We start from the raw sequence: 130635 nt of genomic DNA, 5'->3' as shown, positions 1-130635 counted from the left end.
TGATTTTGAAGAACAAATTGTAGTTAAAGCCTCGTCTGCAAATTGACATTTTGCATTCAAATAAAATTGTCTCAAATTTAGCAAAATTACAGTGAGAGTTTCAGTAGTTCATCAAATTTGCTCTTCTGCCAGTTCATTCAAAGAAAACAGTCCTAGTCCATTTAAAATTGCTACAGTTGCTACCAAGAACAAAAACTATGACTCAAACTACTGTCACTCATCCAGAAAATGTCAAATATCGCCCATTCTCATCTCTGATCCTAGCAAGACTTTCAGTGAAGTATCTCCTCATATACAGATAAATTATGGCTCACTTCTAGAATTCTTCCACAGCAGGGAATTGTGTATTAGATCTGTTTCATGGCACCTTGTTCTCTTGTTCCTGAGAGCAGATAAGTACTGGATACAAATGTTTGTGCTAAATGCACTGTTTCATGCATTTTTACTAGCCTTCAATCCAATTAGCCTTTTATCTTTGCTCCAAAAAGTGTGAAGAAATATCAGTGATAGTCAGAGAGAAAACACAAAAGCAGGGTTACAGTTTTGCGCACCATCTCTCTCCCAACTGTCCCCACCCCAATATTTTAGTTGCTATAAAAGAGATTTCTTCTTTGCTTAGCTATTGCCATTGAACTTAAAGTGCTTCACCTGCACAGTGTACTTCATATCTTTGCCCAAGAGAGAAGCAACTATTTGTTGACATCATCCTACTCCTATATATATATTCAGTACCAGGTTTGCCTTTCACAGTACAATGAATATCTCCAGGTATCCCTCTTGTGTCCAAGCTGTACACTACAGATGGAGACTTGCACTGCTCCACGATGCTGCCTTGTTACATGGGTTTGTTATAAAGACATCCTTCAGCACATAAGGTTGGTTTGAAGTTCTGACCTCTTTGTTTGGCAAGTTGAAGCGGAATTCTCGTTCAAAGCGCCCAGGTCTTCGCAAAGCAGGATCTATAGAATCCAGTCTGTTGGTGGCTCCTATTACCACAACCTCTCCTCTGCTGGCTAAGCCATCCATAAGTGTCAGAAGTGTCCCCACAACAGAGCTAACAGAAAAATATACTTTTCATTCACCGGTTTAGTAAATTTTCTTCAGTCCCACATAACCTTCTTCACTGATCCTTCAAAAAGGACAAGTTTTTATTGGCAAGATACTCATCAGAGAAATAATTATTTTAAGACATAGAAAAATACAGATAAGGTAACACAGACCTTGTACTGATATCAAGCTTAGTGAATTATTTCCAATTATTGTTTAAAAATCATCTGAAATTCACTAGCACTGAATTACTATTTTTCAGCTTAAATGAAAGCGTCACATCAAGATAAATAGGTTGCGGTCTTCTTTCCACAAAGATCAAGCACCTTCTACGTAGATACAAAACATGTCCTACCTATGAACCTGGTCTTGTTTGCTGGACCGTACAGGAGCAAGAGCATCGATCTCATCAAAGAAAATAATTGAAGGTCGCATCTGGTAGGCCTACAAAGAAAACACAGGAACACTAACATCAGGAAAACAGTACTACTTGAAAGAGAAAATGCATGAAAGACACTATGGTTGGGAAGGCTAGATTTTTCATCAGGGATCTCTACTAATTAACCTAATGTGAAACAGCAGCCTGTCAACAGAAAACAGTAGCTTTCAACCCACTGAGACTGGGTGACAGGAAAGAAAAAATCATACCAGTAGTTTTTACTGCTATTTGGCAACCATGACAACAGAGACAGGACTCAAAGTTACTGGAAGTGACCTTCCATTACTAATTTAAATGAACGTGTTTACACCCTGCATCTGTTTCCCTCTCAGCTAAAGCTACCATCTCTTGCTTCTTGAGACCTTTTTTGTGATTGAGTTGTGTGTATGGTGGAGGATTTTTTCGAGGGCGGTGGTGGTGTTGATTTTCTTGTTTGCTTTACTAATCTTTTCAATACATCTCAAGAGACTTCACTGAAAAAGGGAACATTGATAATCCCATTTCAGTGGAAGGAGATTACAAATCATGAAAAAGAGTGAGTTCTTGACCACAAAAAGTTAGTTACAATTCCAACAGAACACAAGTCATGTTTCAACCTTACCTGCTCAAATACTAAACGAAGCTGTCGTTCAGATTCTCCTACCCATTTACTCATGCAGTCAGCAGCACTTCTCATAAAAAATGTCACTTTCCTGTCACCTCTACTACATTCGTTAGCAAGTGCACGAGCAACCAGGGTCTTTCCAGTCCCTGGTGGACCATAGAATAAACAGCCTCTACAATTTAAAAGAAAGAAATTTTTTAAAAATTCACATAAGAAAAAACATCATGGAAGAGTATCTATTACAACCCCCATCCCCAAAACACACAACTCTGCTCTCATAAGCTGAACACTTCATGGATAAGATAGTAACAGCTGAAGTGTGAGAAAAGTCAAAAGCATTCCTACACATTCTGCGAGGCAGCAAACAAAATGAATAAAGAGAATAATGCAGATGTACAAAATCTTGAGAAAAGATAGTAGCAAGCCAGTTCTGAAAAAACAATAGAGATGGTTACAGTAGAGTGGAGCAAAACAAGAGCAAAATTCCAAAATGCAGAATCTGAGACTGGGCTAACTTAGGAATCATCAGTTCATTTTTCAGTGATAAACTGCATGTTCATTCTTGTCTTCACAAAAGTCAGGTTTTGAGAATAAAGCATTTCATTCTCCCTTAAAAAGCTTTAAGTCACTGGATTTGGTCGCCTTTTGCTGGTGATCAAGGAAGAGGAAGTAGTCTAAAAAGGGGAAGGCATTCTGCATTTCTGTATTTCCATCAACTAGAGGAGCCAATGCACTGCTGCTTCAAAAAGAATTTCAACGAACAAAGAAGCAAATCACTGATTTTCTTTTCAATGTTTGTAATACTTTTAAATTCACCGGAAGCAAAGAATTTAAAGTCCTATTTCAATATACCATGACCAAGGAAATATAAAGCTAATGAATCTCTAGCAACCTCATTTCAAAACACAGAACTCGCTTAGCTGGGTAAGAAGGGAACAGATTCTTATTTCAGCTCTGGCACAAAACACATTGCAAACTTCTAGCTGCAAGTTCCATCAGTTGTAAAACTAATACCTGAAAATACTTGGGGGAAAAAAAGGGTTGGGGTAAGACACAAATGGACTTCCACAAAACAAACTACAGTTAACTACCAGCAGATAATTCCTTCCTGCTCACAAACTAATCAAGTCCACTTGCATGAAGGACTCTAAAGAAAAAAATCTCCAACTCCACCTTTTAAAGGCAAGACACTTTTAAAGGATAGTCTTGCCACACAGTAAATCTCTGCACCTACATATGTGCTGTATTCTATCCTTTTTTAAAAAATTACTTTTTATTCGTGCTAAAAAGAAACATAAATACTGCTGAAAGTTTTGAAGCATGGAAACATGTTGATACCTCAGCTGAATATTCTCGTGAAAATAATTGAGTTAAGAACTTATAGTTTTAAATGGTGTCTCTTACCTTGGAGGTTTAAATTTCAATATCTCAAAGACATCAGGATAAAGCAACGGCAAAATGACCATCTCTTTTAAAGCTGAAATGTGGTCAGATAGACCACCTACACAATGAAATTGTGCCTAAAGATGAAATCAACAGAACACATGTTAAAGAAAGCTGCAACCTCTATAAGGTTCCATCACAAATTAGATGTCTGCACAAAGAAAATGTTAGTGGCAATTTGCAAATTGCTTCAGAGAAAACTGTAACTCAAGGGAGCGGTAGATGGCCCATTACTGGAAGCTTTCATAAATACTGCAAATGTCTCACTGACACGATGAAGCAAAAATACTTACTGAACCATCTATTTGCATTTGCTCCACACCAGCCAGACTTGCTCCAATTATTATGTGATCTTTATGAACTTCACTTAAGTTGCCTTTCCGAGTTGCTTCAGTTTTCCTGTGATCATTTGGGACTCCCTTTATGTCATCTTTCTTAGAGTTGGCCGAAAGAGACCTAATTTGAATTAAGGAGAGAGAAAAAAGTGCTTTCTAATTTATTATGCAGTTAGATGATTTTTGATTTTTTAATGATAGCAAGTGAATCCAAAAGACCTTATAAACAAGCATAAGGTTCCTAAATAGTTATTAAATCCAACTGTTTTACATTTAATGGCCATGAGTAAATAAGGGAAACTTTAATTATTTTAAAAACTCTTAGCACTTGCAAGTGTGACTATTGCAACTTAAAATTTAGAATTTCATTAGGCATTTTTCTTGTTTAAGGATAGCTTCATAAAGAAACATGAACTCTCTTGGGTGATTGAATAAAAAAATCCATTGAAACTTCCATATTGGCTCTCCCTGTAAGTTGTCTTCCGTTTTAATAAATTGTACCCTTCAAAATTAAGTCTTAAATCTTAATTTGTACACCTTTCAAGTCTAAGATTTTGAGAGGGACATAATGTCTCCCATTCCAGAAAAATTAATTTCAGTTACACAATCTCAGCCACAACTCTCATCATCACCTTATCAGTGACCAAAAATACAGCATTTTCCAATAAAATCTAATGGCTAGTAAAAAGGATGGCCTCCCTGTAGTGTTTATTTCCCTTATACCCTCAGACTAGCACAGCAATAATCTGCAATTTTATTAATCTCTGATTACCACCAGTCCAAAAAACCTAGAAAGCATTATTCAGTCATATGACCAACAACACTTTTATAAAGGAGAACTATCACAAGCTATACGCCAACCTTTTAAGTTTTTTGCATGAATCTTTCTCTTTGACAGGTGAAGTACATTTGGAAGACCTTCGTTTACGTTTTCTTAGATCTGTTGAAAGCAAAGAATTTAGAATTTGTTACAAACAAGTTTGAGAGAAACCAGGATAGTCAAAGGCAGAAGATGGGACAAGTATTATCTATCTCTAAGTCCAGGAAAAGTCTCAAGGAAAGGATGTTGGGTGGTTTAATCAGTTCACAATAGAAGTAAAAAGACACATACCTGATATTTAAGAAAAATTGAAAACCACAAGAGTAAGATTATTAAGTCTCTTAAATTGCTATTCTTTTAAGGGTAGATAGGTAATTTTTTAAACTGAAAATAAGGATGCCAAATGGCAAGAAAAAAATAGATTGCTCACAGGATATATGCATTCAATGAAATTTACTGGCAGAATGAAGTAAGAAACATAAAGAGAAGTTCTGTATATGTATTTTCATTTAAAAATCCACCCTAAACCAACAACCCCCCACTTTCATGCAAGAAAGCAGCTCTCAAGAGACACTGTATAATATAAAGTATAACATACTGTATTGGGTCTGGCTGGGATGGAGTTGATTTTCCCCACAGCAGCCCTCACAGTGCTGTGCCATGCCTTGGTAGCTGGAAAGGTGTTGATAGCACACCAGTGTTTTGGCTATTGCTGAGCATTGCTGGTACAGCTTCAGCGCTGTCTCCCCAACATTCCACTCCCAAGCAGATTGCTGGGAAGAGCCTGGGAGGGGACACAACTGGGATAGCTGACCCAAATTAACCAAAGGGATTTTCCATACCATATGACATCAGCTTAGTTAAAAAGTTAAGAAAAGTAAAAGGAAGGTGGGGCATTTGTTATTTAAAATGTTTGCCTTCTGGAGCAATTGCTACATGTGCTGAAGTCCTGCTTCCTGGAAAGTGGTCAGACATCACTTGCTGATGGGAAGTAGAAAACAAAATCTTGTTTTTTGTTTGTGCACAATCTTTTTATTTTGCTTTGGTGAACTGCCTTAACCTACAAGTTGTCTTCCATCTTATTTTCTCTCCCCAATTCAGCTGGGATTGGTAGAGCAGCTTGGTGAGCACAGGCATGCAGCCGAGGTCAGCCCAGCACACCTACTTTCCAATGGAGATTCATAGCGCTCAACTGCTTTCCTCTGCCGGAAGGAGCGACGCAGGCCATCACCTTCTTTCCCTTCATTTCTTTCTGGTGAAAACACTGCACATCAACACAATGTTAAGTTGTGTAAGTACTGTTGCAAATGTGATGTATTCAAAACACACTGCATGACATATTCCCACCTGTCCACAACCTTTTATCTTGTAAGCATTTTGGAAAAACATGGATTTATTGTTTTTCCACTGAATACCTGTTCTGAGCTCACTACAGTACAGCCCTAGAGCTTACAGCTTGTGATAGCAATAGCAACATAAATTCTTTAACAGATTAAAAACAACAAGTAGTTCAGCCCGTTTCAATTGTTAAAGATATGTCTTTTGGTTAGAGTGTAGTCAAGAAAATTTAAAGCAGAAATAGCCTGAAATGCTACCTGGATCATCAGGTTTTTCATTGTTAGTTCTTCCCATATTTAGGCTTTCCTAATTAAGAGAAACAAGAAAGATTAGTCAGAAATATGCAAAAACCCCCTGTGGGCCTATTTGGTACTTATAGAGTTACATTATCAAGGCACTCCATACACACAATAGATAAACTAGGCATAGGAGGAGAGAATGGGAGCATCTCTCTGGTACCCAAGATTAATAACAAGTGTTTCTGCTCTAAAATATGCTTAGTACGGGTGATAGTTAAACACTTCACCAGATGCAAAAAAGAGTGCATCAATTAATCCCGGTAGATAATCCAAGAGTATAGCAGAACATAGGACAAAGCAATCCCTAGCAGACAAAAAAAATCATCCTGGCATTTGGGAGATGATAAACAAAGTACTATGGAAAATTCTGGTTTCATTAAAAAACAAACAAACAAACAAACCAAAGAAAACATAAAGGAATTCAGATCTAAACAAACAAAAAAAAGACCTATCAAATCAGGCTATGAAGATGTACAAAAAACAAAGCACCTGTCATTCAAAAGGACAGTGGACTAACTTAATAGAGGAAAACTAAGAGGGAATATGGCTACTGAATATCATTTTAACACAAGTTCCTCTCACAACAGAGGACTACTTGAGCTAACAGGTGAAGCTGGAAAAAAACAAACACAGATAAGAACACATCAGTTCTTAGTAAGATTTGAAGTGAAAACTCAAGCCCTAAAACGGCTTTTCATAAGCAGAGTCCATTCAAAAATCATAAGGCAATTCAGAAAGCATAGTTTATTGGCATGTATTGCATCATTTCACTGCTATTTTTGAGTATCTTCTGAAGAAGGTATTTCCTCCACCCTTAGAGTGTAGCTATAACATGACTGTAAGGTATTTAACTATAATTGGAGAGTAAAAAAATTAGTTTGGAGGAAGTTTGCTGAGCTAAATTAAAAATACAACTAAATTATTCCTCTGCGTGAAATACCCTACAAATCTTCTCCCCGTCATCCACTTTTTTGCAAGACTGCTTCTGAAGTACTAAGATACAAAGTTGATATGTAAGAGCAGAGATAGACAGGTACAAAAAAACCTCATTGAAATCAGCACACATAACCAGTATGATGTTTCAATACAGTTCGCCCAAAGCAAGTCATTGACCTCCAGCCAAGTTTTTCAACACTACTTAAAAATTAGGTCAAAAAGTTTACTTTTTTACAGAGAGATTTAGGAACAAGTGGTTTAGAATTTGCAAACATACACCATTTTCAGGTTTATTTTCCCCTCTTGCTGAACACACACAAAAAAATCTAATTTAGCAATAAAAAAATGAATTCTGAAGATCATATTAAGATAACAGAAGGAAATTATGGAAGTCTGTCATTGCACTTAGGCTGCTCTGCATGATAGCATTAAGTAATTTTTAGTTCACAGCCTTCCTCAGGCCACAGACTCACAGAGTGGGTTGGAAGGAAGCAATAAACACCATCGACTTCAACTCTTAAGATTGCTTACTCTTCTTGTAACTGGAATTAAGGTCTTACGCTGATTTTCTATGACTAAATATGGTAGAAAAAACATCTCGTCGTTACACTTTGCAAACCTTTCAGAAAACTATGTCAGTGTGGGCTTCACAAAGAGAAGTTACAGACACACAGACAGAAACGCTAGGACTGCTTCATTTTGTATCCAACTTTCCACCACATCTTAACTTGACCTGGAATTAGAAAATTAATTTTAATCATGAAAGAAAAGGTAATTAAACATGAAGGTGCTTCTGATGCCAAGAAAACTGATTTTGAGGAAAAGTTTAATCTACTGAAAGTCACAACATATAAAGTGATTGTTTTGGAGCACAAGAACCAGCCCACACATAACAGAAGCTCAGGTTTGATGATCACTGTGCAACAGGCAATCCCAAAATGAGGACACTACTAGCCAGTTTAGACATCAGCTTGCCCACATTCTTGGCACATGAAACACCTGCCAAGTACACCCTTCTGGACATACTCTGAACTGAAGTCTTAAACAACTACAAGAATTTGTTAATTAAAAAAAAAAAAAAAGCAGCTCTGATTCAAGAGCTTAGCTGCAAAGTACTAAAGCCCACACTTTATATAAATTGGCACTTTAACAATAATGACAGGACATACCCATGCAGGCAGAGTAAAAGAGAGGGACCCTGTGTGCCAGCTCCAGTGGAATGTTTACAGAAAGGCGGTGAGGTTGCTCAGCAACAGCCCCTCTCCAAAGTTCCAGCGTGGCCACGCCCAGTCCTGGTGGGACCCTGCTAGAGAAAAGTCCTACTTTTCACAATTACAGAATCATGGAATGGTTTGGGTTGGTGGGAACCTTTGAAGATCATTTGATTTCAACCCCTCTGCCGTGAGTAGGGACCCCTTTCAGTAGAGCAAGTGGCCCATCCAACCTGGCCTACAACGGGGCATCCACAACTTGTCTGGGCAGCCTGTCCCAGTGCCTCACCACCCTCACACTAAAGACCCATTGCATATGGAGTGGCACATAGGGAAGTCTCAGCCTAAGCACATTTATGGCTTGCTGACAGGAAAAATATATTTTTCTGTTTTCAAAAGAAGGATAAAATCCCTAGCCAATATTATGCTCAAAGGCTTGCTAATAGGGCTCATTTCAGTAGCTTTGCAAAGTGATGAAAAACCCCAGCCGCTTTTAAGTTTGCCAAACAAAAGAGATTGGTTTCTAGTAGCTACTTTCTAGTAACTACTTTGTCAAGTATGTAGCTTCGGTGGACCTCAAAATCACCTTTTCTTCAGCTTTTATCCCAACCTATATTACAGAAAGCATAACGTGAAACTGGTTTGATAGGATTATTTTCCATAAATACAAATGGACTGGCGTTAATTCTGCTACTCGCTTTTAATTCATTATTAATTCAGTTTCGTGTTATCTGTTCTATTACTTTTTCCAAGGAATTATGTGACACTGACAAGTCTATAATTTCCTGGCTCATTTCCTTTATTCTATTTAAATACTGGCATACTTTTCACTCCTGAAAGTTCCCCTGTGAAGCAAGAGTTACTGAAAATCAACATTAACAGTCCAACTCCTCAAGTGCCTTTAAATCTGTAGGATACAGCTTATCCAAACCAGCTAATTTAAAAATGCTTCATTTCCTGTTCCAAAGCGAAAATGAAACAGCTTCAAAGTTCCCGAAGCAGACATAGCTCTTATCCCTCCAAATCAAGCCAGTAAGAACTGAGAATGCCCAAGATCCCCCATCACTTGGAATAAGACATAGAGGACAATGACAAGAATAACTTTTAACTGTGATACAGAAGAGGTCACATGTGAAACTCTTTGACCTGTTAGCTGTTAAAACACAGTGGTTTCTGGTTTGGCATATGTGGAAACTAAGATGTAGGGAACCTTAGCAATATCCACAGAGCATGTATCAAACGTATGAGCAGGAATCAGGAGGTCTGAACTACTCATGGCCTAACAGCTACAGGCAGTTCCTCATACATCCTCCCCTATGTAACCCAGAAGGTGCAACAAAATATCACCACGTCAGTGCACAAAAAACCATGTACAGCTGTTCATTATTAGCTGATTATCTTTTTATTGACATCACAGTTAACATTAACTATGAAAAGGGAAGCAAAACAATTCTGGGGTTTTTCTTTCTTCTTTACAATTGCTGGGGTTTGCCTCAGAGCAATTTTTTTTTTTTTTTTTTTTTTTTTTTTTTTGTAAAGCAGTCAGCACACATGGAATTATCATTATGTGTAATTACAACTAATCTTTCAAATAATACTTGTAATAATTTTGTATTTTACATTTTCTTTTTAAGGAGATAAAGGACAAAAAAGAAGGATAATTCAGACATGCATACAAATACTGTGTTAGAAACCTGGAAAAACAGATAGGGAGATTACATGTCAAAATGGACCAGTCAGTGAAATATTGATAAAAAATTATCAACATTCTGTCTTTATTTGTTGTAAGGTTGAAGTTCTGAAACATGCAAGTATGCATAAGCATAAGATAATTAAAGTCAAAGATAAAAAAAATTAAAAATTTAAATTAATGTCAGATATAGACTAGTAATAAAACAGTCACACTTCCATAGCATTTTCTGAGATATATTCAAGTAGGAAAGCAGCTGAGACTAACTGGAACAAGCTATAATATTAAAATATTGAATTGCTCTTGGCCAGAGTATCTAACGTGAGTTATAAATTTGAATTTTATTCCTTTATGCTTACTGCTTGGAGATGTGGAATGAGCCAGCAACAATAAGAAATCTTTATAAATTTAATAGTGTATTTGTTGCTTTGTGATTTAGCATTCTTAAACACTCAGGCAAAATAAAGTCCGCATTAAGAGGACATCAGTGACTCATATTCAGGCGATGGGCCATACCGTATCTAGGATTGCTTTTATAATCTAATTCAGTTTAGCTGTGTGAGTCCCTTTCCAACAGGGGTCATTTAATGAGAGTATTCTTTTTCAGAAAACCCTGTCTCTCTCAGATCTGGGAATAAGTCAACTTTTGTGTAGAAGACGATGCTAAATGTGAGGCAGCCAATCCCTAATTTTCTGTAGAAGAGGAATTTGATGTAGTGAATGTTGTAGCACTTGCAGAACAGTTGCTGGATTTAGGAATTTGAGTATTGCCCAGAAGAATACACACTGCTCGTTTTCTATAAAATTACATGGGCATACTGGAATTATTTAAATCATAATTTTTCAAAATTGCAATTAATTCTGTTTTCTGCATTTTCTATACCAGATTTTAAATCCTCCCATTTGATTTGTGGAATTTTAAAATCTCATAGTTGTAATTTAACATTTAGTAGACTGTAGGTCTTAAAAGAATTGCAGCTATCCACAGTTAGTCAGAAGATGAGCTAAAGGATACCAGCAATTCATCAAAACCAAAGTGACGGTGATAATTTGTCCTATTTTTCTTTTTGTATCATTCTGGGAACTTAATTCCAGGGGATTATAGGCAGCCTGAACTTATTGATTATTATGAAAAATCAGCTCCAAGGTGCCCCATCTTAGGCATCCAAAGTTAGTGAGCAATTTTGGCCATACTTCTTTCGTTTCCATCTAAAAGCTGGAATGAATGGAAATTGAAATCTTTATATGGTGTCTGAACAGTCATACAAGGTGTATGTTCACCAGTTCCCTGGCCCTTTGCCCCACTCCTAATATAAAGAAACATCCATACTTGGACTTGAATATCCATCAATGATTCTCCATCCAGGTATTTGATGTAAATTGAGGGATCTCAGGGAACATCACATATAGCAGTGTCCCCTCACTCCTGGCAGGCGCGCAGGCTAGCTCAGTTCTGCACTGCTACTACGAGGATCGGTCGGGGTTACAGGCAGGGCGAGTAACCTCCTCCCGGTGGGCTCTTGGTTCCCCACACCAGCGAGTGGACCTGATGGAGTTGCGACTGCGGCGACGGAAAAAGGGTCGACTCTCTTTAGGCAGGGTAGAAGGTAGTTTATTAAGGGGAGTCCGGCAAGGAGCTCCGCCTCAGACCGCTGCTGCCCAGAGAGAGCAGAGATCAAAGCTTGACAGCCAGTTATAAACGGGGGAGGGCTGACAATGGGTCAGCCAACCAGCGAACATGGGGGTGGTAACAGGGTGTCAACCTTTGAACCATTAACAAATCACAGGAGGGTAGGAGGGGATTCCCCGGGCACCAGGCTACCACTCGACACCTCTCCTGGATCTTTCCAGAATCCAGGGAAGGGTCTTGAAGTGACAGACAGGGCGACCACGAGGAGAGGAGGGGAACTGACAGGGACAGGTGCAGGAAAGGAATGATTGACAGAAAACATCGGTTAAACAACCAACTTATAAGGGGGAAAACCATTACAAAACACAGGGGGTACACTGGAATAAACCATTACAAAAATAACTCAAAAATCTTACAAAAATAACTTAATAAAACAACTCTCACACCACTACAATCACAAAACAGATTTCTTGTGCAACCTACATATCCCCTTAATTTACTTTCAGCAAGCAAAGACGATACCACTGACAAAGCTCATGAGAGTCAAGAGAAATTAGTGGTTGTATGTGAAGAGCTTAGGTGTTGCCATGAGGAATACCATAGAAAAGTCTGTAAGATAACAACGTCTATCAAGAGCAGCGTTTGAGCATAGAGTGATAAAAAATGCAAGGCCACATGTTAAAATAGGGAGAAAATAACAGTGAATTATTTGGCACCATCCATTCATTCCAATAAATGATGTAAGGGTATATAGAAAGAACAGTTTATGATCTGGTAATGCAAGGCCATTGAAAGTTGCCTTTGAAGAGGGTCTTTAGCTTGCATGGATATTTTTAATTCTGACCTGTTCTAAATCTTCTCATCTTGCAGGTTTATGTGCTATTTCCTAGATTTTTGTTAAAATAAAAACTATCTACTTCACATTCCAGAAAGATACATAAATGTAATTTATTTCATATTACATTTCATTGGGACTTTTGGGTCCCCTGATTGGTTGGAACTGCTAAATCTCTATATTTGAAGTTTGAATCATTAACAAATATGTGCTCCAATCACCCAAACATACTCGGACATATGGTATCAGTAGATACCCAACTCATTATGGAATTAAATAGATAGTTGACACACTGACAAGAAATTACATGGAAACAACCCACCAAATTGAGCAACTTCCCCCTGATGCTTGCTTTTCCTTATCATCTGGTCTATAACACAGTATTACTGTTACATAAACTTGTTTTCCTTATAGCTCCCACTTTTCTTTTGCATATTAAAATATACATTTAAATAAATTACTTGAAAATTCAGTTGAAAGTCTGTGGCACTGCCACACCTGCATTTACAAATCACCGATGGATGCTTTGGTCACAGTAAAATCTTTCTTTCTTTTACAATTCAGTTCTTAAAATATAACTCCTCTACAATGCTGATGAGTCTCATATTTTTTGAATGTAAATAGCAAGAGAATTTTTTTTCCAATAGCACTATTAAGTGAAACTAAACATTGATTCCTTCCTCACATTCAGCAGGATCCAGTCTCCAGCTCAGCTGTATACACTGCAGTCCTCACTTGTATGAGCTTTTCTTCATACAGCATTTTAAAAGATCTATTTTTTCTTCAAATTTTGATTCTTTGTGCATTATCACCTTGATAAAAGCCACTTGCTTCATGTATTTGTTTTCATTTGGGGGCTCATTGGAGTGTTAAGTAAAATCCTCTTAAACCTTCAGTTGATTCCTGGTTGTATTGATGGCCACCCTGGACTTTTGGTAGCTATGAAGAATTCTTTATCTGTCATTCCAATCTCTAAAATTTTTATACATCAGTAAATCGAGTATTGTAGTGAGATTTCTTTCATTCCACTGTGTAATAATACAATGCACTGTAAGACAGTTTCACCAATACAACATCCATCAAACTAGAGATCGCGGTGTAAGAGTGATGTTTGGCTGGAGCCATCTACTGGTTGTGTTGCTGATCTTTTATTGTCAGATTTGGAAAATCACTTTATATTTGTAATTCTATTGTAATTATAAAAATAGCAGCATATATTAATAATCAATCACATACAAAATGTTTTGTATGTATTGTTTATTTGTTTTTAGGATTAAATATTCTGTGCACTAAATATGGCCCAATTATCAGAAGAAAAAATAATTAATTTATCTTGCTTTCATAAACAAAATAAAAATGGAGGGTAGGAGGCATAAAAAAGCCTTACTTCTAAATAGCACCAAAAAGAAAGCAAGGAGTAAAGTAATATTAATGCTAACATTTGAATGGTTTAGTAAAGGAATCTCCTTATCTTTAGCTTTTATTTCTGTGATGAAAATGATAAATAATTCTTATTGTCTTACTTCATGCTTTGTAAGATTTCACCTTGAATTTGTATATGTTGTTCTAAAATAGCTGAGATGCACCATGTATAGTTTTGTTGGGACTTAATAAGATGTCAGTCAATTTTATGATATTCTTCAAAGACTTTTATTAAAAACTAATTAATGCAAAAAAAAAAAAAAAGGTAGCAGATGAAAAGAAAGATAAAGCCTTTAAAACCAGTTCTAATCAATGAGCTGCTGCAAACTAAGAATAATCCAGACAATTTAGTTCAAAGTGCAAAAGTGTATTTTTATAATGATCTTATTATGTATTTATTCACCTACTGTATGATAATATTGACAATTATTTTTTGCTGTGATTGAATCTTATTTATATTCTTGGAAGACTTTACACAACTTTTGACTGTGTTTTCAGGAGCAAGAGAGAGCATTTTGCAGATTTTGCAAGTTTAAGGGAGATCCTTTGCACCTACTAAATTAGTATACATACAAATTTATGTAATTCTACAAACAGATACAAACATATATACATATTAAATTATTATGCTTATGCCATGGTTTCGTCAATGAGGAGGTGTTAGGTCATGGGTTGGACTTGATGGTCTCAAAGGTCTTTTCCAACCTAGTTCATTCTGTGATTCTGTGACTCTGTGCCTATACATACATATATGTGCATGTTTGAAATATATGTGTATATATTTATATACATATATGCATGCATGCACACCTATATATCACACCAACATCTAAATTGTACTGTTTACAATCTCAGTTAAACAAAATCCTCTGTTGGGTCTTATTTGTACTGAAATTAAATATCTGCCACTATTCACATTTGCCCTCAGGAGACCCATCAGCAGGACAGACTTCTAACAGGAGCTGTAAGTGGCAAGTAATTTTATCAAGAAATGCAAAACGCAATTTAAAATGTATAAAAGGCAGATAAACAATAAGACTTCCGAGCATAAACAGGAAAGCGTAAACATATTGCAGGTTTGGAGACCAGACTATGGGAACCAGAACTAGGAAGAAAGACATCGCCACCATCATAAATGGAACTGGTAAAAACACCTGAAAGAGAAAGAAAAAAAGTGGTTTAGGAAATAAATGAACCAGCTGTGATTTTATGCCTCATTCACAAGAGTAACAATGTGTTTTCTGCCATAGTAGAGTACCATTTCTCATTCTGCTATAAATTCACCCAGGACAAGAGTCATCTGACTCAAATTGCCTATAAGAGAGGCATCTTTTTAAAAATATTTGTTTAGGCTCCTTCTGTTTTTGAGGGGGAGAGACAGGCAGTACTGAAAATCCATTTGTTCACACATGATAGTGTGGGCTCCTATAAGTCTCTCAGGGCTGGGTACCTAGAAGCCTTCACAATAAGCATACCCTTCTAACCCATCTTTCTGGCTGCTGGAGTACGAGAAAATTCAACCTATCCTTAATGCCCGTGATTGTGTTAGAGAAGATGAGAGCAGATCAAAGTTTAATTAACTCTGAATGGCAATGGGTCCTGTACTGTTCTTGTCACTGCTCCACACTGGTATGGTTCCACATTGCCTTCACATCTCTCCCATTCTGCAAAGAACCATCTCGTGTTTTCAAGTTCTCTGGGGCAGAGACCATCTGTTTGTTTCTCTTCTTTCTATAGTGAAGCAAAATTTTCAAATAACGGTCTAAGCATTGAGGTTATTATTTCTATTTTTGTAACTACCCACTTTGGATTTGCACTTCTGTAACTTTTGCATGTTACCCAGGACTCAAAAAAAAAATCTATAAAAATATTTTGTAACTTAGATCCATTTACTTTGTATGGTCGGTGTAGATGAGGTTCCCGGTATCGAAGTACAATCAGGCTTGCACATGTCAATCCAGTCATAAGCCAGGCAGAAAATCCAAAGTAATTTGTTAACATAATAAGGTCAGATGGGATGATAAAAATGGATGCAATGGTGGTTGAAAAAATCATGGCTGGTGCAGGAGTACAGGAGTGGACATTAAGCATGGATATTAAAAGAGGTAAATGTCCTGACTGACTTCCAGCATAGCTTAATCGCCCGAGTGTGAACATGCTGCTGTTGAGGGCACCAAATATTGAGACAGCAACAGAGAGAGGAATGATCCAGGCAACAGAGGGGATCACTCGATCAGCCCAAGTGACTGCCACAGCAACTGCAAGAAAGCAAAGAATTACTGTAGTATATGTACCATATTCTGAATAACTGGCAGACTCAACAGGAATAAAACGTAAAATATAAGAAGCACCAGCAATGTCTGCTTTTTTGTTGCAATAGTCAAACACCAATCCAATCCTAAGGGTATTTCATTCAGGTGCTAAACATTTTCTGGGAGCATGACAGCAAGGAGAGCTGCCTGCCAGAGCAAGCCTGGGAAAACTGCTGCAGCCAATACCACAGTCAAGGACTGCCCAGCAGGAGTGAGCGGCATCTCACACCCCACACCACAAACACACACACCCAAACAAGGAAAGAAAATTAACTCCTTGGTCCCTGGTGTGACCACAGGGGTCACACAATCTGCCATTACAGGAAACTGCCAACGGGAGTACATCTATGTTCAGAGATGAGTCAACAAATGTGCTATTAATGAAATTTTGCTTTGGGTGGAACTGGGAAATGTGAAAGATTATTTCTAAACAAGAGGTATTTAATATTGCTTGGAAATTAGTATAGCTGATATTGTAGTGAGGACAAGATTTAGTGGGTCTATAACCAAATGCCATGAAGAACATAGGTCTTGCAGTGTCCTGTGCACCATAGGAAGTTATTAGAGATGGAGAAAACAGTGCCCCCCTGATGCCTTAAGTTTTAGTTTTCCAGAGTCTGTGCTGCCTAGAGGTGTAGCTCTGAACCCCATATTAAGTGTTAATAAGCTCTCTTCACAGAGTAGGTAGACATAACAAATCCTTTTTCTGATGAAGACCAAGGACAACGAGTATAAGTTTCAGGCCCAAAAGCATAAACAACAGTGGACTGAAGAAGGAAAACAAGAAAGGTGACACTTCACAACCCAAAGCTGTAATTAGACAACTAAACCACAATATGCAAATGGACCAAAACTTGTATAAATTGTAAGACCCCGTGACTGGTCATCCATTTTGTGACCATTTTAAGTCCACCTTGGGTGTAGCCCATGTCAGGCTCTTGTACTGCCCAAGGAGTACCCTTAAAAGCCCTTCAATAAATATCTACTTTATTCTCCAGCTCTGTTCAGTCTCCGTTCCAGGTCAGCCTTCCCAAGGCATCAGTTTCTGGTGACAGGTGATGCATCTGAAAAACCCCCCTGGACTAGAGGAACACTGAGCACAGAAAAAAAAGAAAAAGAAAAGAAAAGAAAAGAAAAGAAAAGAAAGAAAAAGAAAAGAAAAGAAAAGAAAAGAAAAGAAAAGAAAAGAAAAGAAAAGAAAAGAAAGAAAAGAAAAGAAAAGAAAAGAAAAGAAAAGAAAAGAAAAGAAAAGAAAAAAAAGAAAAGAAAAGAAAAGAAAAGAAAAGAAAAGAAAGAAAAGGAAAAAAAAAAAAAAAAAAAAAAAGAGCAATGATTGAAAAAGTGCTATAATTTTAATGTTTTCCTCAGCTGGCATAGATAAACACAGCTCCCCTGGTATGCATAGAGTTGGTCATGCCAGCTGGCAGCTGCTATTCATGGATAGTCTGGTATTTGCTACCTCCTACATTGTAGCATGCAAATGATCCATCTCTCCCAGCAGACAGCCTGACACTGGTTGAGCAATGATAGGAGGTTACTGAGTGACAGGTACACTGTTCTCATTTATATTAGTGAGTTTTTTCATAGAAAAAAAAAAGTGATTGATCCATCCAAATGAAGTATGGTTTTTGTCAGGCCTGTAGACAAGGTCTCACAGCTCAGTCCCATTACAGAGGGATTTAAAATGTGCTGCTTGGACAATCAAAGAGAAATACAGTTCCCTTTGGAGCTTTTCATGGCCAGCTTGTTGGTACAGGATCTGAGACGGGCTTTACATACACTGCAATTTTGTACAGGCTCTTCTAAGAAATCACAATATTTATCATAAAGTATACACACCCAAAATGGCTACATTTTTGTGTCCAGTCTTTTGTATCCTCCTAAACATATTAGACTTGTCCACCTCCTAAAGAGTAATAGCTTTAGTCTGAGACTCCATGAGATAGGGAAAGAAGGAGGAGATAAGATTAAAACTACAGGAAAACAAAGACCATCTCTATACTTGAGACCTAACTTTCACATTGTTTTCCAGGTTTTCATACACTTCTGATTTCTTTTTAGATAGTGTAGGAAAAAGCCAACAATTTCAACAACCTGCCTGCATTCATCCAACTTGTGTCATAGAGTAAAATTAAAGAATTCTCTGTTAAAAGAAAATGAACCCAAATTTCTGGACTCTCAAGTTAGGTGAGCAGAAGTAACCCAGGGCATTTGTGTCAGATGGATATGTCAATGGGACAGTCCTTTTTAATGAAAAAAATATTAAATACATACCTGAGGAGACAATTTCCTTAGGTGTGAGGACAGTCAGATATGAGATGTTCACTAGTAAATAAAAAACAATTACTGCAGGAACAGCAGTCATCACAGTTAAGGGGATATTTCTGCTGGGGCTTTTCATCTCCTCTGAAAAATACAATTTAAAACAACAAATGAAGCAAGAAGTGTAGCTTCTGTGAGTGTTTTTCAGTGGTGAAGCTGGGCAGAGTTTGACAAGACTGATACCTCAGTCCTGCCCCAATCCCTAATCACAGCTGCTAAATTCTCTGCTCGTGAAGTCCAACAGTGGTTCTTAAATAGGTTAATATTAAAGATTCTTAAACAATTTACTTTTATTTAGCTATTTTTAACTATTTTGGAAGGAGGGCTGGATAAAGGGCTGATTGTTTCAAAAAATGACAAAAGGAGTGATAATTTCCCTGATTTGATTAATCACATATTTGACTTACATTAGAAAAGTGATTTTCATGCAGGAAATTTTCACGTAGCCTTACTTGAAAATCACTAATTAAACATGAAACCCTTAAGTCACATTATTTATTCTTACATCACCTCACAAATCTTGATCTGAAACTTATTGAGCATATTTGCCTATTCCTACTCAAAACCTTTCTCTTTGCTCTTCTGCCAAGAAATGCAGAAGTAACAGAAAAAACTGAAGGTCTAGACATAAGAGCAATAATGCAGTGGCTTTAAAAGGGGGCCATTCCCAGATGGATTCTGATGATTATTGTCTTTTCCAGGGCAAAGATGGTGGAGGAAAATTGTTTAGTGCTAAGTCTGACACCTTAGAACTACTCTTACCAAACAAGGGAAAAAACAAATTTTGCAGGTGAATAATTCAGGCACTGGCACACAATCCTGGGCATGTCATAGTCCCAGCAAAAGATGGAGCTGGTTTCAAGAAGCTTAATGTCCCATCAAAAAGGTTCTTTTTTATCTCTTTCAATTCTTCCTCTTAGTCCCTCTTCACTTCCCAGTTCCCTCAGCATCTACAGACAATATCCTGAGTATTACCAGCAAATAACTGATAAGAGGGAAGAAGTGAAAAGTCAAATGTGCAGCTCATTTAAACTCTTTTTAGGAGACAGAAAGCTGTTTCTTCCTTCACATTTGATTGCTATCTTCTGCTCAGGACATCAGCCTTGAGCCATGATCCTGTGCTGGCTGTAATGCACAGAGAAAAGACTGAAGGACCAAAATAGTGGAATTCAGATACTATCAGAGAATTTGGGATTTATTTCAGATGTAAGAAATACACTTAGTAATTTTGAGCTCAGAAGAGGATAATCACCAAAATTGCCAATTTAAATTTATCTTTCCATTTGTTTTGTTGCTTGTTGCAGTCTTGCCAGCCAGCTGGCACCTGATCCGTCAGCTGAAGTTCACAGAAATGAAGTTATTGTTGAAGAATAGGAAACTCAGTTTGTTTCAGAACTATTGCATAGGTTACATCTGTCTAACCAGCTGTGCTGCCCAGTGTATGGCATTTATTAGTATTACTAACTGATCAGAATAAATCAGTATTTTATCATAAATCTTGTATTTTCTCAGGTTTACAAAGCCAAGTGCTTGCCTTTAAGGAATGTCTAAGGTTTCAAAATCATACTTTCCTGATTTATATATATATATATATATATATATATATATATATATATTTTTTTTTTTTTTTTAATTGCAGCCTATTTTTAAAGCTGGAGTACCTGGATTATAAAGACAACAGTCAGGTTTTTAAACATTAACCAAATTTTCACATTATCCTCACCACTGAACTTTGTGGTATGCATTTAACACATTTTGTTTACTTAATGTTTTACATGGTAGAGGTCAATGGATAAAAATGGTTAAAGATGTAATACCAATATCAAGTTGCTTACAATGTAATTCCATTAATCTGATGATACTATAAAACACTATTAATTTAACTCGTGATGTGAGTAACTAACATTATGAACATCATCTCTGTAGCTCTCACAAAAAAATGTTCATTTATTACTGCCACATGTCAGCAGATACAGAATAGGGAAATAAATAGATATTAAAAAAAACCTTCTAATTGTTAAAATTGAGTACAAATCCTATGAAAAAAAAATTTACCACCTTCCATAGATCTCTCTTTGCCTTCTATTAGACTGCAAAAGTCTATTTTCCCTGGAAAATATATCCCATAAAATTACTGCATTCTAACAAAACTCAAAATTAATTTGTCCATGTTCAAATCAGCTGCATAACCTCAGATAAGGCACAGATTCTTAAACAGAAATTATCTATGCACACATAGTTTGGCATGGGTAACTTAATACTTTCATAAAAAAACACAGACATGGACACCAAGAAAGACAAAATGCAAATTTTTACGGTATGAAAAATTCTGTTTATGCATGAGATTTAAAATTAACTATTATGATTTCTCTTGTACTTCCCTGGAAATGTCAGCTTGATTCTGCAAAAAAACCAAGAAATCTCCCTGGAAAAGAACAACGCCCCTTCTACCAGCCCCAACAAACACTCTTGTAAAGTGTGAAGAGCCCTGTAGTCTTGAAGCAAAGTTCTCTCAAAACAAGCTGAGGAACACAAGAATGAGAACTGCAGAACTAAATCTAAAGAAGAGGAGCAGAATACCTGCCAAGTAATTGAGGGACCACCAGCCTCCGTATGCATATAGTCCTTGGAAGAAGGCTTCGGCAACCTGTGAAGCGTTGGGGATCTCTGAGCCGAACATGTCCTCAAACCTGGCAAGACTCTCCTTCTGCCTGGCAACGAGAACTATGCCACCGACAGCGATCACAGACAAGGCCATCATCTTCAGCAGGGTGAAAACTGTCTGCACCCACGCAGCCATTTTGACACTGAGGCCATTCAAAATCCCCAGGGACCAGAGAACAGCCAAGGCCAAGCACTTCTTCAGCACGTCTGGTGCAGGACAAATGCCATAGAAAGGCTGTGTGGCATATTCAGCAAACAGCAAGGCTCGAGCAGCATTTGATGCTGGCTTGGTAAACGTTGACGTCCAGATAAACACGAAGGCAGGTAGGGATCCAAGGCCTCTTTTAATATGGCTGTATTCTCCTCCGGAGAAGGGCAGAGCGGTCCCCAGCTCCGCGTAGCAGAGGGCACCCATCAGAGAAACCAGCCCAGATGCAGTCCAGATCGTTAGTGCAACACCAACATTGAGTAAGGAATGTTTTAACACCCCTGTGGGAGACACAAATATCCCTGCTCCAACAATTGAGCCTATAATAAAACTTACCCCATCAAAATAGCCTATATTTCTTTTGAGTTGCATCTTGGCTTTTTCTTTTCTTTGCACATCTTTGGGGTCACTGTTTTCTCCTTTTCCCATTTTTCCTGGTTCTTTTTTATAGCAGATTTCACTTCGTTGTTAGCAATCTGTCATACCGCTACTTGCTAGTGAAATGTTATGGGAAACTTGGCTTAATCATTCAGAAAAGAAAGCATACTTTGGGTTTTGATGTCTCCTGTGTGAAGATAATTAACCAAATACTTCAAGAAACACTGGCAAATCATGTACATGTTGGTTTAATATGTACTCCAGAAATTATTAAGGTATGCAGGTATTTTTAAAGAAAACAGCATAAAAAATAACACATGGCAAATTATCATTTCTCAGATGATTTTCAACAGATTTCACTTTGTTTCATGTACATCTTCACAGACAACCACAGACATGAGTAAATGTGACTTCTACATCAACCCTAGGGAAAGAGGAAGGATACGGCAGCACAAGGAAAGAAATCAACCTTCTGTATATTATTGACAGTGACACGGACATTAGATGAACAGCCTGGCACTATTCTTCCACCATCCATATAGAAAATGGACGGCGATAACCAATTATGACCTGTATGTTTTGCCAAAATTGCATCAGTCATTGGGTATACTGGCTCTTGTTTATACTTCACTCATTAAACACTGCCCTAGAAAGAAAGTTACCAGTTTTGTTCCCAGTTTTATCCTGAGCACTCATTGTTAGACTAGTACTCAAGCACGTCCTAAGATGGCATTAATCTTCAGACATTGCTGTGAGGGAAAGAATCTGTATCATAATTTTCATTTTTGCACGGGGCTGTGGAACAGAAAGAGGAAGGATGGAAGTTTCCAGCAGTGTGGCACGTGTCTTTTAAGGTGTGGCCACTGATTTTTCTACATATTTATCAATCTGTGGTATATTTTGTGTTAGGAGCTTCTCTTCAATCAGATGTGGAGATACCATAAGTCAATTACTTTTGTACAAAAAAAATGCAATTACTCTTTTTAAAAGGTGTAGAGAAAAATAGGCAGAAAGAAGAAAACTAACTGAAAAGAAGCTCAGCTCAACCAAGGGTTGTGTAAGTGCCCAAACTCCTAACTGCTAACTAAAAGTTCTTACTTTTTGCCAGTCAAGTTGCAGAACCAGTTTTGTCCTGCAGGTCAAAGCTCAGCAGTGCAATGAACAAAACTCATGCTTTTACAGGGGCCAGCTTGAAAGACACAGTGGTTCACACCAGTCCTGAAGAGCAGGATTTTCACTCAAATACAAAATAAATTCATCTGCAAAGTTAGTTTACAGAATATGCCATCATGTAAGAAATCTTTGGCTAAAATAGGCACGTGCACAGACTGTTCTTTTAATCGTTTCAATGACTTAAAGTGGGTTTCCTTCCCCACACAGAAATTTGGCAGCATGGTCAGTGACAGAATCTACAGCTCCAGAGCAGCTTATAACCGTAAGAAAATTCTTCCCTTTTCTTCAAATCTCTTCAGTACTCACTAAACACTTTCAACCTACAAATTTCAACAACAAAAATTGCAGGTCTACAAGAAGCACACCTCTACTTACTAAAACTTGCATACATTTTAAATTGCATTTATTAATTTCATAAATTGTAGTATGTATTTAAGTATGCATTTGATATGCATTATTAATAGTTCATAATAATTAAAATATTAATTTGCTAATATTTATTATCAGGAAATTCAGCTTGGCATGTCTTTAATGGTTAAAACATGTAATTTCTTGGTTTATTTCAGTGTCTTTTGAGAGTCTCCTTCTCTGTGAATGCACGTATTTTTTGATATCTAGCAATCTTACAACCCTCTGTGTATTCTGCCATGTACAGCTGGATTTGGATCACTGTCTTAGAACAAATCAATGTTACACTGAATGACGTCTTAAAGTACAGATGTAACTGACTTTTTTCACTGGTCATCCTAGCGTACGATTGCTAGTGCAACAAAGGCATTTACAGAATCTCCCAAACAGCAGATAAATAAGGATTTTTTTTACTTCTGACAAAGCTGCCTGATGTCAGAAAGCCTCACTGAGACTATCACTCGGTGGCTGGGCACGGGAACAGGTTCCCCAGGGAAGCGGTCACAGTTCCAAGCCTGACAGAGTTGCAGCGCTCTCAGGAACACGGTGCGACTCTTGGGGAAGGCCATGGATGATCCCTGGCGTTCCTTCCATTTCAGGATATTCTCTGATTCTGTGAAACTCTGAACACCGGGTGAGCTCTAAAAAACACCAAAGGCCCCCCGGCACGTCCCGCCGAGAAGAATTCAAAACCGTCCGGTGTGTAAACCCAGCCCCTTCCTGGGCCGATGGCAGGAAGCCGCAGAAAGCGGCAGGAAAGCGGCAGAAGGCGGCCGGAGGCGGCGGAAAGCGGCGGGAAAGGGGCAGGAGGCGACAGGAAGCAGCAGGAGGCATCAAGAAGCGGCAGGAAAGCGGCAGGAAAGCGTAGGGATCGGCAGGAGGCGGCAGAAAGCGGCAGGAGAGCGGCAGGAGGCGGCCGTCAGCCCGGCGCAGGCACGGGGCCCGGCCCCGCTGCGCCGCGAGGCGGGGCCGTGAGGCGTTCGTGTCCCGGCCTGGAGCGGGGAGCGCTGCCGTGGGAGACGAGGGAGGTTTGAAGCGAGCTGCGGTCAGCGCGGGGCCCGGCGGCATGGCGGGGATCCCCGGCGAGCTCAGCCTCATGGATAAGGGCGTTAAGAGGTGAGCGCGGACGGGCCGGGGAGACGGGAGGCCGCGGCGGGGGGGCCGAGCTGCCCGGCTGACGGTGCGCGCCTCTCTCCGCAGCCTGCGGGATGTGTCCCTGAGCTCGGACCTGCACACGCTCAACGCCCACTGTAACCTCATCGCCAGGATCCAAGGGCTCGACCACCTCCGGAATCTGCAGCACTTGGATCTGTCATCAAACCAGATCCGCCGCATCGAGGGGCTCCATTCCCTGGCTAAGCTGCGCACCCTGAGCTTGGCCTGTAACCTGCTGACCAAAGTGGAAGGTCTGCAATGTGTATTTCTGTCCGTTTAGCAAGTTACAAAGGTCTTCTAACAGTCGTCGTAAAGTTTACTTCCGGAATATTTGCGTATAATTAAGGTTATACCAAGTTAGTATGGGTTAGTATGCTAACCATTTTATAAAGTAAATTTTAAAATGAGTATATATAGTCTTCGTGTTATCATAGCAAAATGCCTTAATTTAGAAGGAAGACCTGATTTTTATATTATGTTTATAGTTTAATGTCATACTTTGTAGTTATGATCTTTAAAGGTTCACTTTGCAAGCTTTGAATTTGATGAAAGCAGAACATTCTTCTGAAAATCCTACTGTTTCTATTTTTTCCCTCATTTCGTTTAGGACTGGAAAAACTCTTTAATTTAACTATGCTGAACTTGTCTTATAATCACATACATGATCTCTCTGGTAAGTGATGTTGCCATGTGCCATGCATGGCATACTGTCTCACTTTCATTTTGAAAAATTTGACCAAGTGTATTTTGGGAAGTTCCTAGTGCCAGTTCAGTGAATAATTCTAATAAAGATGGCAATTGCTGCTCTTTTCAGCTTTAAACTTTTTAACACCAAAGATTGTTCTGAACTGGAATTTATTCTTCTGTGTTTGGTGAGGCCAAGTTTGTTCAGGAAGCAGTACACTAAACATTTCAGACTTACTTCCAAAATATTCATATCTTTCATTTTTATAGAACAAAAATGCAACTTTACGTGTGACATCGAAGTTCTCTTGTTTATCTCTGTTGAATTGGTCAGTTGATCTTATGATTTCATGCTGCAAAATCAACAAAACTTGTAATAGGAACTTAAAAGAACGTTGGTAACAATTTTGCTAATGAGCTTGTGGTATGAAATGAAACTTCAAGGAAAAGGTCTATTTTTACATGCTTTGTAACAGTCAGAGATTAATCTGTTTCTTTAAAGTTAGCTCACATAACTAGCTTAAGCCTTGTACTTTGTGGTGGAGTAGCATAGGTAATTAACATGGAGACAAGGATATGGAGCAAGTGCATGAGAGCATCTCTCATTTGTAGTTACAATATATTATTTACTGAATATTTTTCAACAGGATGCCGTTTGTTCTAAACTCCATAGTCTAGGACTGTAGCACTTTGTGGTTGTTTGTTTTTTTCCCTGAAATTTCCAGGATTTCGATCCCTTCATGGAACCAGACACAAGATTAGCCACATTTACCTTCACAGCAACTGTGTTAGCAATATTAATCACTTACTTCAGTGCACAAAGGGGCTGCGCTGTTTGACAAACCTCACACTGGAAAGAGATGGAAAAGCCAATCCAGTTTGTCACACAGCAGGTATGGATCTGATCTTACGTAGATGCTTTGTGCTCAGTAGGTCAGTGATTTCCTTTGAGCTGTGAGCCATTTTCTCAAGCTTGCAAATTCATTCATAAATTGGCCAGCCTGCAGAAACCTAAATTCTGTCAAAATTAATTCATTTTCCATTTTAAAAAAATCTTTTTTTTTTTTTCCCCCATGGCATATCCTCAAAATTGTAACTTGTATGCTTTGATGAGGCTCAACATTTTCACTTGTGAGTCCAGAGGAGGGCCACCAACATGATTAGAGGGATGGAGCACTTCTCCTGTGAGGAAAGGCTGAGAGAATTGGGATTTTTTCAGCCTGGAGAAGAGAAGGCTTCAGGATGGTCTAATTGTGTCTTTGCAGTACCTGAGGGGAGTTTACAAGAAGGAAGGAGAGAGACTCTTTCCAAGGGCATGTAGTGACAGGACAAGGAGGAACGGCTTTAAACTGGTGTAGGTTTAGATTAGATATTAGGAAAAAATTCTTTACTGTGAAGGGCGGTGAGGCCCTGGAACAAGTTGCCCTGAGTGGTTGTGGATAGCCCATCCCTGGAAGGGCTCACTGCCAGGCTGGTTGGAGCTCTGAGCCATGTGGTCTAATGGATGGACAGGAGTATTAATATTATAAGATGGAAAGGTGGAGATCTCTAAGGAATGTACATAGAGACTTGAATTGTATAGGCAGAGAGCAGGCACAGGAAGTAGGTAGTCTGCTACTGATAGAGACCTCAAGAGAAAGGTCAGTAACAGCTTTTCCTTCTTTTCCCCCTGCTTCGGTTAGCAGTGACAGGCTCTAGGATCCTCTGCAGAAATTAGTATTTGCATACAAATAGGTGCCAGGTGTTTCACTAGGCAGCATGGAGACAAGTTGGGGAATACACGTGGATACATCACTTTCAGTTGCCTTAGAGCTTCTAGTTTGGGGGTCAGTGTTTCAGGCTATTAAAATGGTACACTCCCAAGTTCAGACAAGTTAAATTGTAGCATCCTATATTGGTGCATGGGTTTTTTTTTATTTATTTTCTTTGTGTGTAAGGGGAAAATCTCTTACAGGAGGGTGGAAGTGGAGGATTGATGCTTTTGTGAGAGTTCAAAGATACAAGAGTAGGGCAGTAGGAATTACAACAATACAAAATAGCAACCATATCATGAGCACACAATTGATACAGGTGTAATGTATGAACAATTCAAAAGAAACATCAGAGGTTACTGGGGAAAGCCAAATAAGGTTTTAAGTAATGTTTTTAAATGCACTCATCATGTTTTTGCAGATACATTCAGGCACTAAAGAAAAGTAATAGGGCTATTAAAGTTATCTGATTAACTTAGAAAACGCCATTAGTTTTCTTCTGCAAATATTTACATACCTCTCCATATCTATGTGTGTGCTGGCACCTTCAAAACTGCAGTACTCAGCAGCCCAAATAAACTAATAAAATAAAAAGGCTAAATTCAGTGCTTTACAGTTTCATAATGCCTTATTTCATTCACTGACGAAGGATGAAGTTGTCTAAGCCCTTCCAGAACTCGCTTTTCCATTACATTTGACTGCCCTTCCACTTGGTACAGCTGTTTGGGTGCAGTAGGCTGATGTTGAGAGGTTGTCTGTGCAGTTGCAGTGTGCTGATGGTGGCTGGGAAATCCCTGTGTAGAGCAGCACTAGGCAGGCAGCTTCCCAGTTGATTTAATTTGTAATGTTGTCTGTTGAAACCTTGAGTGGGGAAAGGTGATTTTTGTAGACCACTCACTACTTTTTTTTCTTACCTTAAAAATGCAATGAATCATTTAAGATTACAAGGTACCTAAAATACACCAGGCATCTTCTTGGAAGGTTGATTTCAATTTAAATGTGGTCTTTTTCTCAAGGTTATAGAGAAACTGTTCTTCAGTCACTGCCCCAGCTAACAGCTCTAGATGGAAGAAATATTTCTGGTGAAGCAGTGGACCTGGCAGAAGAAAACTGTTCAGATATGCAATGTTTAGAAGACATTTTGGGCTCTTTGGTTTCATCTGGGTGCCCTTCTTCCCGGGATCAGGTGCCATAGTTTGTGTTTACTGGTTTTAAAATTGACACATTCTATTTTTATATTGCATGCAACATATTAATTCTGCAAGAACTGTCTTTTCTTCTGATAGAACAATGTTCCCGTACCGCTGGCGACACCACACATCGACCAGGCACTGGCTCAGTTTCGGCAGCGTACAAAGGTACCGCTGCAAGGTGCCACCAGCTCCTCCACGGAGCTTGTCTCATCTTCTGAACCTGAGAAGACCCAGCTTGATAAAATACACAGTGAGATGAGGATTAAAAGAATAGAAGATCAGATTTTACAGATACTGCAAAAGGTGATTTTTTTTTTCTTTTTCTGTGATTGCACAGCAAGTTTTGTTTGTAAGATAAGGTGCACCTTTCTGGTAATGAAAGATTTGATGAACCAGACGAGAGCATTTCTACTGGAATGTATGGGCTGACTGTGCTGATGTGTTCCTAATCATTTTGAGAAGCTGGAAATAAAATAAAAACAAGTCTTTAAAAGTGAAGATTGCACTTTGTGTCTTGAATCATTCCATACAGAATAAAAACCATAGTGTATGGGACTAGCAGAGCTATCTGATCATGTTATATATATACTAACTGAACCAGAGTAAAATATGAAATGCACCAAAGTGCCTGGATTATACAGTTGGTGAAAATTAGTTTCACCAATAAGTCAACTTGATCTGATATGTTCATCATGTATGATAGTTTGATTTTTAACACAATTGAAATACCTATTGTAATGTATAGGTAACATAAGTTTGTCAAGTTTGTTTGGTATTGGTATTTGCAAAGCTCTTTTGGTTTTAAGTGCTGTGTTTGTTTTACATTTTTCACCAACTGTCTAAGGAATTTACCAAACTTGAGATATTTCAAATGAAAACAACTGTATGTTCTCAAGCATCTTGGGTTTGCTTTAGCTTTAAAACAAAAAAATATTTCAGCAAGGAGGGAAGGTTTTGGGAAAGTAAAAACTGGAAGCAATCATTTAGTTTTTGTCAAAATTATTTTGTGTGAACTTGTTTAGAAGTATAAAAATAGCACCTGAATAAGCGTTCGAAATTAGCCAATCAGAAATTGTAAAATTTGTATCTAAAACTTTGATCTCTTCTTAGGTATCTGATAGTTCAAGACAGGAGGCTGCTCCAAGTGCTCTCAAAGCTAAGAGAGACACAGATCCAACTTCGGAGAGTGATGATGAGAGTGGAAAAGAGAACAGCAGAAAGGTCATGAAAGGAAGCAAGATCCCGACTTACCGTAAAACTGCCTTATCTACAAAAGGTCATGCAAGTCATCTAAAAAAGAAAATAACTGACAGGTATCCCAGTGTTTACTGTGTGAAGCCAAAATGAATTAAACTGAATATTGTCAGCATGAACGTAGTTTTAACTTGAAACATTTCACTGAAAGTGGTAGGTTCAGTGAATCAGGTCAGTTAATAGTGCCCCAGAAATGAGTAGCTACTGAGGCTTCATTCAGTTGTTTCTCCATATGAGCCGTTTCTTTCTTTAGGTGAGAAGGAAATTGAATTGAAGATTCCAAAACAAACACCTTCAAAATCCTAACAGCTTATATTTCCATCTTTATTTTAAATTGTGGTGACAAAAGAATTCTCCACATATGGAACTGAGTAATTAAAAAATAAAAGATTCATAGTGTCCGAACAATGGTCAAGAATATATATCTTTGATGAAGCTGAGGATGCCATAGTGATTTGTTTGATTTATATAATAAATATCAGAAGTGATGAGTAGAAGACAGTACAAATTGGAATATATTTGTTCACTCAGCCACCGCTGCTCTACAGCTACTCTACACTTAGGAAATTATTTCATGTCTATGTGATGGTGAGATGGTTTTAAGTGGCATCTGCTACTAGTTGTAAGTATCTTCTTAGAGCTGAATGTTTGAATTTAGCTGTTCCTGTGGTCTAATTGCAAATTATTTCCTAAATGGTTTTGAACTCTCTAGTATGTAGCTGCTGCACAGAACTGTAATTTTTTTTTTTTTTTTAAAGTATCTGAATCCACTGTTACTGTTTAAACTCTGCATATAGGGAAGAGAACAAGAGTTCCTCGAAGTGTCCATGTTCCAGTCAGAAAGACTCTCATTTTAAAGTAGTGGGAAGAAAAGCTGAAATACTAACCAGAAGACAGAGCAATATGGAAAAAGTAGAAGAATGTAATTCAAATCCCATAGAGGAATCAACATACCGAGTAGGTTTTGCATCATTTCAAGTTAAATATATCTTCAGCTGAAGCCAAACATATGTCTCTTGGTGAAACTAAAACTGGAGGTGACAAAAATAATTACATGTAGATATTACCAAAAGTAGTGGAGTTCTTGTAGTGTCAGCTGGGAGGGAATGTATTTTATTTCACTTTTATGGGAGATTTTGGCCTGGTCACTTGCACTTTCTTCTGTCATCCATGAATTCCAGAAAGACCAAGAAGTCTTGTTCTACAATTATAATTTTTTTTTGTCATTTTTGGCTATGCTTGAATGTTTCCTAGTAAGTTGATGCTTATCACATTCTTGCTAAGGCACTGATTCAAGAACTGGATCAGGAGAAAGAAAGGAGGTGGAAAGCAGAGCAAGCAGAGAAGAAATTATTAGAGCATGTCAGTGAGCTACAGAAGCATGCAAAAGAGGAAAAGAATATTCAGAGTATGACTGTATACACTACAGACAGGTAGGGAAACAATGCTGTAGTCTAAGAGTTTGTTATGGGCTTCTTTTTTTCATTTCCAATAATTCAGTTCATACACTTAAGAAACAAGGATGGCTTTTAACAAAATACTTGGAAAATAAGGCATCAAGAAGTAGTGCTAGCATTTCTCTCAGTATTACCTAGTGAAATTCCCTTCTGCAGCTTTCCTCCTGTTCTTGTCACAGAACAATATCAGTATGCCACTTTCCTCCATTTGTAGCCATTACTTTCCAAACAATCTGTATCATAACTGTACCTTCAGTTCAAGCTCTAGTAGCTGTCCCATATCATACTTCTGCCTTCTGTGTCCCAGTCTCCCTTTCCACATATACCTAGAGCATTCTTTGCTTTTTTCTGCACAGCGCATTAGAACAAAAATGTTTCTGCCAGGCCAGGGTTGGCAATGTATTGTGGAGGGCAGGCCTAGCACATCTTCAGAAAGGCTCTTGTCACCATCTTTGTGTGTTCTGAGCAGCAGCCTTTTTTTAAAAGATCTCCTTGTTTTTGGAGATGTCTGCTCCATTTGTCTTTTTCTCAATTGCATTGTATTTATCAAAGCCACATTTTCTTTCAGGAAAAAAGAAGCCACGTGCTTCCTGAGTTACTATCCATGACTGACTGTGAATATTTCCTCTTTTTCCCTTTTTAAGTTCACTTCCTATGTTTCTTTTATACCCATCTATATTGATACCATCTTCTATAAGGGGCTTATTATGTTTCTGTAAAGCAAAGTAATACTGGAATGTCATTTCCTAAAAAATATAGCTATGAGGTTGTCTCCATCTCAGGTTTTTTAAAATGAATGCATATAGTAATGCTACACATGACTAGTTACCTCTTTAAACAGTTTAATATGACAGTGCTATAAATAGTAAAACTCAGTAAAAAACAAAATATGTTGCTACAACAGCTACTAATGCCTTTTTCTCAATGTATTTGGCATCAAACTTATAAGTAAAATGTTTGTAATACAACTTTACTGTGTTATTCTCAGGTTAAAGGAATTGATATTGAAAGAGAGAGATGCTAAAGCAAGACTGCAAGCAGATGTCCAGCAGTTAAAAGGTGAAATGGAAAGACTTACTAATGAGCTAAATCAGGCAAGAAATAAAGAAGCAGAATATCAGAAGGCCATGCAAGCTTTAGAAGAAACACTATCCAAGATGGAGACACAGAGACTGCAGCAGCGAGCAGCACAGGTAAAGATTTTTCATGAGTAAATAATGCAGTGGCAACAGGGTGGCTACCAGAGTCCTGAATACAAAGAAATACTAGATTTTACCAGCATTGAGTCTGAGTTTTCCGCAATAAAATCCAGGGCTTTTTTTTCTGTATAGTAGTAGTTAATTACAGATATTAATTTTAATTGTCAATTAATGTATTTTATAAATGGTAGTCTTAAGATAAAGGAGAACAAGTCCTATGTACTTAACACTGAGAATTGATATTTTCTGAAAATATAAAGTGAACAAAGACAAGTTTTTGAAGTTGCTAAAATCCACATCTTACTACTGGGATGGAAATTTGGTGGTTCTGTTTGTTTTGCTGATCTAAAGTATTAGATGCTTTTAATTGCAACCAGAACAAAACAGTAATTGCTGAGAACATTAAAGATTCTGGTTCGTTTGTGTGATGTTTTGTTTGGTTGGTGTTGTTTTTACAGCTCAAGAAGATAATGATGCTTTTTTAGTCAGAGGCTCTTTGTTGAGTATACAAATATTTAAGATCAAGATGCTGGACCAGATACTTGCCACTATTTCTTTCTGAAAAATAAATTGCTGAATTTTCAGTATCCTCCGATATCTATTCCTTTTGTTTGTTAATATTCCTATGTTAGTCCATTCCTGTGTCACTGAGCTTAGAGAAAATGAATCTTAACACAACCATCCTGAAAAGTCTTTGAAACAATAGTGTGGTGCACTAGGGAGTGTTGTTGTTCAGGTTCCCTGGAAGGAATGGGAATCAGTGAGTGTGCTGACAAACTGCAAAGTACCATCCAGGACACCCTCTCTACTTTTTGCCTCTCCTGTTTAGGCACTTGAGTGGCTCTTCCATTTCTTCCTTAGCTGCAGATACCCAGGAGCTATTATGGAATCTAAAAGTGACCTTCAGTTTAGATCAGGTATCTGCCTGTCGGTTTAAAAAGTACTAAATTTAGTGATTTGGAGAACAGGAGAGTGGGATTTGCACATCTGTGTGTGGTTTTTTTCTATCCTATAAGAATGGAAACACTTTATTGATGTATGAGGCTTTTATTTTTCCTTCAATGAGTTTGTAGAAAAAAGTCATCTCTTTTGGTGGTAGGAAAATTGTTTTTATTAAGGGAAGGTCTTTGTTCCTGTCCTTAAGATCCTGTAGCAAATATTCCTTAATAATTATATTTCAAAGAATAATCATGATACTCTCAAAATTATGTTTCATGAATAATCATGAAACTCTCAAAATTCCAAGATTAAGGAATTCTAGAATATTTCATAGCACTTTCTCATTGTACATCCCGGCAATTACTTTCAGTGGTAAATTATGGTCACTCCATGTAGCCACCACTGTTTAAGGCCTTCAGTCAGCATTACTAGATGACTTCTTGAAGGGATTCAAGATGAGTAAGTTTACTATGCATCTAAATTGTGCACCCTATTCCCTTGTTCTTCCTTGACATTTGTGTCAAAATGTGTTCTTGCTTGACATTTTTTAAGTGCCTCAATTCAGGAGAGAATTGCTTCTCTTCTTCCATAAAACAAAGGAATACAGTGTGATGTGTTTAATACTTACTCATAAAACTATTCATGAAAAGGCTTAACATGTAGAACATAAGAACTTAGCCTTCTGAAGTGTCCTGATTTTGAATTGCCATTTAATGAGTAATCAAAGCCTTTTTTATAACTTTTTTCATATCTTTTTTCTTCATGTTGAATCAGAAAAGAGTTTTGTATTTAAAAGGCTTAAGTCTATAAAATGAAATTACTCATAAAAGCGTGCATCAAATGGAAGAAGTGGAATATGCCATCTGGTGTTTATACCGATTCTACATCTTTTGTAAAATCATTAGAAAGCAACTCTGTTCAGCAGCTCTAAACTGTACAAATCAGAAATATAGAGATTTTTACAGAAGTAGAGTTAAAAATGAAATTAATGTTTAATACATCTTAAAATGTTTTGTTTGAAACTAATACAAGTATTACAATAAAAGAGTTTCTAATGGAGGAAATCGTTCTGCCAATGCACTTCCACTTCTGCAGGACACCTTTAAGTTCTTTACAAATTAAGTAAATGCCCTTGGTTCTTTATTAAAGTTGTTTTTTGAGTTGGAGGAAGTTAAGACTTTATTTTAAACATCTTGTCTTAAATTTCTTCAAGTGTTACAACATATTAAGAAAAAAACAAACAAAAAACCCAAACAAAAAACTCTTGGAAAGCACCTGTTCCTTTGTGTTCTAGTACAAAACATGAAGACTTGATTACAGTTTTAAGAAAATCTTGCTCTTGTCTTTATGACACAGATGAAACAGGTGCAAGAAGCAGAGCTTAAAGCATCAGCAAACGAAAGAGAAGTACAGTTACTTAGAATATCTGTCCGACAACAGAAGGAGAAGGTAAAACAACTACATGAGCTTCTTGTATTAAGAGAGCAAGAGCAAAGGTATGGGGTCATTATTTTCTTTTCACAATTTCATAGAGATGCTTGTGTTGCCAACATGTTTTGTTCAAACGTGTTCTAAAGTACGGATGTGTTTTTGCTTGGGTTTGCTTTGTTTTGGGTTTTTTGCTTAGTGAGAGAGATAGTCCTTGTAAAAAGGTAGATGTCTTCCCACACATTTTCTTGCTCATTTAAGAATATTTTGTAGATTCCTGACTCATAAGTTCATGTAGGCAACTTCCAGCCTTTCATGTGAAAGGTTCTTGTCTTATGGCCAAATTCTTTATTTTAAATACTTGATGTGTAATCCAGGAATAATCAGACAAAAACAAAATTGTATTTGAATTACTGTCTGCATATGCTACAATAACACAGTGTTCCAAGAAATCAGTCAGCCTCTGCAGTACCTTCCTTGTTGGTTTAAGGGTGAGTTATTTGCCTGGCTGTTTCCCTCTTTGAAAATTTTCCTTTTTTGGGAGTATACTTGAGGCTAAGTTCTGTGGTGTTCAGTTAATACAATAAAATATGTGTACAAACTATATCAAGAAGTACCATGAAGTATAGTATTGTAATATGGAAGATTATTAATAAAATAAGCTGGTTAAATTTGCAAAATCTTACAAGGGAAAATATATTCAGATACGAATAAAATTGCAGGTTTAGAAGGGAAGAATCTTACAGCTTTGTTTTGAGAACTTCCAATAATTACCTCATAAAGCTCCAAAGGATATAACGTAAAGGACAGTGGAGTTTTGGGTGGGTTTTTTGGTTTTTGTTGTTGTGGTGGTGTTTTGTTGTTGTTGTTGTTTTCTTTAAAGTAGATGAACAGAGTAGTGCTGAAGTACATTTGCTTCAACACTGTCCTCTTAGGTCCCTGTTGCTGCTGCTTTTCAGGTTTTGGGTCTGAGTGAATGGCAGCAGTTGTTGAGTGACAGTGAAAGGAATGACTGTCTGCAAAAGAGGGTGTCTGCCTGTACAGGGCTTTTCTCTCATTCCAATGTCACTTCCAGGTGTTTGTTAACAGCAAAGCAAAGAAGTGCTAAATCACAGCAAAAGCACAATTGAACAATTTCTACAAATGTTTGAATTAAAAAGTAAAGATATTCCTTTGGGTGTTTTTAATTTAAAATTTAACAGAATTTTCCTCATGCCTGGGCCATTGTCAGAGAAGACTGAAGTGTGTCTATGAGATGAAGGAATATATCCCATTTATTATCTAATACATTATCCTTGTTCAGTAAGACCAAGGAAATGCATTAAAACAGCATCAGATCTTGCAGTTCATGTCTCGAGTGTATGCTTGGTAATTTCAGGAAAGAACTTGGAACCCGAGTTGCTTTAAATGGACCTGAATTTCAAGATGCTTTGTCAAAAGAAATGGCTAAAGAGGAGCAGAGGCATGAACAGCATATTAGAAAATTGCAGGAGAAAATTAACTTGTCAAACCAGAGGTATAGAGAGTTAGAAGATGAATTTCGTTTAGCTTTAACTGTCGAAGCAAAAAGGTTTCAAGAGGTAAGACTAAGAACATTTCATTTCATACTAGGTGGGGTTTTAGTTCTAAATGTGTTGGATTTGGGTGGATATTCTGGGTGTGGTTTTTTGGTGTTTTGTTGAGTTGTTTTTTTTATCCCTATGATCTTTGCTGCAAGGATTCATGCAAAAATACTGGTAGAAAGGTTTGAGACATCAGTGGTTAGAATGACAGCAAATGCCAAGTCAGCACTCAAAACCCCCAGCATTTTTGTTCATATGTAGAACTTAATCAAAAGAAATTTTAAAAAGCCCTTCTGTCTGATGTTCTTAATTTATTTTAAAATATGTTGACCTTCAATTAGATATAGTCAATTACAATTTAGTAAAACCTCTCTTTTGGCTTGTGTTTTGATAAGGTTGTCGTTAAATCTATATACAAGCGTATTTAATTATACAGTTCCTTATTGTGTAAATTTTCAAAATTGAATTTTGGATATGCATTTTGAAACTCAAATTCAAAACTTGCTAAATTTCTTAGAGAATTTATTTCTGTGGCTAGTATTTACATTTTTAATATGTTAAATAAAATATTAAATGCTTCACCTTAAATTTGTTTTTCTTTGTTTTAAATAAGTTTTAAGTAGATGGGAGAAAGAAGGAAAGAAAAGACAGGGGTTTTACCCTTCAAATCTTTCTGTTTTAAGAAAAAAAGGCTTGAATTAACTTTGTCCTTCTTTTGAGATTTTAATGTCAATGTTAACAATGAGATTAAATCTAGTTTCCCAGTATGGTTTTTCTGCTCTGCTTCCCATCCACCCATGTGTGGGGTTTTTTTTTCTGTGTGTGGGGTTTGTTGGTTTGTTTGTTTATTTGGGTTTTTTTGTTATGTTTTGTTTGGCTTGGGGTTTTTCTTGGGGTTTTTTTTACAAATATGTAGATGGGTAGAACCAGTTTTCAAGTTGAAGTTTCACAAACAAACTAGGAGAAAACTGGTTTCAGATATTCATTAATTTCACACACAGTTGATGAACTTCGGTGTCTTCACTGGAAAGTCAAATGTCACTTGTGTTTATATACGCAAAGGTTTTTCCAAATGTTAGCATTTTTCAAGTCTTGTCTTATAAAATTTTAGGTAAAACAGGGGTTTGAAAAAGTTTCTGCTGATCTACTTGAACACAAACAAGCCCTTTTTGAGTTGGAACAAAGGGAAAAATGCATGGCAAGTCTGATCCAAGACCTGACAAATTTAGTGGAAGAACAGAAAGCAAAAATTGCAGAATTAACAAAATCAAATGAAGAAGCTGCAACAAACCTAAAGGTATTTTTTTCAAAACATTTCAGCTACATAGATTATTTTTGTGATGTTTCATCTGTAAAAGTTAATGGTTCCCTACAAGCTTGATTAACTAAAAGACACAGGTTTCCCGGGTCACAAAAACCCACTAGTGTAGGTCAGCCTTTATTCTTACATCTTGCGCTTCTATTTCTCATAAACACTGCTCCTCATATAGAAAAATGTTGACTCATTCATGTTTTGGAAATTGCACTCCTTGTCCTGTGAGCAAGTAGCAGTTTGTAATATCAGTTGGTCAATCAAAACTCCATTAATAGCTCTGACCCCTTGTAAATTCAAAGAAATGGAACATTCTTCTGTATTGGTCACTGTATAAGAAATAAAAATGTAATTGAACAAATAATGCAGTGTCATTATTAGCAGCTTAGCATCTCCTAGTTGTATAATATTAGAAGTATTATTAATTATCTGCTGATTTTACTCAAATTTTACTCTTAAATACTGTGGGCAGAGTTGCTTTGTGGTATAATATTCTCTTAGCCATAAATAACGTTTTTAAATCTTAGGGACATAACTTTTGAATGGTTGTGTGATCCACTCCAGCTTTGTGCTAAAACTTGGGTGCAGTACAACCCCTGCACACCTGTTTCTAATCTCTCTTCTACATGTTGATGTTGTTGTTAGGGTGCCCAGACATTTTGTTGTTGTACAGAATAGGATTCTGCCAGTCAGTGATGCTTTTAAGAACAAAACTGAAGAATACCTATATTAAATAGCTGTAATCTGTAAAACAAAAAGTAGCTTGGATAATTGAAGATACATATTTATCATTGGAAGTGAAAGTACATCCCAGCTTCTGTCTTCTTCTGATTCAGTTTTTAATATCTTTATCTTTTGCTTTTCTTGACTTGTGCATTTATAATTCTAAACAGGTTTTTATGATGACATTGATACTTTAGAGTGGGTATTTAGAAGTCAGCTTTACAGTTTTCTGGGATTTAAGTATGTCTATTTGAGGCAACATTTGTGTTTCACAGCTGGAATGAGATGGGAATAGAACCCTGAATGCAGGCAGAATATTTCTCAGTTAACTTAATTTGGTGTATATGAGGTTTACTTTCCTAACCCCTTAGTATTGATTTGAAATTTTGAATATTGTTTTAAATGATCTTACTGTCTTTTCCTAATGTTTTTTCATACAGTGTCGAACTGGAGAACTTGAAACTGTGATTGAGGAGGACAAACAAAAGGCTGTTCAAGTTGAACTTCTGAAAAAGGAAAATGGAAAACTTATTTCCCAGCTGACAGCCCAGGAATCTGTGATTAATGGATTAAAAATGGAAAGAAAAATATGGGGGCAAGAGTTGGCAGAACAGGGTAAAATAGTGGGCTTTTCTCTTTTGCAGAAAAAATGGTGGTGTTCAAAATCTTATATTTCAAATAAACACTCCAATATAGTTTTCATCGTGACAGGGTCCTTCCTGATCTCATCCAGTTGTAAAGATGATATGCAAAAATATATGTTCTGTGGCACATGGGCTGATACAGGGTCTGCAACACCAGTTGTGGGAGTCAGCTGTGAATATAGTTTATATGTTTCCTGAAAATATGAAAATACCATAAAGTTGTACAAAGAACTTTTAAATGTGAAACGAGAAAAACACGGATCTGGAAATAATGTTATGTAATGCTTCTTGTCGAGCAGCGAAGTCTAATATGGAAATTTCAGTATATATCTTAAAAGAGTGTTAAATGCTGGGAGAAAAAAAAGAAAAAGTTTTGGCATTTTTGATTTTTCACTATTCCTGTGACTCAGCACCACCTTGTGGTCTTTTGGGGTCTGTAAGTATTACTGTCAACATTTTTTCAGAGAAGTTTTCAAAAAGGGTAAAACACAGACCTTCAGTTCTGCATTTCCTCTTAAGTGTTAACTACCTGCAGATAAAATCCCTAGTGTTTCCAGTGGGCAAAACAGTCAATACTCTGGTTTGTAAAGTTCTTACCTTCGCCCTCCCCAGCCCAATCTCCCAACATTCCAGATCTTGAAATCCTCTATAAAATGAATTGCTGCAATGTGAATATCCTATTTTGTCCAGGAGCTCATCTTGCACAAGATCGGGGGAAACTGGAGGCAAAAATTGAAGTTTTAACAAATGAGATTGACACGTTAAAAAAGCAAAAGGAACAGGACAGTGATACCATAAAAATTAAAAACAAAATAGTGGATGATCAGACAGAAACAATTAGGAGACTAAAAGAAGTAAGTGCCATATCTGACAATTTGTGGTTTAACTTTGACTGCAAGTCTTAATTTTAGTTTTCACAAGGCCTGTGATAAAAGCTGGGTCTGCACTCATAGTTTGCCAGCTCAGAAATCACAATTAGGCTGTTAGTGGCAATTCATTTCACTGAGAGCAGAAGAGGGCTTTTTATTAAACTGATGCACCATGATGCTACTTTGAATCTCTCATTGACCCATATTTATGTACAGACTTTCTTCTCTTTGCCTTGCTTCAGTTCATTCTTGATAATGACTTTGAGAAAGGTGAAACTAGGATAGCATAATTCTGAGTGTTTAAAAGAAAAGGAAAAAATAATTTTTAAAAGTTTGCTTCACATTTATTTTACAACATAATGATTTTTCTTTATTTTGTTCTTGTAAAACTATTTTGTCAGCAGAGGTAATATGTTTTGTCGAAATAATTCCATTTGTCTCATTTAGAGACTTAAAACTTTAGCTCATTAATTAAAATTTTATAGCATGTTATGTCAGAGTTAGATGCGTAATACAGATTGTGAGCTCACTGACTTATATCTAAGTTGTTTGTTCAACTCTTAGGCAGAATAAAAATTCAAAACAACTTTTTTCTTATCTCGCTTTCAAATTCAGATTTATGTTTTTATGACTTTTTTTTTTTTAATTCAGACTTCTTTCAGATGGAGATTAAGTAACTGACTATCAGTTTACTAAGTGTTCTTCATAAATTCAGAAGAGTAAACTTTCATGTTCTCTGCTTTATTCCATCATAGACTAAACACACACTCTTAAGGGGTAACAGTAAAGTAGAGGGAATTTTAAAATATGGTATTCTAAAATATTTATCTTCTGAAGGGCATACAAGAAAAAGATAAACAAATAAAAAAACACCATGAAGAAAATCGGGAAGCTCAGAAATTGCTTCGAGTACAGTTGGATGATAAAGCTGCTGAATGTGAAAAGCTAATGGAAAAATTAGAAAAGCAAAATGAAAGAAAAGAGGAATTAAAGCAACTGCTAGAAGAGAAAGAAGTAGAACTTGATGACATTAAGAATGCACACAGGTGATATATGCAAATCACAATTTGGGATCATTGTATGCAACACTGCTCTGAAGTCACTCTATAGTCAGAGAGTACTCGCTTGCTATTAAAACCCACAGAAATGAGGAAAAATGGAAGCATGAAAAACTTTTCTGCCTTCCTAAGAAGTGGTATTTACACTCATTGTAAATATGTGCATTTTATTTTCAGTGCACTAAAAAAGAGGTGGCAGGGTAAAGGAGAGCTATTAAGCCAGCTGGAGGTGCAGGTTAGACAAATGAAGGAGAATTTTGATTTCAAAGAGAAGAAGCTGATTGAAGAGAGAAATAAAAGTCTTCAAACTCAAAGGTGAACACTTTAATAGTTTATTTTGTGACTACTCAGTTACTGTAGAGCTGAACTATTAATAACTGTGTAGAAATGCTTGATTATGTGGTGAAAGAATGTGTAATACCTTTTTAACTACTCAGTGAGTAGTTAACTTGGTAAGTTACAAACTGGGACTAGAAGGAATTCTTGCTGTAGAGGTGACTTACTTCGTGGAACTGGCATTCAGCCAGTTACAGCATTCAGCATCTGAACTTCTTAATTTCCATTTTCTTTGAAAATTAACTCGTACAATTGGCCTTGTCCCATCAATCAAGCCTGCCCCAATTCCTTCTCTAGAGCCTTCCTGCCCTCCAGCAGATCAACACTCCTGCCCAACTTGGTGTCTCAATCACTGTTTCAGTCTGTGACTGTTTCTAAATTACCTGTCATTCTTTTCCTGGATCACATAACCATTCATTATATAAATAGCAAGATTTTTAACTTATTTTCTTGTTCCTTTTGTACTGTCAATTTCTTTGATGAATTAATAGTTAAATATGAGATGATACAGAAACAAGTTCTCATAGCCCAGATTATTTAATATGCTTTGGAATGATGGACAAGTTTGCTAGACTGATGCCTGTGCTAAGTTTAGATTCTTACTTTATTCTTTGGCCCCCTTCTCATGTTTTTCTTCATACCTCCCAACTATTCTTGAGAAAATACCACCTAGTTAATAAGACTGCATAAAAAGTTAAAAAACAGAAACACAACAAGTCAACAACAAACAATAAAGAAAGCCAAACAAAACAAACCACCTCAAGTAGTAGTATTGGGATTTGGAATTGTTAGAAGATAATAGTAAAACTGAAATGTTTGTTCTAAATAATTCTGGTTGGTTTCAGAATTTTTTTGTAAATTAATTGTATAAATTTGCCTTGCTTTTTGTTCCTGCGTATTTGAGAATTATCCCCTAAAAGCAGAGTTTGCTTGGAGTTAAAGAAATGGTTCTTTACAGTGAAGGAGACACTGCTCTATTTCTGTGAGACACAGGCCACAGGCTGTTCACATGATCACAGTTAATTCACTTCTTGGGAACCAAAAGTGTAAGATGATGGTTGAAAACAGGTGGAGTTCTTATCCATGTTGATAGTAGCAAGCCCTAATCTTCATATCCTTTGGTAATGATTAAATGCCTCTCCTTAGAGAATGCCAGAGGTCCTAAACTATAGATCATAAGGCTAGAATGTATACTTGAGAAAACAGGACACTTCTGATGCCAATATATAATTGTCTTCGTGCTTAAGTTATTAAAACCTTATCAAAGGCAGAATTGGACAAAGCAAAATACGTCAGTTGTTTGCAGGACTGTGATTTTTTTTTTCCAATATTTTTTTAGGATTGCTGTGGAAAAGCTTCATGAAATGGATAGTGCTTTCAGAAAACAACTTGAGTCAGTGTTAGCAGCACATGAGGAAGAACTGTTGCACCTGAAAAATGAAAAGGAAAAACAAATTGAAGCAGCAAATGAAAAAGTAATTTTAGTAATTTATACATATATTGCATTTTCATTTTTATTCTACAGCTGCTACAAGAGTGGTGCTTGGAAGTCTCCTGTTTGAATCTATCAGGCTGACTGGATGGAAACAGTCCTGGTTTAGTACTCAATCTTTGCACAGCAAGAAAATGTCTAGACTTGTGCCATCGTAATGTTTTACATTCAAGCAAAGCTCCATGCTATGCAGCTATTATGAATCAGTAGCTAAACATTTCCTTATCTATACAGGCAAGAGTAATGATGGCTATGCCAGATAATCCATTTAACTCACCTATGCCAACCTTAACTGTTACTGTTTCTGTCATCTGCTGCATCTTCCTTAACATGACAACTAGTGCTTTTTTTTTTCCATTATAAGTTTTCTGGATTGGTACAGTGTTTGCTACCTCCTAGCAGATTAATACATTAAAAAAAAAAAAAATTCTGCTGCTGCATCCAGTAAAAAGGAGTAATGCATTGCATATTCAGACATAAGTAAATAACCCTTGCATTGCTTATCAGTGTTAAAAATTGCCAAGATTATATGGGTTTAGGTGTATTAAAAAGAGTGAGAATTCTACTTAATCTCTGTGTGCTCTTTCAGGTCTACTCTGTTGAAGAAGAAATGCGGGAGCTTCTGCAAGAAATGGCAAATAATAAAAAAGCCATGGAAAATAAAATACGACGACTTACACATGCACTGAATGATATTCAACAAGACTTTGAAGATTATTAATACTTATACTAGAAATGTATATTACACAAGTAGTTTCATCCACTGCAATGCACGTTTCCTTGTTTTCTAGAGGATTAAATCTGTTGTATATTTTGATGGTTCAGGAAGCAGACAAATGTTTTTACATTATTTTCATAATAAATAGTTATTTCTAACCTTTGGTTATTTTTAACTGCTGTCAAAACATGTATAGATGAAAAGGATCATATGAAATTAGCAATTAGCATGTTTAATAAGAGAAAAGGAAGCTGGAAAGTTCTAAGCCGAGAGCTTGAAGCTTTGCTTCAGTGAGGTAAAGATTCTTATAATGAGAGAACCAAGAATGTTGAATCACAGAAGGGCTCGGTTGAAAAGAACCTTAAAGATCATCCAGTTCCAACACCCCTGACATGGGCAGGGACACCTTCCACTAGACCAGTTTGCTCTGAGCCCCATCCAGCCTGCCAGAGCTGGGGCATTCACAACCTTTTTGGACAACCTGTTCCAGTGCCTTACCACCCTCACAGTAAGGAATTTTTTCCTCTTAGCTAATTTAAACCTACTGTCTTTTGGTTTAAGACCATTCTCCCTTGTCCTGTCACAACATGACCTGGTAAAATAGACCCTCTCCATCTTTCTTGTACCTGAAAACACGTTTAATCTGGCACTGTTGGAAAATGTGCAACTACTGCAACTTAGAGTGGCGGTTTTGGCAGCATAGTTAGGTTTTCTCCACAGCAACAGGCTTCCTACCAGGCTTTTGAAATGGAGGAGACAATAACCTAAAAGCTTCTTATGGAAGCAAAACATAAGCCTTATGTTAATATATTGTTACACTTATTTCAAGGTGGAGGTTTTACTATCTCCACTGTACTCAGGCATTTACTTCACTTGCTTGTTCTCAGAAGATCCTAAACTGTTCCCGAGCTACCCCATCCTCTGAAGCGTTTTCATGCTGCTCTTGACAAGGGAGCCGTAAGCAGTAAAATCGCGGGGACACGCTGCTGCACCAGGTGGAGCTGTTTCCTCCCCGTTGCACCTCGCAGTAGCTCAGCACAGTCCTGTTGCTCCAGTGCCCATTGCAGCCCCTAAGCCGACTTTACCATCATTTGTTCAGAACCCAGGCTTTAGCACATTGGCACAGTGTAACTGACAGTGCAGTTTGGTGCCCGGCAGCCTTGTAAAAGCCCTTTATTTAGTCCTAGTAAAAAGCCCTGGCCTTTGGGTAACAGTGTGAGGCCTGCTGGGTTTGTTATCAATTTGTTAATGAAAACTTGTGTGAACTAGAGCTTGATACCAGCTGCTTCTTGTTATGAGGTGCAGTAAGTGTGGGATGAAAAAGGCCTTGAAAACATGGGAACAATTTGAAAGCAGAGGCCATGGCAGCAGAAACAACAACCTGATGATCAGGGATTAGTCTTTGATAAAGCACAACCTAGCAAACTGGGAACCGACTGGACTCGGTTTTAAGAATGAAAGTAGCAGTGGCAAATAAAGAAAAGAAAAGGGGGGGGGGGGGGGAAGGAAAAAAAAAAAAAGAAAAAAAAAAAGCAGCCCAACAACTGAATGAGGCACCTGCAACAGCCCAGGAAAACAACTCTCTGCTTTGCACGGTGGGAGCTGTGTAGGACTGGGAATTGTCTAGAGACTACTGCACAGTCTTAGTGTAAAATTACAAATTTGTGGAGGGGACAGAAAGCAGACACCTGCTTCAGTTCTGACTCCCTGCACCGAGTTCCCACACCTGACCCATAAAAACACCAGGAGCGAGCACCAGCACTAAAGGGAAGGTGTCTGCACTGTGGTACTCTCAGCTAAGGTAGGAGAGAAAAATTAAGAAACAGTGGTAATGGTTGTCAGGGTGTAAGAACAAGCTCTTAACTCAGTTCTCCAAAGGCAGAAGAATGCTTTCTTATTCTTGTGCTCTATATACTCTGTCCACAGTATGTGAGGGAAGTGCTCACCTGGAAAACTGTTCAATAGTATTTTCATGGATATCATTGGTGCAGAAAACTTGCACCACTTCAGAGTGCTTTCTGTCGTGTTTATCAAGTGTTTCCTGGGGAACTTCTTTTTTCTTTGCTTATTATTTGACCAAGCTACACTTTGGGTGAAGTAATTGAATACCTGGAATGCACCAGGAAGTTACAAGAACTTATTCTTACCCTGATCCAATTTCTTAGTATCTCCTCTGAGTTTTAACTCCAAAATTGTTGTTCTGAAACTTATCTTCTGATTTCATAATAGGGAGTTATTAACATTTTTTTAACATCAGTTCTTTCTGTTCCTTGCTCTTGGCTCAGGAATTTCATATTATGGTACTTGGGAACATGCATCTATTAGTAGTGCTTGGAACTTTTTTTTTTTTTTTTTTTTTTTTTTTTTTTTTTTTTTTTTTTTTTTTTTTTTTGGATGACTCCGTCTTTGGTATTGTTTCCCCCTTCATGCTTATATGGCTTAGAGCTTTTTAATATGTGTTTAAATTATTTTTTACCTTCAAATGGTAAAATAATAAAGATGTGGTGCAGGTGAAAGCTGTACTGAATTTACCTATTCTCAAGGATAAATTTCAACCCAGCAGGACTGAAAGACATAGCTTAATAAAATAAATAAATAAAATAAATTTAATTAAACATAAACAAAATGTGAACATTGACCTTGTCAGATGCAATGCATGCTATCATGCATTAATCATGACAATTTAAAATCAGTTCCATTATTACTTTGTTTTCATTTCTCAACTGGAGAATGATCTGTTTGAATCAATAGTGAGTATAGAATCAAGAAATTCTTGTTACTTGAGACCAGGAGGACTGTGATTCCAGGTCCAGAGAGTGTGTGACCATGCACCTGCTGCGCTGAACGTGCGATTGCATGAGCAGGTACAGCTCCTGCGTGCCACGGCACACCCAGGTTACCTGGGGGCTCCACTGCCGTGTGTGATGGGGAGCTGCTCTTCTTTAATTCTTATACATTTCGAACTTTAAAGTTTCTCTGCTTTTATTCGAAGGTAACTGAGGGAGAGTTATACCTGACTTAAGGCCAAGTATATTTGGACGCTAGTGGAAGGGGCTGGGTAAGCATCCAGAATTCCCTGTGCCCCTGGCCAGGTCATCAGCGTGTTCTGCGCCTGGCCTAGGGAGCTGAGAGAACATCTTTTGCAATTAATCTAAGTGTTTTATATCAAATGCAAACCGTGAAATGAGCGACAAGGAGCTATGGAGGCGGGGACATGCAGGCTCGCGGGACGTATCTGGCCGACTCCAGGCCTGAACTACCCGATCCACGGGCCCCGAGCTAGAGCCGGGAGGGACCCGCGCCAGCCAATGTAACCCTCTCTCTCGCAGGCCGCGGAGAGCGGGGGGGGAATGTGCCGGGCCCGTCGGAGTGTGCCGGGCCCGCCCCCCGCCGCGGCCGCAGCCCCGCGGGCCGCCCCTGGGACCGCGCCGGTGTCCAGGCAACGGCGGCGGCGTCACTTCCTGCGGGCCGCCCCTCCGCGCCGCGCTGGGCCGGGGGCCGCGCTCCCGCTCGGGCCGTTGCGGCGGTCGCGACACGTGGCCCCGCCGGCGGCATGGCCGCGGCGGCCGAGGCGGCGGGCGGCGGCAGCAGCCGCCACGAGAAGAGCCTGGGGCTGCTGACCACCAAGTTCGTGTCGCTGCTGCAGGAGGCCAAGGACGGCGTGCTGGACCTCAAAGCGGTGCGAGGGCGGGGGCGGGGCGGCCGGCGGCACCGCCGGGTTCGGCCGGGCGCGGGGCCCGGCGCGCCGCAGCCGGGGCAGCGCAGCGCGGGGGCCGGGCAGGGCCGCCCGCTCCTTCCTGCCTTCCGTCCCTACCGCCCGGCGTGGCGGGAGCTCCCCCGGCCGCTGACGGGCTGCGGGTGCCCGGCGATGGGTGACAGCCGCCGCGGTGGGCTGCAATACGCGTTTCGGCTTTTTATAAAGGGGTGTAAGGGGTACCGTACGTGAACTTTAACTTATTGAGAGTGGTCTTATTTAGTATGCGCTGTTCTGGGCTCCTCGGTAGAAGGAAGACAAGCAGCTACTGGAGAGGGTCCAGCGGAGGGCTACCAAGTTGGAGCAGAGTCTGCAGCATCTCTTAGGAGGAGAGACTGCGGGAGCTGGGCCTGTTTATTCTGGAAAGGAAAACACTGAGAGCAGGTCTCAGAAGTGCATATATATCTTACAGGTGCCTGCCAAGAGGATGGTGCCAGACTATTTGGTGGTGCTCAGTGATAGGACGAGGAGCAATGGCCACTAAGGAGCAACTAAAGCACAAGAAGTTTCACCTCAACATGAGGAAGAACTTCTCTACGTTAAGGGTGGCAGAGCACTGGAACAGGCTCCCCAGGGAGGTCATGGAGTCTCCCTTTCTGGAGGCATTCAAAACCTACCTGAATGAGTTCCTGTGCACCTGCTCCAGGAGACTGTGCCTTGGTGGGAGTTGGTCTAAATGATCTCCAGAAATCCCTTCCTGTCCTAACAATTCTGTGATTTTTTTTTTTTTTTTTTTACTGTCTTGTGTTGCTCCCTGCACTGACACAGCGTGTGGGCTGCTGTTTAAACCTGTTTCTTGCCTATTCCCCTCCTTTTAGCAAGAGAGAATGATGTTGAAAAACAGGCCATTGCCACTTTATATGTTCTGTTATGTGTGAATGAAGGAAGCTGAATTGGAGTATGAGTGACTTAATTATTGTCACCCAGCTCTGCAGCCAGCCCGCTGCCTCCAAGGCGTGAGGGCATTGGGCTGCAGCAGCTGGAGCATCTCCAGTGATCCCCTGGGACCAGCCCACCTTGGCAAGCTCCTCATGGCAGGAGATCACTGTATTGCAGGAAGGATCCTTGGCATTGTGTCCTGCCAGTTCCCTGGAGCCTGCTGCCGCTCTGGCCATGAGCTTGGGCCCTCTGGACTGTCAGGTGTGCAGTGCATTGAGGCAGAGGTGTGTTAACCTAACTGCTGAAGGTTGTCACTGAACAGCTGAGGTGTTCAGCAAAGTGCAGCAAGAGGCTGGCTTGGTGCTCTGCTTAAAGCCCTTTCTGGAAAACTGACCTATTTTTTGATTAGTCTTAATATGCCCCAGGAGGTGTGAATGGTGTTCTTGGAGCTTTCATGCATCTCTCTTCAGAGTGGATGCACTTTGGTGATGTTACTGTGGCTAATGAAACTTTGGGGTGAATAGGGAAGGACCCTGGTAGGTTTTATATTTCTCATTTAGTTATGCAGTGGTCTGGATATGCTGATGAGCTCCTTAGTATTAGGTGCCTCTTTATCTAGCAAAACAGAATGAAAATACCCAGATCTTTGAGATTGTTGTGCAGCTTCCTTTATTGTCTGTCATGTCCTGAGAGATGTTCCAGGTCAATCAGAGAAGCAGACCATGCTCAGTTTGTAAGACGTCAGGCCCAAAAGCTTGGCTAAAAGTGCCAAAGAGCACTGACTTGAACAATAAAGTTGGGCTGTGTAGTGGGATGGAACAATGCTTCTTTTTCTCTTTAGTGAGAAAGGTGCCTACTCAGAGGAAATGAAAGGGTTGATAGCCACAGAAAAGTTAAGTGGGCTTTGCAACTAATCACAGAAATTCCTGCTCAAGACCTGTTGGAGACTGGTTTCTGAATTACAGGTTATAGTTTGTTGAAAGTAAATACTAACTGCAGTGCATAAATTTTGGGTATTTTCATAAGCAGTGAGTCAGAACATACATTTCTGTAACTGGTTTTCTCCTAAATAAGCCATATATCTAAAGAAAAAATGAAGAGCAGTTTGTGTTATGTCAGTGTGCTCAGCAAACTCAGTAACAGGACAGTCTGGAAATGGAGGAGAGCATTCCAAGAAATGATTCGTGCAGTGAGCACCTTTAAGTGTCTCCCTGCTGGCTAGTATTGACTGTCTCAGGTTGTGCTGCTGATAGGTATGTAGCAAAACCAGCACTAGAAAGAAAATAAAATTTGAAAACAGGTGGACTTCCAGCTTTGTGATTTAGCAATTGAGTAGGAAAATCTGTTCTATGAGACATTTTCTGGTGATCTTCAATACCTCTGTAAATATAGTTTAGCAGGATGTAAGAGGAAACTCTGAAAATGTTTTAGTACTGGACACTTCTCTGGTAACATCTGAGAAATTGTGGAAGTGAGAATTTTCTTTACTTGAAATTTGAATTTTGAATTTACTTTAAAATCAAACAGCTGTTCTAAAATAATGGCACTCTTGTCACAGAATAGTCCTGTATAAAGAAATATAATTATGGAATTAAGTTTAAAACACTAAGGGATAATATAGAAGGGAAAGAAAACTCAATTTCTATCTGCAGCAACTCATGAATTGCAGGGAAGAGAGAAAAAGAGCAAGATGAGTGAATAAGGGATAAACCACCTGAATGGGTGCTGTTTGTAGTGTACATTAAATACTTCTGCCCTAATTTCCTAAGCGGCCTTTGTTTCTAGCAAAATACTATCCCTGCTCGAAAGATGGTTAAGTAGTGTTTCTGATCATCAGTGCAAAACATGAGATATTCTAAAATCTACGTGTTTTAGAAGTGTAGTGGTCAGGGGCAAATAATTGCCTTACCCTTGCTGTACTCCACAGAAGAAGCAAGAGCCTGTCAGATTTTACATTACCTTAGTGTTATGTTGCAATTCAGTACTTTTACATACAATTTGACAAGAGCACCATTCAATTTAAAACTCTCACCAAACTGTTGACAGCTCTCTTGGGGAGAAAATGTTGTCATGTGGTACAGGCAGAGTTCAGAAGATGCAGGACCTCTTTCCTTTGACACATGGAGAGAGCAAGCAGGCAATGCTGGCCCTTGTGCTTTGTTAAGGTTCTCTGTAATGACTCTGCCATCGAGTTCCTCGACTCTCTAGGGCTAAGGAAGCACATTTACAGCTGATGATTTTTGCTGCCTTCTGTCAGCTCCCAGGGAGCAAACAAATTGTGGGGTGGAGCTACAAACTCTCAGTTGCCCTTTTCCTGGCCTTTCTTTCTTATTTCTAGGCACGTGTGCCTGCCTGCAGCTGAACCTGTGCTGAACAGTGTGTTTTCTGTATTCCAGGAGCTGTTCAATCAGAATGTACACAGAACCATAGCTCTGTGCTTAGGTACTTTATTCCAGCTCTGAACCTGTCTATGAGACACTCATGGGTGCTTGGCTTGAATACATACTTAAAGTATGAGGAGATATTGGGAAGAATAACGATAGAGTTCTGCAGCTTAACATTAGAAAGATTTTATGAAAGAATTCTGAATGTGGAAGCTACGTCCACCATGTTAGCAGGGCCATTGTTGCAGGTGTCCCTTTCTTGATGAAGGCTGAGGAGCAATGAGTTTTGACAGTGTTTTTTACAACAGATTTATCTCAGGAAGCTCTTTTAATATTCAGATTATTAGTGAATAGTTTATGTGGAGGACTGAACTTAATTTGCGATCTATGTACCTGGCAGAAGGTGTCACACTGATAACTGCTAGTGTCAGGGAGGAACTTCTCGATCACTTTTTAAAATATCTGTGAAATTTTTAAAAGATAATTAGATTACAAGGTCTGTACCAGAAAGCTAATGAATGTCTGCATTAAACTTCTCATCTTGGGAACTGGCCCCAGCTTGTGTTGGAACTCTTGTTGTAAGTAGTTGAACTTCATAGCAGTGATTGACTTGTATACAGGGCTAGTCAGGCCAAATACATATGTAACTGTGTTGTTCATTTTCCTATGAAACGAGCCCCTGTCTTGGGGATCTGGAGCTGGTAGTGGTGTATTTGCTGCTGGTGTTCATGGGAGCTGTGCTTTGGGCATACAAAATACAATAGCATTTAGACTGGAACAATAACTTCAACTTTGAAATCAGACACTCAGAAAAAGTGACTTCTTTAAAAAAAAAAAAAATATATCTTAAGCTTTGGTTTCATGGCTCCAAATTTATGTACATTGATATCTTTTGCTACCAGTACAGTTTGAAAACACATTAAGATTAGTAAAGCATTGGTAATGAAATCTGTCTCCAGAGCAGCTTCTTCATCATTCAAGCCATGAGTGGTAGACTAAGTCCTAGATCAATATGTGGAGCAGTGGGAAAAAAGCAGAAAATTGAATAGCATCTAAGTGTATGCTGTATTCCTTGCACAGAATAAACAGCTTGTAGAATAACTGAAGACTGAGATGTATGAGGTGCTGATTCAGCATTGTACAAATGTATGAACTCTGTCACTTGCTAGATTTTTAAGGTTTTTTCAGTCCTTGGAAGCAGTGAGTATGTATGCAGCAAAATAGCAGATTAAGATAGCAGGTGCATACCTACTGAAACAAGCGATTAAAGAGCCAGTTTCCTTGGAGAGAACTAAACTGCACTTGTATTTGCAGGCATCTTGTTTTGTTAGTTAAGAAAATATTTTAAAAGACTCATATAGAAGACCATACAAAAGATAAATGCTACTAACAGTGTCAGTGGAAGCAGTGTTTAGTGGGTTCATCTTTGTCAAGGAGAAAAGAGCATAGCTATAAGAGTATTTTTTTTAATCTCCGTTCTTTCTTTTTATCCTTTCAACTTTATTTCAGTAGCAAAAGGTAACTGTGCTATTAAGCAAAGAAATTTGGTTTTCCTTCCACGTTATGGTTGTCTCAAGCTGTACCTATCTTTCATATAGGCTGCTTACAAAAAGCATACATTTAATATATTGTTGGACCAAACTGAAATAAATCATTATGCTCCTGTAGTAGAAATTATTTGCCTTTATGCATTAGTTCAAACTCAGAAGTCTTTGCCTACCTTTCTCCTTATTTTTCTTCTATTTGTTTAATATATACAATCCAATGTAATCATTGTATTTAAGTGTCCCGAGTAACTACAGAGTCAGACTCTTCTCTCTCTGCTTTTCCTTCTTTTAGTGGATATTCTTTGAACTTAAGCTGCTTTTCAGGTGTGGAAGGCATGACTAGCCCATTTGCTTATTTTATCTTAACTCTGCATCAGTTACACAAAAGTCACCATGGAGAGAAAGAAGTAAGGCACAAAGTGCTTGCCTCTTGCTCGGAGGGGCGAGGTGTGTCAGCCCTCAGATGTGCTGCACAGCTGGCTGTGTGTCAGCAGCAGCAGCTCTGGCAGCTGTACCAGGGTGCTGGTGCTCAGTGTGACAGAAAGTGAGCCCTTGTGCCCTGCGAGGGGCATTTGTGCGAGGACAACGCTGGCCTGAGATACTGCAGCTCTCCTGCAGCCACCTTGTGAAATTACAGCCCTGTTGTTTCGTATCCTGGCACCACTGAATCCAAACAAAAGCTCTAATACCTCCAGTGTCAGTGGAAGGAATTATAAACTTAGTATGTCCTTGGATTCAGAGGCTTGCCCCACTGCAGGGTGTTGCTGCCTGCCTTCCATACCTTTTCTTGCCCTCCAGAAAGATCGTGGCAAGCTCTTCCACGTAATTGAATTATCTCCAGATACCGACCACAGTCTGCAACTCCCTGGAGCTCCCCTCTCTGTCTCTGTGGGGAGATGGCGGCTGGCCTTCAGCCAGGATTGCTCCCTGTGCTTTGTAGCGCTGCCTGCAGGTGCTGAACTTCAGAATTCATGATGGTGTCTGGCTCTTGAAGAGTGGAACCTTCTCCCATCAAAGTTACATTAATGGCATTTTTCCAAGGGAGTGGATTAACTGTCTTTCCCTCGGCATGCAAGTTGCTGATGATACTTGTTCTCTCCACAGGCTGCTGATACTCTTGCTGTGAGGCAGAAGAGAAGAATCTATGATATCACCAATGTTCTGGAGGGCATTGATCTCATTGAGAAGAAGTCAAAAAACAGCATTCAGTGGAAGTAAGTTACGTCAGTTCTGCAAATTTTCACACGCCTAAGAGCAACAAAAATTGCCTCTTTATACTTCTAACTATATATGACGCTGTAAAATTAACATTGTGCTAATCAATGAGCAATGGTATGTTGTAGAAGTCCAATAAAGTAGCAAATTAATTATATTTGTTTTCCCTTTAACTTGTGTCTGTGATACATAAAATCAAGTTTAAAGCACACAGAAGAGAAACTTCAAAAACTTGTAGTGCTACTTTATAACTAGCACTTGGAGTTGAAAAATTCACCCTGAATGAATCTGGGATGGGTGTCAGGACGCACAGCCTCCACCTACCTGCCCTGCACAGTCTGTGCCTATTTTCTCTTGGGTCTCTGAAGGTAAAAGCTCAAGATAAGAATTACAGGGGAAGGAGATAGGCCCTGCCAAACAGGAGAAAAAACAAACAAACAAAAAAACCCCCACACCTGCATGCCAAAAGAAGTTACATTTTTGCAGAGGGAAATTCTAAGTTTGATGTGAAATTAAGAATTTTCATTTTCCTGTCAAAACACTAATGGGCGGTTAAATGCTCATTTCCTTCATATTGAGTAGTAATAGATTTTTCAAACATTGAAAATAGTCTTAAGAAATTATCATTGGATGTTTGCTTTAGATATTCATATATGATTTCATGAACCTTTATACCTTTTTAAGAGGAGTAGGTGCTGGCTGCAATACAAAAGAAGTCATAGACAGGCTGAGGTATCTGGAAGCTGAAATTGAAGATTTAGAGCTAAAAGAAAAAGAATTGGATCAGCAGAAACTGTGGCTTCAGCAAAGTATCAAGAACGTCATGGATGATTCTACAAACCACCAATATCCTTTTAAATTAATTGTGTGCATTTTGGAACTAGAATTAAAGCAACAGTTAAAGTGTAGGTAATGGATAATGTAACTCATTTTACCCTGAAGCAAGGTAAGGCAAGTATTTTTTCAAGTTTTGCTTCAACAAAAGAAGATATAAATCTTATTTACATGATTTTTTAACTTCTATGACTGTGACTAGTAACATGAAAATAATGTAACATATATATATGTACAGCTCTAACTATTAAACCAATGGTATAATCCTAGTTTCTTACCTGAAATTACTTATATTGCTTTCCAGAACTTGAATTTATATTTTGTTACCAGTGCTTTACATGAGTCTTTTTTGTTGCTTCATTCTTTTGAAAAGACTAAGCTATCACCCAAAGATAAATGGAGTTGACACAATCCTGAAGCTTGTTGGGTTTCAAACTGGAAAAAAAAAATCCTGTATATAAATACCAGAGAGTTCCAGCTGCATTGCTTGTAAGCATGTGTTTAGCTGTCTTGCAAAACAGACACCTGAGAATGAGAGCAGGAAAGTGCCCTTCTTATCTGTAATACTGTTGATAGGTACTTAAAATTACTGGAGTTTCTGTTCAGAAACTGTTTCTCTAAAATGGATTTTGTAGAAAAGGAGATTGAAGTTAAATGTTAGGACAAGCTTTTGGGAGGGCTAGCACTGAAATTGATCCCCCAGGGAGGTGGTGGAGTATCTGTCATTGGAGGTTTTGCAGAAGAGGAAAGACAAACATCTGTCTCGAATATCTGAACAGTGGATTGATCCTACCCTGAGGCAGAGGAATGGGATGGCAGATGAATTCTGAAGTTCCCTCCAGCAGTATTTTTGTGTGATTCTGGGAAATGCTGATACATACCTGAATTCTGTATTGTCAAATTAGCAAGATAAATGGTATTCTTCAAAACAAGATTTTACATGTTCTTCTTTTTTAGAAGAATCTCTTCTCATTCAAGCTACACAACTGTTTTTCTTTTTGTATTTCCTTTACTGATACAGGTATTTTCTTTAAAACACAGAACTCTTGTTATTTGCAACGAGCCATTCTGAAAATCAAAAATAATGCCTTGATCACACCTCTGACAATAATAATGTTATAGTTTAGGCTCAGTTTGGACAAACTTCTGAAGGACAGCAAATACTAGTTTTATATTGTTTTAAGAAAAGTGTTCCTTGACATAAGTTACATTTTCATATGTCACCCATGAAGATATCTGCAACTGCTTCAATGGTAAGTTGCTGCTAGTATTTCTCAAGTGAGGGATTTCTTGAAAAATAACTTGCTAACTAACCTGCTTTTTTTCTGCAAGTATTTTGAATTGAGAAGTACTCAATAGTGATCAGCACTAGGTAGAGGTCTCATAATGTTCATGGCTACCAAGTTCTGGCATTTTCTAGTTGTAGTCACAGATTGTATAGAATGAAAGCTCAGCTGGAATCCTAGTTTTGGATGTCTTTTTTGGTATTCATACTTTTCAGCAGCTTGCCACGGGCCATTAGTGGAACCAGAGAGAGGACATGTTGGTCCAACCCTCCAAAAAAAACCAGGAAGATCCAAATTTTGTATCATTTTCTGGTGGCAACTGTGGCCAGACAGAGCTTGTGATGCTGTATAAATGGAGCCAGTGGAAGGTCAGTGATGGGGCATTGCTACTAAATCTAAAGGATTCCTGGACAAGTGGTTTGAAGAAATTGCCGGGAAGTGCTGGTAGAGGTTACTTCCCTTGACATCATCTCCTGATCCTGGGGCACCCCAGGGAAGATTGTTGTTCAGCCTCCAGCTAGGCTCAAAACCATCTTTTCCTTGCCAGAAGAGAGTTTTGGGTTTTGGGTGGTGGTTTTTTGTTTTTTTTTTTTTTAATAAAAACACATTATTAGAAAACTATTGCAGAATTTAACAAAAATGAGCTGTTACTGAAAAGAGATAGTCATTACAAAACACGGAGGCACCTGGCACGGTGCTCACATAGTACTTCATCTAAGTGTTTCTTAGGAATCAGAGAAAGAAAAGTGTTATTCAAATTAGTTATGTACAAAGAGGAAGCAATGTGCAGGTCGACAAGTGATCTGCGGTATTCTGACAGTGCTGTGCATCTGCTTTTAACTAACACATTTTAATACACATAGTAAGCCACAGATGAGTGTGACATACAGCTGTTACATCCCAGTTGTATGTGCTGTGGAAGCCATGAGCTTAGATACTTGGAAGTGGTGGCACTGAAGATGGACATTAGTACCTCTTCTTCCTTCTGTTAAATCTCTGTGGTACCACCATTATCAAAGTTATAAAGTGAGCTAGACCAGAGAGCTGGTTTAGCTGAAGTCATATGAGGAGTGGCTGAGGGAGCTGAGGTTGTTTAGCCTGGAGAAAAGGAGGTTCAAAGTTAGTATCACTGTCTACAAGTACCTGAAAGGAGGCTGTAGCCAGATGGGGGTCACTCTCTTCTCCCAGGAAACCAGTGACAGGACAAGAGGACATGGCCTCAAGCTGCACGGGCGAGTTTCAGGTTGGACATCAGGAAAAAGCTCTTGAAGAAAGGGTGGTTAAGCATTGGATCAGGCTGCCCAGAAAAGTGGTGGAGTCACTATCCATGGAGGTATTCAAGAAACAACTGGACATAACACTTAGTGCTATGGTCTAGTTGACAAGGTGGTGATCAGTCAGAGGTCGGACTCTATGATCTTGGAGGTCTTTTCCAACATAAATGATTCTTTGATTCTTTGAAAAAAGGAACTAGTTAAATATTTTCACCTTATGTTATATAAACAACTAGAAGACAGATGGGTAAAGAACATGGTAAATACTGTACTGTTGTGAGAAAAGGTTTTTGCAATGATGATCTAAGTATTAAAATTCTGTGATTTATACTGTGCAATATGCTTGGATCTTACAGGGATTACACATGTCCTACTGCAAGTTTATATATGCTAAATTATACAGTACTTTAAGTGGCCTTAGAGAATTTCCAGATCTCATTTGAGTGGACAAGACTTAAGACATAGACACTTAACACTTTCTTAAAAATTGCTGTTTAACCAGGAGATACACTTCTAGCAATTCAAGCACCTTGTGGTACACAGTTAGAAGTACCTAGACCTGAAATGGTATGTACTGGTTTCTTGTTTACCTAAGTGTTCTAGAGCAATAGTGGCAAAGAAGAGCTGTTTTAGAGCAGAGGATTTATCTGTATCCATGCACAAGATTAGGATTGTTTCAGTTGAGAAGGGAGAGGCCAGACAGAAAAAAAGTGGGTTTTGTACACTTAGAAAAACTAATGTTAACCCTGCCTTCTATTAAAACCAAAATACACAAGTGGGTTTCTTTTCTCTTGCTTTAAATGTTGCAGCTTTCAAAATAAAAAGTTGTCATGAATTCTTGTATAGTTGTCATGAATTCTCTTGAGAACTCAGTGACTTTTATGTGTTAAGTTTCTCTGTTATATTGTTAAAATGGCTCTCTTATGAAAAAGCCTTTTAGATTTCATTTTGATGTAATTTAGATTTCATCTAATGGTACTAGACTGGATAGAGAAACAGACTGCAGTCTCACTTTAGCCAAAAGGATTAAACTGGCAAGAATACAGTAGGAGGCCAAATTGTTTACTTCTGTCCATCTTTAACTTTTTGTTGTTGTTGTTGCAGTGCTTGGTTTTAAATAGTGTTTACATAGTTGGGAGAGAGCATTGTATGAAGCATGATAGCCACTGTGCTTATAGAAGGCTGAAATTCACCTGAGAAGTTTCACAAGCTATTTTTAGTGAGGCTAAGTACAGTCTAATGACGGTAAAAGCATCCAAGGCTAGAGCCATGAAGCTCATCAGTGGTACTATCTTTGTCCATCTCTGCTGAAATCAGTTCAGGCAATGGTAAGGTTCTCTGCAGGACTCAAGTTAGCAACTGTGATGTTGGATTTTGGTTTTTCTTTTTGTTGACTAAAACAGCTGATCTTAGTCTTCTTTATCTTGTACAGTTCCAAGTTCTCAAGGAACAGTAACTTTCATAATACACTATCTTTACAGGGACAGAACGGACAAAAGAAATACCAGATCAATCTTAAAAGTAGCTCAGGACCTATCCATGTGCTGCTCATAAATAAAGAATCGAGCTCCTCCAAGCCCACGGTGTTTCCAGTTCCTCCACCCGATGACCTTGCGCAGCCTCCATCTCAACCTGCAGCTCCAGCCACTCCACTTAAACCAGCTGCAGCTCCTCCAAATCCCCCAGAACAACACGAGCCGAGCCAAGGACAGGAGTTGCCACAAACAGCAGTTGCTGACACACCATCAGGTGGATCCAGGGGTATTCCTACCACTGATGGGTGGGGGAGGAAGGCAGCTGGAGGTAGCAGTATGGGGTAGCAGCTGTCCATTAAAAAACTACTCCAGGGGCTTAGTAATAGCTCTCTGGAGGTTAGAGAGACATCTTTTCCTCTTCTGTCTGGTGAAAGAGATACTTCCCTCATATCTTACCATCTTACACTGAACAGGTTTTGGATGTAATTCTGTTAATTATTCTGAGGTGCTTCTCCAGAATGCATTATGGAGCAATATCCTCTTGACGGAGGATATGATTTGAACGTGTACCTTTTAATGAGACTGGTAATACAGGCACCAGTTCCAGCTATTGTACGACAAGGTCGCTTACCTTCTTCCTCATAGCCACACTAAGAGGCTGCCTGAATATCAGGTATTTTTTTCATAGTAATAATAAATTAATAGGTAATAGGAAAAGATTTAAGAAAATGCTGTGTTTCAACTGCGTGCCTGAGGGGTCCTGATTACCTTCATTTATTAGCCTGTAGTTAATTGACAGTTAATGAAATTGTGCCTGTCACTGTGGAAGGGGAAGACTCCTCTCACCTGATCCCAGATCCCTGGCCATGTTCTCCTGAAAGGACAAAGCCGGGGGCAGGTGCTGTGTTGAGTCTCACCCTAACACGCTTGTTAATGCGCTTTCCTGTCCATGTAGATGGCAGTGCCCAGAGGGACAGCACATCCCCCGCAGCCCCTTACTCCAGCCTTGCGGAGCCAGAGCTGTACCCCAGCCTGTCTGGAGACAGTGCCCAAGCCTCAGCCAGCTCCAGTGACTACCAGAGCTTGCTGCCTCTGGATGTCAACTGTATTCTCAAGCCAAACTCATTTGACATTGCCAAGATGGAGGAGCCTGCAGGTAGGAAGCAGTAGTTCCTGTTTAAATATTTCACTGGTTCCCCGAGCCCTTCTTTGTGACCAAATTACCAAGGAGTTACACAAAGGAAAAAACAGGTCTCTGTCTATCTTCTAATGAGGCCACTGAGCCAGCTCTGAGGAGCATACTAATTTTGAGCTAATGAGTTTCTTTGCCACCAAATAAGCTTCATGTTGTATATGGCTCTTGGGTTTTAAGAGAGAGGTAGGAAAAATGTATTGCGGGGGAAAACTGAGGGATACAAAGATATATTACATGTACATGGCATACTGTCTCTGCAGCTCCTATACTGCAACGAGCCTATATAGTGTACTTGTCAATTCAGTGTTTTAATGCAAATAATGTGTTGACTGCTATAACCATATTAAAAACCCCACATACATAAAGCATGTGCTCCTGTCTTTCACAGGAAATATCAGTGGCGATATTATTGATGAACTCATGTCTTCTGATGGTAAGTATTTAGCATCTTTTCTAATAATCATAAGTAGCACCATGGTTTTTTGTATGAACAGCACTTTGAAGGCGTCTGTTAAATCTGATGCCAAGAGTCAGTATGAAACTGCTTCTTTCCCATGTTGCCTCCTCTGCCACTCTTGTCTTTGCCCCCCTTTCTATTCCCTGCAACAGTTTTATTTAACAGTCAAAATATGAAAACATTAATCCAACAAGCACTTAATATGCATGAATAACTCATCGCTACTTAATTTAGGGACAAAGAAAGAACAAGCTGATGACTAGTGTGCTGCCTTAAAAAAAAAAAAAAAAAAAAAGGTTTAATTCTGTTCTGCCTAAAGCTTTGTGCAGGTGCTCTGAGTAAGTATTCCAGAACATAGTTCTGGATGCAGACTGATACATGTCCAGCTGCGGTACACTAACAGAACAAATGTCACCCATTTCTCTTCTTGCCCATCTTTGGCATATGAGTGCAGCACCAAACCACAGCTACCACAGAATGCATGTGCTCCCTACCTCTCTGCCTCTCCCACTGAGGTGCCAGGCAAGGAGGTGAACTCAACTCCCTTGGTTCCTTTTGCCCTGTGTTCTGTAAGGCCTGTAATAATATCTGCCCCTTGAGCAGACCACCTCAGGGCTCATCCAGAAAGAGATGTGATTAAAAGACCCAAGGGGCAAGATGGGATTCCGTGAATGTGCCAATATGTGGTTAACATGGAAAGAGCCTCCACTTCTAGAGGGCATGCCCAGCTCATGTATGCTGTGTTAAGAGTTCCTACAGTGCAATGACGGCTGAGTGAGGCTCCTCCTCTCGCATTCCCCCACAAAGACAGCTTCCAGTCTGTGCTTGAAATGCAGTGTACAGACAAACTGCCAGCCTCCATTTCCCTTCCATAAAACCAGAAATAATGCTAAGTTCCTTACTTATTTGAAGGCTGATACATGCAATATTGTGACAATACAAAGGAATATAAATATAAATTATGGCTTTCTGGTTGAAGTTTTCAAAAGCTGCTCAGGAACTCCTTTGCTACAGAGGAAGAAATTAAACCCATATCCCACAGCTATTATTCCACTTCAGCAAACTGACTTAAAATACCATGCAAAAAAAAAAGGTAAATACATCACTTACTGCCTTAGTTTGAATGCAGTACAGGTTTTCACAGTATGTATCCCAGTGAGCATGTCAGATTATCAAGACTATTTTAATTATTAAGACTAACTCTGATGACAAACATACTGAATTATGATAGGGCTGATTTTCCAGAAGTGTTTTAATTTAAACTAAACTATTCCTGCCTTACAGTTTTTCCTCTCTTACGACTCTCTCCTACTCCCGGAGATGACTACAACTTTAACCTGGATGATAATGAAGGAGTCTGTGATCTCTTTGATGTGCAGATACTAAATTATTAGATATTGTGTCAACCAGACTACTTATCTACCTCTAACTGTAACATTCTAGACTTCTTCATAACCTAAGTATTTGAATAATGAATGTATAACTTCTTAGTTCACTGACTCTGGGAGTATATTTCCTTTTGCTTCCTTTAACTACTTCACAAAACAAATTCAAGAACAAGGAAAAAAGGGCTCTTATCAAAAATTCTGGCACTTTTCCACCTAAGTGTTTTTCTGTCTAAGCCAATTGTTTGGAGCTTTCTTTAGTAAGAAAAGTGAAAATACTTTGTAGCCTTTTGACCATTTTTTAAAAAGTGATGAGGCTTCTTGCTCACAGTTAACAGCATTTTCTTTGAAGCTTTACTGCCAAGAAGCTTTCTATATTCTTTTTTGACTTTTCAAACAATTTCGAAGCTTTCACTGCCAAGTTGAAAAGTGAAGGGTATCAACTTGAGTTATGTAAATTGTTTCAGTGAACCAATTTTGTGAAGTGCCTTCTGTTTTAGCACTTTAAGTTTCTCACACTGACTTCTGACATTCCGCTTTCCTAGATGATAGGAAAGGTCTGTTTGTAGTTTGTATTAAAGTGTGCCAATACTTGTATATTAACAAGATTTTTTTAATAAAATTGTGCAAACAAAGCCATCAGTATTTATGGTTTTTCATTTCTTGCAGCTCCTTCATTTGTCCATTTTGCATTACAACTGAGATAATAGGCTTGTGGCAGCATCAACATTTGCTGGTTCCTCTTCCAGATTTGTGGAAACCTGGGGAAAAAAAAACAAAACAGTTTCAGTTTAAAGCAGAAAACAATCTTTTTATTCTGCTTGAGAAAAAAAAAAACAAAAAAAAAAAAAACAGACGGATAAATACCCATTGTAGAAGATTAGTTTGTCTTTTATATATTTAATTCAGGCTAATTTTGCAGTCATACTTCAATAATTTGGGGGGATTGCAGGATACACTGAATTTGAGACATAAGCAGAAAATGTTTTGGGAGCATCATACCAGTAACATAACACACACAGCCCAACTGAGACAGGCTCAGCTTTTAGTTTGCAGCTATTCTCAACAACACTTTTGCAACTTTGGAGAAAATACTGTTAATACAGCCTGAGTGATTAAATTCAGCAGTCATGTAGAGCCCTACTAGCACAAGAGCAGTAGTACAGTCTGAATTCTTGGAGGAATAAATAACAAGCCAGCAGGAACAGGACCACTGGCTCCAACTGCCTTGAAATCCTGGCCTGGCTTCATCCTGTGCTGGCATCACTGTCACTTACATTTCATTTTTCCCTCAGCCTCTCTTTAAGGTATTTGACACTTGTTTAGCTGCTCCCAGCTGTACAGAAACTTGGTCACCTCAGGCACACTGAGAGCTCATGTCCACTTCTCCAAACTCCACCTTCCCCCAACAGTCAGGATGGGATGGATTTATGGGCATCTCATCCTGAAGCACAGCCCTCTCTCCCTGAAACTTGCCTAGAGCCATCAGTCAGCAGAAAGAGTTTATATGGAGGAACTTGTCAGGAATTAAACTTTATGAATCAATTCTTGTGCAAGACTGCAAGTAGGCCTGTATGAAAAAAATAGATAAAGGCAAGAGAAACATGTCTTGAACCCTAAGTGCTGCAGGCAAAACTACTACAGAAAGCTGTTTCAGGTGTTGGTCCTTCTGATGAGGTAATATGAAGGCTTATGAATTGGGAACAAAGAGAACTGTTTGTTTCAAAGCACTGTCAGGTGCTTCAGGTAGGGAACAGCCAGATTCATCCTCTCTGTTCTGCGGAGATACAAGTTTCAAATCAAAGTGATAGAGCTGTGACTAACGTAAAAAAAAGCAACCAACCAATTAGAAATCAGCTAGAGCATAATTTAAAAATATGCTTTTGAAGCAAGCTTCAGCATGGCTGCCCACCCTCTTCTCTCTGTACTTTAGTAGTTACATAGAATTTGAACATGCTAACCAGGTTTCAGCATTACCACACAAATTGAATTCATAAAATTGGGATTCTAGCTTTAAAGCAACCGCATGAATTTACAGAATCTTCTGAGGTGGAAGGGACCCACAAAGTTTAACTCTTAAGTAAACAGCCCTTAGGGGGCTGAACCCAGCACCTCAGTGTTACCAGCACCACGCTCTGACCAACTGAGTTAATTGCCTGCACTCTTAGAGACACGTTATAGTGCTTTAAACACAGACATTCTTTTCATTCTCAGATTTTTACAGAGGGAAATTACCTGCTGAGTCTTCTGAGGTTCTGCTGTAGTACTTTTTGATAGCTGCCGGATTTCTTTCTGAACTTCAGCAAATGCTTTATTTATTGTGTTAACTTTTTCAGCATTTTTAATGTTTATCTGGGAGAGAAAAAATACACACATTGGTATTTTTAACAAAAATTGCTCTGATGTGAAATTGCCCCATTTTTGTGCAATTATTATGCAGCCAGTATTACATGCTTTTCAGTATCTTTTATCTGTTATTTTACTAGGTCACCTAGCTGTGTACTAATAAATTCAAAATTAAGAGTTAAATTTGCTCTATTGGAATAGGAGCCTACAGTGATCCAGAAAAAACAAAAGTGATCCAGAGGAAACAAAAGTCAGGCTTCACAGGCCCTGCTACACCATCCTCATCTCCTCTTAGCTGGAGTGAAATCCCAGGAAGGGTTCCTTCCTTCATCTCTCTGGTGGACTGACCCTGGCTGGATGCCAGGTGCCCACCAAAGCTACTCCATCGCTGCCTTCTTCAGATGGACAGGGGACAGGAAATATAATGAAAGGCTTATGGGTAGAGATAAGAGCAGGGAGAGATCATCCTCCAGTTGCCATCATGGGCAGAACAGACTCAACTTGGGGAAAATTAATTTCATTTGTTGTCAACCAAAGGCTGCAGAGGAATCTCAGCTCGGACACCTGGAGCACTTCCTTCCCCTCCTTCACCGACCTTGGTGTCTGCATGCCTGTTTCTTTCAAAAATTCTCACTTCTCTGTTCTGACTGCTGCTGGCTGTGTGCTTCTTGGCTACATCATCCCAAAGGCACTGCCACTACCTGATGGGCTCTGCCTTGGCCAGCAGCATATCCATCCTGAAGGCAGCTGGCATTGTCCCTTTCAGACAAGAGGGAAGCTTCTGGCAGCTTTTTAGAGAAGCCATGCCTGTAGCCCCTCAAATCAAATACAAATTGTAAATGATTTTATTATTTTGAATTTATTCCAGTAGCTTATCTTTCATCATCACACCTTCCATCCTAATTGTTTTTACTACAGGTCTGGTCAACAACGTCTACCACTTATTGCCACAGTGTTTAAAGAAACTCTGCAGCTGTAGCAGAGTGCAATGTGTATCTGTGAGCACCTCAGCCTCTCTTTTAGCCCAAGTCTGCCTTTCTAAGTTATTTCACCAAAGATTTTGCTTTCAAAGAGGAAGCACTAGAATATGGACGTATGTTGCACTCTGAGGACAACTGTCTGTGGTAGAGAAGCAGGGTGGATGCAAGAGAGTATAAACTCCACTGCAGCAAAGATTCAGCTGATCTCAGCTCTAGCACCTGCTGCTTCCAAAGTCTGGAACAGGATCATAGCAAGGTAATGACCTATTACATCACAAACATTCCAGAAGCACGCTCATAGGTCTTCAGGCAACCTCAAATTTCCAAATTTCAGGGCAGCTGCTGCTGTTTAAAAGGCTGCACCTGTAACTCACCTCTGAGCAATTAAGCAGGCAGAAGCAAACTGTGAATGGTTACAAGTATTCATTTTGCTTTGAAAGCTTCCATCATTTCAGAGCACATATACAGTAACAATAATTCCATTCTGACTGATCATGAAAACCAGTATTAAAAAAGCAGTGGCAATGAGGCTGATAATGAGGCCTACTCAGATGAACACTTTAACTGGGACAGTGACTAGAGAAATACAGCCACAGCTCCCAGCTCCAATCAGAATGGATGGACTGCTGGTAACATGATGTACAAAGACCATGTGTCCAGTCAGGGCTTGACACCATCTTGCAGCTTCACAGGCGTTTTAGAAGGATCCAGTCAGTTTTAATACGTGATATCCTCAGGTACTCAGACTGGACTCCACAGAAAGAGGCTCTATAGCTAGCATGGGTATCTACATCAAAAGTTGTCTGAACAGTTACAGTGGGCTTTTTGCTATTAATGAATAAATGTACTTTAGCGGGGGATTTTTCTGAGCATCTTCCTATACTGCTTAATGATAAGTAAATCACATTAAGCCTAAAGGCTTTATGCATTAAAGAATACAGCTTCAAACACAGAGAATAAAATTTTACTCCTAATAAGCTACTGACTTTTCATGAATGTTATTTTAAACCTGTTTCTCCCTTTATTATACAGAACAGTCTAGACTAAGAGGAGATGCGACGCCAGCAACATGAAATTGTTTTCTGTAAAGTTTGTTACATTCCTGTCTATCCACCAGATTCACTAGTCAAGTGGCTTTGGCTTGCAAAGAAAAGCTGAAACAGCCTTTATTTTTTTTAAGAGCCACTTATATTTGTCCAGCAGACTGCAAGTGCATCAAATGGAAAAACCACCACCAACCAACCAAAACCAACACTATCTGCTTTTATTATTTTTATTAAGAGATGCTTTTCTAGAGGGAGAGCTGAACGCTTGCAGAACACACACCTCAGGCAGGGTTTGAGAAGATACCAATGACTCACTGCTCACAATAGGAAAACTCTGGCTTAGATCACCCTTATCCCTCTTCCCCTGCACAGGTCCCTGCTCCATGACCCACTCTCTCCCTCCTCTGGCCTGTGCTCTTCTACAGACATGAAAATAACAATATTATTTTTGCTTCTTTGTTTTCCCATTGTTTAATATGTTAAATTGCCTCACAGAAGCATCTACAGAGCATCACAGCCCATGTAAGGTGCAGAAAAGAATTAAGAGCAAAACATCCAGCAGTGCACACTCCTAGGTCTGTTCACTGCACCTCACTGTTAGTTTTACTTGACAGCTGAGGCAATTTAACAGCTACTGGATCAGAAAAGGCTCCATCCTTTCTGTTTCTTCCCCACCAAAACGCTTCTCTCTGCATTCATTCATAATAGTTTGTTCAACTCACCAACCCAGCACATAAAAATGCAAAATGTATTTTTAATGGCTTTTGCTGCTGATTTAGCAAGTTGAGTCACCTAGTGAGTAAAGAGTTCCTGAGCCGGCATCAAGGAGAGCTGTGGGAATATAGCCCAGAGCCTGGCAAAGGGATCCCTTTCTGGGACCAGGAACGTGATAGAAAGGAGCAGGACTTCCCCTTATTAGCTGTACTATGCCCGGTGGTTTGGATCAAGGCATTTTGTTAAACTGTACCCTGAATTACCCTCAGCGACACTGTGAATGCAGTTCAGTGAACGCGAACTCGCTCTACTGCTGACGGGCCCTTTAGCACCATATTCCCGAGGAAAAGGTGAGATACTATCAGACACTTCCCAAACGACACCCCTCAAGCACAGCCGGATGCCTTCTGTGGCATATGCCTGCAGATTAGTCAAATTAACTTCTTTTGCTTATCTTTTTCTGCAGATGATACATCCGCATACAAACCTTATTTTCGTACTTTGCCCTTTCGTGCCGGGACGCACACTGCCCCTACAACAGCTCGATTTCACCAGTTCCGAGCGCTTGCTCCACCGCGCTGCGAGGTCGAAGGGGAGGAAACCCCGCCGGGCCGAGGCCTCCCGCGGGCGCCGCAGCAGCGCCGGGGCACCCCCCGCGGTGGGGCGCTGCCGCAGCCCGGCCAGCGCCTCCTCCCGCCGCGGCACTCACCTGCTTCAGCCCGGAGGTGACGGGCCGCGCCTTGCCCTTGGCCTTGGCCCTGAGGACGCCGCTGCGGGCGATGCGGAACACGCTGCCGGTCTTGGCGGCCCCGCCGCGGCTCTTGCCCATGGCGGCGACTGCGGCGCGCGGGCGGGTGACGTCACACGGGGCCGTGACGTAGGAGCCAATGGCCCGCAGCGCTGTCACGGGGCGGGCGCGGCGCGGGGCCGCCAGGGGGCGCGAGCCGCCTCGGGCGAGCGCTGTGGAGTCGCATCGGGGAGCGGCGCTGTGCCTGTCCCTGTGCTTGTCCCTGTCCCTGTGCTTGTCCCTGTCCCTTGTCGCTTCCCAGTCCGGTCCTGGCCCTGCTCGCCTCTCCCGCGCCTTCGCAGCCAGCTTTTGCAGGACGGGAAGTCTGAGAGCTCCTTGGCGAGCGCCCGCAGCCCTAGCGATGAGTCCAAAGCTCCGCGTTGCCACAAGCACCTGCCCACGGGCAGCCCCCGGCACACGCGGCTCTTGAATAAATTCCCAGTGGGTTGTGGGACACCCTCCTGCCTCAACGGCCCCGCTTGGGAAAGCGTGAAATCTTCCTGTGGCCTATTCCAAAGGGAATTGGGTTTACACCCTGGGAGAAAAACGGCAGGGGATGTAGCGGTGCGCACTTTGGCTTTACTTTCGGGAGTGAGCCCAGGAATGGACACTGCCGTCTTTCCCTGCCGCACAACTCGTGCTCTGGCGGGGCGGGGGCTGGCGGAGCCACCTTCCCTCTGTAGTAGCGGGCCCTTGAGAGATGGCACTGCCAGCCCCGGGCCACCCCGACGGTGCTGGGGGGAGGCTGGGGAAAGCCTGGCTGACGAAGGCCTTGGGGCGACAACAGGCACGGACGGGCCAGGAGGCCGGAGCGCTGCAGGTCTCCTTATCAGCGCCCGAGGATCGGGGCGTCGCCGTCCGTCGCCTTCAAATCGGGCGCAGCCGCCTCTCCCGCCCCAGCCCGTCCCATCCCGTCCTGTCCCGTCCCGTCCCGTGCCGGCAGGAGAGCAGAGCCATGCTGCACTGGGGATACGACGAGCACAACGGTAGGGAAGGGCGGCCGGGGCCGTCGGGGCGGCCAGCGGGGGCCCGCGGGAAGCATCTCCCGTCGCTGGGCTCGGCAGCTCCCGCGCCCTCGGGAGAGCGGGATGAGCTGAAATGCTTTGCAGCGTGAGAGCGAGCCGATTTTTCTCGGCATTCTGCAAGGCAGGCGGCTGAGAGCTGTCCGTGCGTGCGGCGTCGCCTGCAGAGCCGGGCAGGGCTTGGCCCCGGGTCGGGTCTGCCGCGTTCCCGGTTGGGATTTCGTTCGCTCGTTGAGCTGAACATTTGCGTGCACAGATCGAGTACGTGGTAGACAGCTGCACTGATCGGAACTGCTGTACCGGCAGTGCTTTTCTGATTCCAGCTGTGTTCTGCTTCTGCTACGCGGTGGGAAATCCTAGTTACTTGTCTCGGTTATTTAAATGTCTAACTACGCACCTAAGAGGAGATGCTTTTGGATTTTAGTTGTTCTGTGGTTTCCTTCATCTTGTCAGTCTTTGAAGTCCCAAGATGGGTTCATCAGCAGGCTTAAAGACTTTTCTCTGTTTTGCATCTTCAGTCATGCAAACGCTGCTCCAGTGTGCAGATGGTCTCGCAAGTCATGCAAATAGAAAGCGTTTTGTAAATTGTAGGCGCAACTCTGATAAAATACATGGAATATCTTATATTGTCTGTACACACAGAAATGAAACACTGTGACATTAAAGGGAGACAGCTATATATATGCATATACTAATGCCTATGAGAAAATGCTTTATGTATATTATTACTTAGACTTTGGAATACTGTTTGTGCAAGTACTACCTTTCCTTCCTGGCCCTCTTGTTCCATCTTTTCTGGATAGATGTACTTTTCCTGAAAAACTGGATGGTGGTGGTGGATCACAGGGATGTTGCAATGATTGGGTGTGTTATCTGCTGTTGTGCAGTCTACCCTACCCCTCCCCTGAAGACGTAAATGGGGTTTGTTTTCAATTTTTTTCTCCATATGTTTCTATGCTTTGAGCTTCACCTGCACAGTCCAGATAAGAGGTCCACTTTCCCTCCCTTATCCTATCTCTTCTTGTTTGCTCTTCTCAACTTCTAGAGAGGGGAGGCCGCCAGAATTTCTACTGGGGTGGCCCTGGACCTTGTTGAGGCCTCGTCTCTTCTATAAAACTCTATTTACTGCCCACCTGGTAATAGATTTGAGGTAGAGTTCACCTTTCACTCCTTTCTTGGAGCCCCACAGCTGCTGTGGGGTGGATAGTTCCTCATCAGTCCATCCCCTTCACCACACCTTTCACAGGAGATTAGAGGGGAGAGGGAGGGGTATTGAACACTTCAGTGCTCTCCCCTAGCATCAGTTTTATTTCTCAACTTTTTCTCTTTTACGGCATTTATTTTACTTATTTTCCTTGTTTTTATTGTTTGATTGAGTAGCAGGTGAAGGAAATTGCTCTGATTCTTGAAAAATTTTGTTGGCCTTCATGGCCCTGAACATAGTTTCTCTGAAACTAAGATTACCTTTTACAACTGAGACAGAAATAAAGTTAAATTAATTAAATCTGGTGCAGTTATATAATCTGGTTGTCTGCCTGAAGAGTTGAAAAGATATCTGTGTTCACTCTGAGTTCTGCCTTTGTCACTTGAAACAGTTACAACAGAAATGTGCATAAAGTAGCAAATATTAAAACATACATGTCCACATAAATGGAATATCTGTGTTTAAGGACATGAGCTCTCAGTTAGGTCCAGAATTAAAAGTTTTGGGGATTGACCCTGACTGGACACTAGGTGCCCACCAAAACCCTCCTCAGCTGGACAGGGGAGAGAAAATAGACTGAAAGGCTCAGGGGTTAAGATAAGGACAGGGAGAGATCACTCACTAGTTACTTTCACAGGCAAAACAGACTCAACTTGGGGAAATTAGTTTTATTTGTTGCTTATCAAATCAGAGTAAGGTAACAAGAAAATCTTTTAAATACCTTCCCTCCAATACTCCCTTTATCCCAGGCCCAGCTTTGCTCCTGATTTTCTCTGTGTCCTCTCCTGCAGCAGCTGGGGTCAGTTCATCACATGTTGTCTCTGCCTCTCCCTTCTCTTCAGCGGGAAGACTCCTCACACTCTGCTTCTGCTCCAGCGCGGGGTCTCTTCCATGGAGAAAGCCCTCCCTGAATTTCTCCAGTGTGAGTGCTTCCCACAGGCTGCAGTTTTTCACAGACTGCTCCACACTGGATTCCCCAGGGGGGGCCCCAAGTCATGGTAGCAAACCTGCTCCAGCTTGGGTTTCCCATGGGATCCTGCCAGGAGCCTGTTCCAATGTAAGCTGTTCATGAGGTCACAGCTTCCTTCGAGACACATCCACCTCCTCCAGCTGTGACACTCCACGGGCTGCAGATGGATCTCTGCTCCACTGTGGACCTCCATGCACAGAGGTCCTGCACCGCTGCCTCACCATGGTCTTCACTGTGGTGCAGGGAATCTCTGCTCTGGCTCCTGGAGCGTGTCCTCCCCTTCCTCTTGGTGTCTGCAGAGCTGTTTCACATATTCTCACTCCTCTCTTTTGGCTGCTGTTGCACAGGAACTCCTTCCCCTACTTAAATCTGTTATCCCAGAGGTGCTGGCGCTGTCCCTGACAGGCCCAGCCTTGTCCAGCAGTGGGTCCATCCTGGGGCCAGCTGGCACTGGCCCTATTGGACATGGGGAAAGCTTCAGCAGCTTCTCACAGGAGCCACACCTGCAGCCTCCCTGCTACCACTGTCTTGTCACACAAACCTAATGCAGAAGTTTGTGGTTACTTTGATGCACGTATTTCTGAAATGCGCAAAAGCTTTTTTTTTTTTTTTTTTTTTTTTTTTTTTTTTTTTTTTTTTTTTTTTTTTGTGGAAACCTTGGCCTTTGCCTTCTTGCCATTTTTCCCACCTCACAATTGTGATGTTGCTTATCTGTAGAGGCATAATACTGAAATCTTGAAAACTGTCTCCAGTGTGGCATCATGCTGCTCAAGGTTCCTGTCAGGATGGAAATATTCCTGCCCCTTGAGTCCTTTTACATTTACAGGGGAATTGCTTTAGTTTAAAGGCAAATCACAGAATGAGTAAGGTTGGAAGGGACCACAGTGGGAAATCAATTGCCTTCAGTTTACTATCTGTTTAATGAAAATTTGGTAATTATTTACATGTATTGTCTTTTACTGCAAAAATTTCTCTTGATCTAGTTACTACTCTAATGCTGAGGCATTTTATAAATAAAAGGGATATTAATTCATAGAATCGTGGAATCATTTAGATTGCAAAAGACCTTTAAGAAGCTTCAGTCAAGCCATAACTCCTTATACATTTTTTCTTTCTGAGAATAATTACATCATTTCAATATCTTCTTTTAAAAAGGTCCTTAATTTTACCCATAATGAATTTTTAATTGCTTTTTTTAGAGCTCATCTTACTGTAACCTAATATGCAATCTAATTACTTGCAAACCTAGGTTTATAAATTTAAGCATTCTGTGTTTGATAAGCTGGGCAATGGATTCTCTTTAGAAATAAATGAGGATGTGATCCTGTCAAGGTAAGACCATACTAAAATAATGAATTTTCTATATAGTATATCAAACTGTGGAAAAAACCCAACCCAAACCCTTTTTCACCTGTACATACTCCATCTATGCACGTATAGAGGCTCACTGGAACACAATTGTATCCTGTAGTGTCTTCACTGGGCTTATCTCAAGTTACCCTGTTGATGAAATTTGTAGTCTTTAGCTTCAACTGGATCAAAATGCAACACTGTGAGGTGCTATAGTGACTTCTGTTTCCGGCCAAATTCCTATCTGCTTCATTGTGAGATCTGTTCCATGAACTGGCTGTGTGCAATGCTGGTGAGTGGTATGTGCAGTGATAGTCTGACCTAAAAGTGTCAGACAATTCATTGCCTGTGGTAATTCTGTGTCCAAAAGAAAGGCATGAAATCTTCAGAGCAGATGGTTCAGTTTTTTGTCATAAATCTCAGTCACAATAGCTTTGATTGTTTAAAGCTACTAGAAAATTGCCTCTAGCAAGAGAACATTTTCCCAACAGCAGGAGAGGATTTCATAAGTTAAAAAAGTGGTATATTAATCACTTTCATTCAGTAAAGGAAAAAATGAAGGGAGGGGAATTAATGAGTTATACTCCCTGGATATGTCTTAAAGTGCATATTTAGAAAACTGAAGTGTACATTGTTTTAATATGGAGGCATCTAATTTGGATCTGAATTCAGAATTTTCACCCTGGAGATCCCACTGGCTTAAATCTGATTGTATAACATGCATTTGAGCATCTCTTTTGGCAGTAATGACTTTTTTTTTGACAATTGTCATACATGAACTTTGCATTGGGCTAGGGTCTGTAGAAATGAATTGAGTCACAGTTTTCCTAGAGTGGCAAAACCATGATAATTGTAGTAGATTTCTGGTAGATTACCTAATAAGGAATACTTCTTGATATAATCTAGTGGTACAAAATGAGTTGAAGTTTCTTGATATTTACCTGTATATTTTGAAAGGTCAGATATCTAGTAGTTTGTTTACTGGTAGATATTTAATCACCATAGCAAAACCGTATTTTGGTCACCCGAGCCAAGAACAAGTGCCAAACAAACAATAGTGTCTTTTTAGAACTGAATATTACTGTTAAATAATTACATAGTGACAGAATCGCAGCCTGAACTTGGGTCCTCTTTTTGGCAACTTTATATTATTCCTGAATGCAAGTCATCCACATTATTTAATTCAAATAACTATAGTTATTTCTGAGACAGAGCAATAGGACACCAAGTAGTTAAGCACATAAATATATTTTTGCCTTTTCTCAGTTATGGAGTATTCAAAATATTAAAATTAAGTAGCAAAAAGCTACTTAGGCAATAAGCTACTAGGCATCCCAAATCACGTTAGTGAAGTTTAAATTATGGAGTGGTACTTCTTACAAATAAAATTTTGTGTTGCATCCCTAACTACAGGGTATTAGGAATTAAACACAATTAAAATTATATTCTAAACTGTATGTAATTAGAATATTGAATAGCTTTGATGACCGTTCATGAACTGAGAAGAATTAAGTTTAAACATTTTTATGTTTCAAACCAGCAGGATTTTTATCTTCTGCTTAGAATCTAATTCTTTATTGAGTTTAATTAATGGAACAATTAATTTTTAACAAATTAAGACTGAAAGCCTTTGTCTTTGTTCTGAGGCTTAAGTCTTAGGCTATTCTTCACAAGTTTTTCCCGCTTCTGTTTTTCAGCGCTCAGAGGAGAATCACTCTCTGCCCAGGTGCTGTGCAAGCTGCCGTCTTCCGGCACTGTGGGCGCTTCCCCCCTGATTTACTGCTGGGGTGCTTGGGTGCTTTTAGCACCTGTGAGTTTCTGAGCTGTGTTCACTTCTATTGATGTCGAGGAAAGAAAAATATCTAACAGCTTTTGATGTTAGGCTATTAACCACTGCATCATACGTTTTCATCCTTTTTTGTCATTATTTTTATTTAAGTGCCAAGCCATCCAGAAAGACCCAAACCCAGTTTTTACACTGTGGTCAGTTATCTTCAGTATAGGGAAATAGTTATGAGGATTTCCAGTGATGCAGATTTTATTGGACCAGGTTCTGATGGTTATACTAAGTATTTCTTATATCCAGTCTCTCAATTGATTTATTATGCTTCATACCTATTATAAGCCTGGAGGAAGAATAAGTGCTCTGTTTTTCTTAATGCTGAAAGATTTTTTGCCCTGCAGACTTTCACCTTTCTCTTTTTCCTTTCTTCTTTCCCCTTGCTTTCCCCTCCTTTCCATACTAAAACTTGTTTTCTGTCTTTATAGAATATATTCCTCAGGCAATTTCTTGTTCATATTTTTCTTTACCCTCTTATCGAAATATGGTTAAACAATGGTGCGTATATTCTTATTGTAAATTATTGGGAACTCTCTGATGTTTTGTAGGTAACAACAGATAACTCACATCTTATCAATGAAGCTTTTCTCACTATTTTGGGATGTCTTTTGCCATTTTCTCATGTCCATGTTATTGGTGGGCTGGGAGGAGGTGCTCAGAGGTGCAGCAGTGTTTAGGTTCCAGGCACTGCTGTCAGGCTCTAGGAACCGCTCAGCATTTCCTGATGTCACCAATCACCTTTTTTGGCATCTCCCCATCTCATTCAGAGTGATCAGTGGAACAGTGTTCTCAGGTCTTTTGCAGCAAATGACTAAGACATAAAAAAATTCTTAATGCAGGTATTTGCATAGAAAAGAGGTAATCCTTAAAGACACAATGAGACATGATATTAAGCAAAAATGGCATGTCAAAAATTTATTGGAACATAGTGCCTGTTGGAAACAGGATGCCTGATTTGAATGAGCATTTGTTGTATGTGTCCTGTGCATAGCTGAGTCTTACCTGGGAATAATTAAGTATCTACATATTGCATGTGGCCTTGTTTAAAGGTGCATGCAAGTACTTGAAGGAGTTCTGAGAACTGCTTTTGTGATACGATGCAGCAAAAATAGCTGAATATTTTGATCTGTGTTTTCCTGGTGTACGCTTTTTGAATTTAAAAGATGCAGATGAGGACAATTCAAACAGAGTTCTCTTTCATAAGAATGAGGGTGCTCTCAGCAATTTAGACTTCTCCTCCAATGCATTGCAGGGCCTGCCCACTGGAAGGAGGTTTTTCCTGTCGCTAATGGAGACCGTCAGTCACCCATTGACATCAAAACTGAGGAAACCAAGTATGATCCCTCCCTCCGTCCTCTAAATCCCAGTTATGATCCAGCTTCTGCTAAAATCATCCTTAACAACGGGCACTCCACCAGTGTGGAGTTTGATGACACTGTCAACAAATCAGGTTTGTTCCTTTACTCTTGCGCTGTAACTTCCTCCACCAATTCCTAAATAGGATGCCTACAGACTGGACACATCTCCCTGCTGGGTATGAACTCCTTATAAACAGTAAGGCTTTGCTCCTCTGGATGGGAAATTCCTTTTTCTCTGTCTTTCAGCATGATACAGTGTGGGAACATATTTCAACAAAAGTTTGAGGTTGTGTTTGTCAGAAAGTGCTGGGATTCCCTACTTAAAGGAGTAGTTTGATCCATCCCTACCAGCTCGATATTGCCAGCCTCCTGTTTGAACAGTGTTGTGTACCGTTTTTCAAATGCTGTTCTCTCTCTCTCACTGCAGATGAATCCTTTATGTCTCATTACAGGTTCATTCCAACCGAATCGCTCAAATCTCTTTTCTGAATTTATCTGCAGGTTTGGTTATGTTTTTCCCCTTTTTACAACCTAAACTCGGAGTTCTTATTTCAAGTAAGAGCCAATACAGAGCAAGTGAAATAGATCCCAACTAATCCCTGTATTATTGCCCCTGTCTTCTTCAGGAAAATGTAGCTTCCCTTTTTGCAAACAATAATTCTTATTTAGAAGTTCTCTGGTTTATCATACTCTTTGTAATGTTAGTGCCTTCATCTTTGAAACCTTCTCTTGGATTTTGGACAAGCCAGCATGTCTCCCCTTGAAGCTGTAGGAGTGCAGAATCTTCAAGCAATAAAATTATTTTGTGGCTGTGTGAGGTTTAGCTGAGGATCCAAGACCTTATGATGCTTTCAAAAGCGTCAAAGCCAGAGAGAGATTAATTTTTGATGACCCATTAGTCCTGAGGGCTTATTAGCTCATAGTCGCAAGAGGGACAGACGTAGATGGAGACGTTGTCATGTTTTTGTTTCCTGAGCAGTCTTAGTTTTAAACTTTCTGTCAACATTGGATGTTGCCTGAAAGCCACCAGCTGACCATCAATGGTTCGTCTGACCTTGTGTCAGACACCACGGAACTTGCCAGAATTAATCTCTGCTTCAAGCCTAGTAGATGCTGGTGAACTAAAGCACATCTCTTAGAAAAATATACAATCTTGATTTCAAATTTTCCAGCGATGATGAACCTACCACAGCCTTTGGTAAGTTGTTCTAATTGTTAATTAACCTCACAATTTAAAAGAAAAAAAGGTAATGAATGTAAATACACCAAGAACCTTATCCACTCTTGTAATGCCATCCTTGAAGTAACAGGACCTGAACAGTGTTTCTCTAGGCTTCCCCTGGCACCAAAGCAATGGTAATGTGATGCTCCTCTTACTGCTTTCCTCAGGCCACATCTCCAAGGATATAGTTCATATCATGGCAAAACACTGACAGATGTTGATAAGATAAATTAACAGATGGAATCCCCAGTCTCCTTCAGTAGAATCCACGTCTTCTGTGCATGGACCAGATTCTTCAGTCCACAACCATAAACTTAGTAATTCACTATTTTCCATAATATTTGTCACTGACAAACTTTATCAGTATTGTTTTTGTTTTCTTTCAGGTCATTGCTCAAAAAATACTGAATTTTCTAGGGCCCAAATTTGGCTTCTGGGGCACCTCTGTGAAGTAAGAACTCCTGCCATGTGTTGGTTTCATGAAAAAAAGTCAAATTAATTGGTACTAAATACATTAGCACCTTCTAATGCATTATTAACTGACTCCCATATGAACTATTTCCTCACTTTGATCAGCATTGGAACTGGGCTGTCAAGTCTGTAACTGTTTGTGTAAGTCTGTTTATGCTCTTTGGTACCACATTAGCTCCATTCTTTGAAATTGTTCTATTGATCTTCTTCCAGCATTTTTCAAAATTTGAGATACTGATATTTGCCTTAAAAATTTCTGACTACCCTCCTTCTTAATTACTGTTGGAATGAAAGGGTTTTACCATCACTGTGTGATGTGGCACAAATACATCAACAAGCCATTTTCCACATTTTTCAGCATAAGTATTTCATGCTGGTGCATTTCTACATAATAGTTTTTCCTCAGCCAGTTAGAACACTGATCTTTACACTTTTCTGCAATCATTTGCATCCAAGTTTACAGTCCTTAAAAGAAGGAATTTAAAAGTGCCACTGCCTCATCCCCTCTGTTTGATAAGTTTATAAGCTGCATAAGTATATGTTTTTGAGTTGAAGCTTTAAGGAATTTAAATATTTTTTCCCAGAATAAACAGTCCCAGTTCCTTTTCAATATCCAAGTTACTTGTGTTAGTAAATAGGCAACTTAAAAAATTCTTTTTTTCATCTTTATTGGATCTATTTTATTCTTAAGAAAGTTTAGGTTTTGGACTAAACCTAGAAGAGTGAAAAAATTGCTATTGTCATCCCTACTGCTCTTAGTTTAAAACACATCATTTAAATCTCCCCTCATTTCCGCTTAAAATTTCTATAATGAGCCAGTAAACTATTCCAGACTGATTCCCAAACACTCATAGGACATATGGAACTGGGAGAATGGAATTATTTGTTTTGCTGTGAATAGGGAATCTTTCTGAGTGTAATTCACATTCAAGGCTCTGTGAAGAGGTATTTTGATTCTAAGTCTGACAAGAAAATACAAGCATTTGCAAAAGCAAAATAATGAAAAGCCCACCCATATGCACAAATTAGAACAGAACGAAACAGAAATAGAAATAGAAATAGAAATAGAAATAGAAACAGGAATAGAATAGAATAGAATAGAATAGAATAGAATAGAATAGAATAGAATAGAATAGAATAGAATCTTTCAGTTGGAAGGGACCTGCAGTGACCATCTTGTCCAACTACCTGAGCAGTTCAGGACTAACCAAAAGTTTAAAACTGTTGTTAAGGGCATTGTCCAAATGCCTCTTAAACTCTGATAAGCCTGGGGCTTTCACAACCTAAGAAGCTTGTTTGTGTTTGACTGCCATTGTAGTAAAGAAATGCCTCCTAGCATCCAGTTTAAATCTTCCTTGGCACAGCTTTGAGCCTTATCCACGAGTCCTGTCACTGGAAACTTGAGAGAAGAGACCAGCAGCTCCCTCTCTGCTTCCCCTCCTCAGCAGCAGAGAGCAGTGAGGACACCCCTCATCCTCCTTTTCTCCAAACTAGACAAACCCGAAGTACATAGCTGCTTCTCATAGGACATGCTTTCCAGCCCTGGTTAATTGTCAGTAATACTGCAGTTGTACAATGCATATATAGCATTGGCTTAATTTTATTTATGTTAATATAAGCTCTTTTTCCTCAGACTTCAATCTGACATAACTGGATCTAGTTGCAAATGAAGGAAAGAGCCCTGAAAATTTAAGCTCCACCTATTTTCCAGTAAATTTCAAAGAGAAAAATTAATTCTGCTGACATACCATTTTTATGATCCTGCTCCTTATTCATAAAACCTCTGTTTTGAGCTTAATTTCTTAGTGATTCCTTTGAATATAATCAAGAGAGGAAACTCCTGAGTGTTTTAAAAATAAGTATCTTCCCATTCTCTGAGAAATATCCAACATTTACGATAACAGAATACCCTTTAGTGGGCCATAACCCACTAATTTGCCCATAAATGCAGTTTTCATAGTCATATCCTCAACAGGTGAGGGTTTCTGTAGTACTTCCAAGAAATGGGAAATCTGAGACAACTTAGGAGGAGGAGCAGAGGAGTATCCGAAGACTGAAGTCTGATGTAAGGTTAGAGGATGTGGGTAGAGACTCCTGTTCTCTCAGTGAAGCCTCTTCCTCTGCTTGGGTTTCTAGTGCTGACTGGGGGGCCACTCAGCGGGACCTACAGGCTGCGCCAGATTCACTTCCACTGGGGATCCAATGATGAAGCTGGCTCTGAGCACACAGTGGATGGGATGAAGTATGCAGCAGAGGTAAGGCTGTACATGGAGTACCTCTAAGTACCATCTGTACCTCTAAGCTTGTGACTAGTTTTCCACTGCAAGAATAATGTTGCCCTTCCATTTCTGCTTTTCATCTTCCCCTCATTTTATCAAAAGACAAGCAGTCTTCTTGAAGTGTTGCATGTTTGGTCCTTTTTCAAACGAGAACCTCTTTGAAAGCTTTGGAGAGGATTAAAAAAAGAATTACAGAAGACAAGAGCTTGATAAGATCAAGACTTAATGTTCAAGAGTTATTTTAAACTTTGTCTTTCATTGTTTCTTCCTCGGAGAACATTTTCAAAGTCATCTTCAATGACAAACCACACAGTTATTGGATTTGGGGCCTATGTAAGTTTATGCAAGACTTAGGAATGTGCATTTTGTGTTGCACTTTGCAATGTGATGCTTATGACTTTGAGAACCATGCTTTAATATCTGTGGGATTCCTGCTGTCTGTGGGGTACTGTGCTTCAGTGGAGGTGGTGTGCCACAGGGAGAAATGCACCATCTGCTCTGGCATGGAGCATTCACTCCTGCTCTATCTCCTTTGGTGCATTTGAGTAATCCGCAAGAGAAGGTTCTCAGTATGAGATCTCTTTGCAAACGAAGTAACATGGAATATTTTCAGGAAATTGAGACCTTTAAAGTTTTCTGTTTTCTGGAATTAAAAGAAGTAAAAAGTGTAAAAATAGACAAATAAAAAGCATAAGACTACAGAAGAAAAATATGTAATGTACACACTATGATGTGATCAGATTTTACTGGAAATGCTGTAAGTGATACTGGTCAGGAAAATAAAATTGGTTTTCTAACACTAATGGGGAAAAGTGACATTTTCAGTGTTTAAAGGCTTATGTTTTCCACAGGAACCAGGTGAGATGGAATATAAAGAATTAATAGAGGTGCTTTAAAACCATTAAGTACCAAACCCAAATTTCTAGCTGAGAAAATATATGTTTCCCATCTAAGAAACCAAATGGAAGGAGAAAATATCTCTGAATTTCTAGCCAATCTAAAAGCCTTTCTGTTACCTGTTGGTTGGGTAACCCTCCACAAGAAGCTCTCTAGATGTCACTTTGGCTTTGGGATAAGAAACTCAGAATTTAAACCAAGGATTCTGAATATTGTTCACACAAAAGAAAATGCCTCAGAAGGAGACATGAAGATGGTTTCAGTGCTCACCTTTGTAAGGAAGATGTGCAAGGTTTCAAGAAAAAGCATCGACTGAATTGAAAAAAGAATTAATGCACAGGTAAAGAAGACTGCAAGGTTTGGCCCTTAAGCCCACCAGGAAGCAGAAGGGTTCCATGTCTCCATTCTCTGTGACAACATACAGGCTGATCAAGGTCTCTTCACAAGCTGCAGTGACACAGCGGTGGTAAGACGGGATATATTCCTTAGAGAGAAGTCACAAGCCATTGAGAACGGGTCTGTACCCAAAAGTGTTCCACACTCTGTTTGAGAGTTTTGGTTTTGGGAGGCTTACCTTGTTGGGGGTTAATTTAGCAAAGCTCTGGGTCAGCAGGAGTGGGCTTTTAGTAGCTGTGGGATTTTTTTTTTTTTTGTCTTTGTTGTGTTGTTTTTGGTGGGTTTTGTTTTGGTTTGTTGGTTTTTTTTCCAAATCCACAATAAAAGTAATTTCTTACTGAGAGTATCTGTTTCCTTTTTGCATATTTAAAAATGGAATTGTTTAAAAGTTGTTCAGCGTAGGTTCTGTGAAATTATAATAGAGACCAGTGCAGACACTATGAGCCCCAGGATATTAGTGCACTTGAGAAAGGTTTAGTGGACTATATTCTCCTCCTGGTTTAGTGTGTAATATTCTTAGCAACTTTGCTTCAAGGATTTCTAAAGCTGTGAGCCAGCATGCCTATCATCTTGGCTGTACATGTATTATTACTGACGACAGTCAATAGAGATTCCTTACTTGCTGCAAGTAATGTTTCAGCACTTTGGAGCGCAAATGCTTAACTAACATTGATATCAAAAAAAGTTCCATTTTATAGATACGGAAAATTGAAACTCATAGAGGTTAAGCTAGGATTAATATTTAGAATAAAAATCTACGTACTCCTGGATCCCTGCATTTCAACCATGCAGCTTCACGTAGAAAACCTTTAAAGCAGGTTTCAGCTTTCCTAAATTGTTCTTACTTTCCTTGTCTTGTAGGTGCTGTATTCCAAAAGGAGGCTTTTTCTTTTCATGGGTTCATCCCAGTGTGTCATTCATTGGGTTGCTTTTCAGCATTCTTGAAGTTCAAAATCTAAAAAGATGGTCACCAATTTTAAAAGAGCCGATCTCACATCCTGCTTCTGAGCATCTTTAACTAAAAACTATGTGTAATAAGATTTACTAATCCATTGAGGATTTCTGAAAGTAGTTAATGTTTGTGAAGTACTTAGAGTTAAGTGCTGTGTGAGTGTGCTCTCTCTAGTTTGGCAGTCAGACCATGGCTCAAGGCTGAAACAACCTGGCACTTCCTGGGAACCAGGAGCTCCCGTCATGAAGTGTGGTCAGGGATTTGGTAACCTGATTTAACAGGAGGGACTTAAGTGGCATGGAAATAGACATCACAAGCTTTTCCTTTTCCCTCCTGGCTGGGTAGTGCCTTTAAGCTTCTTAAGCAAGTATGACAGGACACTTCCAGAAAAATGCATTTTGGAAACGCAAATGCTCAAACCTGAAATAATAAAGCTGCTTGTAAGGGCATCAGTACTGGTAGTCATAGAAAATAACATTTAAAAAGTGTCAAAAAATGAAATGCTGATGTTTCTTTATGATAAACAAGGGAAAAGGGGTCAGTGCAAGTTTAATGTGTATTTGCCTGTTTTCTAGCTATTTATGTGGATGATTAATGTTGCTGAAAGCTTGATTAAAGAAAAAGAGGAGTAAAATACTAATGACATCCTCATGAATTTCAATCACTTTTAAAAATCAGCTGTATTAAAAATGGATTTAAAACCTCCAGTTACATAACCCCTATAACCATGGGCTTTTTTTTTTTTTTTTTTGGTCATCTTAACTTCTCAGTTCAAAATCTGGGGACCCAACAGCAATTTGACAGGCATTGTAGTGTGCCAATTGCTGCTAAATTTTTTATAATCTCAGCCACCGGAAATGCTTTTGCCATTTGTGTGAACTACATATTTACTGATTTCATGAAATACCTGCATTTAGAACACGGAATGATTCTGCATACAAAAGAGTGAAATAGAGTGTGAAACCCAGTAAAGTTGTAATATTCATTTGCCACTACTTGAGTTCAGCGAGAGTTGATGCTGTCTGTGTCTCTTGCTTTGCAGCTTCATGTGGTCCATTGGAATGCAGAGAAGTATTCCAGTTTTGTTGAGGCAGCTTGTCAGTCAGATGGACTAGCAGTTATGGCTGTATTTCTGAAGGTAAGAAGAGGATGCTTCAGCCCTCATAATAAATCTGCATTATAAGCCTAAAGAGATAATGGTGATGGTTGGTGTAATTATTGCTAAAGAGAAACTTATTTTATACTTATTTCCTTAATAGTGTTTAGCTGCTGATATAGAAAGCTGTGCTTCCTTTAAGAATAAAAATATCAGCTTAACAGATTTTTCAAGACAGTCAGACTCTTTAGTTTGCCTAGTCTGCAAGGCCATGCAACATTAGATGTGGAACTTAATTCAGCTGCATCTATTTGGATCCCAGTAACTTGTTCTTGACTAGTATTTTCCTTTAGGGGGACAGCTTGATTTAAAGGTTTCTTTATTGGCTTGTTTCTGAGCTGGTAGTTTCTTCTAGAAAATAATAATAATTAAAAAATAAAAAACCAGAAACTGGAGAATTCCCTAATAATTGTTTTATACCTTTTTGTCTTCTCTACCTGTTCTAAGATTAAATTCATGCAACAGGTTTGCTGACTTCTGTATGAAGAAGCAGATGGGGAATTCACACAATCTATGGCAAAAGATAGGGCTTTGGTCTGTTTTGTGGTTTCTGGTGGCTGACACAGCTTCCTGAGAACAGCTAGTACTGGTGCTGGCCCAGTCAGAGAGCCATTCCATGCAGCAGCTGCAAAGGACTGCTTCAGCAGTTCAGTAATTCTGTCTTTACACTTCGCATTACAATGATTCAAGGGAAGTGTCACTGGATTTCTTAGCACACAAATTCTGTTTGGAATGTTTTTATGTAAGAACAGTGTTTTCAATGTTATAAACAGTTTAAATTTCTCATGCTAGTCTGTAACTTTTAATATCCTGCATATTAAAATATGAAAGATAAATGGTTTCTATTCCTCTGTAGTGAAAAGTTTGTAATTCTTTTGTAGCTGAAATAATTACTATGAGTAGCCAGAATACTATCAGCAAGGGAGTGGATCTTCTTTATGACTAGCATTATTTCTAAGGACCAGCTAGTCACAGTCCTGTACTCACAAAACGCATCTGATCTTACAGTCACTTCAGTTATATAAAGCTGTTTCATTATGCATTTGCTTTTCATTGATTTTTGTTGCTTTTCTCTGGAGCTCCAGTCTATCTTTTTTCTTTGGTGTTAATAGATTGGTGAATGCAACCCTCAGCTGAACAAGATTACTGACCGCCTGGACACCATCAGAATCAAGGTGAACAAGTGCTTCTCAAAAAATACCATCTAATATTGGTGGTTGCTTTTGTTGGGATTTTTTATTTTTTGGTAGGTTTTTTTATTTTTTGAAACTTGGCTGCTACTCCCTGCACTTTCATGTTTCCTTATCCCTAGCTATTGACACCTGATGTGGGACACTTTATGTGCATTCTGTTTAAGTTGAAAACTAAGTTGACAAAAAATAATTTTTACATGGTAAAAGATCAGAGGAAAAGGCAAATTCCGCACAGAACCCAGTCTCTGATAAATCTGTTGCTATGAGGACAGTAACGGGAAAAACATACTTTATGGAAAGTTGTAAAAAAAGATGAGGGAAAGACTTCCTTCCCTGTTTTGCTGAGGTACAGGGTGAAAACCTATTGTTTGTGTGAGAGAAATCAGTCAGACTCTTAACATGGTGTTTCAGACAGACACCTCTGGCTTCTACTGGTACCGGGTACAGGGAGAAGCAGGAGTAACTCCTGGGAGGAGTGAGTGGGGAGGGAAGCAAGCGGCAGTTACCTGTGGGGTAACTCTGCCAGTGCCACAAAGACCACGTTGGAAGTCTAACATCTTCTGTCTTCTCCCCACAACTCCCATCTCATGTCCATCTCTAACTTTGGGGAGCCTGTGCTAACATGACACCTTTCATGGTGTCCTGCTGGCATCAAGGAAAGTCACAGCAAAGCTGTTGCTGAGGTAAGACCTCATCAGAAGGGCAGTGATGAGGACCTCTTGTCATCACCCAAAATGCTGCCAGCCCACCTGATAGTGGAACAAGCTCTACCTCCTTTGGCATGATTTACCTTGGCCTCTTACTTTTAAATAATATTGCCCTGGTATTTCTTTATCTTTTATTTCTTTCCAGGGGAAAAAAGCACTATTCACAAACTTTGATCCCAGCTGTCTGCTTCCCAAGTCCCTGGACTACTGGACTTACTTTGGCTCTCTCACTGTTCCACCTCTTCTTGAGAGTGTCATCTGGATTGTTCTGAGAGAGCCCATAAGTGTTTGTTCTGAACAGGTATCTTTAGATTTTTCACTGCTGTAGAAATGTTTCAAGAATCAAAATTGTAAATGCCACCCAAAATTCTGGGTTTTTTTGCTGAACTTGGCACTGCAGACCTTACAAGATTTTCAAAAGCCAGAATTTATATATCAAATTTATTATGACTAGTTTCCTTTCTTGATGCACCAGCTATTTTTTTTTTTTTTTTTTTTTTTTAATATCTGGATACTCTAAAAATTATTAAACAAAAAGAATTCATAGGCAACTTAAAGAAAAAAAAAAGAGTTCTGGTGACACTTAGACATTCTTGAATTCTAGTTGATTTCATTATTTTCATATCCTGCTCAGACCTCATCTTTGGCATTTTTATCTGGCAGACAAGTAGTAAATTTCTTCTTGCATTATAAATACATAAAACTTGATGAATTTACTAGAGTTGTGAAAAGGGAATACTATTGTAATAAGCTGGGGTTATGCTAGGCTGTTTGAGGAAAGTTGTGATTGGACATAAAAAATTCTATTTTCATTTCTTGTTAAAGCTTCATGCTGTATCTTAACTCGGCAACAGTGACACCCAGCGGGCTAATCCTCTTAGGTGTAAAGTATTTCTGAGTCGAGACCTCATACTCAGCAGAAACGGTGACTTCGGTCTTTGCTAAAAACGTTAAGGCAGTTCCCTGAATGGGTTGCTTGTTAGGAAACCTCACGTTTCTGTTTGTAATTGAGTTGAAGTAATTTATTTGCTCAATGTGTGTATTTTTTCTCATCTGTATCTCTTCTTCACTCCCCTCAATCTGGCTTTGTAAGGCTCGCTGCAATGTGCATGGATCTAGGACTGAAAACTTGTGTTAAGGTATCAACTTTACAAAGACAAGCCGTTTTTCAGGTTAAAAGCTTCTTATTTGGGCAAAAATATAATTAATACATTCTAAAATGTGAATGCTGTAAACAGCCGTGATTAACAGGCTCAGAGAACATGGTGTGGAAAAGTGTCAAGTATAGGGATCCTCTATTAGTAATTTTTCATAAACTTTAGCTATATCTTATGTATTAAAGTAGAAATTGCTATATTCTTATCAATATAAACATGCATGCAGCTAAAGTATTAGTTTCCAGTGATGTCCAACATTGTGATTGATCAGTCAGCACCATGACTGATACTGTTCTACCATTTAATTGAATTCCACAAGTTTGTATTTCTTTAGGTCTTCAGAGTTTACTATGGACTTTTTGTTGCACTTTTCAGGTTGAAAGAAATTAAAAATAGCTTTTTAGTGTTTAGAAACTTAGAGGACCCTGAATTACAAACGTTAGCTTCAGAATAGGGTGAAGCAAGATAGTATTGACTTTTTCTGCTCTTAATGTCATTATGATGCAATGTGCCGTACTACTAAATGCCCTATTACAATGGAGTGGCTTTTGTGCTGTCCTATCTTTGGTAACCTAGGAGAGAAGTAAGGTGATACATAGAGATAGTAACTATTGGAAATATTAGAAATTAAACAAAATTCTATACTTAGATCAAAAATCAGGCTCAGATTTCCCAAGGTTTAGACATGAAACTGTGATGGGATTTCTGCTGAGATCAGCATATGCTGAATTACGAATAACTGCTTGTCCTGTGTCTTCACAAGAAAGAATTTGGAAGCTCTCCTGGTTTGAGTAAGTGCTAGTTGCAGAAGCTTTCTGTGGCACCACACCTGCAACTCCAGGTTAATTGTGAATATGCTCTTTGAACAAGGAAACGTACAGAGAACGTTTGTATGAAAAGAAACATAATCTCATTTTCTTGGCAAAAAAACATTCCAGAATCTCCAAACTTTGAAATCCAAATATAACCCTCCCTGGTTTAGATCAGGTTATGGAAGACAAAGTGTGAATAAAGGAAACAAGTGCAAAAGACAATATACAAAATCCTTATGCACATTTTCATGTTGACATGTATTTTTGGTATTTTTTCTCACTAGTCATCCTTTTTCACTTACAAGGATAGAAATGGTGAAATTGCCGTTCTCCTCCTGACATAATAAAACAGTTCTGTTCTTTCAGGTGGCAAAACAGTGACAAGTGTCCTTAATATTTACATGCTTTTTCATTAGTATTGACGTGAGGGTTTTCTGCTGAACCTTATGTCTCTTTTGGTTACAGCTGGCCAAATTCCGCAGCCTCCTGAGCACTGCTGAGGATGAGGTTGCCTGCTGCTTGCTGAGAAACTTCCGGCCTCCCCAGCCTCTAAGGGGACGAGAAGTCAGAAGGAATTAAAGGAGTAAATCCAGAGCAGCCTCCCTCTGAAAACAAAGGCTGAATTCATTTTAATAGTTAATATACTTTGTGATTTTTTTTTTTTTTGTGAGTTGTTTTAACAAACAGGTGTTGTTTTATTAGTGGTTTCCATGCAGTCATTTCTCACAGGCAAGTATGTCCAGAGTTGTCACAGGTTCATTGATGGTAACAGGTCTGACTGGGTTTGAGTGCATTGGCTTGGAAGCACTGAGTCATCAGCCTTCCATACACAGAGGTCACTGCTACTCGTAAGGGTCAAATGTGGTGAAGGAGTTGCCCAGATTTTGCCACCAAATTACTGAACAGGATCCCTGGTATTATTGACAGTATAGGATGTTCTGGGATTGTTTTGGTCTGTAACATATAACATTTACCTTCTGTATAAACCTCACATTGCAGTTTTCAAGGAAAAAATATTTCAAGGATGATGTAATTTCATTGCTGACTTCTGCAATACCATGCTTTCTTTCCTACAAAAAGCAATAATGACTAGCAGTATTTAAGTAAAACAGATATGATCCTGTTATTCTAGCTGCTTCATAGCAGTAATTATGTACTGATTGAATTTTTTTTTTTTTAAGCAAAGAGTAAGGATTTTGTACAAGATCATGTCAGGTAGATTAGGTATTCCTGAATTTCACAATTCACAACATAAAATTGTCCTGAAACCTGAAAACTGCAAGGTGGAAGGGCATAGAGGGAGCTGTTCGTGCCTAAATCCAGTCTGTTGCATTTGGTGAAAAATAAGGGATTATTACACTATATCCATATAGCATCAGACTTTTGCCACTTAAAATCAAGTGGTAGGGGTAGCTGTTGTTCCAGACTTGCACGCTGCAGTGTGAACCACATGCTGCTTACCTCTCATCTCACTGTGGAGCGCAGTGCTACCCTGATATAGAATGTCTCAGGGTGCTGGCTGATATTCTGCTGTCATAGTTGAACTTCAGTGGTTGCATTTATATTCCAAGACCAAAGAGAATAATTAGAAAAAGCCAAAGAGATCAGAATCAAATCAACATCTGATTAAAAGCTCAGCACTCAATAACAATATGTGGAAACATATGTCTTTATGAGTTGACTTGAGCCTGTGTTTCTCTCAGGAGCTTTTTTTATCTGAATATAATTGGGGTTTTTTACACCAAATATTTGTATTAATGAACATGCCTTAGGATGTAGCTTAGGATAGAATTAGATTTACTCTCCATCTATGAGAACTATATAGTGAAATCCAGTGATACGTGAAAGAGGCAGCTAGAGGCAGCAACTAACACCAATCTCTGTAGTACTTCTTACAAATTCACCTTCCATAACTGCTCTCCTGGAATTAATTTTTAAATAGGTTTATATGTTCTGCCTTTTACCTCAGTGGGTCATTTGATCTTAGATAAACAAGCATGAGGGAAATCACAATCTGGATTGACTTTATATGCTGTTTTAGAACAATTTAGAACAAATTAGACCTAGAGATATAGATATTTTATCTTAGTTTAAGATATGTGGATTTTTTGTTTTCTTCTCCCCAGAATATAGCTATTATATCCTGCAAGGCCTCCCAATGCCTTTTGAATATTTTCTGAAGAAAAGAACACAAACAGGCTATTGGAGAAATAAAAGGCATTTAACAGCACTAAAAAGAAACGCAGGAGTGTGTTGCCCATTTTCACTCCCTTTTTTAGACTTAGGATTGGATCTCATCTGTATCCCTGTTATGTGAGTAGCTACAGAATGTGGAAAAAATGTTTACAAATTGCAGGATGGATACAAAGGATTTGTTTGTCTCAGAAGAAAAAGGAGTAAGGTTACTGCTTCATATTGTAAACAGAAGTTTTACACATTTCTTACATATTGTAAACAGTGGAGTTGATTCAATGCTTTTATATTTATAAGGATTTTATCGAAATAAAATAATGGGTTTTATGAATGTGTCTTGTATTTTCTATTGAAGCCCCTTAAATTCTACAGAGAACTCTATACTTTTATAATTAACACCTGCAGCTTTAGGTTTGGGAAAAAATTGCCACCCATCATTGTAAGTCTGTTTTTGTGCAGTGTAGTATTCGGTATGTCTTTATGTTCCAAATAAAATATTTTTGGCAGGGGTAAGACATACAATCAATTCTGCAAGTTTCTAATAGTGCATTTTTGAATGATTGAATGTTTTTATAGTTATGCTAGTGAGTTTTAGAAAAAGTCAACATTCAAGTAATTCCCCGTTTGTGGAGATGTCATGTTCATGTTAGATTGGCCTAGCTGAAAGTTAGTGGTGACATCTGAAAAAGACTAGAAGTGCTCAGTTGCCTGAAATCCTTTGGGAACAACTTCTCAGGTGATCCACCCCCTACAACTATAAAGTGAGAATTTGGACACAGTCTCAGCTCTGAGAACTTGGTTGCACCCTCAGTCACTAATTTCCTCTATGCCCAAGATACACTGAATCTCAAACAGATTACTCAACCTGCTCCCTGAGAATCTTAAGTGTGAACTCCATGTTGTCCTCTACAGCAACTGAGGCTGAAATATGCCATCATCCCCCTGCCCCCTGCAGCTGCGCATCCCTTTGATCAACTCATTACTCTCTGATACACTTGGAGCCTTTATATTAAGAAGAATGGAATGCTCAATGACCAAAAAAAAAAAAAACCATCGAGTGTATTTGCTGAAAATAGTAGCTGTCAAGAATTGTGGACTGCTGGAAGGTTGATCAACCATGAACTTACTCTCAGAATTAAATAAACCACAGCAGAGCCCTGGGGTCAGCTCTGCTGTTTTTGGCACAGGAGGGAAGCAGTCTGCTCTGCTACGATTATAGCATTTGCCATCATTCTCATGATGTTTTTAATGTTGCACATGTTTAACATCAGCTGAGAATTTTCTTTATGTCTAACAATAACCATATGGTGGTCTTCCCTTCTGGAGTACAGTGGCTGAAGATACACCAGACATCTGTTTGATGCCATACACCCAATTGCTATGTACCTGTTTTCTCTGCTGGTTTAGAGATTTGTCTCTCAGTTACTTCCAGACATGAACTGAGACCTAAAGGAGTTCTAAGAATGAATTTGAAGAAAAAAAATACCCAAGTCATCAATTAATAAATCTCAAAATAACTTCACAGGGAAAAAAAAAAAAAAAAAAAAAGAAAAAAATAAGAAAAAAATAAAGTGGAATATAGCAAATGAATGAAATAACATATATATTATGTTATACAGTTTCTGTAAACCTAATGGAAAGAAAATGATGGATTTAGATTCTTGTATCTTTAAATAGGCAAGGGACAGATTACAAGAGCTAAATCTTCAGATGTTAAAAGCTGCATATAATTGAGGAACTTGGAGCACCTTCAGGTTGAAAGTTCAGCATGAAGGTATGAATACCAGAGGAATCTTGCTCAAGAGATGTGGCTTCTTTCTTTTGCTATCTAATAATTAGTCTAAAAAAGTCATGGTGACTATCTCCCTTATTACTCTGCTACTAACTTCTGACCTAGCTGTTACTTCTTTTTTTTTTTTTTTTTTTTTTTTTTTTTTTTTTTTTTTTTTTTTTCCTCCCACTCAATCTGATCTTGCCTTCTAGTTATAGATATGAAATACAAAGGTATGGTCTGTGATTTAATCTCTTAAACATTGTTATTTATGTATCTATTATTTGTGAAGTGCTTGACTCAGTGACAGACGACCTTCTCTGTGTGTCTGCTGTTTTTGTGAGACAGGAGATAATACTGAAATGCCGAAACAAAAATGTTTCTAAATTCATGATTTGTTTCCTGTTTCTGTCAACCTCTCCACCATTTATGCCAAGTTTTCACTGTGGTGAAACATTGGCCTGTGTGATCTATGTCTCTTTTCCTGAGCAGAATTTGAGGACAGGGAATGTCTCTGGCAGGAGAATACTGGATTGTCGTGTAAAAACAAAGATTCTTTGTTTAACAGAACTGATGTGCTGCACTGTCAATTCCTGTGTCTGTTTCTGTTTTATCAAATTTCACCCACATACTTGGGTAAATAAATTTGAATAATTTTTACATACTACTGACAGTTTCATTTTTCAGATGAAAATCATATAGGTTACATGCAACAAGTAGAAGAAATACATATTTTTGTGAAGATCTGATTTAATTATTTTTATCTCTGGTTTGTAAATATTTTGAATGAAATAGCAGCTGTTTAAATGCCAACACTCTGCTTCCAGTTATTTTCCTTTCTACAGCTGTAGAAACAGAACAACAGACAGAAATGTGGCCTCAATATTTCTTATTTTTTAGCAGCATTTTGGTGATTTTGAGGAAAAAAGTGAACCCAGATTTTTCTTGCTTTTTGTTTTCCCTTTGTCTTGCTAAAGCTTCAACTTGTTTTATAGTTTATATTTTTATTAATCAACAGGCAAGTGATATGAAGATGATGATATAAAATCTTCCTGTCAGAACCAGATGAATGATTGATTGAGAACAGGGATATTGGGTTAGAAAAGATGATAACAGACTGAGCTATATTAAGTAATCTAAAATTGTGAACTGAATAGGAAAAACTGAGTGGTGAGATGTGAAGAAGAAAAATGCTAAAGATAGAAGAGGCACTCTCAAAGCCTTCTAATAGAAAAAGAGGCCCTTTGTATATTGCTTTTGCCGATAGATGTCACTGCAAATAAGGCAATGGTCACCTGCTCACTGACACGACATCCTGAATAAGACCCATGATGTCCTGAAAGCTCAGCCTGTAAAAGAAGAGTATGCAATATAACTCATGTATTAAGGATGTGCTGTTGATAGTGATTTACTCCCTTAAAAGTGAACAAGATTTGGAAAAAAAAAAAAAAAAAAAAAAAAAAAAAGGAAATAATTACTTTCTGATGCGTTACAAAAGATACTCAGATTAAAAAAAAATAAAAAAAATTAGGTGAATCTGTGCATTTAAATGCTCCCCTGTTTTCCATAAGCAATTGCTGTTATATACTTTCACACATGCCTAAAGCCACATGCCAGAAACAACCGCTATAGGAGCAAGTTAAGTTTTTCTGTGTTTTCTTCTATCTGGAAGTTTCCCCAAGCAATTAAAAAAAATAAATAAAATAAAAAAAATCAAAGTAATATGTGTGCTGGGAGCCTGGACTGTGCATGGCCACATCAGCACTACTAAGCAGGCTCTGTAGGTCTGGTACATTCTGGCTTAGCTGGACATACTTGAGCCCATGGAAAGCCACTGGGCGAAGTGTGGGCAGCAGGGCGGACTATGCCAGTGCCCTAAATTCTGGCTGCAAGCTCTGGGCAAGTACAAATTCACAAATACATTAAATACAGCTGAGCACAGATAATCATCACTAACCAGTTGTGAGTTTTTAAAAGGGTGCAGTGAAGATTCATATGGAAAATCTGATCAGTTCTTGACCTACGGTGACTGTGTATCCCCCAATCGTCTATTGGGTGCAAAGGGGAGGGCAAGCGCGGTTTGTTTTTTCCCCAGGAAAACTCTGCTCCTTGGAATGACCTTGAAGTGGGGGAGTTGGAACCCTGCAAGACGAAAGAAGCTCTGTTGTTTTTTTCCCCGGCAGTTAGTAAGTTTAGTGCTAGCGTAGTTAGACGCTGTAGAATAGCTGAAGCTTTTTGCCTTTTTTTTTTCCCTCTTTTTTTTTTCCTTCCTTTTTTCTTTTTTGCCCTCTCCTCGGAACTGTTCCAACCTCTCCGGACTAAGGACCTGGGGGAAGCACCGGGGGCCTCCACAGGGAACTCACCCTGTGGTGAGACCAGCCCTGCACATCTCCTTTTCTCCCAATGCCAGCGGAGACGGAGCGGCGGAGCACAGTGACTGTCTTCAAGAGGAGACTTTCTTTCTTTAAGTTTGTTATCCCTCCGTAAGCGGCATGAAGCTCTTGTCATCGGGTATTGTGCTGGGAGTGCTTTGCCTGTTCAATAAACAGGTTTTTTCCACTTCTCTCTGAGGAAGTCTTTTCCCAAACTGGTTGGGGGAGGGGAGGGGGGGGGCCGTGGGAGGGTTTCTCCAAAAATCTGCCTGAAACCACAACAGTTAAACCAGTTTCTGCTTCAGTTTTCTGAATCAGATGAATGGTGGTGCTCATTTCAGCCATGGCACACTGTCTTGGTTTGAAAAGACAGGTGTCTGCTAAGGAGAGGCAGGCCTCTCCAGGAAATGAGGAATTCAAATCCTTCCCTCTGTATTATTATAATTTGGAAAGATTAAAAAATAAAACTTTTCAGTCAGAGCTATGGGGAAAAGGAATAACAGTCCTTTACTAGTAAATATAACAGGACAGACAAAAAAACAACAGCAATTATAATAATAGTAAAACAGAACTAAGAACTTCGAGGGCAAACAGTGGAAGCTCCGGCGCTGATGGCTGGAAGCGGTGGGCTGTCCTCCGCAGGCAGGGGGTGTCCTGGCAGGCAAAGTTGGCAGTGCCGGAGAAGCCGCAGCGGCTGGACCTGGGCTGACCTAAAATCCAGCAGGACAGCGAAGAAAACTCTGAATTCCTGGGCGCTCCAACAGATGGTAGAATTCTCAGGACCAGACTCTTCCATTAACCGTGGACTCCAGGCAGCCAGCAGTCCCCCGATCTGTGCTCCCTGGAAGACTGAGAGCTGTGACCACCACTCTCAGCTCTCCCCAGAGCTTTCTCCCTCCCCCAAAACTAAGTGATCAACTTCTTTTGTCCAGGTTAAGCACTGTCTAACTACCAGTATTTAGTTTCCTAGCAACTTGTGGGGGGGGGGGCGGAAATTCTACAGGAAACTTAACCATCAACACACACTGTCACCTCACTCTCTGCATGAGGTTCCAGAAGGGGCTTCTCTCATAACTGAGAGAGACAGATCTGCCTGTCTCTCTCAGTTATGAGATATTTAAATCTCACTGAAAGAACTCAAGGCAGGCTCCTTGGTTGACACAAGCACACTGTAAATGTAAATGTGTATTAAAAGAGCTTTGTGGTATTTCAAATGTCACATCAGTCAGGTGCAGTCCCTGATGCCTGGAAAAAAAGATTGCACCCATTTTTAAAAAGGGTAGAAAGGAGCACCCCAGGAACTACTGACCTGTCAGCCTCACCTCTGTTCTGGGAAGATCATGGAAGAGATCCTCTTAGAAGCTATGCTAAGATACAGGGAGGACAGGGAGGCAATTCAAGATGCCGAGCATGGCTTCACCAAGCGTTAAGTCCTGCCTCACTAAACTAGTGGTCTTCTAGGTTGAAGTGACTGCATCAGTGAACTAGGGACGAGTCATGGATGTCATCTATCTGGCCTTCTGTAAGACCTTTGACACAGCCCACCACAACACCCTTCACTCTAAATTGAAGAGGGATTTATGGGATGGGTGGACCATTCAGTGGATGAAAAATAGGCCACATATGATGCAGAGGGTATTAGTCAATGGCTCAGTGTTCTGATGGACATCGGTGACAAGTGGTGTCCCTCAGGTGTCTCTACCGGGACCAGTACTGTTTAGTGTGTTCATCAATGACACAGAGAGTGGCATCAAGTGCACCCTCAGTATCTTTGCGAATGACACCAAGCTGAGTGGTGCAGCTGACACAGCTGTAGGATGAGATGCCACCTGGAGGGACCTGAAGAAGCTGGAGAAGTGGGCCCATAGGAATCTCAGGAGGCTCAATAAGATCAAGTGCAAGGTGCTGCACCTGTGTCAGGGCAACCCTTGGTACCAGGCTGGGGATGAACAGATCAAGAGCAGCCTGGCTGAGAATGATTTAGGAGTCCTGGTGGATGAGAGGCTGAACATGAGCTGGCAACGTGCACCCACAGCCCAGAAAGCCAGTTGTGTCCTGGACTGCATCTCTTTGCTTGTTTAATTTATTTGCATATCCGTCATTTTTACTGCTCTGGATTTTCTCCTTCGTGTCAGCACACAGAGGGTATACACAGCCTACATGGCCCCCACCTATGGGTTATGGCAATCGGGGTAATCTGGTAATCCACCCCTGCAGTGCAGCCATGGCCGAGTGTGAACACCCAGCATATCAGAGCTGAACAGCATTTGGGTAAACATGCTGCTTAGGTGCGATATTGTATAAATAATACAGAAGTCTCATGATTGTGCATCTCTTTTCGCTAGCTGCATCCCAGCATTGTGTTCAGAGGGACTTTGTGTTCAGAGATGCTTGTAGAGGCACTCACACTAAGTTCCTGCTAAACTGGGTTGAGATTAAAAAAAATATTCAACTAAGGACTTTCTTTTGCATCTTGCATCCAGTAATTCATGTGAGAGGAAAACATGACTGACTGAACTGCATTTTAATGAAATAGAGAAGGCTCCATTTTGTTTCTGGAAAGTGTGTGTTCCTATTTAGTTGTGCTTTACATGCTGTTATATGTCTGTAGTGGGCTTGTCTTCTATTATGGCTTAAGGCTCTTTAGAATCAGTAGCCATCCCAATCAGGGCAGTGGGGCAACTCTTCAACCTGCACATCTTTTAGTGCTAAGATGTGCTTCACTTCTAATACCTAGCACTCCCACTGTGGTAGGCACTGAGCACACATGAGCTAATATTTCTTACTGGCACTACTGTTTACTTGTCTCATTTGACAGCAGAAAAGCTATCTAACCAAAGAATAAAAGCGCTAACCAAAAGAGAGGCTAGATGCCTAAAAAGAACAATATTTATTTGCATATTCTTATTTGCTGACACTGTTTTCTGAGTTTACAGCGAGGCATGAAATCACACTCACTATATAAGTACTACCAAGTAACATGAGTGAAGAGTTGCTGTTAAAAAACACTCTAGTGGGTTCAAAGCTGCCCATCAAGGCACTTGCAGAAGCAACAGGGATGCCTCAGGCTGAGCAGGGAAGAGCCACCTACTTCTTGAATTAATGTGCTAGCTACCAACACCCCCTGCTTTTCCAGAGGGGAATCAAGCATGTCTGCTGTGCCTTACAGTGAACTTATTATCTGTGCCTCTCAGGGTAAATAAAACAAGCCAGAACTCACTTTCTGGTCCAGGAATAAGGGCTATAATATGTCTTGAGTTTGTACAGCTGAACTTCCTGCATATTTTATTCCATACAATCTATTAGAAACCATCATCTCACTTGGTTTAGTGAATTTAGGCTCTCTTGCAGAGAGTTCTAGCTGACATTTGCCAAAACCACACTGGGGAGCTTCCCCTTGACCATGGCCAAAACCTTCCTTCTCCAGCTGTTAGTAGCAGTTGCGTTAGGGCACAACCAACACTTCTAAGCACGTGGCTTAGGGTGCCACTCACAGCAGTGTGACCCAGGCCTTCACCACTGCCTCTCTTCTTTCTAAATCCCCCTGGAGAGGCTATACGATACCTTGTCCCCAGTCTGTCTGGACACTTATCTCCACAAGCTGGCTGCTGTGTGAGCACCACTGCTCATGGCATTCTTGCACAACAGCACTATTTAGATGTCTCATAAATGAGAGAGCCAGCCTGGTGTCTGTTTTCTGGAGTTCTTTACTGAATTTAGCCACTGGCATTCATCCTAAGTTCCATTACAGGTGCCAAAATGCATCTTCTGGAACCTGCTGTATGTTTTCTTGTGCCTTTCCTTAGTTGCAAAATGGTGCATTAATGCTTGTTCCATTGACTGTTGTCTTGCATAGGGTCATTCCTGTTGTCTTTTAGCAGAAATTCCAGATTTTTGTGACTTTTGTGTCACGGAAGCCAGCACTTACATGAATGTTGTTTAACCACTGTCTTTGTTAGGTATGCAGTTAAACTAGAACCAACTGTCCTGTGCTCTGAGCCAGGAGATGAGGGTGAGATCAAGGATTAGAAATTGAGTCCCCTCTTCTTTCTCTTTGGGCAAAGGTTTGCAGCCTGGAAAGCTGGATACGTAGAGGGAGTTGACTACATGCCAGGACAGGTCACAAATCTGTTTTAGAGAGAGCACTGTTTTCAGAATGCTGTGTTTCAATGGTAGGTCTGCTCTAGGGGACTGAGCCATGTCTAGGATGGGAGCCTTGTGCAGAAATCCATTTCCCCTAACTTTGCACCACTTTTCATTGTGGCTTTGCAGAAGTCACATTATGTCAGTATTTTCAAGCAGATACTTAACTCCTTGTTTAGCCATTTAAAAAGAAGCTTTTAATTTCCTTGAAGTACTGACTACCTAAAAGATCTCCTAGCTAACAGAAGCTCCAGCCCTGTGGATCACTTCTGTTGTGGTGTTTAGAGATTTTAAAGCATAACCGTTAGGAACAACAAGTAGCTTGCTGAGTCTTATTATTAGTCTAACCATCTCACTGGAATAACTCTGTATGTTTGCAGATATGCAGAAGAACTTGTGCAAGAGCACAATATATGTCACAGCCTTTAATACATTTAAGTTTTAATATATAGTCCTTTATAATTATAATATTGTTCTGTTGAATAATTTATTTGAATTCCAGCTATGTTCCTTTCACAACTGACACAACTTGCTGCAGTATCACAGAAATGAAATTTCAGAAGTATACCTAGAGCTTGATCTCCTGTACATAAGTGTCTGGTCTTGCAACTGCTTGAGCCAAACATCTGTTCTCCACCTCCTTCTCATCAATCAGATATTCTTGAATGAGTTAAAATGTCAGTTGAGGAAACAAATATGTCTATAGCAAATGCTTGGAAGTAGAGCTAAAGGATCACAGGATAGGACAGCAACATTCCCGCCAGGGGAACCTAGGAGGCAAAGCAGGGTACAGTGAGTGAAATAGGAAACAATTCTGTAGGTCTTGGCAGAGCTTTCCCTTGCAATAGTTATCTAAAGCTGTCTGGAGGCTTTCCCTGGAGCCTTTCTCTCTCTTGACCCAATAACGAAAGAATTCATGCTACAAATTTTGTTGTGGGATATGTAAAAGAAATGCAAACCACCAGATTGTTGGCTGACAGCCTTGGGAAATACTGCCTTAATGTTAATCCTGCAGAACTTGTTCAAGGGCTAAAAGCACCCAGAATAGCTGGACTGGGGCTGTTTCAGGCATTAAATATGTGCACTTTTACAAACAGAAGATACAATGGCTCCATGGGACCTTAACTCCAAAATATGTAGCAGAAACAACCTGTATGATTCCATGAAGATAATTAAGAATAAAGGGTCTTGAGAGGCTATTACACCGCACTTCACAACGGTGCAGATCAATGCAAGAGCACACAGTTTGATGAGGGACAGAGGGGACATGCAGATCTGGCCTCCCTGAGGAGTGCAGGGAAGCCCAATCACACGCACAGAAGGGGCTGTGGATATCCCTCTCCTTGCTCTTCCTCACGGGGAAGATAAGACCTTCCCACCTCCTGATAAGACAGGGGTGGTCCTATTGCATTAGCTGCTGACGGTGTTTTGCGCCACTACTACCAAATCTGTCCTAACACATTTTTAAAGGGTAAATCTAAACATTTCCTGATGTCACATTGCAGGGGTGCTGAGGGTTAGTATCTCCTTATCATGAGGAAGCAGTTTGGTTTCAAGGGACAGCCCAGATGACCAGATTGCCGCAGGCCTCAGCTGTCTCCTGGTTAACACCCTCCAGCTGAAGGATCGAGCTTACAGCAGGGTAGGAGAGGGTGTACCCTGAGGTACTATTTCTAAAAGTATTGGCAGTGCATGTCTTGGTCTTTTATTTCAGAATCACAGAATCATTTAGGTTGGAAAAGTCCTCTAAGACCATCAAGTCCAATCATTAGTGATTCACATTATTACATTGCTCTGGATGCTGAATGCCCCAAATTCACCTAAGATTTAATTGCATTTGTCATGCCAGACACTAACTTTTGCAGTCTTTTGGCCCCATTCACTTCTTTATCCGTTTCAGCTGCAATTAACGAGCAGTTTTCTAAAGACTCCAGTGGCAATAAGAGCAGGCCAAATCACCACCACACATCAAATCTGTGGCCTCAGAAATGCACATCCTTGTGCCACCAGGTTTTCTGTGAAGAGCTGATGCTTTTGTGACCAAAGGGTCAAAAATGGCACTTAGGGAACTGTCTCAGTGACGAAGTCAGCACTGGTCCCCACAGGAGGGGCCCAGCAGGCTCAGCTGCAGCTGAATTCAGGGGCGTGAGCCCGGCCTGGGTCACCATGGCTGTGTGGCAGCTTTGGCAGATACCTGCTGCTCCCCTGTCCTGCCGTGTCTGCTCTGGGGCTTCTCCCAGCTCAGTCTCACAATTCCACCCTGGTGTGTGTATGTGTATATTTATGAGAAAATGAAGCAGATATTACACATTGCCCAACACAATGAATATCAGAGACATAATGGATATCCTTGGAAGTGTTCAAGGCCACGTTGCATGGAGCTCTGAGCAACCTGGTCCAGTGGAAAGCGTACCTGCCCGTGGCAGGGGGTTTGGAAATAGGTTATCTTTAAAATCCCTCCCAATCCAGGCCATTCTATGATTCTATGATTCTAAGATATTCCCACTTCTAGATTTCACAGATTTGTCAAATGTGAGCAGGAGCTCTCCAAAGAAAATAAAGGGAGGTGAAGGTAATGGATATCTGAAAGGGGATCATCAGGTGGCAATAGATTGGTGGTGAGGGAAGTGCTAATTTCAGGCTGCAGTTTTCACACTGTGGTCTCTTGGTTACCTCAGAACATTGAAGACTTAATGATTAAAACAGTCAAAAAAATAAATGCATTTTATGTGAGCTTTCTGCTAATGCAGAAAAATTCAGTAAGACCAGCAAGGAAGGTAGAATGCATTACCATAACATAGGCAGCAGTATATGGGGATTCCTGGTGCTATCTTTCTCCTTTTCTCTTTTCTTTTCTTTTCTTTTCTTTTCTTTTCTTTTCTATTCTTTTCTTTTTGGGGTTTGACTTTTTTAGGGGTTGTTTTCTTTTTTTTTTTATTTTCTGTTTCTTTTCTTTCTTCGTCTTTCTGTGGATGTTTATGTGCTTTTCATCTTTTCGTTCTTTCCTGGACTCTTTTCGTCTTTTTTTTTTTCTTTTCTTTCTTTTATCTTCTCCTTCTTTCTCCTTTCTTTTCCTCCTTATCCGCCTTTCTTCCTTCTCTCTTCTCTCCTTCTCCTTCTTTTCTTCTCGAGTTAAGAAATCACCCATTTAAATTACTACACTGGGTAATTTTCCTTTCCATTTCTTTTAATATAGACAGTAAGTCCTATTAGATGTCAATATAGTGATAGCTTTGTGTCCTAAACTGCAATCCTGTTTGCATTTTGTTGTATCTCTTTGCTATAAAGACAAGAAAACTCTCCTACCCTGCTAGTCGAAGTCTGGACATTTTGTGAAATGAGATTGCTTTTTCTCGATCAAGTTTAGGATATTTCCTTTTCCTTACTATTTCCTAGACTCTCAATCTCTTATTCATTTTCCTTGTTGTCCTAATTGGGTCTATTTGATTTTCAAGATAGTTTCTACTTAATGTTTTCACTTGTATTTTATTAAAAGCCATTCCTGAAGCAGTTGCATTAAAGGATGAAGGGTGAAGTCTTTATGTTGGAAATGAACCTGAGACAAACTAGTAGGTGCAGCTGCCCACTTTCTGTCACCCCTGTGCACACATGCAAAGGTTTTTCAATAGATTGAACCCACAGCTCTGCCCTTAAGGCCCACTCTAAATCTGAGAAATTACAGGACATAGCCTGTTAGAGACATTTTAAAAGGGTTCCAAATGAAACAGTTTTGTATAGGAAGTTGTTGTTCTGCCTAACAGATTTTTCCCATTTCTCAGTGGTGTTCCGCTTGTGATCTCTTTGCAAAGTTTAATTTTTTTTCCATCATAAGGAAGGTAACTGCTTTGAAACCAGCCAAAATTATGTACCTGTGACTCTGTTCAAACTTTTCCCACAAGCACCATCAGCTTTTTCCTGAAGAACTGAGAGGAGTGAAAATTATTATTCTTCTGTTCATGGCGGTTAAAGGAATGATGCTGTACTAAGGCAGAGTAAAGTGCTATGGTTTCAGAATTGCTCATGAAGAAGATATCAACTACCAGAGAGAACTATTGGACTCTTCATAACTGTTTTTGTTATGTTTTCTTATGAACAGAAAAAGGTATTTTACTAGCTTTGCTTAATAAGGTAGTAGGATGAGGATTGCAGGAATATCTGACTGAATGTTGTCTGCCTTTCAATTAGCACAGAAGTGAGCGAGTGCTTATGAATACTGAGTTCCTCATTCCCATGTTCATGGATGAGCTCCCATTTTGTTCATGATTCTGCATCAGAGATTGATATTATTAGGAAAATACACTTTTTTTAACAAAAGGGAAATTTTCCTTCATCAAGGTGGAGGTCTAAGGCCAAGCTGAAGTATTGCATTTTAGCAATGTGCTATGTGCTTATCTGCAGTTTGTGCTCTCTCTTCTGCACTTTCAATGAACATTTTTTTCCTTTAATTCCAAGCCAGAAGAATAAGACTAAAATAGCTCTTTTTTTTTTTTTTTTCCCTTCCCCCCCCCCCCATTTTTTTTTTTTTTTCCGCCTTTCCAGGTGTAAATTGCTTGTGATATCTAAAAAATCTGTTTCATATGAAAAATTATCCATAAATGTAGTGCCTCTTTTGGAATGGAATAAAGACAGGGTTTGGTATGATTTCACTGCATTTCCTACAAATGCATTACATTAAATTAAGTTAGAATATTGACTTCTGTCATCAAGCTTAACAAGGACAGGACAATGCACAGGACAGCAATGCTACACAAGCTACACAAGCCGACCAGCTATAACATAATTTAATTAATTTCACAGGTTCTGATATACTTGTTGCTGCTACACTGTGGTACCAAGGCACTCACCAAAGCCTTGATGATCCATTGGTTACACACATTGGTTAGCTGAAAAGGTGGTCCTAGGAGTATGGCTCACTGAATGAAGCTTATTGCAGCAGAGGTGATATTTTCTATTTAAAACAATTCAGCTTTCGAGTATGTTTGGAACAGGAATTTGAAATTTTTCTGTAGTTTATAGTGGAACTGTGAAGACCTGTAAATGTTTACAATGCTGCCGTATAGTCAGAGGCATGCAAATGTAAAAGAAGTAGCTCTATCTATAGCAACATATGCTGCAATACCTTAACAGATAATGTTTGCTGACATAATTTAAAGCAGGTACTTCATTTCAAACAAAAACTATATGAATTACGTAGTGAGGGTGACTAGAAATCTAATTTCATTCCTAATGCTTTATGTTGGTCCTTGTGGAGTCTGACTATCTTCTTCAGACTTTTGCCACTGCTAGCCATTAAGTAATCCAGTTGTTATGTCTGGAGGAATTTCTAAAGCTGAGAACTGCTGTGCTTGAGAAATAGTGAAACGGGTTCTGCAAGTGAGTGGCTTAAATCTACAGCCAGACCAAAGTCCTTTATTTTTCCATGGATATATGCCAAATTTATTAGATGTGCAGCAATTATCACACTATTCCTTTTAAAACACTGATAGCATAGCACCCATAAAATATGGCTTCATTTCAGATTCTATCTCTGGTAATCTTGTGCCTTTATAAGGGAATTGGTGTGAACAGTTCTTTACGAGACATTGTAAGAAAAGTGTATTTCTAGTGTTATTTCTCCCTGTTTTTTCCTTCCTTTAACTGTGTGAAATTCCAGTATTGTTATTGTGAGGCAGTGCTGGTGATAAACACCAGGGTTAATTTTAAATAGGCAGATGGATAGAAGCGCAGGATTAGGTAGGAACCAGTAATGATGAACTCTTACTTCTACAAAAAAAACCCATGTCTATCTACAGGACAGAGCTCTAACAATACAAAATTTCTCATGGGATGCCATAAACTCATACCTAGGATAGTGCTTTCAGCTCTCAAAACTCAACAGCCTCATTCAGATGAACTCCTGCATTATTCTGAAGTCTTCAAAAAGGCAGATGAGAGACAACATAGATTTTAATTTCACTACTCTCTATATTATTATAATATAATATAGAGATATTGGCTGTGATTATGTGTACCCTAGTCTTTACTGAATTGAAGACTGTCAAGATAACATTAAGTTTTTCATTGCATAAGCCAACTTGCAAATAAAAACATATTTTAAAATCCTAAATATATAATGATAATTTTATTATTACAGACTAAAGAATAAGAATGTGCTTTATAACTATTGATTAGTTGAACTTTGCAAACCCATTATGAACAAGATAAAATTTAGAACTTTTGAGAAAGTAACAGGAACTTTTCCTTCTGCTTTGCAGAGTAATACAAACACGTGTTGCAAAAATAATCTGTCCTCACAAGTGTATGATTGCATTGATCATATGTGCTTATCCTTGAAATTCACTTTCAAAATATTTTGCTGGTATCTTTTTTTCAATGTGAACAATTAATAATTATATTTTAGGAGCATATAATTTCGTATAATACTGTGCTATAATGGTTCCTTAACATAAAAAGTTCTGTAATAATAAGGCATTATTTTTCCTCTCCCAGTTGGTTTTGAAAGTCTGTCATGCATGGATTCAAGATTTCTTGGAGTTCTGATCTAGAATTTTCTTTTCTGATTGATAAGACAGAAGTGCCACACATGACTCAGTCTGTCTGAGAAAGTCCACATTGTTGTAAATGAAGTGGAAAACAAACACAAAAGGTGTGAACACTTCCTGTTATAAAAGTAAATCAATAACACAAGTTCATTAGCACCCATGTTTTAAAACACAGCTTTTCTTGAGGGCACTGTAGTTTAAATGGGCATTTGGGTAAAACATCCATCTAGAAGCATGGCCAAAGTTGGAAATATTTGTTATATCAGGATAAGAGGCAATCATCTCCACTTACTTAACACAAACACATACTTTTTCTAGTCCTCACCACTGCAGCTTTGATAAGGAGAGGGAAGAGAAAGATATGTGTTTTCAGTAAGTCAGTAACCAGCCTCCAGGAAAACAGTGGTAATTGCCAAGCTATCCCGCTTGTTGAAAGCCTCAGCTACATTCAAATTCTTGTCTGCCTTCCAGTGAATGAGATAAAGCTAAAAACCAATTAACAGGATCAATTTTGCTGGTTCTATTACAAAGGAATGGCACAATTAGTGAGAAATAGAAAAGCCACTCTGCACTCTCAGGGTCTGAGGAAACTGAGAACGTGGTTGTGAATGCTTGCAGATTTATGGTTGTCAGCTGAACTGCCCTGGAATTGTCAGGACTCACTCAGGCTTTACCTTGGGTAGGCAGAACTGCAGAGATCCTTGAAAACAATTTAGGGGTAAGTACAGAGGGATGTGGACAAGCACAGCTTACAAAAGACATACATTTTTCTAACTCTGCTGCTAACAGTTTACAGTGCATGCTTTTAAAATTGTAGAACATTAAACAGCATTTTGAGGAGTGTAATCACTTTGTTACACATGGTGCAATATTTACCCACAGTAGTCCCATTTACTGCAGAACACTGATGGGTACAGCCATCAGTGTCATCGAGTTTTAAGGAACTTTTGTTCAGTCTAGCATTGCATATTGTATCTTGAGCTTTTTTTTTTTTTTCCTGAATATAAACTTCCAGTTTGGAAAGCGTAAAAATTTCTTCAAATGCTGTCTCACCTATGAATATGCTTAGCAATTCTGTAGGAATTAAGTAACTCCATGAAAACAGACTAGTCCTGGATTACTTGTATAATGTTTCAGCAACATCACAAGAGAAAATATAAAATCTTCTTAAAACACAAGGGGGAGATTCTAAAATGCAGAAACAGAACATGGAAATTATCATGTAATAGACATAATCTTAAAATTCTGATTTCACTTCCTTTTTGTTTCGAATTCATTTTAATTTTAAATCTGAATTGCTGCATTTTCAACTTAATATCTTTACTGTTTCAACATATTTTAAACTATTGATTCAAAATAAACTATTAAACACTTAATCATGCACTGCTTAAACACAGCTGAAGTGCACTATCTCTTTACAACTGAAAGCAATTCTAGGGGGACACCCCTTTCTTATCTTGGCTGTATCAAGTGAGATAACTTCATCACTCTGACAAGAGAAAAGGAAGATAGTTCTGGCTGTGTATTCCTAATGCCTGGATGAAAAATTTATAATCCATCTCCTTAGTTTGTCATGTTGGAATGTACATACAATCTAAAAAGCTGCCAAAGATAACATTATGTGGAATGAATATGAATAGTTTGTAGTATGCTGATGACTATTAGCAGAACTTTAAGGCACTGGAAAAGAAATAAAATATGTTACTTTAAAGATGGTTTTAAAATTTTGTAAAGCAGACCTTGCTTCATTATCTGAAGACATTTAATGTAGTGGACAGATGCTGGTGCCCTTACTGAATAACTTTTTTCCCCTCTTTGCTTTATTAATTTCTTCTATGTTTCCTTCTTATTTGCTGTCACTGAAAAGCCAGGAGGAACAAAACCAACAAACACAACTACCTTGCAGTGATCAGCATGTTTGTAGCTTTGAGGAGCTCCAGCTACAATTATAGTGGGGCATCAGGTGATCAGGCTCTCTGAAAAGCAGATGATGTAGTATCAAACTCAATGTACTTGTATACAGCTGACCTTTTAAACATTTACCAGAGGTTATTTACTTTTATACCTGTACCTTACAGCCCTATTTCATTATTTAAATATGGATTTAGATTATCTAAATTTAGCATAATAAGCCCCGTCAACATAACCCAGTTTGCTCTTGCAAGGTCAACTTTGCACATGCAGGGATAGTATTGCTTTTGTAAAATAAAATACTACCAAATTTATCTACATATGCCTTTTTTTGCCCCCTAGGGATAATATATGTGAACAGACTTGACTTTGGTTTTTCTTTCATTGACTCTGCCTCTGAGGCATATTTCCTTCCATCCACTGTGTGCTCTGAGCCTTGCTCATTAGTTTGGAATGGAAATGAAACTGCTGCAACATTTATGTTCCAGAGAGGGGTCCTCCAGTCAGCCTTGCAAATGCATGAAGTATAGTAAAAACTTTATCAATAAATAAAGTCTTCCTGACAGCCAAGTTATAGGTTTCAAAGATTTTTATGCCATGTGAGCAGTTTTCTCCCTATTCATAGCTTTTTGCATGAGATTATTTTTAAGTATCTAGAGAAAAAACCTGACAGTTTATGCAGTTAAGCCAAAGTCATTGAAGATTTTAATTCTAGGTACGGATATGAGTGCATCAGTCACAGTAAATCTGCATGTCTCTTTGACACAGTTTAAAAACTCAGGTGAAATATATGTGAATACAACTTCTACTCCAGAGATTATGACAGTGTTTTAAAGGTCTATTTCTTTACAGAAGTAACAGTTATAGGTATTTGATGTTTTCTGAATTTAGAGTATAAGCTGCCCCAGGTGTACTCAGATGTCACTGACATTGCTTATTGGTCATTACCATCAATTCCTTGCTTAAAAACACATAGAAGTGTATTGATTTCCACTATAGTGATAGGCATCTGTAATTGTGCATGATGCTTAGAAATATGTACCTGAAGTTGCATTTGCAACATCACACATCCTCAGAAAGAAATCTCCTTTGCTATCAAAATAATAAGACTCTCCAAGGGAAAAACAAAAACCCCTAGTACAGAGGGTTTTCTTATAGGGTAATAGTGTAACTTTTGCATATGTATAAACCTCTCACTGTAGATTAAAAAAAAAAAAAACAAAAAAACCCACCACACCAGGCATAATTGAGTAACTGTGTTTAGAAAGTCTCCTCCTATGTTCCTCTCCCCAAATCAGTGACTATCCTGCTATCCTGGAGGTTTCCTACTGGGAAATTACCTTTTACCATTGACACAAGAAAACTTGCCAACAAGTCCCAATTTTAAATAACATAATTTGGATCTTCTCTGACATTTAAAAGGTGTTGCCAGCTAATATAACAGAATTATCCAGCATATCCTAATCTATATAAGTACTCCTGAAAAGCAAATAGTCTTTCTATATAATTTTTTTAAAACGAGAATGAAAAAAGAAATTTCATATCCCCCTCTTCATGCCCCCTTTTTACTAACCTGAGGGGTTGTCTTTATCCCTATCCTTAAATTTCATGTGGAATGGAAAGTCAAACACCAATGATCTCTTTGCATCTGGAAGGTTCCCAAGTGACTCACAGAAGACCCACAAATTGATCTTTTTCTACATACTTAGTTATAGTATCTATAGGAGACTGAAAGTCTCCACTGGCAATAGAGTATAATTTGTGCCAGTGGTCAGGTCCCAGGCAAAGTAAATAATTAAAGTTTTCTGCTTTTAATTCTGTACCAGTACTAAATTGACATCACTTTCCCAAGGAATTGTATACATAATAAAGATACTTGATATATAATCTATGTAAAATATTATTGTTATAATTAAAATAAATAAATATATTATTTAAAAATCTGGTTTTCTGTTAAAGATTGCTTTTACCATTGTTGCCTTGATAACTTCAGCTCAAAATTGTCCTTTCTCCTTGCGAGGTGCTGTCTTCTTTTAAAAAACACTACTGGTGCCAATGAAAGCTGTTCCGAATTTCTTCCGAATTTCTAACTTACATATGGGCTTTTATGTGCCTGCTCGAACAGTAAAGACATTAGCATTTTCTACCCATCCTTTATTGATTCCATGACTTCAGAATGGCATGAGAAACTATAATAAGACAAAGCATTGTAATAAGGAAACAGTGTGGTTTCCACAATCAAAATAGTTTACTTTTTGATTCAGTACATACATTAAAACAGATATGAGTCGGATGCCAAATTAAAATATAAATCATTCTAAGTGTTCAAATATTTTCCAAAGACCAAAGGTTCATTATGGCAAAAAAATGAAGAGTACAGAGAAAGCAGTGGATGCTCAGCCTTTTTTAAAATCCATGTCAGTGATTCAAGAAATTTATATGCAGATTTTAGAACACTGATTTTGAAAAATCACTAAAAAATAGTTAATCTCTGTAGTTCTTAGTGGTGGTAAACAACAATCAGTGTTCAAGAAAATGGTCAATATATTATTAAATACTACATTAATACAACCAGCAATGCTTTTAATAAGAAAGGAGGCCCAAAACCTACTAAGTCCTACCAACTTCAGATGTTTGGGGAATGATCTCTAGGCAACTTTTGTACTGCTGGGAATCTTCAAGGCAGTCTTTTGGGGATTGATACCTGACTGTTTTAAAGCTAAGTTCTGCTAACACATATAGGATTTTGCCTGGCTAAACTCTGCCTCATGCATACTTAAAAGCAGGACTGACAAGTACTGCAGCACAGTTAAATAGTTGTAGTATTATCTATACTTTTAAACATTTGAACTGAGCATATGGAGTAATTATTTCTATATAAAATAAGGTTTATCATAGATTATGTAAGTCTTGCCTTGTCATCCTGCGTTGCAGAACTGGAACCTGTTGACATTTTCCTGTTTTTCTTACAGGCTATTCTCAGTAATAGGAAACTACTGATATCTGCCTTTGCAGATGTCCGCAGCTGACGTCAGGAATTTCTGACACCATTGTGAAAGTTGTGTTCTAACCTGTAAAACTTGTTGCAGTGATGATTAGGGATATAAAAACTCTTGGTACATCTCAGTCACAGGTGGATTGCAAATTTCTGTTCATTCTTTTGTGTTGTTCAGAAATTATGTTTTATCAGAATAGAAAATGTTCAAAGGAAAATTAACACCGCACACTTCTGCTGAAAAACAGCCTCTTAGTCTCTGATCCAAGGCATATTACTAAAATGCTATCAACCATTCTGAAACAGAATGTGCATCTTGCAGAACAGAAATTTTGACTTTTGACTAGATCTGATACCAATTATCATTGCCCCTTTGGAATAATGTAGGAGATAAGTTCCTTCATTCCTATGAGAGCCAGAGCACCAAATCATCTGCAGCTGTTCATGCTAATGGCAGAGTGAGAGAGATCCCTCAGTTTCTTGTCTGCCATCAGCTATCTGTAGACTGTGTTGGTTACTGTGAATTAGTTATACAGACAGTATTGAAGCTTTCTGCCTGCAGTCAAGAATTATCAGCTGAACCACTGAAAAAAGAAAGTGACTAGTTAGATGGGACTAACCCAGAGAGATTTAAAAAAGTATTTATGGTTTGTGTGAAACAGATGGTGCATTACAGCATGACAGAGGGACAATAAAATATAAAGAAATTCTGTAACAAAGAATTCAGAAGAGTGGGGCAAGACAACTTTGAATTTCCTAAGAAAGGAATGAAGTTCTAGAAATAATACCAAAGGAAATATAAATATTAACTTGTTCTACAGAGTCAATGGGAATATAATTTGGAATTATTACCATAGTTTCTTTTGCTTGATCAGATAATCAGTGTCAATTTTATGACCATGAAAAATATTCTTTCTGCACCAGGAGAGCCTGGCAGAGATTCAGTAAAATGATCTCTTGGAAAGAGGAGCCAAGATTTCGGAACTGTGACCTTTTCACTCTGTCATCAGCCTGACTATAAAGTAATTCTAGACTCTGGCTTAATGCAGCAGATTGTGTGTGACTGACACAACAACTGGTTTGCTTCTTGAAACCCAACACAACTGGCTTATGATTTCTGCCATTACTGTTTTCTGTCTCTACGTCCCTAAGTGTACTTCAGCTTTTAGCTATGATCCTATCACTGCTGTTAAAATATTTAAGTACAAGTATTTCTTAATTAAAGTCTAACCTGCTAGTTCTTACAACTTTAAATAAAAACCAGTCAACCGCCTTTTTCTTTTTCTGCATGAATGCAGGGCGCAAGGTTAATGTTACGAACGAGTTCTTGACCTCATGCAAAGTCTGTGAGCCAGGATTCAAAGAAAGAGTCCAGTGTATTTTGAATAGACTTTCCAGTTTTTTTTCATTCTTGAAGTTAGTGTGGCTGTGCAATCAAGCTTTCTCAAGATGGCAAAGCAAATAGGTTTGACTTTATAAAGAAAGTCCTGGGAAATGCAGCTTAGAAAGGGGGGCTGGAAGCTTACTGCTTGTTGCACACCTCTTTCCATTTGGGCAACTTCTTTCAGATCCCTTATCTAGCTGACAGAATCCATTTCAAGGCTTTTTTTTACAACACCTTCATGCTAGGAGGAAATATCTGAACTCAAAGAGCACTGAAATCTTTTTTCTAAAATAAGAGGTTTTTGTAAATTGCCATAGGGATGGAAGTAAATTACTCATAAATTTAAGTTAAAATAATATGATGTAAAGAAGTCTATTTTTGTGGCTTTTGTGTATTCCTCCACTGTTCTTGTAGTCTAGATGTTGTCATGTTTTTCCAGTATATTCAAACTTACGGGGACTAAATTGCTGAGACAGCAACCACAAAAAATGTCCCAGCAGCACAGGGCATAGGAAGGCTGAGGATAATGGATGGCTTCTTAAAACACAGCCCTGTACTCCATCAACCACTGATTATTGTCTACACATTTTAGGCTACCCCACTCTGCAGTGAAAGTGTTAGCACCCTTCCAGGAAACTGGGATTAATGAAATGTGATAGCCTGGGCAAAACCTTTGCAGTATAAATAGAAGTGGATCCCTGGCTTCTGGATGAATGTGTGCAAAGTTTTAATGTCTAAAGCTCTGAACCTGAAAAACATTATAGATGTGTTTAAGTTTATGCATAGCAGGACAACTACTGATGTTATTTGAGAGTATTAAGTTGAAAATGAGCATAGCATAAGAATGAATAAAAAATAGTCTTATTTTAAGGATGCTAGTCAGAAAAAAAACAGAGAGCTCTCCTGAAAATTATTATTTATATTATATTATGTTACTTTATATTATAAAAACATTGAAATGATTTTTTTCATTTTTAAGTTCCAAATACTACATATCTCAATAGTATATTGATTTTTGGGAAAAAAAAAAAAAACAACCTGCAAATATTCTTACAAAATATTTCACTTGCTCTCATAGTGACCTTTTTTATTTAACATTTACAGGGAATCAAGATACTGTTAATGGTAATGGTCTGGTCAAAATTAAATATTGTATTAGATAATCTTCCCATATAGCTATTGTAAGTAAACCGGTGGGGGTGAAGTTGCAAAGTCATGAAGGTTCTGGAGTGAAATAGGAGGGTGCTTCCAAGCCACCAGTCACTGCTTGATCTGAGGAAGCTCTGGCCATCCTGGTGCAAAGTATTGCACAGGGTGCAAGAGATAAAAATCACCTTAAAAATAAAATAGGTCATAGTAAACATTGGTCTATGGCATAAAGGTGTAAGATAGGAGGGCCCTGATGGTTATGAAAGCGCTGTTGTCTTATATTACTTCACACCTGCTCCATGCACTGGGCCTTGCTAATGTCAGAGACAGAGCTCAGTTCGTCTGTGCACAGCTGGTTATTGTGGATAGGATCAAACCTGGCTTCTCTACATGAGGGAAGAAATGTCTTCTTAACTGGAGAATTTTATCTGCTATGACCTATAGTTTTAGGCTTTTAATACTAACTGAGCATATATTTTAAGTTGTGAAATATTATACATCAATCTATATAAAAGTATAGAACTGTCTGTCCTGTATCTCCCTGTCCCAATTAAAAGAACAGCCAAAGTCTGAAGCAAGGAAAAAACTTTTGTCCAAATAATGAAGTATTCATAATCTTTTCTTGTAACTGGGTACTAGGAATATGCAGTCCGTATTTTCTAGCAGCAACAAATTGCAACAAAACTTCGGTTGCCATCATGCACCTCATATTCAGGAATTATCTTTAATTGCAACTAATATGTATGTCTGGATAACAGAAGAGATTTGTAGGTGGACATGGAATGATAATAAAATCAAATTTTATGTTTTGCACTTACACTGACACAACATTAAACAATTGGTGTTAGAAATGATGGCGTAATTCTCTGTTTTTGTCTTTTCCCTTTAACTCTGTATCTTAATATGAAAACAGCATATATAGTGGCAGCAGACTCACAGATTTATAGATACAACATATAAAAGAGAAAGACAGACTGTTATGTTGGTACGTTTAACTTTCCCTATCTTAGGGGTTTTCACCAAGCAGGCTTGTCTTTCTTGCTTGTCTTTCCCATTTAAAAGAATGCACAGACCCCAGAGGTTTGGACCAGAAGTTGAAAATCATATATATTTGTGTGTCAGGAGATTGCTGAAAATTGTTACTTGAATAATACATTTTAGGATTTGCATGTTTCAGCTGGAACTGCTGATGAATTTGAACATAGCTTTGCCAGATATATGTGTTTGTATACGTACATACATACATACGTATGTATGTATGTATGTATGTATGTCACTGCTATTGCTTGAGAATCAATTTGAGCTGTATCTATGGATCTGTATGTATGGAGCAGATGTTTGTCCAAGGTAACCAAATGTATTCAATTTTTGGAGTTCCAAAGATTTTAGGGTTTTTTTTACAAGGGTGTGCGGTGACAGGACAAAGGGAGTGGCTGTAAACCAAGAGAGGGTAGGTTTAGATCAGATATTAGGAAGAAATTCTTTACTGTGAAGGTGGTGAGGCACTGGAACCGATTGGAAACCATTCCATAATTCTACAATACTTCAGTGATTTGTGATAGCATTTATTCTGGAAGATGCATTAGGCATTACCTAAATCTCATGATTTTGTACAGAATTGACTGTTGAATAAATAGCACAAGAGAAGTGCCTTCTTTCAGAGGTGCCTGACTGTTGAAATGGCATTGTTTTAATCAAAACGTTGCTCCTGATAGAAAATATTTTGATCAATAAGGCAGTCACACCATCTCCAGCTTGGAGGCTTTCAGCGGTGAGCTGTGCCCTCTGCTGTTGGCTTGGGCACACTGAAGGAATAGCAATAAGCAGCCGCCTGAATACTTTTGACCTGAAACATGAGTAAAACGGGACAGTTCAAAAACATCTTCTAACATAACTACTTTTTACAGGGTAAGGTCGTTGTCCAGAACATATTTGTGATATGAAGATTTTTGTCAAAATGCTATGGAATATTTAATTCAAGTCCCATTATAGACTGCATCTGGTGGTTAAGAATATTTTTTTGTTTCTCATCACCTGAGAGACTTTGTAAACATTTTTCACCAGTAAAAAACAGGAGCAACAGAACTTCCGAGATGCATTTGTCTTTTCTCAGTGATGAGGCACTAAAATTCGTGATTTCTTCTGAAACAATGGGTAGAAAAAGTGCTAACACTTCTATCAGAAGTACAAAACCAAAAAGTATATGGTTACAAGAAAAGTTATTGTTCTCTTTATTATTGTTGAACCTTTTTTCATCAAATAAGGCTTAAAACCCAATTCAAAGTTTGTATGTCTATATTACTGGCGGAATATTCTGCCTTAATTTGCCATACCTTTTAATTTCACTGTCCACATTGGTGATAGTCACAAAGAATAATTTCTATGAGCTGGTGAGGGATACAGAGCTTTTTTTTCACAATTTCTCAAATAGAATTCTTAATAAAAAAGGGACAGGGGAAAAAAAAAATCGTAATTTCAGTTCCAACTCTTTGCTGCTATCCTAAACTATTTTTCTCTTTGAGCTACTGAGCTGCTGGAAACACACCTACACAAGCAACGTATTAAGGTTTTACAAATGTTAAATGCAGATATGTACCTATGCAAATAAGTATATTTATGCATCACAGTGGTAATTTAGCTGATTTCCATTCTAAGATTTTATTAAACAGGCAGTGTTCTCTCTTGTTATGTTCCACATTAAACTCCACAAGCATAGTGAAAGTTGGACAAGTCTCCAAACTGCAAGACACGGACCAGGGGAGCAAAATGCCTCTTGTCGTTAGGGATCAGGTTTATGATCACTTGAGGAACTTGAACATACAGTAGTCTATGGGATGTTGAAATAAATCCCAGAGTTCTGAGGGAACTGGATGATGTAGTTACCAAGCCACTCTCCATGACATTTGAAAAATCATGGCAGTCAGGTGAAGTCCTAGGTGACTGGAAAAATGGAAACATTGCACCCATTTTTCTAAAGGGCATGAAGGAGGCTCCTGGATGTTGCTGTAGGACACGAAAGAAAGACGAAAGACTCCAAATATTTCAGAAGGCAAAGAGTATAGAAGGCTTTATTGTCTAATTCTTACCACCTTTTATAAGGTGTTCTGATACAGACTTAACATGATTGGTGAATAGGAACAACACCCCTGTAATTCCATTGGTGAAACTAGAAACAGCAAAACACCACCTGGAGTAAGATTGTTTTGGGAAAGGATAGTTGTTTTGCCAAGATTGTTTTGAGAAGAAGCTTTCTCGAGAACTTTTCCCTTGGGAAACAGTTAGCACTGCTAGCAGGCTAAAATCTCTTCAGATGTAGAAATGTCAGGCCCACACCTGGGAATTACCGTCTTGTCAGCCCTACCACCTGGGAATATAACAGAACAGATCTTCATGGCAGCTATGCTGCATGGAGGACAGAGAGGTGAACCAGAACATCCTGCACGGCTTCACCAAGGGCAAGTCCTGCCTGACAAACATAGTGGCCTTCTGTGATGCAGTTGACTACATCAGTGGACAAGAGAAGAGGCACGGATGTCATCTATCTGAACCTCTGTAAGGTCTTGGGCACAGTTCCCCAGAGTATCCTACTCTCCTAATTCGAGAGAGATGGATTTGATCGGTGTACTCTTTGGTAAATGAGGAATAAGGAATTGGTTGGATCATGGTACCACCCAGAGGGCAGTGGTCAAGGGTTCAATGTCGTGATGTATGTCAGTAACAGCTGGTGTCCCTCAGGGGTCTGTATGGGGACAAGTACAGTATAATGCTTTTTATCAGTGACATATGCTGAAGGATCAAGTGCTCCCTCAACAAGTTTGCAAATGACAGCAAGCTGAATGGTAGGATAACACACCTGAAGGATGGAATGTCATCCAGAGGAACCCGGACAAGCTTGAGAAACCAGCCCACAAGAACCTCAAGAGCTTCAACAAGGCCAGGTGCAAGGTCCTGTACTGTCACAGTGTTCCTCACACCTGGCAGGCGCTGGCCACAGGCTAGCTCAGCCTTGCACTGCAGCTGACGTGACTAAGGTCAGGGTTGCAGGTGAGGCAAGCAACCTCCTCCCTGTGGGGCCTTGGTTCCCCACGGCAGCGAGAGGACTCGTTGGTGTCACGACTGTGGCGGCGGACAAAGGGCCGACTCTCTTGAGCAGGGTTAGAGATGGTTTATTGAAGGGGAGTCCAACCAGGAGCTCTGCCTCTGACAACTGCTGCCCAAAAAGAGCCCTGAACACAGCTGTGCACGAGCTTTTAACTGGGGGCGGATCAGTGGGTGGCAACAATGGGTCAGCCAATCAGAGAACACGGGGGTGTAACCAGGGGTGTCAACTCATTAACAACAAACAAATCACAAGAGGAGGGAGGGGGATTTCCCAGGCACCAGCCTATCACTCGACGCCTCCCCTGGATCTTTCCAGAAACCAGGGAAGGGCCCCAAAGTGACAGACAGGGTACCCAAGGGGAAAGAGAGGGGATTGACAGGGACAGGTGGGGGAGAGGGATGACTGACATATAACGGGTAGTTATATAACAAACACATGGGGAAGGAACCATTTAAAAAAACGAGGGGTACAGTGGAACAAACCAATACCGATTACAATATAAAATACTTAAATCTAACAAAACATGCACCGCCACACTGTACCTGAACCAGGGCAAACCTAGTATAATATAAACTGGGGTATGAAGGGATTGAGAGCAGCCTTGCCAAGAAAGGCTTAAGGCTGCTGGCGGGTGAGAAGCTGTAAATGTCTCAGCAATGTGTGCTCGCATCCCAGAAAACCAACCATATCCTGTGCTGCATCACAAGATCGGCCAGCAGATCAAGGGAGGTGATTCTACCCTCTGTTTTTGTGAAATCTCACCTGGAGTACTGCAACCAGCTCTAGGACCCCCAGAACAATAGATCTGTGGGAGCAGATTGAACACAGGGGAGCCACAGAAATGGCTAGAGGGCTGGAACACCCCTTCCATGAAGAAAGGCTGAGAGAGTTGTACTTTTTCAGCCTGGAGAAGAGATGGTTCCAGGGAGACCTCACAACAGCTATTCAGTACTTTAAGGAGGCCTACAGGAAAGATGGGGATAAACTTTTTAGTAGGGCATGTAGCAGTAAGACAAGGGGTAATACTATAATTAAAAGAGGGTAGATTCAGATTAGATACAAGGAAGAAGTTCTTTACAAAGAGAGGGCTGAAACACTGGCACAGACTGCCCAGAGAGGTGGTGGATGCCCCATCCCTGGAAACATTCAACTTAATGGACAGAGTTCTGAGAAATATGATCTAGATGAAAATGTGATCTAGATTTCATCTAGATCTAGATGAAAATATCCCTGCTCATTTCACAGGTGTTGGAACTAGATGACCTTTAAAGTTTCCTTCCAACAGTCCATGATTCTATGATTATATGATAAGCGTATGCACTTGCTTGATGGTGCATGGACAGCCTGGCACAGTGTGACTTGACTTACTGGACTTATCTTTCCTTTTTCACCAGGACACATTTGAAATCTACTGCATATGCAACTTAAGAATCATATTTGTTAAGAACCAGAAAAAGTTTTAGGAATGTCACAGAATTCACAAGTACCCCAGAGACATTAGACCAACTCTGCCACCTACAGACACTCCATTTCTGTATTTGCACTAAAAAACCCACCTCTGTAGAGTTCTTATAGATGTGCAACTAACAAGCATCCCAACTGGGAAATTCTAGTGTATAAACTGAAGTATGAGAATGTGAGGAATGATCAAGATTTAATGAGAATTGTAGAGAAATTGAGCAATGTTTTTGCAAGAAATCATATCTATTGCATTACCATTTTCAACAGTGGTCATCCCACTGGGATGTGAGCAAGCTTTGTGATGCCTCCTCCCCATCTTTGTGATTCCCCTTCCTAAACAGGAGGGGGAAATAGTTGTTTTTAAAATATAAATCTTGATATCTTTTCTATTCTTAAATGAATATCTGCTTTTACGAATTTATGATAAAAGTATGATGCGCCTCAAAATGTCAAAAAATATGGCACACTTGCCCTGTTTCCCTGAGTTCCTGCTGCAGTTTAGCACATTCCACACCCTGCTACCATGAAATCACACTTTGTACTATCTAGTTACCCTACTCCTCTCACAGAGGCACAAAAAAATAAACTCTGGTATACTGCCAAAGCATCAGAGAGAATTGTGTGAGTCCCAGGTCAACAGAGCAGGTTGCAGGTCTCCTTTCAGTTTAAAGAAAGTTTTTTCATCTGTTTTCTTCCAAGAGATGGCCTTGAAAATCTGAATCAATTTGAACAGACTGAGATGATGGCAAGGAGCCAAGGAGTTGATCTCAGCTTGACAACTGGCAGAAGGCAAGACTGTTGTTGAATGGAGACAGGTGCATGATGGCACTCCTGCACATTCATGCTCCTACCAACTCAGAAAAGAAGAAATCCTGAAAAAAATCTTCCTATCACTTACCAACTCCATGGCCATTGTCCATCCCATTGCAGGCTGACAGAGCAGGAATGTGAGAGACATGAAGGACTCTCACAGCTATTTCACTTCAGCTCTGAAGATCTTCTTTACCTTTACCTCTTTATCTTCTGAAAGGACAGATGGTGAAAAAGTCAGAATTATTGCTTTTGTAAAGAATTCATATTGTGCTTTTTTCTTTGCAGTTTAGCCCAGTTTCATGCTTCTCAGTAACAGTGTCTTGAAAAATGCCCACTCTTATTTGAAAGGACTATACTCTTGTGTTTCTTTAGTGGAAGATTTAAACCACTCAGATGATCTCAATAACATCAGTCCTTGACAGCTTCTTGAAGTGACAAGAAAACAGATCTAAATGAAGATATTTTGGCTTCTGTGTTTTAGAAATTGAACAAAAAAAAAAAAAAAAAAAGTGAAGAGGAGGCTGTAAGGTGCAAAGAAGAAATGGAGGACCCACAGAAAAGTATCTAAGATGTGTAGAATAATATGAGACTAGACTGGATCTGAAGAGTGGGAAGATGGAAAGGAAATTTATGTTAGCACAACCTGGTAAGATTAGAATTCTAGCTTGGGGCTGCCTTACTTGAGTACCTCTTACACACCTTGAGTACCTCCCATGCATATACACAGAACAAGGCTGTCTTTGCTTTGCTCGATGGTAGAAATGAAGCGTTTCTGTCCTTTACAATAATCATTCTGTACTTTGACGGAGATACTAATTTTCAGTGAAGGACGCCCCTTCTTTTTCTGTTTTTTTTATTGCTCTGTGTCACATGCAACAACCACTGAATTTCAGTTCACTATTTTTCTTACAGAAGTATTGCTTTCAATTTTTTTTTGTTTTGTGGGGTTTTGTTTGTTTGTTTGTTTTGGCTGTATGATATTACTGTTGCCTTTGCACTAAAACCTGCTGCTCTTGTAGGAAGGTTAATCTTGACTAATGCAAGACTTCAGACTTCAGATATGTTATTTTCCTTCATTGCTTTGTTCTTACTGAACATCAGCATATGGTGTACGTTAACAGTTCACGTACATTAACCCTACACATTTCTTTTTACACGGCAAACTATTTTGAAAGTGCATTTCATCCAGAGACTACTAGTTCTTCTACTTATTTCCCAAATTTATAACAGCAAGTAAAATTAAATTTTAACAAGCATTTTAAGAATGAATTATGAAAGCAGCTCTCATGCTAAGTAAAATTAATATAAATTATTTTATTATATTTTCTGAAATATATGCGAGACATTTTGAGGTTGTTATTTCTGCAGGAGGTTGGAGTAGCTGATTGTCTCGGGTCCCTTCTAATCTGAGTCTTTTTATGGTTCTATGACTGGAATGTTATGAAATACTTCTCTATCTTTATAAAAAATATTGGAACACTAGATAAGAATATTGAGTTCCTGTTTTATTCTATTCATTTTCTATGAACAGATAGAGGAATCATAGATTGTGCTGTGTAGAGAATATGTCCAGAATTAAAGACAAGAAGAATGAGTCAGAGATGTGGGCATCGCTTTGGGAATTTTGAACATGGATGTGCAATGAAGTTTATCATTCATTATATTTGGATTAGGACATACATAGATAATGTCTGTTCTCTGAATTGTTATCTGCAGTGAAAACTATCACCTGAATGAAGTAAAATAGCCAACACCCCAAACTTATTACTTTGTTAAGATAAACTAATAAAATTGAGAGTTCATATATGTGTATTTATAGAAAAAAAAAAGTATCGAGTAAGGGCTGGTGTGGGATGTTGCAAGATGGGGATGATCTCAATTACAAACAGTAGAGCTAAATGAAGGGGATTATAAAAGCTATAATTAGCTAATGCTTCCTAAAAGCCTAACATAAACTGTTGAGGTTTTTCCATTCCAAAGTGAAATACCATACAGAGATCATATATCATGTAGTAAGTACAGAAAGAGAAACAAATTTTATATAAGCAGTATTGTCTTAAATTATTTCAGAGCCATCTTTTAAACTTTCTGGAACAGATACTTTTCCTTTAATGATGCTGTGATTGCTGAAGGACTGTTTACTTATTATATTAGAATGGAATGAACACATTACAATTAAATGTCACCAAGTTATGTTGATTTTATTTACATGCTTATAGATGATGCTTTAATTTCTAATTTGTGCTGTAAATTCTGAAGAAAGCAGATGGGTTGGTGAAGAAAACAGAATCCCTTGTTTTGTAAAAGCAAGCTTTCTGTTCTCAGGAGTGATTTCAGTGCTGTTTTATTTACAGCCTACTGTTTACAAATATTCACGTATTAACATAAAATCTCGAGGAAGGATGGCTGTGTCCTGTGTGTCTCTTGTCCTCTGTCTGTAGAGAGTTTTCAAAGTGTGCAAATATGCAAGAATACAAACCTTGACTGAGAATCGGTGAAGGGGCACGGGAGATCTTTCTTTTCACAGAGAGCCAAGAAATGTCTTGCCCTTTACTGTCAACACAAGGATAACAGAGGGGAGCACCTGAGAAGAAGAAGGACGATGAGCAATGCCAAGGCTTTTCAGAAGTGTGGGTAATGCTGTCTTACAAAGGACAGGCAGTTTGTACCATCTGCTAGAGATGAGAGAGAACAAAAAGTGCCTTGCTGAGACATATGTAGACTAAACATGGAAGCTCAGGCTCAATCCTCCCAAGTCCCCCCCAGCACACCCAAAGAACACCTGGTAAGCTAATTCAGTAAGAAGACCAAGCTACATTAAGTTTTAAAATAAATTAATAGTTTCTTCAAATGCAAAATTTTATGTGACTTTAAAAACAGAGAACTTCTATTTAAAATAAACTTCCAATATCTGGAGTAACTAAAGATGTTATTTACCTGAACTGTGTCTATAAAATGTACAAGTATGAGCACTCCAGCTAAAACAAAGGATCTGGTTATGAAGTTTAAATTCTTCATGTGCTTAAATTCTTGGTAAGGTTGTGGGTTTTTTGCTGGGTGACTTAGCTATCCAGCAGCAGTGCTTTCCTCTAATTTTGGAAGCAGAGGAAGGTCTTGCAACCATTCTGTCCTACACAGCACAAATCTGCCACTGTAACAGTGTGTCAGTAGTCCACTGAACTCCTCTTTTCTCCCCCATTGCACTAAAGAAATTAAAGCTTCAGTTGTTATGCCATAGAAGCATATGACTCACTGAATATTTGACAGCAAATCTTAATCTTTCTGAGTCAGTGCTAGGAGTTGTTTTCTGTTTGAAGAATAGATAAATACAGTTTATATCTGTGATCCATAAGGAGATTTTCTCCACTGGGAAGATGTCTTGCCTTCACGGAGGCACTAAAGCTATAGCGGTGACTGTTGGAGCAAATACAATAATACAAAATGGCACATATTTATCTTCACTAGTCATATCTCTTTAAGCTTTATCTTCACTCTAGCAGTTGGATTCTGTATGCAAGCATGACTGACTATTAAAATATTAACCTTTTGTGGGGAAGTCTGAAGGTCGGTGTTTCAGTATTACAAGTTGTTTTGTAGCCAGTTAGTAGATGTTAGTCTGTGTACTACCACCCAGAAAAGTCATAATATTGCCAAAAGCAAAAGACTGCTGTCAAAACTGATAAATCCAGAAGGGCTAAATAAAGGTGTTGTCTGTCTGTGATGAAACAAGGAAACTTAAGATGCCCTCTTAAAAATACTTTTGGGATTAGATCATTGCTAGTCCACATGAGATTGCTTAAAATCTCAGAAATTTTGTTGGGTAAGGATTGCTTGACCTCATGGACTATGTATCCAGCTATTGAAGTTAAATTCTTTGTATTTCCTTTTGCTTTGGGTAATTATCTGTTATTTTACCATAATAAATAATTTTTTGTGTTTTTTACAAGATTACAATTTATTATTTTGTTATACGCAAAGATGTTGTCAAACTCAGACCTTTAATAAACTCAGAGAAGTAGAAATACAATGCATTCAGCATCTCTAAATTTATAGCTAAACAAATGGTATTGGTCTTGGAATACACAGATGAAAATTGTTGGCCTGTCACCCAATCGCATGTGTAAGACCTATAATTGAAACACTAGGTTCATTGCCTCTCTCAAAAAAGGTATAGTGATGCAAGGTTAGAAAAATATTTTCCATCTCTAATGCCTTAAAATACTTTGCTATAATTTCCATAGAGAACCTTTGCAAAAAGCACGTGGTCAAAGCTGGAATGCCCAGCCAGAAGCACATGGAAGAAGACTGAACAGTGAAACTAACTTTACAAACACCAATGTTTAGGGAAACAAACTGAGTAGTAATAATGTGAATTTCAGGTTGTTGTGGGTGCTTGATCTGCTGTTCATTCCATCCAGCATGCTGCTTACCAACTACAACTCCGCAAGAAAAAAATGAAATAGACTGGTGATGTTCTGCAGTGGGGGCACCCAGAACAGGCCAGATTTACCCCTTCAGTTAAGGTGTTCCTGTAATGAGTAATCAGCTAACATTTAGCATTTGTGTGGCTGTTTTGATGAATAACAGAGTTTGCAAGAATCATATTATTCATCTTTAACACAGTCCTGTGAGAAAGAGAATAGGGTGCTGTACTCTTTGCATGGCTACAGCAATGTGAACCCTGTCCAGGGACTGAGAACCACATAGCTCCTCAGAGGACATCACTGTATGAGATGGGACTAAATTTAATGGCTTCTCATTTTTTGTCATATCCTTTTCATTACAGTTGTGCTGTCCTGGAGGAATCTGTTTTTTGAATAAATTTTTTTTTTGGGAAATCTTTCCTCTGCCCATGTGGGATGTTTGAGAAATTGGCAGATGCTGGTTGACTGTACAAGCTGCCAGGATTGACGGGCTTGAGATTCTCATAAGCATTTCCTGATCTGTGATTCTTCATTATCATATATTTAATCCTTATTTCTCCATTTCAACTGAGCATATCTCTTAAAATTAACCTGTAAAATCTACTAATGAATGAGTTCTGTTTCATTTTGTATCTGGGTTGTGCTGTAATGAACTGGTGCATTATTCATGTCCTCAGAGAATGCACCTGAACACAAAGGTTACATTGAGCTCAGTTATGAGCAAATCAAAAACATTTTACAAGTCAACAATGGTTGACTGTATAAAGAGTATCTTGGCATCACTAGAACTGGGGGAAAGACATCAACCCAGCACTAAGCAAATGTGAAGGATCAAAGAGAATTATTTATACTCTCATCTGCTTTCCACAGTCAAAAACATGTTCTCCTCCAATGACAGTGACTAGGATCTGTGCCTGTGACAATCTGGGGAGGGTGTACAATCACCATTGCTGGGAGGGCCAAAGTCTGTAGATCCAGATGGCTACCAGCATGCTCTGGGTTAGGAATTCCAAGCTAGGATAATAAAAAGCATTTCATTATTCATTATTACTGAACTCTTCATGTGTTGGATTATAACCCATGACCATTACTGCAGTGGCAAATATAGCAAATATATGAGGGCACCTCTCAGTGTCACTCCTTGGCATAGTGCAGATAATGCTTCCAAAAAAGTCTGAAGTGCAGCCCAGTGCAACAGTAGTCACTGTCTTTCTTACAAGGATGAAGCATAATTGCCTTGTTTACCTTTAGTTTGCTGTATCAAAGCTCTTACTAATCTTCTTTGCAGATAGGTTAGGAAGATTGGAGAATTCATGCTGGAAAATATTCTGTCCATGCCTAGGAGAAACAGTTCCACAATGACATAAAAGTCTTGCTAACAAAACAAAACAAAAACAAACAAACAAACAAACAAACAAAACCAACAAAAAAACACACACACACAAAAAACCCACGAAACAACAACAACAAAACCACCACACCACTTCAATCAGACTATTCAAACTGGCCTATTACATTTGACTGCTTTTACAGATATCCTGACACATCCCTAAGGTCATGACTAAAGAGCTTAGTTCTGAAAAGATCTGAGTCCTTTGTCCCCATACTTCAAATGTATTTCTGTACCTCAACACTACTGTGGGTATGTGAGTAAGCTCACTGAAACTACAATGAGAATGGAAGAGTTTGATTGGATCACTTAAAATATGTCTGGCATCAATCTTAAACCAGCCATGAAATCTTGGCATCCATTCAGGTGAATAAAAAAAATAGTAGGATTGTGTTTTTCTTTTCAAAGTACATAATGTAAAAATGCATTAAGCAACCAACGCGTCTGTAGAGAATGGAGAGTAACACCACTGAGAATTTTTTTAAAAGAGAATGAGGAACATGAAGACATAGAAAGGTAGGACTAGTGAAAGATAAACTAGCAAAATCTTATATTTTTGCACCTCTTAAACCATTGTGCTGTATCAGACAGCATTTCTTTTAGCTGCACTGGCATCTTTAAAGCAGAGATGCATTTTAGAATCCATAGCCCAAACCTGTATCTGGTCATATTAGAAAAAGCTAAATATTGCATTGGAGTGCATCAAGATGCATCAGTGTAAGTTCAAATAAATGAGACTTAGAATGCAGAAGATGGAATCTGAGGATTTTGTACATCAGACTGTAATATACTACCTACTGCAAAATGGGATACTCCCCTATTGTTGTATCCCTAGATCAATTTTTAAAGATTAGATCTTAGGATCATTACATATCATTCTTTCAATCTGCTTCTGTAGGTTTTATTTTAAAATCCTCAATTTACAATAGATTGTTAATTTCTTAAACTGCTCTGAGAAGAACATTAACATTTCCAGCCAATATTGTTTCTAGGTTACGGCTAGGTAACCTAAGTTTCTAGGTTAAAGGCTTTTTGTCACAGTTTTGTTTCCCCTCTCTTCAGGTGATACCTGCTGTTCAATATGTGTCACAAGCATGGGCTTCCTAATACTGACTCCTTTTTTATTACATACTACTTGCATTTGCAATGCACATGTAAATGCTTATACTTACACACATCCAGTTACCTTTTCGTTATCTTCAAATTTGCTTTGTGGTCTCAGAGTGAAATTCTGACTCCATTGAAGTGAAACACAGATATTGATAGAAATGGGATATTATGCTCTGACCTTTCAAACTGCACAAATTTTATGGATTCAGAAGGAACGACTTCCTGAAAACTATGGGAATCACACATCTCATGGAATTACTGGAAAATGTCTATAAGATGAAAACTCTTTTTCTTGCAAAGCCCATATTTCAAGGGCTGGAAACACATTATTTTCTTATAAAATTCTTTTAGGATGAGGTATCTCACTGGAAAATATGCATGAAGTATTTCTGATTTGCTGCATCATTAATTAAATGATATATTTCATTGAGATGCCTCTTACAGAACTTTTATAAACTCCTCCAGCCATGTTAGCATTTCTGTGCCCTGGTTAGGACTGTTCCCAGGCAAATACTACTGTCAGAGAATCATGCAAGATAAAGGTCACACATAAAACTCTACCTCAATATAGAAGAGTTGCCAATCTGCTGGAATTTCCAGTCACATACAGACCTTATAAAAGCAAACAGTACAGGTCAAACTCTTGTACTTGGATTATTTCAAGTCAGACTGTGCCAGTATATATAAAAGCAGACAGCCCAGCTCAGATTTGGATTTCAGTGTGAGTGCAATACAAGCAAAGCCCTGTGGGAATCAAGAGGAGAGTCATATTCCTGCAGTTTATCGGTTTCATTTTTCAGATCTGGAAGAGGTGTCTGAAATACACACTGTAATTTTGTTGTATCAGATTTGTATGTGATAAATAATAATTTTTTTTTTTTTTTTAAATGCTGGTACTTCTTCAATCTGTGCTCATTTTAATAGAATGTTGCTTGTTCGCCTTTTGGTCTCCTTTGCTAAATCTATGGTCTGGCTTGCTGTTTTCATGTTTATAGTATCTCACTGACTAAAAATTAAGTTTTCCAAATGGTAATGTAGGTTCTAAACCACAACAGAAGGATGATGGGATTTTGTAAGCAAGGTCCTAAACTGCAGATTGCTGAGTAACACACCTTCTGAACTGGAAAGTTGCAGTAAAAGTCTCCCTAATATTTGTCTAGAGGTACTACACAAATGAAAGTGTTCATGTAGCTAAAAAACTCATTGTGTATAAAAACAGCAAAATCAACCCAATACGCTTCTCTTTTTCCTTCAGCAGATCTTCCAATAAGGTCTGGCTGTCAAGAGGGGTTTCCATTCATTCCTACAATGTTTTCCATAGCATGGCATCTCAGTGAAGACATATGACAATTTGGCTTTTTGGCTATGGCATGCCACCATGGCATCCCTCAGTCAAAAGCACGGAGCAACATGCTTTTCTTGCACTGCCTGGCATGCAATGTGCAATATGTCAGAAAACACTGCTGCCCCTTCCATACTGTGTATCATCAGATTCCTTTTTGTTGAATTGTTTTCTTCCACAAGCTATTAAATATAGAAGAATATATTTTATATTTAGATTGGCCACAGGCACTGAGTAAATGCTTTTGCTCTTTTAACAGTGTATTCAATATGGGCTCACTGTGCTCCAGTAAAGCCCTTTGCATGAAATCATCCGTGGGAAATGTCCCTGAGCATGGTGAAACTTGGAAAACCTTAGATTTGAGCAGAGACATTCTTGAATTACATGCTGCTGGCATATTTAATTCTATGTGTCCTCTAACAGTCAGCCATTCCTAGCTGTCATGCTGGCTCCTGGAGACAGCTGGAAATTGTCATGCTGAGGTGAAGCAGTATTTTGGTTGTTCTAGTTATTTCAAGGTGTTGGCTAAGTTAATTGTGGCTGGCAGAGCTGAAAACTGCTGCCAGTCACTTTTCCATGCATCATTCTTCTGTATGTGTTTTGTGTGCTCTGGGTAAAGCCATGGCTCTGAGCCATTTTCCAGAGTCTGCCCATTCCTACTTTCCATTCTCAAAAAAGAAAGTCTCTATGACTTCAGGTAAGGATATTTTTGTAAGAGAGATGAGTGTGATTATGGTTTGTGCTTGTTTAGCAGAAGTAAATGCAGCACCTGAACTGCATATCCAACCAATGGTGTTCCACAGGTATAGCGTGTTATTTGTACTGGAGCCTCTGTTTCAATCTTTCATTCAGGTAACAAATGTACAAACCCCTCTTTTGGATGAAGAATGCCTTATGTGTTAGGTATCTAACAGGACCACCATTTTTTATTTATTTTGATAATCTTTTGAATAAACTGTTATCATCAGGTGCCCAACAGTGATTCTGCGACTGGGCACCAGTTTTGGTCAAGAGCACGTCTGCAATTACTGAAATCCTGAACTTTTTCATGAATGGTATAGATTGATCTTGTTACGCTTTTGCCTTTGCTATTTCTGATGGCTGATGGCTTTTACAACATGTCCATGGTTTACAAAATCAAAGCAAATCACTGCAATAAAGTTGTGAATGCACTAGGTAACTACACACCTCTTAAATGCTTGAAGCTGTGATTTTTTCTTTATTATAATGGCATTTCTGTGACAGAAGTGTTTATTTCCTAGAAGAAACATTTTTTACAAATTAGATGATAATGCATTTCGGAGACAATATCAAAAGACAAGAATAAAGGTAGATCCTAAGGAATGCAAAAATAATGTTATTCTGGTTACCTCTTAAAGCAGCTAACATTACTACATTTGCTTTTTGCTCTACCTTTGATGAGGAAAGCAACAGGAAAGGAAAGCAGTCAGTGATATCCTGTGGGATGAGTCCAAGTACCTACATTTGTCACTTGTGTGTAAGTTACTGCCTGGAAGGCACAATGTGCAGAAGCTGGCAAAAAGATGCTCCTCTGGGTGCAACAGGACCAGCTCATTGGAAAGCTAAAACATGAAGATGACTTTCAATGTTGGCTGGGGCTCTTTATTAAAGAAGATTGTAAAAATTCGCACATAGTGCAATTAATTTAAATACTAGGGGAAGAACTGGCTTGCACCTTTTTCTGTGTAATACAAATCATGTTCCTCACCTCCACAAAGGGCTCAGATAAGCATTCTTTGTGTGTATGAAGTCGATTAAAAGTCTGTCTGAGACTTCCATGAAGAAGGCCACTAAAGCTGTCTGCTTATACAGACAGAAAATAAACTGCTCCAATGAGAAGTTCATGAGCTCACAAGTGTTTCTCTTTAGACAGATAAGGTAGAAACCAATTCAAAAGGATTAATGTCTAAGCTTTCTGAATTAAAATTGCATCAGGTGCCAATTTTACATGCCTACCCTTTCAACAGATGTGACATTATCCATTGGATTGATTACAGAGAAAAAAATATATATATATTACTTTTGTCCCAGAGTTCTTTCTTGAAAGCAAAAAGATGTATTTTTCCATACCATTGTACCCAGGTCACTTCCTAGTACTTTCTTAATTGAATTATGCCTAAATATAAGATATGAGGCACTACATGTTTTGAGGGATACTTTGATGATGAATGGATCTCTGTTCCTTTAGAGATAGTAAAAAGGATGCCTCTTAAGATATTGTGTAAGCTGCTACGGTTTATTGAGTTTCAATTTGATGTATCTTCTCTATGTAAAAATATCTGCATCCCTACAGAAATTTTCACAGATGCAGATTCCTAAGTTGAGACATCTTGTCCTACCTTTGTCTCAAAGGATTCAGGATGTCTACTTATCATTATACTCTGAGCAAGAATTTACTAAACAAGTTTAATAAAGTAATTTTGGTTATGTTAAACAAAGTCCATATTTAGATATTTATTAGCCTAGCTACACAGCACAACTAGAAGGGGAACCTTTATCTTACAGCTGCTTTTGGGACATCAAATAGGACCAAATTAGTCCTAAGCTCTGTACATTGCAGCTTCTCAACCTTTTTTCCTGTACCTCCGCAACAAAAAAGGTAGAACCTCTCAAAGCAGCAGTTTTATTTCCATGCTGCATTACAGTACTGATAGGTACAAGGAGCTTTTGAACAAGTTCACTGCACCTGTGTTGGAAATCTCCATGGTTTGTGATGCTTCTTAACCGACTCCCAAATATTTATCTTGGAATAGTATTTAGCTTGAGTTATGTAGTTTGAGTTTTTAGCTCAAGGTAGACAGAGTTGCAGCAGCATTAGCAGGGACTGACAAAGCTAGGGGAGATTGCAGTGAAGCTGGCATTTGAGAGAAAAGCTCTGAGTATTCAAAACAGATGTGCAGACAAAGCCAACTAATGCAACCATACTGTGCTAACTCCCCATCATCTGAAAACCAAATGCTTTCCTGACTGAAATACCCACTGCTAAAATGCCACACATGAGAAATAGATTTGGTGTAAAGCTCCCTGCATGAAGAACTGACTGGATAACATCAAACCCAGACTTGAGCCAACGGTCAGGAACGGCCTCCTTTGGGGTGGCAGAGTCTCCCTTTGCTAATGGCTTTGCAGGCTGAGAGATGCTACCCTTTCAGGCAGACATAGGGCCTTTCTGAGCAGCGCACGGGAGCATTTGTGAAAGCAGGGACGCGGGACTCGGGGAGCCTGCTCGTCCCGAATCACCTGGTGTGCTTCACGCCCGCCGCGCTGCCCGCGGAGGGGACGATGGAGTTCCCTGCGTCGGGGCCGGCGCCGGTGCAGCCGCTGAGGGCTCCAGGCAGCCCCTCCTCACCCGAGGCGGGACCCGCGGGGCGCCGCCGCCGCCCCCGCAGCGCCGGCCCGTCCGCGCCATCTCTGTCCCCGGGATCTGTCCGAGCGGGACGGGGATGGAGGGAGCCGCGGGACCGCCGCCTCCCCCTGCCTCCTCCGGGGGACGACGCGGCTCTGCCCGGCGGCCGCCCCCAGCCCTGCCCTGCCCTGCCCTGCCCAGCCCAGCCCTGCGGGGAGGACGCGAGGCCGCGGCCGTCTATAAAAGGCCCCCGGGCCGGGAGGGAGGGAGGCAGGGGAGCAGCGCGGCGCGACCGGCGGCACCATGGCCCAGTCCGTGTGGGGCTACGACAGCCACAACGGTGAGCGGGCTCGGGGCCACCGCGGGGCCGGCGTGAGTCCGGCTGAGCAGGGGCGACGTTTCTTTGTCTTTGTCCCTCAGGACCCGAGCGCTGGCACGAAAACTACCCGCTGGCCAAGGGCGACAAGCAGTCGCCCATTGAGATCAACAGCAAGGACGTGCAGCACGACTCCTCTCTCGCCTCCTGGCACGCCAGCTATGACCCCGGGGCAGCGAAAACCATCCTGAACAACGGGCGCACCTGCCGCGTCGTCTTCGACGACACTTTTGATCGATCAGGTCGGTGTGGATTTTCTGGGGGGGTGTTCGGAATCAAGGTTTGCAAAGCGCTGGGTATCAAAAAGCATCCTTTGCTATCCAGCCTGTGCAGGCCAGCAGAGAAAAGTCACTTGAGAATGTAAAAAAAGGTGCTCCTGGAGCTTATTCTGGTGGATCTGAAGTGGGACACAAAGGCTGTTCACTGCAGGGGAACCCCTGAAATACAGACTCAGCTGGGTGGTGGCGTTCTCCCTCTGTCACCTCCTTCAACACAGACACATGTTCAGCTTTTGTGTGAAGGGCAAGAGTGGTGCCCAGAGGGGTTTAGAATGCTCTGAGACGCTTCGTAAACAAACAAAAAAACCCCTCCTATATACATTTCTACTGACTGTGATCTTAATTTCTTCTGTGCGGTAATTCTTCAGGTACTTCAGAGCCTGAAAAAGTTATGAAAATGGCATTTATGTAAATAGCATTTTATAGTTTCTGGAAAACTATGAAATGACTTTGTTATTTAATTGAGAGCAAGCAATCTCATATCGTTAAATTAAATTTTTCAAAACTTGATTGCAGAGCTCTATCTGTATAGCTCTGGATGCAGATAGGCAACAACTGTCAAAATCAATAATAAATTCACAATATCATATAATGCAAAAACATCTCAAAAGCATGCCGTAGTGATTGGTCCTTCATCAAGAAGGAAAGCAATCTAATTAATGGAAAACAGTTACTTTCCTTTGTATTTCCACGCATCTGTTTTTATGGCACTTGTATTGAGATTTTGTTCTTTGTAAGCTATATCACTAAAGAAATATACCCATAGTACATTGACAGATCACTCTCCTGCTTGTTTATCTTGATGGGCCCATTGTTTCCTTGGATTTCTCTATCATTACAGCTACTTGTTATTGTTCCATGTCTCTCAGATGGAAACTCAACTATTTCGGACCAGGACTGTCTCTAAGTTATAGTCCTTTAGTATTTATTACCACAGTTTCTACACAGTGGTCTCATAAATTGCACTTTTATTACCATAGAAACACAGAATGGTCTGGATTGGAAGTGACCTTAATGATCATCTAGTTCCAACCATACCCTCATCACCACCTTCCACTAGACCAAGTTACTAAAGATGCCTCCAACCTGGCCTTGAGCATTTCCAGGGATGGAGCATCCACAGCTTCTTCAGGCAACCTGTTCCAGTGCCTCACCAACCTCACAGTAAAAAATGTCTTCCTAATATCCAATGTAGCTATACTCCCTTTCAGTTTGAAGATGTTCTTCCTTGCCATATCACTACCTGCCCTTGTAACAAGTTCCATTTATACTCCAGAATGCTCTTCCAAAAGCTCTGCATAAAATGAGTGCCATGACTGAAAGCATGGAGAAGGAAATTGGTAACGAACATTTTCACATGGTGGTTCTATTCTATCTTCTTTACAGCTTCCTAAAGGCTGAAATGTTTTAGGCTGCTCCAGAAGTTGTCTGCCCAAGGAACAGTATTGGAGAAAGATCCCAATTTGGCCAAAGCAGCAGCCCTTGGTGCAGCACTTCCTCTAAATCATCTTCCGTCCATTTCCTCCCTGTCTCTCCTCTCCTGATCACCTCTGTTTTTTCTTTGGGTGTGCAGTGTGTACATTCACTCCTGGCCGCCCTTGCTTTCTGCAGGTTGCTGGACAGTAATTTAGAACTCAAGTGTTTCATAGGCACGTGTCTGATCAGAATCAAATACAGTGC

At 39.3% G+C, this 130635-nt stretch overlaps 7 protein-coding genes across 9 annotated transcripts in view; 4 read left to right on the top strand and 3 right to left on the bottom strand.

The window, feature by feature from the left end:
- Positions 1-7858, bottom strand: part of LOC120762095 (ATPase family AAA domain-containing protein 2-like) — a 16263-nt gene extending 8405 nt beyond the window's left edge. The window contains exons 1-9 of the mRNA XM_040084134.1: positions 7793-7858; positions 6284-6332; positions 5854-5952; positions 4730-4808; positions 3827-3989; positions 3495-3610; positions 2088-2262; positions 1403-1491; positions 895-1054 (exon numbers count right to left, since the gene is read on the bottom strand). Coding sequence (XP_039940068.1) covers positions 895-1054; positions 1403-1491; positions 2088-2262; positions 3495-3610; positions 3827-3989; positions 4730-4808; positions 5854-5952; positions 6284-6332; positions 7793-7858 — 996 coding nt within the window. The remainder of the gene's footprint in view (positions 1-894; positions 1055-1402; positions 1492-2087; positions 2263-3494; positions 3611-3826; positions 3990-4729; positions 4809-5853; positions 5953-6283; positions 6333-7792) is intronic.
- Positions 7859-14442: 6584 nt separating this feature from the next.
- SLC7A13 (solute carrier family 7 member 13) lies at positions 14443-21984 on the bottom strand. The gene is made up of 4 exons (XM_040076954.1): positions 21264-21984; positions 18636-18767; positions 15943-16307; positions 14443-15203 (listed from the first exon to the last, which is right to left on the bottom strand). Exons 1-4 carry the CDS (start codon positions 21982-21984, stop codon positions 14958-14960), a joined length of 1464 nt encoding a protein of 487 aa, XP_039932888.1. The 3' UTR covers positions 14443-14957.
- Positions 21985-24498: 2514 nt separating this feature from the next.
- LRRCC1 (leucine rich repeat and coiled-coil centrosomal protein 1) lies at positions 24499-43394 on the top strand. Of its 3 annotated transcripts, XM_040083686.2 has the most exons (19): positions 24499-24630; positions 24715-24920; positions 25277-25342; positions 26079-26246; positions 28121-28290; positions 28391-28600; positions 29408-29610; positions 30349-30508; positions 30836-30984; positions 31997-32201; positions 34503-34642; positions 35953-36154; positions 37248-37433; positions 38612-38786; positions 39506-39669; positions 40522-40730; positions 40920-41057; positions 42418-42553; positions 43160-43394. In XM_040083686.2, the coding sequence occupies exons 1-19, from the start codon at positions 24581-24583 to the stop codon at positions 43289-43291; spliced, it is 3069 nt and encodes a 1022-aa protein (XP_039939620.1). In that variant the 5' UTR covers positions 24499-24580; the 3' UTR covers positions 43292-43394. The 3 variants fall into 3 exon arrangements, with proteins under 3 accessions (XP_039939620.1, XP_039939628.1, XP_039939636.1); XM_040083694.2 differs by lacking the exon at positions 40920-41057; XM_040083702.2 differs by lacking the exons at positions 30349-30508; positions 30836-30984.
- A 3408-nt stretch (positions 43395-46802) lies between these two features.
- E2F5 (E2F transcription factor 5) lies at positions 46803-61608 on the top strand. Its single transcript, XM_058421761.1, has 9 exons — positions 46803-46967; positions 52957-53066; positions 53752-53915; positions 55113-55154; positions 56964-57028; positions 57943-58210; positions 58892-59092; positions 59520-59564; positions 60873-61608. The coding sequence occupies exons 1-9, from the start codon at positions 46842-46844 to the stop codon at positions 60980-60982; spliced, it is 1131 nt and encodes a 376-aa protein (XP_058277744.1). The 5' UTR covers positions 46803-46841; the 3' UTR covers positions 60983-61608.
- Positions 61566-66900, bottom strand: RBIS (ribosomal biogenesis factor). Its single transcript, XM_040070037.2, has 3 exons — positions 66769-66900; positions 63209-63325; positions 61566-61734 (listed from the first exon to the last, which is right to left on the bottom strand). The coding sequence occupies exons 1-3, from the start codon at positions 66886-66888 to the stop codon at positions 61666-61668; spliced, it is 306 nt and encodes a 101-aa protein (XP_039925971.1). The 5' UTR covers positions 66889-66900; the 3' UTR covers positions 61566-61665.
- Positions 66901-67718: 818 nt separating this feature from the next.
- LOC120760248 (carbonic anhydrase 13) lies at positions 67719-88356 on the top strand. The gene is made up of 8 exons (XM_040080288.2): positions 67719-67832; positions 74485-74682; positions 76389-76424; positions 78420-78538; positions 81850-81945; positions 83076-83138; positions 84009-84164; positions 86298-88356. The coding sequence occupies exons 1-8, from the start codon at positions 67802-67804 to the stop codon at positions 86409-86411; spliced, it is 813 nt and encodes a 270-aa protein (XP_039936222.1). The 5' UTR covers positions 67719-67801; the 3' UTR covers positions 86412-88356.
- Positions 88357-128506: 40150 nt separating this feature from the next.
- The window catches only part of LOC120761952 (carbonic anhydrase 3-like), a 14395-nt gene continuing 12266 nt past the window's right edge, over positions 128507-130635 (top strand). Inside the window, exons 1-2 of the mRNA XM_040083753.2 lie at positions 128507-128641; positions 128722-128919. Coding sequence (XP_039939687.1) covers positions 128605-128641; positions 128722-128919 — 235 coding nt within the window. The 5' untranslated portion in view covers positions 128507-128604. The remainder of the gene's footprint in view (positions 128642-128721; positions 128920-130635) is intronic.

This window comes from Hirundo rustica, chromosome 1 (genome assembly GCF_015227805.2).
Source record: "Hirundo rustica isolate bHirRus1 chromosome 1, bHirRus1.pri.v3, whole genome shotgun sequence".
NCBI classification, from domain to species: Eukaryota; Metazoa; Chordata; class Aves; order Passeriformes; family Hirundinidae; genus Hirundo; species Hirundo rustica.
The sequence above is the reverse complement of the archived record's forward strand: the minus strand, read 5'-3'. Positions and strand labels throughout refer to the sequence as shown.

What these genes read in the sequence shown, in the direction of transcription:
- RBIS (XM_040070037.2), bottom strand. Translation starts at nt 66,888, where the DNA reads ATGGGCAAGAGCCGCGGCGGGGCCGCCAAGACCGGCAGCGTGTTCCGC. An exon ending in TCACCTCCGGGCTGAAGCAG is followed by an intron (nt 63,326 to 66,768) that starts GTGAGTGCCGCG and finishes TTTCTCTCCCAG; the next exon opens with ATAAACATTAAAAATGCTGA. An exon ending in AACCTCAGAAGACTCAGCAG is followed by an intron (nt 61,735 to 63,208) that starts GTAATTTCCCTC and finishes TTTTTTCCCCAG; the next exon opens with GTTTCCACAAATCTGGAAGA.
- LRRCC1 (XM_040083686.2), top strand. Translation starts at nt 24,581, where the DNA reads ATGGCGGGGATCCCCGGCGAGCTCAGCCTCATGGATAAGGGCGTTAAG. An exon ending in TCCAGTTTGTCACACAGCAG is followed by an intron (nt 26,247 to 28,120) that starts GTATGGATCTGA and finishes CTTTTTCTCAAG; the next exon opens with GTTATAGAGAAACTGTTCTT. An exon ending in ACTGTATACACTACAGACAG is followed by an intron (nt 30,985 to 31,996) that starts GTAGGGAAACAA and finishes TGTTATTCTCAG; the next exon opens with GTTAAAGGAATTGATATTGA.
- E2F5 (XM_058421761.1), top strand. Translation starts at nt 46,842, where the DNA reads ATGGCCGCGGCGGCCGAGGCGGCGGGCGGCGGCAGCAGCCGCCACGAG. An exon ending in GCGTGCTGGACCTCAAAGCG is followed by an intron (nt 46,968 to 52,956) that starts GTGCGAGGGCGG and finishes TTCTCTCCACAG; the next exon opens with GCTGCTGATACTCTTGCTGT. An exon ending in AGTTGCTGACACACCATCAG is followed by an intron (nt 58,211 to 58,891) that starts GTGGATCCAGGG and finishes CTGTCCATGTAG; the next exon opens with ATGGCAGTGCCCAGAGGGAC.
- LOC120760248 (XM_040080288.2), top strand. Translation starts at nt 67,802, where the DNA reads ATGCTGCACTGGGGATACGACGAGCACAACG. An exon ending in GGGATACGACGAGCACAACG is followed by an intron (nt 67,833 to 74,484) that starts GTAGGGAAGGGC and finishes AATGCATTGCAG; the next exon opens with GGCCTGCCCACTGGAAGGAG. An exon ending in GGATGAAGTATGCAGCAGAG is followed by an intron (nt 78,539 to 81,849) that starts GTAAGGCTGTAC and finishes CTTGCTTTGCAG; the next exon opens with CTTCATGTGGTCCATTGGAA.
- SLC7A13 (XM_040076954.1), bottom strand. Translation starts at nt 21,984, where the DNA reads ATGGGAAAAGGAGAAAACAGTGACCCCAAAGATGTGCAAAGAAAAGAA. An exon ending in GTCCCTCAATTACTTGGCAG is followed by an intron (nt 18,768 to 21,263) that starts GTATTCTGCTCC and finishes TGTATTTTTCAG; the next exon opens with AGGAGATGAAAAGCCCCAGC. An exon ending in TAAGGAAATTGTCTCCTCAG is followed by an intron (nt 16,308 to 18,635) that starts GTATGTATTTAA and finishes GCTTTCTTGCAG; the next exon opens with TTGCTGTGGCAGTCACTTGG.